The following is a 144,179-nucleotide window of genomic DNA, read 5'->3' on the forward strand; positions in this document are numbered from 1 at the left end:
TCCATCTGAAGGACACCTTAGTGGAGGTTAAGGCTGTGAGCGATGCGGCGATCTGACCAAAATTCCGGATGTATCGCCGGTAGAAGTTGGCAAAACCCAGGAAATGCTGCAGAGCCTTCCGGGAGTCAGGGACCGGCCACTGGGCGACAGCTTCAATCTTAGCGAGATCAGGCTTGATCCCCTCCCGTAGAAATAATGTGGCCAAGGAACGTAACTGACTCACCGTGGAATTTGCACTTCTCCACCTTGACAAACAACTGGTTTTCTAGCAACCGCTGGAGAACCCGTCTGACATGCTGGGTGTGTAATTGGAGAGAAGAGGAGAAAATCAAGATATCATCCAAATACACAAAGACAAATTGATAAATCATGTCACCCAACACGCTGTTGACGAGTCCCTGGAAAACGGCTGGAGCATTGGTAAGACCAAACGGAAGAACCAAGTACTCGTAGTGTCCCGAAGGGGTGTTAAATGCCGTTTTCCCCTCATCCCCCTCCCGAATGCACACCAAGTGGTAGGCGTTGCGCAGGTCTAACTTGGTGAAGACCCGAGGTCCCTGCAATAATTCAAAAGCACAAGACATTAAAGGTAGGGGGTACCTGTTCTTGATAGTAATGTCATTCAAACCTCTGTAATCAATACAGGGCTCAGGGAGCCGTCCTTCTGCACCAGCGGGAGAGGAGGAATGGTGGATGAGCCCAGCCTGAAGTCACTCACGTATGTACTTGTCCATGGCCTCTCTCTCAAGACCTGAAAGAGAATATAAACGACCCTTAGGCGGAGAAGAGCCCGGGAGGAGATCAATGGCACAGTCGTAGGGGCGATGCGGAGGTAGCGAGGTGGCCCGGGCCTTACTGAAGACCGCCCGAAGATCATGGTACTCCGCCGGAACACCAGTCAGGTCAGAGGGATCCTCCTGAGGAACACAAGACACAGAGACAGGACAAAAAGCAGCACCCAAACACGACACGTGACAAGACTGACTCCAGGCTAAAACAGAATTACTGAGCCAGTCAATGTGTGGATTGTGCTTGTGCAACCATGGGTATCCCAGAATTAAAGGAGCCTTAGGAGAAACAATAATAAACAGTTCAATCAGCTCACAATGGCTGCCAGCAATATGAAGGTTTATCTTGAGTGTGACGTGGGTGATTGTGGTATGGGGACGGCCAGCTAATGACCATGCTGATACAGGACTAACCAAAGGAATAAGCGTTATTCTCCAATGTTGAGCAGAGGCAGCATCAAGGAAGTTCCCCTCAGCCCCTGAGTCCACAAAACACCAGCGAGCATTGGGAGAGAAACGCTTGACAGGCGTTAGGATCGCCATCGTAGACCGGCGGGTTGTTGGCCTGGGGTTCGGACTCGTGGGATATACCGGTGTGAAGAACGGACCCCCGGCTCGTTGCCTCTCGCTGAAGGCCGTCCACCCGTGTGTGGAGTTTGGAGACTCGGGCACTAAGAGCGTCCACATCCTGCGCGGTGGTGTTGAGCTGGATGGCATGCTGCCCTAACAAAACTCCCTGTTGAACGAGAGCCGAGCGAAGTGGTCAGACTGTTCTGTCAGGAGAAAGCAGGCTGGATTCAGATGCGGGTAAACTCAAGGCTTTATTTAAGCAGAGGAGGCAGATAAGATGAGTCACGTTTCATCGTCGAGGGGATTCAGTTTTCGAGAAAGAAGGGAACACAGACACCCCTCAGGGAACAAAACGAGGAAATAAAATATTAACAGTATAACAATATTTCCCATTATGTGGCTGCACTACACAGTAACACTGATATTGATGAGATTTCTTAATCTTCTGGTTGTTTATCATGAATCTCATTTTAATAATTTCAGTTTCAAAGTCTTCTTAAAAGAAACATTGTCTCCTGACCTCTCACTTCTATTCGTCTTTTTATAGGAACTAGATGACGCTGATCATCATCTGTGAGCAATGTGATCCAGATACACTGTCAGTCACTGATCACACTTCAGGAATCTCTCTGTAATCTGCTGAACTGAGACGGACAGCAGACAGCAGTCGATCTCACACACCAACGGACCTTCATGAGCCTCATGTGTGTCTGGATCCTGATTACTCAACATTCAAAGCAAGATGTGTTTCTCACCTGGAATTACCTTTACCTGTGGTTACAATAACCCTTTACCTATGATTAAAATAACCGTCACTGTGAAAACAAATCAGACAAAGGGAAAATACAAATGTTTGTTATTTTGTGTTTATTTAGCAAATATAAATCTGACTTCATTAACTGTAGCAAAGCAAAAAATGAAATAGAGGACAATATATATTAATGTAAAAAGCAGTATTTATGAATATACTATATAAGAGAAATCATGTTAGCCACACAGTGTTGGCACAAACACATGTTATATTTACTATTTAAGTGCTCAAATGGAAAATGATTGAATATATATTACAGATCTGTGTACAGATAATACGATAATATCTGTAAAGTATTTCAGTTAAGCATGTGCATAATCATTTCACTCATTATCATTTCTGAAGCAATGCAAGCATTACTGTGTCTGCTGCTGTGAATCTCTTTTAGTCGTCTGGTGTCTTCTCTGAACTCAGGGACCTTTAAACAGATCAAAGATGATGATTTATACAGGAGATGTGAATAATGAGCTCATTCATTTGACATTTTATACTCATCACAAATAACTGAACCAAATAACTTAAAGTTTAAAATATATAAGAACCAATTCATGCCACGATCTGCAGGAACGAGTGTAAATTATGAGCGTGTTATCAGTTATTGTAAAATCATTGAACGTCTAACAGAATACTTACATGTTTTATTAATCTTCTTGTGACCCTTTTTCCAAAAAGCTAGAGCAGAAGTTGCATCACCAACTCCAGCATCAGCACCTGAAGAACACAAATGATCATTTATAATAAAATAATGGTACAATGTATGATTTTTACATTTATTCAACAAGTCAAGTGACTTTAGGAGTAATTCTGATCTGTAGCAGAAGCGGTGCATGATGGTTATTTTGTAATGTCAGTGGTTTGTCTGTAATCAATCAGATTATTCAGATCATTCTGGAAATACTGTACTTCAGGAAAAACTCAATCTCACCTTTACTTTTGCATTTCTTTCCTCTTTTTCCGACTTCTGAGTATGTCACATTATTTGACTCTGCTTTAGCTGGAAAAATACAAATGATATTGTTTTGAAATAAATATGCACTTTTTTTATTTGTTGAACTAGAAATGAAATAATGTGGTTAAAAACTTATTATATTGTACAGGTGAAGTTAAGAGTGTTTTTGAACCTTTGTCCATTTTTTTCTTAACAGTGACCTCTGAATATGTGACATCTGTCAAGGGCTTTGAATCATCTGAAACAAACAAGTCAAGCCAACGTGACTGAATGATATTTGATGATTTTTTTAATTATACGTGTATAAATAAAGTATAAGACTCAACCTTTGTCTCTCTTATTCACTTCAGTCACATCGTTATAAATGTGATCAGAATCTGCTGGACAGAAAACACACATTTGAGGATAAAAGATAAAAAACAAATATTATATGAAGCTTATAGTGATAGTTCAAATGAATGAAAATATCTTTCTTTGTGTGCTCCACAGATGACAGAAAGTCATACAGACTTGGAAAGACATGAATAATTATTTGTTGTATGTGAACTATCTCTTTTAATAATGAGTTATTGAGGCTGACCAGACTGTAGAGGAAAGTTCTCCAGTTGAGATTGTGCAGATTTATTTGGGACTGATGTCTGGTTAATGTTACGCTGCTGATCTATAACAGAAACAAAGAGCATTATGATCACTCGAGAGGATCTGCAGTGACTCTTTAGTCTGATATTTAGATCTTCTCATGATTCTTTACTCAGAAACTTTATTGCTGCTTTTCAGTTGTATTAATCATGTTCTGAAGTGCTCCACACCTTTGTTCTTCTTGTATCTCCACATCAGCAGCAGTGAGAGGAAGAACAACAGACAAACACTCGATCCCACAACCACACCAGTGACCAGAAGAGAAGATGAAGCTGCTGAGACTGGAGAACATGATCAGATCTGGGGTGCGTTCTCCGATAACGTTGTCTCTTAGCGCGCTACGAATACTCAAAAGGTACACCTTAACTACAGGTATACCTTTGCTACGTGTGTTCTCCGAACTATACCTTAGGATGTTGCTTAAGGTAAACCTTCTTAAGTTCGACCTTAGCAGTTGCTGTCCATGGTGGAGGTGCTGAATAGGTTGATATCGACGCCTCGATGATCGATTGTGCGCTCTTTCCTTCACAGTGGTATAGGTAAAGTATTGAGAAAACAATGTTCTTTATAAAAAAGCGTTTTAGAAATAGTACAAACTGCATTTATCGGGGCTTATTGAAATAAGTACATGCAGAATTAAATATGAGTATGTGTTTATAATTTAGCAAGTGTACAATCCCAAACCCTCACGGCCATAAGTGTGTTAATGTTCTCCACAACGTATGCTGATTATCCACCAGCCGTATCACATTATTGGCGTAAATCGCTCATTTGTGTAATTTGATGATTTCCTCAATAAAAGCGCAAACATGAGAGACATGCCGACATTCACTATGTAGGGGAAAAAAGTCCGCAAAAAGAGATCGCCAAGCCACACTGAGGTCTTACTCAGCAATATATAATTTTAAAGTAAAGTAAAAATGTAATTTTAAAGTAAAGTAAAATATAATAATATTAAATTATTATAATATATTATAATATTATTAAATATTAAAATATAAATATTAAATATAATATTATTATAATATTATTAAATTAATAATATTAATAATATTAAATTAATAATATTAAATTAGTGTATAATTTTAAAGTAAAATAAAGTAATAATATTAAATTAATAATATTAAATTAGTGCATTATACATTATATATATATTATATATAATATAACATTTTCTATGTGTAATTAAACTGCGATGTAAAATCTTTTTGCGTAGTGGTGGCCACTAGCGGTATGAACCGTCAGCAGCGATAAGGTATAGCTAAGAGCGCTCCAGACCAACCTTACGAACGCATGACTTACAGAAGGTATACTTAACTAAGAAGGTTTCGGAAACCACGTATTAACGATAAGGTACTTCTTAAGGTACAACTTAAGAACGACGTAGCGTTAAGGTAGTTTCGGAGAACGCACCCCTGTTCATTAGTGACACACTGTATGATAATATTACAATAACACATGAAATCACTCGTTATTTCAAGACTTCTGACTTTACTCCCTGTGTCTTTGCTGGTTATAACATTCATCAGAAATATAGTGTTTATGTTTATGAATTGAGCACATTCTAATAAATATGGTTTACTTAAAAAGGACGTGTGTTGAAATCAAACAAACAAATAAAACTGATAATTAATTAATTGTGAATGCATCAGTTCATATATTGTAGTGTCTGGTAATGAGTGTGTATCACAGTATTTACTCACCATTAACAGACAGATTTATTTGTTCACTCTCCTGTGATGAGTTTGGTCTTTTATCTCTCTGTCCTCTACACGTGTACTGACCCTCATCAGATGTAGTTACTGCTCTGATAGTGAGTGTGTCTGTGTTTACAGTGTAACGCTCAGACGACTGTAACTTTACACTGTCTTTATACCACTCATATCTCCAGTCAGGTGTCTGGTAATATCTCTGGTCATGTGTCAGGCCATTTCTCTGTCTCCAGTCTCTGTAAGACTCAATCACACACGTCAGACTGACCGTCTCTCCAGTGAAGACAGGACTCTTTGGATCTACAGTCAGTTCAGTTTTGGGTAAGTCTGTTAAGATAAAAACATAAAGTTTTAAGAAAATAATTATATTTTGTTTTATATTATTATATACTTTTACAATTTGAATATAATACATAGCCTTTGTCATATTTGATCAAATATAATAAGCCAGTTGTGAGGAATTTGGGTGTACTCAGATTTTTTTTTTTTTTAAAGTATAAACGGTACTCAGTGGTGTAATATAACGAAGTTAAAAAACTTTGTTAAAGTACTTAAGTATTTTTTGGGTGTATCTGTACTTTACTTGAGTTTTTATATTTCAGCCAACTTTTACTTTTACTCCGCAACATTTCCTAATTAAAATGTATACTTTTACTCCAATACATTTCCCCGAAGTATATTCGTTACTTACTACAAAATAGTCAGAAGAACACAGACTGCAGGAAAGCAGGTTTGATGAATCAGTGGTCTGGTGTTTGCAAGTTAAGACTCTCTAATTCTCTGATTTGCTGTTTAGACTAGGAGAGACATTGGAATAGAGTTTGACTGTACCAGAGGATTATTTTGAACTGATTTATTGTATTACTCATTGGATATTGGACTGAGGACTTTGTAACGGTGGGTCAGTAGTGAAGAGGAGTGTGTGAGCACCGGCCGACGGCTCGTATAGGTGAAGTCAAATACGCAAAAGTACTGGGAGATGGAAACTTGCTCATTGGGTGTAGCTCTGAAAAGCAGATAGAGAAGGCAAAGAAAATGAGCAGTGTGGGAAAAATTAAAATGGCAAAAGTGGTAAGAGTTGGAGGGGGAAAAACTGAGAGTTGTAAAGGAATAATGGCAGGAGTTCCTCTTCTGGTGAACATGAAGGAGCTAGTGGAGAATTTGAGGATGAGAAATGGATCAGTTAAATCTGATAAAATAATGACAAGAGGAACTGAATAAAAGGAAACACAATCTGTTCTGATTGAATTTGACTGTAAGGACCTCCCTAAAGAGGTATACTTTGGTTATAATAAATATAACATAAGATAATTCATAACAAAGCCTATGAGATGTTATAACTGCCAGGAATTTGGTCATGTGGCAAGGGGATGTAAAAAGCAAAGAAGATGTGCTAGATGTGGAAGAGATCACGATTATGGAAAATGTGGAGAAGGTGTTAAACAAAAGTGCTGCAATTGTGGAGGCAATCATAGTGTTGCCTATTGGAGATGTGAAGTAATGAAACAGGAGATGAAAGTACAACAGATTAAAGTGAAGGAAACATTTCTTATGCTGATGCTGTCAAGAGAAGTGAGGGGAAAAGCAGGATAAAGATGCTAATGATGTTGTAGATGATAAAAGGAAAAATGGAGGTGAGCATAAAGAATGGATGAAGATTTGGGAAGAAAAGAAGAAGTTATTTACTTTTATAGCGGGAGAGAAATAAATGCAACATCTGAGATCAAAGCTAAAACTGAAAGGATTCAAATCATTGTTAAAGCAGCAGTACATCAGTTGGAGTTAGAAGGATTAAAGTGTGAAGAAGTAAGAGATGAGTTTAATGTGCAGTCAAGTCAATATCTAACATGTGTGGGTTGATAATATTAATTATGTCAATCCTTCAATGGAATGAGAGAAGTCTGATTGCAAACGGACAAGATTTTAACCAATTTATAGGCACTAGAGAGGAAAAACCAGAAGTAGTATGTGTTCAAGAAACTTGGCTAAAGCCTAATTTGGATTTTGTTTTAAGTGGATATGTAGCAATTAGACAAGACAGGAGAGAGGGTGGAGGTGGAGGGTGTGTTACATTTGTTAAACAGGGAGTTCCTCACAGAGTTATAAGCTTAGGAAATGAGCGAGAATATGTGGGAATAGAGGTTTGGGGAGGAAAATCAAAATGATCAATCATAAATTACTATAATCCATGTGAATAGATATAGATATAGGGGGACAGGATGAGAACAGTGTTGGATGGTGTGGGGATTTTAATGCAAACAGCACATTGTGGGGATGTGAAAAAACGTACTCGGTTACTAAACGTAACCTCGGTTCTCTCTAGAAGAGCGAACGAGTACTGCGTCTTAGCTAAGACGCTACGGGAAAAGTCTCTTTTCACGAAATACTGAAGCAAAAAATTATCCTTAATTTTGTATTTTTGTAAAGCGCATTTGCAGCAGTACACAGCCATAGGCGAGACGGCTCGTTCGCTCATTTGCGCGCCCTTCTTGCCACTTCCCGCCGAAACAGGTGTGGCCTAACCTATAAAACGAGCTCGAAAAGGCTGACTCACCTGATTTATTTCATCGCCGAAGCGAACCAGAGTGAATCGTGCGCACGGCAGAGAACGCAGTACTCGTTCGCTCTTCTAGAGAGAACCGAGGTTACGATTAGTAACCGAGTACGTTCTCTTACGAGAGCTCTCTCGTACTGCGTCTTAGATAAGATGCTACGGGAACCCAATGTAAGGGAAGCCCTCCGTCCCATATCTAGCAGCATCCATAGATGCGGTAATATGACATCACACAGCCGAGGCAAGGCCTGACCAATGTGGCAATGCGGGTCTTACGCAATACTGCCCATATAACAGTCGGCAGCGCATAGCGCTCATGAACTCAGAATTCCCCTCAGGGCCCTGATTCGACTATACCGACAGCAGCCTCGCTTGCAAGGCGGGAACCTCCAGGTTATAGAACCTGATAAATGTAGACGGCGAGGCCCAACCTGCCGCCATACATATATCCTGCAAGGAGATCCCAGTAGACCACGCCCACGACGAGGCGACGCCTCTTGTGGAGTGTGCTCTGACGCCCAACAGGCACTGAAGGCCCCTGGAAGCGTAAGCTAACGCTATGGCGTCAAAATTTCCATCTGGATAGAGTCTGTCTCGAAACAGCCATTCCCTTGGAACGTCCACCGAAGTCAAAGTCAAAGTCACCTTTATTTATATAGCCCTTTAAACAAAATACATTGCGTCAAAGCAACTGAACAACATTCATTAGGAAAACAGTGTCAATAATGCAAAAATGATAGTTAAAGGCAGTTCATCATTGAATTCAGTGATGTCATCTGTGTTCAATTAAATAGTGTCTGTGCATTTATTTGCAATCAAGTAAACGATATCGCTGTAGATGAAGTGTCCCCAACTAAGCAAGCCAGAGGCGACAGCGGCAAGGAACCGAAACTCCATCGGTGACAGAATGGAGAAAAAAACCTTGGGAGAAACCAGGCTCAGTTGGGGGGCCAGTTCTCCTCTGACCAGACGAAACCAGTAGTTCAATTCCAGGCTGCAGCAAAGTCAGATTGGGCAGAAGAATCATCTGTTTCCTGTGGTCTTGTCCTGGTGCTCCTCTGAGACAAGGTCTTTACAGGGGATCTGTATCTGGGGCTGTAGTTGTCCTGGTCTCCGCTGTCTTTCAGGGATGTAGAGGTCCTTTCTAGGTGCTGATCCAGCATCTGGTCTTGATACGTACTGGATTCGGGTGACTGCAGTGACCCTCTGATCTGGACACAGACTGGATCTGGTGGCCACGGTGACCTCGGAACAAGAGAAAAACAAACAAATATTAGCGTAGATGCCATTCTTCTAATGATGTAGCAAGTACATAGGGTGTTATGGGAAGTGTTTCCGGTTCCAGTTTACCTAATTAATGCAGCCTAAAAATCCTTTAACGGATTTGGATAATAAAAGCATACTAGTATGTTATGTGTATGCCAGGTTAAAGAGATGGGCCTTAAATCTAGATTTAAACTGCAAGAGTGTGTCTGCCTCCCGAACAATGTTAGGTAGGTTATTCCAGAGTTTAGGCGCCAAATAGGAAAAGGATCTGCCGCTCGCAGTTGATTTTGATATTCTAGGTATTATCAAATTGCCTGAGTTTTGAGAACGTAGCGGACGTAGAGGATTATAATGTAAAAGGAGCTCATTCAAATACTGAGGTGCTAAACCATTCAGGGCTTTATAGGTAATAAGCAATATTTTAAAATCTATACGATGCTTGATAGGGAGCCAGTGCAGTGTTGACAGGACCGGGCTAATATGGTCATACTTCCTGGTTCTAGTAAGAACTCTTGCTGCTGCATTTTGAACTAGCTGTAGTGTTTACTAAGCGTGCAGAACAACCACCCAATAAAGCATTACAATAATCTAACCTTGAGGTCATAAAAGCATGGATTAACATTTCTGCATTTGACATTGAGAGCATAGGCCGTAATTTAGATATATTTTTGAGATGGAAAAATGCAGTTTTACAAATGCTAGAAACGTGGCTTTCTAATGAAAGATTGCGATCAAATAGCACACCTAGGTTCCTAACTGATGACGAAGAATTGACAGAGCAACCATCAAGTCTTAGACAGTGTTCTAGGTTATTACAAGCAGAGTTTTTAGGTCCTATAATTAACACCTCTGTTTCTTCAGAATTTAGCAGTAAGAAATTACTTGTCATCCAGTTTTTTATATCGACTATGCAATCCATTAGTTTTTCAAATTGGTGTGTTTCACCGGCCTGCAAAGAAATATAGAGTTGAGTATCATCAGCATAACAGTGAAAGCTAACACCATGTTTCCTGATGATATCTCCCAAGGGTAACATATAAAGCGTGAAGAGTAGCGGCCCTTGTACTGAGCCTTGAGGTACTCCATACTGCACTTGTGATCGATAGGATACATCTTCATTCACTGCTACGAAGTGATAGCGGTCATATAAGTACGATTTAAACCATTCTAATGCACTTCCACTGATGCCAACAAAGTGTTCAAGTCTATGCAAAAGAATGTTGTGGTCAATTGTGTCAAACGCAGCACTAAGATCCAATAAAACTAATAGAGAGATACACCCACGATCAGATGATAAGAGCAGATAATTTGTAACATTAAGGAGAGCAGTCTCAGTACTATGATACGGTCAAAATCCTGACCGGAAATCCTCACATATACCATTTTTCTTTTAAGAAGGAATATAATTGTGAGGATACCACCTTTTCTAGTATCTTGGACAGAAAAGGGAGATTCGAGATTGGTCTATAATTAACTAGTTCTTTGGGGTCAAGCTGTGGTTTTTTGATGAGAGGCTTAATAACAGCCAGTTTGAAGGTTTTGGGGACATATCCTAATGACAATGAGGAATTAATAATAGTCAGAAGAGGTTCTATGACTTCTGGAAGCACCTCTTTTAGGAACTTAGATGGTATAGGGTCTAACATACATGTTGTTGGTTTAGATGATTTAACAAGTTTATACAATTCTTCCTCTCCTATAGTAGAGAATGAGTGGAACTGTTCCTCAGGGGGTCTATAGTGCACTGTCTGATGTGATACTGTATCTGACAGCTGAATGGTTGCAATTTTATCTCTAATAGTATCGATTTTAGAAGTAAAGTAGTTCATAAAGTCATTATTGCTGTGATGTTGGGAAATGTCAACACTTGTTGAGGCTTTATTTTTTTCGTTAATTTAGCCACTGTATTGAATAAATACCTGGGGTTATGTTTGTTTTCTTCTAAAAGAGAAGAAAAGTAATCGGATATAGCAGTTTTGAATGCTTTTCTGTAGGATATGTTACTTTGCCGCCAAGCAATATGAAATACCTCTAGTTTTGTTTTCCTCCAGCTGCGCTCCATTTTTCGGGCTGCTCTCTTTAGGGTGCGAGTGTGCTCATTATACCATGGTGTCAAACTGTTTTCCTTAACCTTCCTTAAGCGTAAAGGAGCAACTGTATTTAAAGTGCTAGAAAAGAGAGAGTCCATAGTTTCTGTTACATCATCAAGTTCTGAGGTTTTGGATATGCTAAGGAATTTGGTTACATCAGGAAGATAACTTAAAAAGCAGTCTTTTGTGTTAGAAGTGATGGTTCTTCCATACTTGTAACAAGAAGTAGGATTTACAATTTTGGCTATATGAAGTTTGCACAGAACTAAATAATGATCTGAGATATCATCACTTGGCTGAATAATTTCAACACCATCAACATCAATTCCATGTGACAGTATTAAATCTAGAGTATGATTTCGACAATGAGTAGGTCCTGAAATGTGTTGTCTAACACCAATAGAGTTCAGAATGTCTATAAATGCTGATCCCAATGCATCTTTTTCATTATCAACATGGATATTAAAATCACCAACTATTAAGACTTTATCTGCAGCCAGAACTAACTCGGATGTAAAATCACCAAACTCTTTAATAAAGTCTGTATGGTGCCCTGGTGGCCTGTATACAGTAGCCAGTACAAACATAACAGGGGATTTATCATTAACATTTGTTTCTCTGGATAATGTTATATGAAGCACCATTACTTCAAACGAGTTATACTTGAAGCCTGCCCTCTGAGAGATCCTGAAAACGTTGTTATAAATTGAAGCAACACCTCCACCTTTGCCTTTTAGACGCGTCTCATGTTTATAACAGTAATCTTGGGGGTGGACTCATTTAAAATAATGTAATCATCAGGTTTTAGCCAGGTTTCTGTCAAACAGAGTACATCTATATTATGATCAATGATCAAATTATTTACAAAAAGTGTTTTCGTAGAAAGGGATCTGATATTCAATAAGCCAAGCTTTATCATTTGTTTATCCATATTGCTTCTGTTTTTTATTTGTTGAACCTCAATTAAATTGTTAATCTCAACTTGGTTTGGATGTTTTTTGTCGAACGAGACAAACAGCAGTTCTGCCTGCCGAAAGGCAGCAGAGCGAGACACATAAGCTCTTAAAACCCTTACAGGGCAAAGAAGACTCGAGTCTCTATCATCTCTTGTCACCGGTAGGGCAGACAGGCAATAACCTGAGCCCGAAACGGCGTGTTGAGGGATTTCGGCACATAACCGTGCCTAGGTTTGAGTATGACCCTTGAGTCATTAGGCCCAAACTCCAAGCACGGCTGGCTCACCGAGAGTGCGTGCAAATCACCCACACGCTTCACCGAAGCAAGAGCCAACAAGAATATTTTCTTGAACAACAGATGCTGAAGGCTAACCGATTGGATAGGCTCAAGAGGGGGACCCTTCATGGCCTCCTAGCTCCTCTGAGGAACCCGATGACCAAATCATTCCTTCCTATTGACTGACCGAGCGCTGTTTCAGAAAACGCTGCGATGGCCGCCACATAAACTTTGAGCGTGGATGGGGCTCTGCCCTTATCCAACAGCTCCTGTAGGAAGGAGAGAACCTCCGTCACCTCACAACTAAGGGGTGAATATCCTCGAGCTGTGCACCAGCTGGAGAACACCGACCACTTCGAGGCATACAGACGTCGTGTCGACGGAGCTCTAGCCTGAGTGATGGTATTTAGCACTCCCACTGCGAGATCAGCGGGTAACCGTTGAGCGCCCACACATGGAGGGACCACAACTCCGGTTGAGGGTGTCAAATCGAGCCCCTGGCCTGCAAGAGGAGGTCCCTCCTCAACGGTACTGGCCACGGGGAGACATCTGCTAACTGCATCAAATCTGGGAAACATGGTTGGTTCTTCCAAAGAGGTGCTACAAGCAGTATTGAACATCTTGTTTCTCTCACCCGTTCTATCACCTGCGGAAGGAGGGAGACGGGAGGGAAAGCATAAAGCGGGCAGCACGGCCATTCCCGTGACAGCGCGCTTTCGTTCTTGGAAAAGAACGCGGGGCATTGAGCGTTTTCGTGGGACGCGAAGAGGTCCACCTCCGCCCTGCCAAATCTCTCCCACAACAGCCGGACTGTTTGCGGGTGTAGAGACCATTCGCCCGTAGGAACATTGCCTCTGGACAGCCTGTCTGGACCCAGATTCTGTAGCCCAGGCACATGCACTGCCCTCAGCGAACGCGCGTTCTCCACTGCCAGCATTTCCAGACAGTTGATATGATGGAGCTTTTCCCGTTCTGACCATAGGCCAAAGGACGGTCTGCCCTCGAGCAGCGCTCCCCATCCCGAAGTGGAGGCGTCCGTCGACACCATCTTCACATTCGGGGAAGTACCCAGGCTTACACCTGATCGGTACCAGCCGTTCACTGTCCAAGGTGCCAGAGCTGTGACACAGTTCTGATTGACCTTGAGATGCAGCCGGCCAGACGCCCACGCTCTGCGCGGCACCCGCGCCTTCAGCCAGAACTGCAGGGGGCGCATGCGGAGCAGGCCCAGCTGCAGAGCCGGAGATGCTGAGGCCATGAGGCCCAGCATCTTCTGACAGTGTTTGAGCGACACGGTCGCGCCGCAGAGGAAAGAACTCGCTGCGCGCTGAATGCCCATCACGCGCTGTGGTGACAGCCGCGCCGTCATGGAACAAGAGTTCAGAACTATAACCCAAAAACAGAATCGTCTGACTGGGGTTCAGCGAACTCTTCGCCCAATTGACACTGAGGCAGAGCTTCTCGAGGTGATCGAGTAAAACGGCCCTGTGGTCCACGAGCTCAACTAGTGATCGGGCCAGAACCAGCCAGTCGTCCAAATAATTCAGCACTCGCATGCCTCTGAGTCTGAGAGGAGCGAGCGCCGCGTCCATGCACCTCGTAAATGTACGAGGAGCCACGGACAAGCCGAACGGCAGGACTGTAAACTGGTATGCCTGGCCCTCGAAGGCGAATCTCAAATATCGCCTGTGGTTTGACACTATCTGTATTTGAAAATACACGTCCTTCAGATCTATTGACATAAACCAGTCCCCTCTGCGAATCTGGGCGAGGAGCTTCCTGGTCGTAAGCATTTTGAAACTGCGTTTCGTCAATGCCTTGTTCAGCTGTCTTAGATCCAGTATGGGCCTGAGACCCCCGTCTCTCTTGGGCACCAGAAAGTATCTGCTGTACAGCCCCCCCCTCGCTTTGAGCTTGAGACACAGGCTCTACAGCCCCTTTGCTCAACAGTTTTGATATTTCGGCCCGAAGTATGTGTGCTACTTCTGTTTTGACCGTAGTTTTGACGCACGCTGAAAAGCGCGGAGGGCGTCGAAAAAACTGTAGCGAGTAGCCTCTCTTTATAATGCCTAGCACCCAATCCGAAACCCCTGTAAGCGCTGACCATGCATCTGCATAAATGGCTAAGGGCTGGATGCGAAGCACGCACTGTTGACTGGGCAACGGCGGCGCTCCGGTGTGCTGCGCATTTGAGGTGGGGAGCGCGCTGATCACAGTGGGCAGATAGCTCCTCCTCGACCCCGTCTCGGCGCTTAACCGACTGGGGGAAGGCTGAGCAGGTCCCGTGGGACTCTATGTCTGCGAGTAACTGTGGGCTGCATATGTGCTACTTCTGTTTTGACCGTAGTTTCGACGCGCGCTGAAAAGCGCGGAGGGCGTCGAAAAAACTGTAGCGAGTAGCCTCTCTTTATAATGCCTAGCACCCAATCCGAAACCCCTGTAAGCGCTGACCATGAATCTGCATAAATGGCTAAGGGCTGGATGCGAAGCACGCACTGTTGACTGGGCAACGGCGGCGCTCCGGTGTGCTGCGCATTTGAGGTGGGGAGCGCGCTGATCACAGTGGGCAGATAGCTCCTCCTCGACCCCGTCTCGGCGCTTAACCGACTGGGGGAAGGCTGAGCAGGTCCCGTGGGACTCGATATGTCTGCGAGTAACTGTGGGCTGCATATGTGCACATTTACCATTTTCAACTCGCTGTCTGCCTGTGCAGAGCGTACGTGCACGGGCCTCGTTTTTACAGAAGCCACGAGCCGTATGTGACATAGTGTATGTGGGCAGTGGGGAGTGGGCACGTTTACTATGCGGCGCGCTCGACCGATCTGTGTCGATCTTATGTGTGCGAGCCCTGTGTGCAGGGCTGTGCTTACATGTGGAGATGGGCACTGAGGAGTGGGCATCGTCACTGCATTTAAAGCACCGTCGGCCGTGGCCGGACGAGCGTGCACGGGTTTAGTTTTTACAGAAACCACATGACGTGTGTGACATAGTAATTGTGGGCACTGAGGGGTGGGCACGCTTACTATGCAGTGTGCGCGATTGACTTGAGACGCTTTTATTGTCGCAGGCCCTGTGTGCAGGGCTGTGCTTACATGTGGAGATGGGCACTGAGGAGTGGGCATCGTCACTACATTTATAGCACCATCGGCCGTGGCCGGAACACCAGAAAAAACACTCTTTTCGTGAAACATCTGGGTAGCCGTGATAACGGCTTTTGTGTGCAGGCAAGCGGGCACTCGTGCAGGCTTGCGCATTGCAGAAGACACTGAGGCAGTCACAACTCTTGGAACGGCAACAGCGGCGCGCTTGGGTGAGAGCTCGGCCGCAGCGGAACTCGTACACCGGCGCTTTCCCAGCAGTGCTAGGATGTTTCTTACGGCTTCTTACGGCGCTGCGGCGCAGTGGATGATGCAGGCTTCGAGAAGGACGCCAGGCGAGTCCTCAGAGTCACCATAGGCAGTGGCTCGCAATGAGGGCAGCCACCGTCAGCGAGCGCGAGCGCTGCATGGTCCTCACCCAGACAGGAGACGCAGATGACGTGACAATCTCCTTCGCTGAGCGGGGCTCTGCATGAGCCGCACGAGGGCATCTTTAAAAAGACGCAGCTCTTTTGTGAGTGTGCGTCGCAGGGCGAACACACACAGGATATATAAAGGATACAAAGGATACAAAGGATACAAAGGATATAGGCGCCGGACAGCGCAGCGGGAACGGCAGTGCAAGGCGGCGAGGCCAGCAGCTTCAGAATGGCTCGTCCCGCTGATTCGCTTCTCAGACGGCGCTTGCTTCCTCCGTGATCCAGCGATGTGTGAGCTTCGCTGAAGAGATGAAAAATCAGGTGAGTCAGCCTTTTCGAGCTCCTTTTATAGGTTGGGCCACACCCGTTTCGGCGGGAAGTGGCAAGAAGGGCGCGAAGCCCTTATTGGTCTGATGTTGCATCAGCCTGCGCTCGATAGGCTGTGCAGTTGCCGCAGAGCAAGCCAATGAGCGAACGAGCCGCCTCGCCTATGGCTGTGTACTGCTGCAAATGCGCTTTACAAAAATACAAAATTAAGGATAATTTTTTGCTTCAGTATTTCGTGAAAAGAGACTTTTCCCGTAGCGTCTTAGCTAAGACGCAGTACGAGAGAGCTCTCGTAAGAGAACTGATAATAATGGTTTAGTATTAGAAGAGTTATTGGAAGAAAGAGAATCGGTGTCTAAACAATGGTAATACGACAAGGATTGATATTAGGACAGGAATCAGTACTTGATCTTAATTTGGTATCAAATAATTTGGCACCAATTTGTGATTGGAGAGAATACAAAGATGGGATCACGATCTGGTTATATGTAAAGTCAATATATAGTGGAAAAAATAGATGGAAGAGGAAGAAACTGGGTATTTGGAAAAGCTGATTGGGAAAAGTTTCAAGTAGAAAGTAAAAAATATTTAAGTCAAATTGATAACTATATAGATATAGAGTTATTAAGTAATGAAGTAAAACAAGGAATATTACTAGCAGCAATAGATAATTGTAAAACAGCAGTAAAAAAACAGAAATAAAGTTTTCAAGTTATTGATAGGAACTCATAATTTCCAGCACATGATACAGTATAAACATGCACAGGCGGATGAAAGAAGAACAATTAGGCAAGCAAAGCGGATATATTGAAGGAAGATTTGTAGAAGTACTACTCAGATAGGAGAAGTTTGGAGATGATTAAAAACATGAGTTTTCCAGAAATGTTTTCTTATGTCGGAATGAAAGACAATAAATACCGGAACAGAGTGCTTCTTATTCTTACCCAAAAATACAAAATGGAACGGAACACAATCTTGATACTCAATCTGTGTATGAACATTTTTATATATTTATTTGCTTTTTTAACATTTTGTGTTTACTTGAACTTCTAAGATTTAAAAAATATATATTTTTGTAATTAAGTTCAATAAATATCACATACTTTAAGACTTTAATCAAGAAATATTCTAAACGGTCACTTCATCTTCTACCGAAGTAATTTTCTGGTAAGATATCAGTACTTTTACTTGAGTATCACTTTCAGGTACTTTCTACACCACTGACTGTACTGAGCAACAAATATTGATTTAATGAGCATTCTTTAAATCAAAAGAAACTTCCACTTTCATTGATCTACAGATGATACATACAGCAACTTTCTACAATAATTATTGTTGTATTTGTGTATTGTGATATATTGTGACACAACATATTGTACTTCTAAAAGTCTCTCTGTAATGAAGCGGCTGTTGAAAGGTGCTCTGTGTTTTAAAGATGAATTATCATTTATTCTTTGGCTGCTTATATTTTTTCTTTAATATGTTTCTGTTATCTTGATATTCTTTGTGAGGATAAATCCAGAGGATACAATATAATGCACTGTAAAGTCATAAATCAGGAGAAATGAACACATTTGAGCATCATTAAACTGTCTGTGAATGAATCTAAATCTCACTTCAGCTGCTTCAGTTTCTTTCTGCAGTGGAAACATCAGTTTAGTTGATACTGATTTCATTTGACTTGTAACAGCCCTATAACATCTTCTCAAATTCTTACATTTTATTAATAATTAAGTTAATGTAATATTAAAGATGATGCATACATTAAATAAGGTTCGGGTAAAAAAGCCCTTTATTTAGGCAAAAATTACCTGGAAATTAAAGTAGATTTTACTATGCATTAGTGAACTTGAACTTGAATCATATAAAATGTAATTTCTTAACAAAACTGAGGCCAGTGAAAAGCTGTGTTGTTAGTAATTGTGTAAAACCTCTAGTCACAGAGTCTCTGAGCAGAAACATGAATGTCAAGCTCTGTGTGTAATCATAGAGACAGAGACTACAGTAAAAGTAAAGAGAGAGACTGTCTCTCCTCTGAACACACACTGATCTGATCTGATCTCAGCTTCACTACAGCTTTTGATCTCCATCTATTAATACACTTATGAGGAAATATTGATGGAAACAGTATTACAGTATCATGATCACTGTTATGAACTCAAAATCATTATGAGAAAAATACTGCACTAAATTAAATATCTGGTTTGCTTGTAGTTGGTGTTGATTATTAAAAATGTTTCCAATTTTTGTTAACAACTAAATAAAACACTGATTTGTATATTCAGTCAACATTTATGTTCTTTAATTCACATATTACAGTGTACAATATTTACATAAACTTTCAATATTGTCAAATAGGTTTCTTTATGAGGACAATGATATTAAACTCACCCTTCACTGAGAGAGAAACAGCAGAGCTTGATTGTGATGAGTTTGGTCTTTTATCTCTCTGTCCTCTACACGTGTACTGACCCGCATCAGATGGATTAGATTGTTTAATAGTGAGTGTGTCTGTGTTTACAGTGTAACGACCAGACGACTGTAACTTTACACTGCCTTTATACCACTCATATCTCCAGTCACTGTGATCAGACTCAATCTCACACGTCAGTCTCACTCTCTCTCCAGTGAATACAGGACTGTCTGGAGTCACAGTCAGAGTAGATCTGGGTGAATCTGTTAACAAAGATAAAAGAAGAAAAAAATATGTAAAAGGGACTAAAAACAAAACTATCAGTAACAATATTGTAAATGGTTTACACAATTATACAGTTCAATTATTATGTCATATTTGATTATGTTTGTCATGTTCTGGTTTGTTGTGGTCAGTTTTGTGCTCTCAGTGTTTTCTGGAGGCTCTGGCTCCGTCTCGTCCTCAGACAAACACCTCTGACTCGTCATAGAAAGCAGAATGAAGCTCCTGCTGAAGGAGAGCTGAACACCTCCAACTACAACCTCATATGAGGAGACACTGAATCTCAATCAACTTCAGCAGACGATCTGAAGACTTCAGCAACTCATTTAACATCATCATCTGGAAGTCACTTCACTCTCTCTGACTTCAGGACTAAACTCATCTCTATTGAACTCTGTGACTAAAGTAATCATTAGGTGTGTAACGGTACACTCATGTCACCATTCACTTCAACACATGACACTGATCTCACTATATACTCGAAACAAGACTGAAACGGCTAAGTTATTTTTAAAGAGACATTGTAAAAGTTAAAATGGCAAGTTCTATATTTATAAATTATATCTAAAGCATATGATAAACAATTAACAAAAATAAATATTTATTAAAATGCTAAATCTGGTGTTATATCAGGAATGGAGTTGAAAAGGCTTTGGTTTGGTGTTTCTCTCTCATGAAGAGCACAATAGAGACACCAGAATAGAAATATTGATGATTCACCAAATAATACAGTTTTATATTATAAACATACTGTACACTTTCACTCTGACTACATACTGTATTATATTATATGTTTTAAATATTTCATTTTATGTATTTTATTTCATTGATTAATAATAAATTAATAAACATGGAAGCTCAAGTTTTTGTCCTTCTGGGTTCATTATATTTTATGCATCATATCTGATGCTAAATTAAATCTATTTAAACGTTTGTTTAATCTATAAACAATACACACTGTTGCTGTTCATGATACTGACATGATGATGCTCTTGTGTTTCTGTTTTTTGTTTAATATAGGAGATCTTGGAAAATGCTAACTTTAGCCTGATAGCACTGAAAGTGAACATCCCACCCTCCCTGACATCATCGTTCAAAGCCACGCCCCCTGAGCACATGAACGCTCACACAGACCAGGGGCCCGTTCTTCGTACGTCGCTTATTACATGAGAGATCAAATGACACATCCAAGATGATATCATCGCGCTAATCATGATCCGGCTAATTGGGTTCTTTGAACACACCTGTTGTGTATGATTAGTATCGCTGGGTTGAGATAATTGCGCGTTCATGTGTTGGTTTAAAAGGGGATATGTATCGATACTCGAAACCATGATCAGCAGTGCAGCGATTGGCTGGTGGCAAGACGGCAATGTAATGATGTCATATAATTTAAAATGACACCCGACAAAAAACTTTACAAATTTCTGGACTTTCATAAGGAAACAGCCAAGCAAACAAAACTACATAAATGTTATAATAGATACATGAAACAGATAATAGATGCATGTTTTTATTTTATTAGAATTTTTTTCATGATTCCCAATTATTTATATTCGCAATTTATAATAGTTGTACAGTCTTTACATTTTTATTTAAATGTAGAAATTATCTATTCATTTCATTTTATATTTGGACAGATTTGTTACGTGGCAGCATTAATGAAAGTTTCTTAAGGGTCAATATCATGTTATCTGCATCTCCTGCGCTCCATCAAGCCACTCTTATAATAGCAGTCATCACTCAAAATAATGCACGACTCTATTATCTGTATAGCATGTGTGTAAGACTCTAATACAGTTATGAAGTAATAATTTTATGACAAATAAATATTTCAGTGAGTAAAACTGGCTGTGTCTATAGTAGGCTGTTATGGACTACACAGCATTTTTATATTATTTTTAAATCATTTTTTAAATGATTATTATTTTAAATTATTGTCCCTGGATCAGTACGATACTCTTGTAATAACGTAGCGGTGGTAACAGACATATTTTGAGTATCAGTTCTGGTTGAAAAGAAGCGATCTAATCCTGTTTACATGAAATAAGCTGCTCCCGAGCAGGTTTAAGCTTACGGACCTGTTGCTATGACAGCAGCTCCGGGATGAGCTTCGAAGAACCAAATGATCCAAGATCACGCCAAATCGTCAACATTCAAATCCAGCTAACTGAGTTAGCGACATACGAAGAACGGGGCCCAGGGGCCTGTTTCACTAAAGAGGTTCAACCAACTCTGAGTTTAAACTTGAACTCTGAGTTGACTTACCCTGAGATGGGGAACTCTGAGTTTTCGGTTACAGAACAGCTGAAATGACTCTAACCCAATCAATCGCGTTACAAGCTAGTTTCCGTGCCCAAAACATTACTGCCTACACCATTGAAGCCGTTATTCATATGTGTCGTATTTAACCTTATGTGTCGATGGAGGGCGGAGCTGTAGTAGATTTGCACTTAGTAATAGACACTCAGAAGTAAGGTCATTTCAAGAGCGATAACTTTAAAGACAACTGTAACTAACAAAGTTTTCATAGTTTTAACTCTAAGAGAGCAGCGAGTCACACCACAAAAATAAAAATAATCGCTCTGCACACTTTAAGCTTCAAAAACACCCATCAAGAGTCTACGGGTGACGTCACGGACACTACATCCATGTTTTTATACAGTCTATGGTAGAAAGAAAAACTGTATACTCAGTGGTGTGTAATATAACGAAGTAAAAAAAAAAAAAAAAAAACTTGTTACAGTAGCCTACTTAAGTATTTTTTAGGATTATCTGTACTTGGAGTTTTTATATTTCAGCCAAATTTTACTCCAATACATTTCCCAGAAGTATATTCGTTACTACAGAATAGTCAGAAGAACACAGACTGCAGGAAAACATGTTTGGTGAATCAGTGGTCTGGCATTATGTCCCTGTTCCTGTTATAGTAATAAATAACGGTCTTATTAAATATCACAAATATCTTATAGAAATATTATAATATTTGTATCAATGCGGTAATATTATGTTTGAGATGTCAACCACTGGTCGATGACCATAATGTTTGTATAAACTGTAGGTAACAACTGGTCAAATGTACACCTAGGTCATAAAAACCATAATGATACCTACACTTAAATATTTTCTTCTCAGCCATGTCATCAGTTGCTCTTGAGCGAAATCTCCTCCCATTCGTTGTCTGATTGGCATTTCGCGAGGATTCCTGGGTAGTTAAAGTATGCGGAGCCTGCATCTATGAAGACCGGTTCAAGGGTACACCCGACCAGAGTATGTGAGGAGCGGTGTGACTCTAACTGGAGCGAGGAGAGGATCTTTTAAAAGTCTGAGCATTGTGGTTCTCACTCGCTCCATCATGAGTACAATCGGATCACTCCGATCAGAAGGTTAGAAGATTTACAGGTTGCTCACGTGACAACTATAGTCATCAAGCTCAGTTTGAGTCTGCGCAGTACGCCCGACCCCCAGGAAGTGCGTGCTTCTAATTGACTTCACTTGACTCCGTTGAATCCAATGGGATCACTGTGTCCATTTCTTTTACTGTCTATGGCGGGAACGGGAGTCATTCTTCCGGGATTGAAACGGGACGGGATTTTCCCCTAGTTTTTTTCGTGGGATTGGGACGGGACAGATTTGAAATACCACTCCCGTGTCATCCTCTAATTCAAATATTAAATAATGTTATGTCATTTGTTTGCTCTTACACTAAATGTTTGCTGCTTCAATCCAGATGAGTAGGTTATAGGGTTGATGTAGTATAGGGCAGGGATCTCCAACCATGCTCCTGGAGAGCTACCATCCTGCAGACTTCAGTTCCAACCCTGCTCCAACACACCTGTCTGTAATTATCAAGTAGCCCTGAACACCTTGATCAGCTGCTTCAGGTGTGTTTAATGGGGTTGGAGCTGAAATCAGTAAGACAGTAGCTCTCCAGGAGCAGGGTTGGAGACCCCTGGTATAGGGTGTGAAAATTGTACAGCTGTGGTATTTGTATAGAAAATTATTGCTTGACTGAAGTAAAGCCATCTCTCTCTTTCTCACCCATGCACACTAACTCACAAACCCATGGCACACACACACACACACACACACACAAATGTTAAAGCTGTATTTAAAGTTTTTTTTTTTTTGATATTTCACCCTGATAATCTGACTGAAATGTCTTGTTGTGGCTCAAAAAGGGGTTGAACGTTCATGTATGTCGTCTTTAGTCTTTTGGCTCTTTAGGTTTTTTACTGGCACACTTACACATTTTGCACTTACTGTGGAGTGTTGAGACTGTTTACATATTTGTACAAATATATACAAATAACCCAAATTACGAAAAAAGACTAAAACTAACACTAGAACTAATAAAAACTAAACTAAAACTAAGTATTTTCAAAAAATAAAAAACTAAACTAGCAAACCCACTTTAATTAAAAACCCACAACTAATTAAAACTAAACTGAGTTTGAAAACAAAAAGTCAAAACGAAATAAAAAAATAATGGAAAATGCAAAACCATAATAACCTTGCAGCAGAGAGAGTTTATGAGGACAATGATATTAAACTCACCCTTCACTGAGAGAGAAACAGAGCTTGATTGTGATGAGACTGATCTTCCTTTTCTCTCTCCTTCACAGTAGTACAGACCCTCATCAGATGATTCAGATCGTTCAATAGTGAGTGTGTTTCTGTTTACAGTGTGACGCTCAGATGACTGTGATATTACACTGTAGTATTCGGTTCCTTTCCTCCTTTTATACCACACATATCTCCAGTCACTGTAAGACTCAATCACACACTTCAGATTGACCGTCTCTCCAGTGAAGACAGGACTCTCTGGATCTACAGTCAGATCAAGTCTGGGTAAGTCTGTTAAGATAAAAATCATAAAGTGTCTCAAACAACTTTAAGAAAATAATTATATTTAGTTTTTTATTAATATATAGTTTTACAGTACGGATATTACATAGACTTTGTCATGTTCTGGTTTGTTGTGGTCAGTTTTGTGCTCTCAGTGTTTTCTGGAGGCTCTGGCTCCGTCTCGTCCTCAGACAAACACCTCTGACTCGTCATAGAAAGCAGAATGAAGCTCCTGCTGAAGGAGAGCTGAACACCTCCAACTACAACCTCATATGAGGAGACACTGAATCTCAATCAACTTCAGCAGACGATCTGAAGACTTCAGCAACTCATTTAACATCATCATCTGGAAGTCACCTCATTTTTATCAGACATTTAAGATATGTTTGTAGAATAGCCTGAATGAAGCAGTGATTTTAGGAGTCTGTGATTTAACACTTTTTATCTCATTTCCGCTGAGCTTGCATCGGCACTGATACCAAGGGCTCTTTTATGCCACATGGACTTTAAAAATGGTCTTTAGATAAAAATAATAAAGCAAACACACTGAATTATCCAGTCCACCACCTTTACAAAGAGAACAAGAGAGGTGACCATGGAGAAAAGGAGAAGAACATCTGTAAATCAGATAACTGAGAACAATGATCGATTTGAGACTAATTGTATAAAAGTATAAACTGTGAGAGAGTCAGATGTCCGGCAGACATTTTGGCGTTGTTGTCTCCACCAATAAAGTTTAATTTTGTGTCTTCACTGATTTTTCAAAGAGAGAGACACGTTTCCCAAACTGGGGTTCATGAGGGAACTAGCAGGGGTTTGTCAGCTGATGAAAAACGAATAATTAAATCATGAAAATACAAAGTGAAAATAATTAAAAAAAATAAAAGTAATGATGATCTGGTGAAGAAAAAAAAAACTGAATCCAGCAAAGCATTTAAAGTGTCAGATGATTAAACTACAGCACACACTCATATTCAACAGAACATAATTATTCTCTGATGTTATTATTCACTGATACAGATATTTTCTTATTGTTATTTTCTTGATGTGAACAGGTCTTAAAAAGTTATTTGTTTCAGTCCTCTGCAGATGAAAGTTGTGGCTGATACAGAAGAGTATAAGACAAGTGTTGATCCACAAATATAGATTTAAAGATCATTAAACAGAATCTGCAGACTGACCTGATACAGTCAGTGTAAGAGCAGCACTGGTGTGTGATCTCTGTGAGTCTGATCTCTCTCCTCTACATCTGTATTCACCGCTGTCAGACACTTCAGCTGTGAAACTGTACTCTGCTGTTGTTGTTGTTGTTGTGTATGGATAGCGAGTGTCTCCATCTTTAAACCAGCTGTATCTCCACTGAATGTGTCCTCCTCTCTGTATGTCACATGTGAGAGTGACTGTCTCTCCTCTGAACACACGCTGATCTGGAGACACCTTCACTACAGCTTCTGGTCTCTCTGTATTAATACACAGATGAGGAGATATTGAAGAAAAAACATCACTGTATCATGATCAATGTTATAAACGCAAAAGCTCTTCATGAGAGAGAATTTTTTTTTTTTATTAAACTAAACTTAATAAAATTAAGTTTGATTTTAGTTATTAATTGCATCAAACATATTTAAAAAAAATGGTTAAAAAAATTAAACATTAATATCCAATCTACATCTCTTTTTTGTTTCATACAACTGCAGACTTTACAACATTTACATAATGTATCTAATGAACAAAATACTGTGCTGAAACTCTTAAGCAGTGAGATCCATTCTCAAAAAAAAAAAAAAAAAAAAAAGTCTTTCAAAAAAAAGAGAGAGTTTATGAGGATAATCAGAGGCGGATCTACCGGGGTGGCAAATGCCACCCTAAAAGAAAGCCTTGCCACCACAGTTGGCAGCAACAAATTAAAAGTTATGGCCAATTTGAAAATTTACGAGCGCGATTCTCCAATGTCTGAATGCAGTGGATGCAGCAGCACGAGAGGACGACAGAGCGGCAAGCAGTGTTGGGGAGTAACTAGTTACATGTAACGGCGTTATGTAATTTAATTACAAAATTATTGTAACTGTAATTAGTTACAGTTACTACGAAAAAATGAGTAATTAAATTACAGTTACTTATGAAATTTTTAACGATTACAAAGGGGATTACATTTGAATATTTACACACATCCACATACAGATTTAACTGATTTCTTTCCCAAATTGCACTGACTATTCTGAGACATACCGCCCTGATAATTTCCGGGATGTGGAAACACAGTCTGGTTCGTAGAATCCAGTCATAAAAACAGAATGCCTAACGTGGACGGAATATGCCACATTTTGGATGACTAAATCAAAAGTAGGTCAGTACACTTGAATCAAAACATGACATGGACTAGTGTCTGTGAATATTAAGCCCCAAAAATGCAATATATGACTCCTGCACGTTCTGTGTGTCTGTGGAAATCAGGCGCGGACTGGACACCGGGAGAACCGGGACAATTCCCGGTGGCCTGGCAGCCGATTTTACCCCACTATTTAATATCATTATTGTATAATTGCCTGCCGAATGTACTAAAACGATCATTTGCGAATCCGCCATTTGATGATTAAATCTCTAATAAGTCAGGAAGTGTTAGTCATGACTCGCGCCTCTCCGCGCCTCCGCCAAACGGTTTGGATCAGACTCAGAGTAATCAATGCGAGAGAGAGAGAGAGAGAGAGAGAGAGAGAGAGAGAGAGAATAGAGTGGAGTGTGGAAGCACACAGCTGGAGCAGAGAAGCAGAACTACTGTTCAGGGTTTCAGGTCAGTTTCATCTGTAAAGATGCTTTTTTGTCTTTGTTTTTTTATTTATTTAATCAAGCAGCAGCACGTTGCTCATCAGTCATCACTCAACATACTATATAAAGCACATCATTATTATCTCTTGTAATGTTACAGTAGGAATTTAGCTGAAAAAAAATTCAGATTTTTTTTATAGGTTTAGGGGGAGCTACGACAGACAACACAACCCTTACGAAAATTAACATTTTAATATTTAACTATAAATCCAGAGAAAATGGTTACTATTGTTTAACTGTGGTTACCAAAAATGTAAAATTATTTTACAAATGTATTTATTTAAAAATAAATACAAATCCATTTGCAAAAAAAAAACAAGGTTATTTTACTTTTATATAGGCTAATAAAAGCATGGTAATTTTTTGTAAGGGAAATACATGACTCGTGTACAGTATTAGGATTTTTCTATAAAGATATTGTAGTATTGTAGAGTATTGTATTGTAAAGTATAGTTTTGTTCAATCTTGAGTATTAAAGTCATGAGAGAGATGGATAACAGGGCAAAATAAAGAGACTGAAGAGAAAAATGGAAGTGAAGGTGCAGTTCAGGAGAGAACTTTTAATTATTTTGCATGTTCCCAAATTAAAGATTTAAACCTTTTTTTATGTCAGGTCCATACAAAAAATAGTTTTGTCCATGAATTTGTTTGTATGAGTTTGAATTTTCCAGTCTGAATTTTTTTCCCAGTCCGCCCTTCCTGTAAATTAATGGCAAAGACATGGTTTCATTTACTACACATAGGCCTACTGAAGCTTGCAGTGTTTTCAACCTCTGCTGCCTCAATATAGGAGTACACGAGCACATAAACATAATTTCTAGAACTGCTCTGTGTCACTTCATGTGCATTTTACTTATTTTGAGAAAACTATCATCATATACAAAGAGACACCAATGTTTCAGGAGTTTATTACACAGAATATGTCACATGCTTATTAGATAACTGTATTTGAGTTCATGTATATGCTTTTATTTATTATTTTTTAATTTTCACAAATTTAGAAAAGTAATCAAAAAGTACTCAAAAGTAATTAGTTACATTACTTTAATAAAGTAATTGAAAGTTACACTACTATTACATTTTAAACAGGGTAACTTGTAATCTGTAACCTCTTACATTTCCAAAGTAACCTTCCCAACACTGGCGGCAAGAGACTATATTTTACATTTGTTTGGAAAACTTTCTGAGTGTACGTGAAGCGAGGGGATGAGTCGCAAGGAGACACAGGAGGTACAAATGGATTATCTATCTATCAAGAAATTAAGCTATAATCAAAGTACAGTGCTAGCATACTTGTAATGTTGACTTTGAGATGATAAATATCAGGTTGAAATACGTTATTTCGCCAACTAACGTTACAGTGGTTTAGTCTACTACGTGATACGTTACCCACTTTTAAAAAGCGTGAGGATACGTAACAACTTCGTTTTGTGTCAGAACTTTAACACTTTCATTCATAAATTCACCCCGTCTGTGTTTGAAAAGCGACAAGGATTGAATCGCGGAATTCAGTCACAAATGGAACTTGCTGTAGGCTATAAAGCAGAACGTCACGGCCATGTTTGAATGAATAAATCAAAAGTAGAGCTGTACATTTAATCAAATCTCGATATGGACTAGTGTCTGTGAATATATTAAAGGTGTTGTTCCACACATCTCTGGGAATGAGCGCTCAATGTGTGCTCTACACACACACTGAAGCACGCGTGGTGTTTTCAGCTCTTCACTATATTGACACGTGATCAGGGGCAGATCTGGAAAAATATTGATGGGGTGGCGAGAAGGGGGCAGGAATTTTTGAGGGGTGGCAACATATGACAGACTTATATATACTGAATTTAGTCACAGTAATCAAAGTTTGATGATAAAGTATATGTATATGTGCACACTACAAAAGGGCACAGGCCAGGGACGTGCACAGACATTTTGAGGGGCAGGGGCTCAAGTGAAATAAAGGGCACTTCTCATAATTAGGTTTTTTTTTTGTTTTTTTTTTTACAAAAAAGTGTATATATATATATATATATATATATATATATATATATATATATATATATATATATATATATATACATACACATATTAACGCAACTCTGACTTCCTTTTTTAAAAAAAATAATTAAAAAAGTTAATTAATTTTATCTTCCTCAAACTCACGCAATTGTTTCATTTTCAAAAGATGTCTACAAAATAATCAATTTTAAATTGCTTTAAAAAGCTTTTTTTTTTCAAGCTCGTATTTAAGTTCAGTATTTAACTTAAATGACAATTAATAGGTAATTTTCATTGCCAGTAATGTGAAATAAGTGAACATAAACATACAAGCTTGATAAAAATGATCATTATTGAAGGAAATTTCAGATGGCACTTTTTCATCTGAAATCTTAATATTTAGAATAATCTAAATAACTGCATCAAACAGAGGGGCGTGTTTTACTAATAATTTTTGCACAAGGCACTACATCGTTTTAATTATTTTGGTGTTATCAGAATACATAACACTTTAAAATTAAACTTACCAAAATAATTGAGTAAAAATTCAATAATAGCCAATGTCATGTATGTATTTGTGGTGGTATGGAATACTATTTTATAAAGGTTTCGAGGAAATAAAAAAAGTTAAATTACTTAAATAGTTAATTTATAAATATTGTTATTTTTAAAGTTTAATGTTAACTTATTTCTACTCAGTTTTATTTATTAATGTACCAGATGCATTTTTAGAGTGTATCCTCCATCTGTTTGCATCTGTAGATTTCTTCTAAATTCACCAATTTAGATTTCTTAATTTCAGGGTGAAAGACTCTTGATGGAAGTCAATAACTGGGGACCAGGTTACGCTTTTTTTTATTTTTGAAAAATAATATATATTTCTGTTTGCACACAGCTTCCCTGTCAAACAAATATATTTATTGAAATATAGTATCTAAATGTCAGGTCAGGAGTTCTGAAGCGCTCCCTCTCCCTCTCCCCCGATTGTTAAACTCGATTGTTTTGCTTCCGCTAAAGAAAATAGTCCGCTCCATCTCTACGGTTAGAATCCTGTGAGTCCATAGCAACGCTCTGTTTTTCATGGCAACCGTCTGTTATACTCCGCACAGCGGTCTGTTGGTTATAACAGACCGCATTCTACATTGGAATTCAACCAAGCCATGTAATAAAATAAGTTAATAAAATAAGCATATATCACCACCAGGTGATATGCTTTAGTTATTTTGTTTATCCTATTTACCTGCATTTCCCTGCCAATTAGATGCAAATGTGCGCATTTTAACTAGTTGACGCCTAATTTGCATACAGAACGTCCCCAGTTATTGACTTACATCAAGATTCTTTCCCCCTGAAATTTAGAAATCTAAATTGGTGAATTTAGAAGAACCCCCCCCCTTCTATAAGCTATAGGCCTATGTAATTATTCATTAATTATGTTTAAATATGTAGATTACTTTTACTATTTATATAATCTGTTTATACAATTTATGTAAACTGCTTTTATTTATTTTCCATTGCAACTTTAAGCAGGTCTAAGGAGTTTGTTGTTTTCATGTAGCCTTGGCAACTAGCCTGAATAATATGCAGATGAAATGAAACTTGTCAACTCACTTCAACATGTCTTTTGCAATCATATAACCCGCCATGGGCAATGCTTGAGCAGGACTGTCATTATGTTTGACACCTATAAGACAGGGGTACACTTTCGTGTAGTCTGCCATAAAATGTGTCTTATACTTTTTTTTTTTTGTGGCACTCTCCCTCTGCCATGGTGCTCCTGTTTCTAGATAGACATTACTGATTAATTTTGTTCGGGAGAAGAGATAAAAGCCCGCCCACACTGACAATTGATTGGTTGATTTGCAGAAACAGGCCAATCAGGATGCTCTAAATGCGCTTTGCACACACGCACGCACATTAGCACACACATGCAAGGTCTCTCGCTCCCTCTCCCTCTCTGCCAAGCGTGCGCTACACGGTTTGAAACACAGTATCTGTTTCGCATGCGCGCTTTTGCTCGCTCGGTCTAGATTCTGGGAGATTTTAACTAATTTGCGGGTCTCAGGGAGCCGCTTTCAATATGCGGGAGACTCCCGGAACTTCCGGGAGACTTGGGATGTCTGATATATATATATACTTTTTTGTAAAAAAAAAAAAAAAAGAAAAAAAAAACTAATTATGAGAAGTGCCCTTTATTTCCTTGAGCCCCTGCCCCTCAAAATGTCTGTGCATGTCCCTGCTGGGGACGTTCTGTATGCAAATGAGGCGTCAACTAGTTAAAATGCGCACATTTGCATCTAATTGACAGGGAAATGCAAGTAAATAGGATAAACAAAATAACTAAAGTATATCACCTGGTGGTGATATATGCTTATTTTATTAACTTATTTTATTACATGGCTTGGTTGAATTCCAATGTAGAATGCGGTCTGTTATGTATAACAGACCGCTGCCATGAAAAACAGAGCGTTGCTATGGACTCACAGGATTCTAACCGTAGAGACGGAGCGGACTATTTTCTTTAGCGGAAGCAATACAATCGAGTTTAACAATCGGGGGAGAGGGAGCGCTTCAGAACTCCTGACCTGATATTTAGATACTATATTTCAATAAATATATTTGTTTGACAGGGAAGCTGTGTGCAAACAGAAATATATATATATTATTTTTCAAAAATAAAAAAAAAGCATCCCAGAAAAAAGGGCACTTTCTCTCCAGGAATAAAAAGGGCAGGTGCTCAAGCCCCCTTTCATGTCTATGTGTGCACGTGCCTGGTACAGGCTATCATTTACAAACTTAATCTCATACAATCAATGTCTTGCATTTGAAACAGTTCATATAAGGAATAAGTGACCATACCCCATTAAGCAGCACCACACTCACTAATGCATACAGTATGCATCGACATGTAATTAAGAGCATTATAAAAGGTTCAGTGTTATCAGTATGTCAATTTATTATAAGAAACACAAGACTTTTACAGCCAATGACATTTACAGATGGGGAGACTCAACTGATTTTCTACAGTTTAGTGTTAATCACCATCTAACTCAAGCAGTCAAAAGCTACATTTAGCCTTATATGTTATATGAATATGGTCCCTGAAGCATAGGTTTTATTAGCTGACAATAATAATGAATAAATAAACATTATAGGTAACTATTAGGCCTACTTGAAGTATAGCATGCTCTACTGTGCAATAGTCATGCGCGTAATTTGCACGGGGGTTACGGGGGTCATGACCCCCCCAAAAATCAGATCCAGCTAATATAACCCCCCCAATATCATCACATCATTCAGATTAAAATAGATATGAAATATTCAGAATGAATACTTTTGTTCATTTTCTTTATTAATTTCATTTGCCAGCAAGAAAGATAGTATCATATTTTAAATAATCTGTAATGTACCCCCCGCCCACCGCACCGATTTGGTATTACCAAAGTCTGTACCAAGTTTGTTCACTATTTTGCGCAGTCGATGGGATGAATGGTTGGAGAAAGCTGACGGAAAGATGAAAAGGACACTGAAAGGCAGCCAGACAACGATTTTTTATTGTTTGTCGACACCAGCCAAAAAAAAAGAAAAAAGAAAAAAAATAGAAAAACGAAAAATCCTGACCAAACGGAGGTACCCTTAAGTTAGCTGTTAAGTTAGCTCAGCGTTTCTCAAAGTGTGGGGAATAGAAACATGACAAACAGGTTTTGTGCCCATCTTTTAAATTCCGTTATTTATTGACCATACACTCAAAACAAAGACACATTTAAATGTAAGCCTTGACGTTACTTAACCTCTTCACACGTAAGTTTAAAAGTATTTCAAGGCTACCGTTATTGATCGTAGTATCGCTTTATGGTTCCCATGGAGACGCGCCATTCATTGCTTGTCACACCGTAGCCACAATAGTGCTGAATGACTGATGATCTGCTTTTATTTCCTTTTTTATTCAAAATTTCACAAATGTGTTAGCTATAGCAGGATATATCTGATATTCCGATTGTCAAATATGTGCAAGTGTATGTGTTTTGTTGTTCAAACACCTTTATAACGATCGCATTACTTGAGCTGTATGCGCAACGTATTTTAGGTATCTATCTTATTAAAATACCTAAAAAAATACGTACATTATTAGGAATTTACCACCTCTGGTTCAATTTGAGATTATTTTTATTTTTGTTTGTTTGTTTGTTTTTTGTTTTTTTGTTGTTCTTTTTGCATGGATTTTGCAAAGTGTCAAAATGAATCAAAGCACAACTAGGTTAATGTTAGTCCACACTTGTATTGATGTTATCAGAAGCTAAATGCAAACACAATTATTATTTTTTTTTAATCTAATTTTGAGTCTTATTTCATGCAAAGTGATAATATAATTGCACTTTCATTTTCTTTATTTGAAATTTTTTAATGCTGTTATTTGATGTTAAGTTTTTAAAATGTGATGTTAATAAAATACATTTTAACAGTTAAACTTAAAGCCTAGTTTATTAACATTTTGTTGGGGTGATTGGGGACAGGTGGGGCTCGGAACCCTTTCCTACCTCTGAAGTGGGGAATGGCAGAAAAGTTTGAGAAACACTGAGTTAGCTGATGATTTGTTTTGTTGACTGGAGTTGGCTGGCTAGATGTTCGTTTGCCAGTGTCCTATGAGGTAAAGCCAGAGGGTGCCAGGGACTGTGTAGAACCAATGTCACTGAATTGTAACTGCTGTTTGCTCCAATACAGTCACCCGTTTTGGGGGGGATTGCATAATTAAATTATGCAAATTAGCATGTTACCTTTTACACAAGAAAATAATACAATAAATTAATAAATAAATAAATATGCCGCGAGTTTAACCCCCCCAATGGTAGACCCAAAGTTACGCCCTTGGCAATAGTACTATACTTCTGTTTGAATTTCTTCAATTTATACCGACATTTTATTTTTACAGGTTGTCATAAAGACATTTCCGTTTTTCTCAGTCTGTGTATATGATACAAATGAATGACGATAGTTTAATCAAATGAAATGGTGAAATCCTCTCATAGCGCGCTGGATTGCACATATGTAGCCTACATCATGTGTCAATATAGTGAAGAGCTGAAAACACCACGCGTGCTTCAGTGTGTGTGTGTGTGTGTGTGTGTGTGTGTGTGTGTAGTAGAGCACACATTCCCAGAGACGTGTATAACAACACCTTCAGGGCCACTGCTGGCCAAATGGGTGACCTAAGCAGGATTGTATTGTTGTACCCCCCTCCCTCAAATATGATGATGAAAAAAAAACACCTACTATGGGGGTGAAAAAAAGAACTTTAATCAAATAAAAAACTAAATGAATTATTATTTACAAATTACAATTTACCTATGGCTATAACTTTATTATGACTCTAATTGATTTTATAGTCTCAAGCTTAAAAAAATAATGTGAAAGGAAATTAAGCAGTTTTACTATGATAAAACCATGGTTTATTTTTGTAAGGGTTGTGATATGTACATTTTTTGTTGAAGAAATTATAAAGGCTGTGTCATCTATAGTAAAAAGGTGGCCAAAAATGAAAGATTAAGTCAGAATCAGAAAGAGCTTTATTGCCAAGTATGCTTGCGCATACAAGGAATTTGTTTTAGTGACATAGGCTTCCAGTACACAGAGACAACAACACACAGAAAAAAAAAAATTGGGATGATGGTGTTGAAGACTGAACTAAAATCCACAAACAGGATCCTCACGTAAGTTCCTGTTTTGTCCAAATCAGGGCTTGAAAACGGAAAAAAAAATTCAATCGGTTCACTCCGAGCAGAATCGATATTTTAACGATTCTGTTCTGCGTTCCTCTGTTATTATTACCGTTCCGAAACCGGTTCGGGAGGAAGAAATACCGGTTAATAACGTTATTTTTTAAAAACAATATTATTTGCTTATAATTTGCCTAATAATAATAGTAATTTAATAATAAAAATAATAAAGTATAGCGTTTTCCTTACTCAAAAAAGGAAAAAATAAAGATCTAACGCTTACAGTTTGCAGCTTGCACCAGATTTTGTCCAAATGTAAGCTAAAAAAAAAAAAAATTATATCAACACTTTAAAGTATTTTTAAGATATTTAAAAATGTTTGCTGCATTGTAAAAAAAAAAAAAAACACTTGTATAAGATTGGTTTTGAGAGTAAAAAAAAAAAGTAAGTAGCAGCTCACATTGCATTTTATTAGCCCTATTACTTTCCGAAATAATGAAGGCTAAAATTCCTATAGTCTAAAGCAAAATGTTTAAAAACATTATAAAAACAGTTATTACTTTCTCTTCAAATCAAATCCTCTAAAGTTTAGGCTATAAAAACCTCAATCCAAAAACAAATTAATTTAAGCTGAAGCTGACGCCTACCTCTCTCATTCGGTACGAATCCAAATGTTTCCAAATGTTATTTAATATAAATAATATACAATAATAGTTAATGTATAATAAGTAACGCTGTATATGCGTCCGACAGTCGGATTCCAAATTTCATTCAATAATTTTTTTGAGGTTAATAGCAAATAGGGATGGGACGGTATGAAAATTTAATATCACGATTATAGTGACTAAAATTATCACGATTATCAATATTATCACGGTTTTGTTGAAACGAGATGAAAGTGTTCAAAAATAGTTGATGCTCACACTGAAAACATTTCAGCAAGTTTTATATTTAATAATCAACAAACAACTAATAAAACAAGCAACTCTATGCACTTAATTTAAAGAAAGATTAAATTCTGTGGCATTTCCTTCCTTACAATGAAAAGTGTAGAAGCATAGAAAAGCATAGAAAAGTCACTGACTTTCGCCATTCCTTCTCGAAAAAAAACAAAAAAAACATTGTGCGCTGCGCTTGCGTCAGACTGTTGCTGGCTGGACATGATTTAATAGTGAGTTATTAAAACCGCGATAATCAAACACGGTTTTAATGATAATTCATTTTTAAACGAGATATCAATAAAACCGGTTATCGTCCCATCCCTAATAGCAAATGAAAACTGTTCAGCTTCTGGGAAATTTGTGAAGCTCCGCTAGGCTATTTTAGTTCCCCTCACTCCACAACAAAATAATTTCAATTAACAGTATTTAGAAAAGAACAAGAATTATAAATATAAGAAGCTATAGCAATATTAACGACAAACCAAATATAAATAATTTAGACTAAAACGAAACTGAAACCAACGTCGTGTTTCTCATTCGACAGAAAATCAAAGTTTCCGTATTTGCGATGTATTTGAATAACAAATTACATTCCAAATTGAATATCGCTACCCATGTGCTTCCATAGCTCACGCCGCAAAATCCCGCGGGTAAACGTATAAGTTTATTTTTTTATTATTTTTTTAATGTATTGCATATTCTGCCTGCTACTCTGCTACCACTTTGTTTTTCCTCAATAACAAAATAGACCAATTTCAAATATTTAGCCAAATAAATAAATAAATAATTAAAAATAAACGGAATTAAAAAAAAAAACAATTGTAGACTACGACTACTAATGTAGCTAGTCCTTGCAGGAATAGCATGTCATTCACTGATGAGGGCTTCAGATTAATCCGTCTGTGCCCCCTTATGCGACCGCAATTACTGAAAGCCCTCTCCAATGGTGCGCTGGGAGCTGGAATGAAAAGTAGCCTACATGGCATGTTACTTTGCTTAATCTCGGAAACTCTTGATATCGCCTTTTCCACCACTGGATCTCTCGCTATTTCAGAATGGAATTATACGTCGCTGTCCATGGTTTCATCAGCATCCTCTCATTTATTTTGCTAGATATTTCCACTTTGCGGGAGTCCCGCAAATAACTTTATTTTTACACAATAATATCTTAATATCACCAATCAAATATTGTCCCGCGACGCACTCGGTTGCGCTGGGTCTCGTGGTACTCCCGCAGGAATGCAGGTCTCTACTTAACTTGAGTGTGGAATGCACATGCACCAACGCCTAGAAAAAATAGGCCCTTTTTGCGCTGCGTCATCAGGCCCAATTTGTTCTTAATCCGGCCCTGAAGGCGGTGCATTGCCATTGAGACTTGACTGAGTTCACAGCTGAGCGGACATTTCACTCGTTGGCTTCAGCATTCATATGCGTATGCTGTACTGCTGGAATTCGTGATTGGTTGACAGCAAATTTCAAATATTAAACTGAACGATAAAATAACGTTATTAACCAGTTAATGTCCATTTAAAATTTTCGATTCTGTTCGGAACTATAAAAATTCATTTCATTTCTGTTTCTGGTTCTGTTCATGTCAAAATATCATTCGTTTCCGGTTTTCGTTTTCATTCCTTGAACCGGTTCAAAGCCCTGGTCCAGATGTTGCAGGATGAAGTGCAATACCATGTTGATTGCATTATCCACGGACCTGTTTGCTCAGTACGCAAACTGCAGGGGGTCCAGTAAGTGTCCAGTGATGTCCTTCAGATAAGCCAGAACCAGTTTTTCAAACGACTTCATGACGACAGACGTTAGAGCCACAGGTCTTTAGTCGTTAAGTCCTGTTATCTTGGGTTTCTTTGGAACGGGGATGGTGGTGGAGCGTTTGAAGCAGGAAGGCACTTCACACAACTCCAGGGATCTGTTGAATATCTGTGAAAAGATAGGGGCCAGCTGGTCAGCACAGATTTTCAGACAGGCTGGTGTAACGCCATCTGGGCCTGGTGCTTTTCTTCTTTTGTTCTTCTTGAAGACCTGGCACACATCATCTTCACAGATTTGAAGAGCAGGAGGTGTGGAGAGGGGGATTGCAGGAGGTGTTAATGGTTGTGTAGGGAGATGGTCAGAATGGGTGTTGGGGGTTTCAAATCTACAATAAAACTCATTCAGATCGTTAGCAAGTCGTTGATTAGCCTCAGTGCAAGGGGATGGTGTCTGGTAGTTTATGATGGCTCTCAGTCCTCTCCAAACTGAAGTTGAGTCGTTGGAAGTAAACTGGTCTTCCAACTTTTTAGCGTAGGTCTTTTTTGCCGCTCTAATCTCTTTGTTCAGTGTGTTCCTGGCCTGAATGTACAAGATTGTGTAACCATTTCTGTAGGCATCCTCTTTGGCCTGACGAAGATGTCTGAGTTTTACTGTAAACCATGGCTTATCATTGTTGAATGTTAAATAAGTCCTGGTAGGAATGCATATATCCTCACAGAAATTAATGGATGCCACAGTCTCTGTGAGGTCGTCCAGATCGGTGGTAGCAGCTTCAAAAACACTCCAATCAGTGAGGTCAAAACAAGATAAATCCTGCTCTGTTTCGCTGGTCCATCTCTTCACAGTGTTTACAACAGGTTTAGCAGATTTAAGTTTCTGCTTGTAGGACGGTATAAGATGAATCAGACAGTGATCAGAACGTCCTAAAGCTGCTCGTGGAACAGAGTGATATGCATCCTTTATTGTGGTGTAACAGTGATCCAGTATATTACTGTCTCTGGTGGGACATGTAACATGCTGTCTGTATTTTGGCAGTTCACGGGAGAGATTGGCTTTATTAAAGTCCCCAAGAATTATTAAAATGGAGTCCGGGTGTTGCTGTTCTGTCTCTGTGATCTGATCAGCGAGTTTCTGTAAAGCTGAGCTCACGTGCACTTGCGGAGGAATGTAAACACTCACCAGAATGAACGAGTGAAACTCCCGCAGCGAATAGAACGGCTTGCTGTTGACAAACTGCATTTCTAGATTAGGACAGCACATCTTCTTCAACACAGTTACATCTGTACACCACCGTTCATTGACGTAAAAGCATGTCCCGCCGCCGCGCGGCGTTGGGTAGAGAACGTAGATTTGCCAGATGGATGCTAGGCAATGGCGTTCGAAATCCGCACTTCCTTAGTCTGACGAGCGCTCCCGCTCGCTTTCCCCATCTGCGCGTCCTGAAGCGCTTGATCAGCGCCGCTGCTCCTCCGATAACAACGTTCAGTAAAACGACTGGATAATTTAAATCCGGTAAAAGATCTTGTGGTGTGTTCTGCCGAATGTTCAGCAGTCCATCCCTGGTGAAACTGATCGTGTTTGTTAAACAAAAAACAGGAAAAACGAACAAAAACAGTACAAACACTTGAGAGTCAAGAGCCATCAAGTGAATATTTGAATTAAATGTTTGGTCAGTAGCCTAAACGAGGATTAAAGGAACACTCCGACTTTTTGGGACTTTAGCTTATTCACAGTATCCCCCAGAGTTAGATAAGTCCATACATACCTTTTTCATTTCTGTGCGTTCTGTGTTATTTGACGCACCCACCACTAGCCTAGCTTAGCACAAAGACTGAATGTAAATGGATAATGGTAGCATAGTAATCCCAATAAGTGACAAAATAATGCAAACATTTTCCTATTTACATGTTGTGATCTGTATAGTCACAACGCGTACAAATAACAAGGCTATATGAGACATAGGCCATTTTTAATCGTATAAATACTGGGAACTATATTCTCACTAGGCGTAGGATCACAGCTAACGTTACTTGGGCAGAGTGGCTACTTGGGCGGAGTGATTAGCGGAGCACACGTGACGGTACCAGGTTTCTTTAAGTACCGGTAGTACCGAGGTCCCGTTCAAACCTGGTTCAATCAAATCTCCATATGGACCAGTATCTGTAAATGTTAAGCCGCAAAAGTTGTTTGAAATATGAATCCGTGTTCTCTGGGTGAATTAATGAATGGCAGAGACGTGCGGGTTTGTTTACTACATAGACTGAAGCGCATGACGCTTGCATTAATTTCAGCATCTGAGCTTCAGAGTTCTCTCTCCACCAAGCGATCTGAACTTTTCAGTTCATCTCAATGGTCGCACAGCGCACCTGTATTTGATGCTCTGTAAAATCTGTGTGCAAATCAGTTTGTGCAAATTTCAGCAAATCAGTTTGACCGTTTGCAAAGAACGTGATTAATATTCATGAACCCAGCAGCTTATCAATTCATAGTGCATACATACAGTCGACATCTAGTCATAGCTGGGGGTGTGGTGAGGGCGGAGTCGGTGTGGGGGAAACACTGCGAACATCGTGTGTATCTGAATGGCAAAAAATGCACATATTGAGAGCTCATTCCCAGAGACGCGTAGAACAATTTTAGTCTCTTTTAACTTTAATATTCATATACACAAGTCCATATGACGTGACATGACATTCAGCCAAGTATGGTGACCCATACTCAGAATTTGTGCTCTGCATTTAACCCATCCGAAATGCACACACACAGAGCAGTGAACACACACACACACACTGTGAACACACACCCGGAGCAGTGGGCAGCCATTTATGCTGCGGCGCCCGGGGAGCAGTTGGGGGTTCGATGTCTTGCTCAAGGGCACCTAAGTCGTGGTATTGAAGGTGGAGAGAGAACTGTACATGCACTCCCCCCACCTACAATTCCTGCCGGCCCGGGACTCGAACTCACAACCTTTCGATTGGGAGTCCGACTCTCTAACCATTAGGCCACGACTTCATATCGATATTTGATTCATTTTACAGCCCTAATATAGATGTATTCATTCAAAAATAGCCAAATTCCGTGACGTTTTGCTTTATACAGCAAGTTCTATTTTTGACTGGATTCCGTGATTCAATCGTTTTGCAAACACAGACGGGGTGAATTTATGATTGAAAGTGTAAAAGTTCTGACACAAAACTAAGTTGTTACGTGTCCACACGCATTTTTAAGTGGGTAAACGGGTTTATGTTCGACACTAGGCTAACGTTACATAGTTTTGCTTAAGGTAGAATGATAAGGCTAATTATATATACATGCCGATTTCTGAAACAACCTTACACAGTTTTGATAGCACTAATAATGAACACGATGTTAATATAGCCTGCCTGTGATGAATGCCGACTACACACATACACATGCTTAGTCTTGGGATTCCACAACTTCCCTTGATCATCCTCACAACTTACTGCTTGTAGCCACTTTGTCATCCTTCCTGGTTCTGTGTGTTTATTAGGAAGGATGTAGAACTTAATTTCATAATTTGTTAGTTTATTGGAGGTACAGAAAACGACACAACAACTCTTCGGCATGATTGTCCCGTGTATTTCAATTGGCGCCAACGCAATGTTTTCCCCCACGGGCTAAATTCACATCACGTGACGGGGCGTCCCCGGGGGCGTTCCCAGACCAACCGTCTGTATCTATTGTATATACATTAATATGATAGTAGAATTAGTAGTAGTATTATCTTTTAATAATAATTAATATGATCTATTACTAGTTTTTTTTTTTTCTTTCAGAAAACCCTCAATGACCAAAAATATCTTAAGCATCACCACCAGTCTTAAGTTCAGTTAAAATGACAAATATGCATTCATTAGGCCTAAAAGTTAATTTTTACATAAAGGCTTTGTGCTAGAAATATTATTATTTAGTAAAATGTATGTAATACTGCTAATACTGTTGAAAAAATGTATAAAACATTATACATTTTTTTAATAAAACTTAATTTTTTAAAGAAATAGATCACAATATTTCTTCCATGTTTTAATTTGAATAGCAAATTCCCTTTATTTACCAAAAATAAAATGTTTAAATTTCATAAATTAAAAGACAAATTAAATTTGGGTGAAACTTGTTTACTGTTTGTCATAATTATATAACTTGTAGAAAAACTTTAAACAGACTTGTAAATAAGTATAAAGAATGGCATTGGTTTTATTTTTAGTGCTAAAAAGTAATTTTTTTTTAATTAGCATATTTTTGTGTTTTGCTTTGGTACCCAGATTGGTACCGAGAACCGTGGATTTTCACTGGTATCTGTACCGAATACTAAAATTTTGGTACCGTGACAACACTAGATGTTAGAAAAGTGTATACCAATATCGCTTGTAACTTTAGAGACGGTCCCTAAATTTGAAACTCTCGAACGTCCAACGTCAAGCCAACTTAATGAATGTTTTTTTTTTTTTAACTGTCTTTAGTTTTCTTTTCTCTCCGCCAGATTGCTGATGTCCTTTATCCGGGTATAGATCCATCAATTATGAACATTCAGCTGAAAACATGAGGTGAGAGAGTGAGACAGTAGATGGTGCCACCTCTGGGAGTTGGTGCCCTATGCAGACTGCGTACTCTGTGTTTAGGGAGCGAAGGTACTGAACACCTTTAATATTCACAGACACTAGTCCATATCGAGATTTATTAAATGTACAGCTCTACTTTTGATTTACTCATTCAAACATGGCCGAATTCCGTGACGTTCTGCTTTATACAGCAAGTTCCATTTGTGACTGCGATTCAATCCGCTTTGCAAACACAGACGGGATGAATTTATGAATGAAAGTGTGAAAGTTCTGACACAAAAGTAAGTTTTGTTACTTATCCTCACGCTTTTTTAAAAGTGGGTAAGGTATCACGTAGTAGATTACACCACTGTAACGTTATTTATTTATCATCTCAAAGTCTGTGCTTTCATTAAATCTTCATTTATTGATAGATAGATAATACATTTTTACCTCTATCCTCCTGTGTCTCATTGTTCCCTCGCTTCACGCGCACTGAGAAAGTTTTCGTGCTGCTGCATTCACTGGAGTCGGACATTGGAGATTCGTACTCGTAAATTTTCTAATTGGCGATAACTTTTAATTCGTTGCTGCCAACTGGGTTGGCAAGGCTTTCTTTTAGCATGCCACCCCGGTAGATCTGCCCCTGCACGTGATGTAGGCTACAAATGTGAACGCCAGCACACTATGAGAGGATTTAACCATTACATTTGATTATAAAACTATCGTCATTCATTCGTATCGTCAGAAACTGCAATGTCTTTATGACAACCTTTCAAAATAAAATTTTGATATAACTCGAAGAAATTTAAACAGAAATGTAGTACTATTGCACAGTATGCTATGCTTGAAGTAGTCCTAATAGATAATAATAATATTAATTTATTAAAAAACACAGAAACTCTGTCTACTACAACCCACCACAAATGTCTACAATCAACCTAAATAAAAGTTCAGTCTAACTCAAAGAAATTATGTATGAAATTGCACAGTAAAATATACTTAAAAGATCTACTAAAACGTTATTTAAAGGAATATCACACAAGTTTTCATTGATGTTTTAATGTAAACTTGCCAAAACAATAACACAAAAACAAACGAAGAGCTAAGGGGAGAAGCACCCAGCTGCAGCCTGCAGCTCGAGGCAGGGCTGCACGTGCACCCCGCCCCAGGTGCAGCCCTGCCTCGATCTGCAGGCTGCAGCCGGGTGCTTACCTACTCTGATTGGTTCACTCGTCTTTCCTCCAGAGCTCCACAGGTCTACACAAATGAATTTCATCAAGTTCAAGTTGTCCTTTTGTTCTTCTTGATCAAGAGTGGTATTCTGCAAGATGTCTCAACATTTGGGCCATACTAGAGAGGATCCAGTGCACCTTGTCTTAAAAAATTTGATTAATGAGGGTCATAAAAGCCATCTGTTCTGGACACCTGTTTGTACACCCCCCCTCCCCTCCCTGTACAGCCAGTGACCTAAATATGAACTTATGAACCCAAGAAGGAATTTCGGTGGGAGGCAGAAATGTTGGGAAGCTATGTGCTTTTTTTTAAACTCTGAAAAGGGCGAAATCATGAAATTTGGTATAAGGGAAGTTTTTATTAAGGTTTTAAGTACACAGTGCATTTCAATAAGAAGTTTATAAACACAAACAGCAATGGAAACAATGTAAAAACGTTGTTAAAGTTGTTGCAAATGAAATAAAAAAGAAAACTAGGTTGCTGGTTATTTATCTAAAACAACTAAAGTCAAAAAACTATCAGATACGTTTCGTTAAGCAACACGTGAAAAGATGTAAGAGCTTGTAGCATTACAATTTAAAAATGGTGTTTGGTTATCAGCTAGAAAACTAGGTTACAGAGTTTTTTTAGCATTTGTACCTTACCTCAAACTGAAAAAAGAAACGAATGTAAAGCAGCGATACAAACCAGAAAAGTTGGCATTTGTCACAATGTTAGAAAAACTTAAAACAAAAGAAAAAAGATGGTAGGCATTTACGCGGATCTAAAATAAAATACTTCAGACAAGATACTAGTCAAATCTATGCAGTACTTTACCATTAACTACAATTAAAAAAATCGAGAGTGTTACTGACAGAGAGTTAAACAAAAGAAAAAAAGATCTCACAGCAAAGTGTTACGACGTCACCGGTAACGTTAGATCGACTCAAACTAAAAAAAGAAGCTAACGTAAAACAATGTTACAAACCAAGAAAGTAGGCGTTTGTCACGTCGGGTGAAAAGTTAAAACAAAAGCAAAAAAAGGTAGGCATTTACACAGATCTCAAAGAAAATACATCGGACCCCGTCTTTAAAACACCAGCACAAGATACTTGTCAAAACTATGCTGTACTTTACCACTAACTACAATTTTAAAATTCTAGACTGTTACTGACAGAGTGTTAAACGAAAGAAAATAAAAAGATCTCCCAGCAGAATTTGCGAAGCCTCCGTAAAACAACCTCCAAGCAACGCAGACACACTCAGAATGCTTACGTCCGGTCCCACTCAAACCACTCCTTCTTCCTCTTTCACGCAAGGCTTTAGGTGCATTTACCGCCACCTACAGGGCAGGAGTGTGGAGCATTGACATTAATGAAAACTAACTCAAACATAAGAGATAAAAGAAATACAAAAATAAAATAAATGACAATAATACATTTAGTAGTGATACTTTAAATATTGTTTATCAACTCTTTGAGACACTTAATCTGTGAAACATTTCTATAGTCACATCTTTATTTAACAAAATCTAAAATGAGATCTGATTTATTTCTATATTAAGTGCTTCTGTAAGTTGTAATCTTTCGTTGTCATATCTTTTACATTTTATTAAAATAGGTTCAACTGTATTCAACAATATCACATTTAACACAAAGTCCAGACACATGTTTTTCCTCTTATAAATAATGACTGATTAAGTGTAATGTGTCCAATTTTATGGCGAGATCTTCCCTTCTACCCCCAAAATTCTCCTTTCATTTCCAACTGTTCTTTGAATATTATTTAAATGCAGTCCTTTATTCTCACCACCCCATTTAATTTGACACGTATCTTTTTATTTTTTATTTATTTTTTTAATTAGACCTTTTATTTCTAATTTACTCATTGGAGTATTAAATACGATGTCTGATATTTTAATGCTTTTATCTGGTCCACTACTTTCATTACTTTCATTACCTATATGTGCGGGTGTCCATACAAAATAAATATTTGTTTTTGCTTGTATTCTGAACAAACTCTGTAAAATGACTGACAAAATGTCTTTTCTAGTAGAAGCTTCACCACTCTTTAAACTTGATAGTACTGAAAATGAGTCTGAACATATGACTACTTTAGGTATATTAATGTGTTCAACCCCACTGAAGAGCCAAAAATATGACAATCATTTCTGTAGTATAAACAGACGGATGATTAGATGTTCTTTCTGGTATTCTATACCTAATCCTTGGAACATATATAGCTGCTGCTGCTGTATGGACTGTTTCAGGATCTTTAGATACATCTATGTATATGAGTTACTTTAAAACTAGGTTAGCCTATATGCTCTTTATTTTTAATCTAAACAAAATTCCTTGATGTTTTATTTTATTTTAATAAGCCACTCACACTTACTTTAGCAGCCTTAATCATTGAATATGTCTTTTATTTTGTTAATATTAACTTCTGGCACGAAAATTCTACATTCATAAAAGTATGTTTTTCAAAATTCCACCACGTTTAGTGGCGTTTAAAGAGGAATTTGTGATGTATTTGGAGCAGTGTTTGGAATAACGGCATTTAAAAGAACGGCGTTAGGTAACGACGTTATTTTTTCAGTAACGGGGTAATCTAACTAATTACTTTTCCCGTCGTTACAACGCCGTTAACGTTACTGAACGTTAAATGCGGTGCGTTACTATGCATTGATTTAATATGCAATCCGAACGCACCCCTGGCTCACACAGCGAGTGAGCAGGTGGGTTAATAACGAGATAAGTGATTATGACTGGCTATGGCAGAGTCATGTGTTTCATGGTAGCCACTCAGAGCCAGTGTTTTTACACACACCCGCCAGCGGCGCCAAACACACACAGTCACACACACGCAAGACGCAACAGCTACACAGAGATTCGCAGCGGCAGGAGAAATGGCGAGTCAGGAGCAATCAGATGAAAGTTGGCATTTTCAAGGTGGAGATATAAGCACAACTTCAAATTCATTGTAGTCAAAGGCAAGAACGTGCATGTAATGTGTGACACACGCATCTACAAAGCTAGTGGCCAAAAACACGTTTCTTATAAAGAGTGCAGGATAAAACTCTTGCTGTCTATTGACGTGCAATAAATCTCGAAAGTTATGTACGAACACCTGTCTGTTCTACTTATTTCAACTGACTTGTGAAAACTGCAAAAAAAAAAAAAAATATTATTTGACATATAGCAACTTTTTTTTTTTTTTTTTTTTTTTTACAGTAACGCAAATAGTTACTTTCCCTGGTAACGAGTTACTTTTATTATAGAGTAATTCAGTTACTATCTCAGTTACTGTTTGGAACAAGTAGTGAGTAACTATAGCTAATTACTTTTTTAAAGTAACGTTCCCAACACTGATTTGGAGACGTTAAAAGGAATGAAAAGTCCCAAAGCAAGATTTTTGTATTCTTCATTAGAGGACTTTGGTTTCTTAATGTGAAAATCTGTAACTGCCCTACTTTTTCTTTATATATATATTCTATTTTATTTTTTTTCCTAAGTGTTGTTTTATTTATTTTAAATTTATTTAGTTTTATGATGTACAGAGTGTGAACGAAAATTGAGTGTAATCTCAGACCGTATTTGTAAATCTACCAGTAATGTACGTCTTTATGTTTTTAATGTTTAAAGCATCGAATAAAAAAGAAAAAACACACACTAACACTTCCCCCACCTCCCTAATAACGTTGGTCGCAAAGGTGTAAATGTATGTTAAAAGAATTAAACAAAGTTATGTTTTTAATAACAACACATCAGTTCTCATTTGATGAAAACATTCTACATGGTTTTAATATTAGACAGATGTTTTTACTTTAAAATTAGGTTAACCTACACGATGTTATTGACAAAAATGACAAAAATTTATTGTTGGAAAAAACTGTTGTTTTATTTAATTTTAATAAGTTACTCACACATACTTTAGTAGTCTAAATCCATGAATACGTCTTTTATGTTGTCAATATTAACTTCTATCATTGCTGTATCGTTGCTATATCAATTAAAACATGCGTTTAGGCAAACACAAATCTAACTGGAATTAAATGTTTTGGAAAGTCTTTGATTTTCTTGCCAAAGACTTGTTATCATTTGTATCGTAAAAGTCTAAACTTTTGACAACATTACACAAAAGGCTAAATATCTCATCTCAAGTAGTGCGTAGAAAGGCGTCTGGTGTCTGGCATCTGATGTCTTTGTGTTTATTGTTACAACCATGTCAGCGAAGATTGTAAAACATCTAAAGGTTTTTGGGGTTTGCCACTCAACTGTTATCTAATTCGTTTTCCGGGGTTCTGGTGTTGTAAATGGTGTGCTGCAGGTCAGCTAAAGTAAAAAAAAAAAAAAGGTTTGTGTGTTCAGTGATCAAAGGGTGACAATTTCAACTTTATGGCTTAGGTCTGTGATCGCAAGGTTAGCTGAAAGTTCATTTACTGGTCAAAAGGATGTGAAATCTTTTAACAAGTCAGACCATAGAAAAATGTTGTTTAACAAAATATTGTTAACATCAACATAGACGTACTGAGAATGCAAACAAGTACACAAACACAACCATACAATCATATATCATAACTTACTTTCTTTTCAAAACACAATAAACATTCTTATGACTTTTTTAACTGCGAAGAACCGGTTTGGTTGGAAAATAAAAAATAAATAAAAGCATATTATGTTTCTTAGTTAGAATGCTTATAGTTTGTAGTAAAATCACATATATAAGCTAAAACATTTTTCTTTCAAACCACACGGTTTTAACACACACACACACACACACACACACACACACACACCTCACAAAACTGCCAACAAGGACCTTAAGTTTTTGTTTTAACGTTTAGCTGTAGCTGAGACCTTGGTGGAATTATTTTACGCACAGTTATGGGGGTGTTACTATGAACTTTGTAATAGGTTATAGATCACAAATTACTAGGGCTGGGATAAACGATTATTTTTTAAACGATTAAGGCGAGACACTGCAGGTGAATAGGGCAAAAGAAATAACTAATAGTAATCACCTTACTTACCCAGTTGATTGATTACATTGATTTTTGCAAACATTTTTTGTATTACAAGTTTTCAAAAATGTTATGTTTAAATATGCAAATGAGGCATTATTTAATGAAATATGTGCTAATTTGCATAAATGTCTAGTACAAAAATCTGAACACTAGATGAAGTCAGTTTCAAATTTTTTGTTTAATTTTTTTTGACATATTAGAGTCAAATGTTTTTACAGAGGGAATTCTGGTTATCTTTTTTTGTCACTCCATAATTCAGAAAATACTTTGAACAGCCAGAAAACAATATATTTTCACAATTTTGGGGGGAATAAAATGTTGTATAAAATCAAGGAAAATATATATGAACAAATCCCTCTGTAAAAACCTTCAGAATATAGATAGGAATAAAAATGTCAAGTTTGGTGTGTGTAAGTGCTACTGAAGTGGAGATTTATGGCTCAGTGTTGAAGAAAAAACTCATTTTGAGAAAACGGCCTTTAAAAATATGTATTGTAATTGAAATCAATTGACACAAACAGATAAAGTGCTATAGAAGAAACAGTGTATTTTGGATGTTTTCCTTCCACTAGTTTGAAAAAGCATTTTATGAAAAACCAAAAAGCCCAAAATCTCAAAATTGACAGGTGCTTGAAAAAACAGTGTTTTTGCCTGCAGTGTCTCACCTTAATCTAGCGATTATTTTTTTCGATGCATCAATTAATCTAACGATTAATTTTTCAGACCGATTTGATTTCGATTATCTCCCCGTTAATTGACTACTAACAATTTATACATGTTGATTTACATATCTGAATGAAAAAAACATGAATTCCTTAACATTGCAATATATGTTTAATGCTCTTAAAATTACAAAATAACAGACTGACGAAGAATGCATTACTTTGCACTTGTATAGAGATATAGCATTCAATAAAACCTTGAAGCCTTGAAAACACAAACAAGCTTACTGAACACATAGGGCCTATAGCTTACTGAAAAAAGCAACGACTTGATGTCTAGCATTCAATAAAAAAGTTCGCCGTTTTTCTATCGTGTCTAATGATTTTGGTTAATATGCACGAGGGAGGGAGGGAGAGAGAGAGAGCAAGACAGCGCTCGTGTAGTTTGAAGACTGTGAGTGCGCGAGCGCGCGTGAAACTTGGGTATTTCGCCCTTTTTCTATCGTGTTTAATGATTTTGATTAATATGCACGAGGGAGAGAGAGAGCAAGAAGCTCTCGTGTTGTTTGAAGCCTGTGAGTGCGCGCACAGCCGGGGCTCTCTCTCGTACGCGCCCTGTCAGGCGCAGTACAGTCATTCTATTCTACATCACTCACCGATCAAATAAGGCTTTGACAGTCGGCAAAAAAAAAAGATCAATGCTGAAAAACCCCTGGATTGGTTATATAACGTTGGACAGAATGTTGATCCGGCCATCGCGTATATTCAGCGCACATAAGGTTAACGTTTTGCAAACGTTTTTTAGAGAAATAAAAACAGTTCGACGAATCAATGCGCATATTTTCCGTCGACGTATTTTTTGCGTCGACGTCATCGATGACCTTGACGCGTTGTCCCAGCCCTACAAATTACCCTATATAAAATCTAAAAGGTTGTGCAACTATATCAATTTCTTTAAAAAAGTAATGTAACTGATAACATTTGATTACATGTTTTAAGACTTGTAATGTTTTCAACCATTAATCTTTTGAAATGTGTAAACAGGACGGGGTTAACATTAGAGTGCTCAACAGCTAATGACCGTCAGACTTTTCAAAATCCTTCATCACTTAAATTAGGATTGTGATCGTGATTTCATTTTAAAGCACAACCACCACAAAATCAGATTTGCTTGGAGATTAAATACATATTTAAAAACACAACAAGAACAGCTATGATACTGTTTGAAATCAGGTTTTTCCACAGCTATGAAGGGAAATGCCACGGCATCTAACAATGGGTTGGTAAAACAGTTCAATTTAACAAATATATATACATCAGCCAAATAGGAAATTAGCATAGGTCTTTAACTCCTGAAACATCTGACTCATATTTTAGAGTAGTTAAGGTAGTTTATGAAATATATCAATGAAATCTGTACGTGTGTGTAAAAATATTCACATTTTCATAATTAACCTCAATTTAAATATTTTGTTCTCACTTACTGTAACTGATTACATTTATTTTTGTAATCAAAGGATATAATTTAGCTATATGTAACTAGTTGATCCCCCTAACAATGATTAAGCGTTCTAACAATAATAGATGGTGAAAGAGTTCATTACCCTCTTTAACTTTAAACATGCGGACAGTGTCGCTTAACACTAGTTTGGCAAACAAGGGTTTGCTCTTAAAACAACCCCAGACCCCGACTTGAAAGCACCGAAACAAGTATAGCCATTGCAGAAATTTATTATAGAGATGCAGTAAGATAAACTCTGGATGCCCGATTGACCGACTTATGACATGTTTACCATATTATTACAAGGCCCTGCTTACCTAGTTTTATGCTGAAATATGTCTGTAAAAATAAACAAGCATACACACAATCTCCAGAATGGGGGTCTGATGATGGGGGTTCATCATTTCATGATGAAGACAGACTGGATATTCAGACCACAGCAGCAGGACATGATTATCTTTTTCTAAAGATAAAGACAATTATTTGGTTTCAGGACACACAAATCTTAACGACCCAATGGTTCACAAGATAACATAACAACGGTTCCTCCATTACAACATAGCCAACCCTATTTTAGCCTGTTTTAGCACATGTACAGTATATCGTATTATTCTTGAATATAGTCGTTTAGTCTAAATATGTGTTAACAGTTATTTTATTGTTATTATATGTATTATATGTTTTTGTTTTACAAAGGGGTTCAATTTAATACGTTTAACTAATACCTCATTCAAGCTATGTAAATCTTCAGGTTAGTGTTAATTTCGTCAGACGAGACGAGATGAAATATGTTCGTCAACAACATTTTTTTTCATGACTAAGACGAGACGATGACAAGACTGCACCACTGTCCAAAAACACTGACTAAGACTAAATTAACATGCATTATTGTTGACGAAAAAAGACGAGATGAAAATGTTTTGCATAAAATAAAAACTAAGATAAAATCTCTCTTCATTTTCGTCTACAATCGTCTCTGCTTTTCCATCAACTGTTACGCCTTTAAAAATTCAGAACGAGTTTGCGGCTTCCCACTGTTGCTCAAGTTACAGGTCTCATACTCCTGTTGCTGCCAGCCTGTGGCTGCAACACAAAACTGCTGAACGCACAACACCCAAAGCGAACACGAGTGATGAGCGAGCGACGACGACATGCTAGGTCGAAGGAAGAGGCTCGATATTTGTGTGTTATAGTTAGCAGCGGTCTGTTATCAAGAAATAAAATAGTGTGTGCGTAAAAAGAATTTGTCCACACGCCGCTCAAAAAATACAAAATGTAAAAAATCATGTTAAATTATATTTCCTGTTGCTGCGCAGGCTCTTTTATTGTATATGACAGCTTATGTCCCGATAACCGGTCTTTGCATTACGATTAAAAGCAGTATCAATAAAGTAAAAAAATGTGATCAGGTTAATCATTTGTGAACGTGTCTCCTAAATCAGAATTTGAAAACCAGACACATTTAACATTTGCATCCAACAAAAATCATTCAACAAGTGTATTTTGTCAGGTAATTATGACATTTAACCAATGTTTGAGATATGTGAAACACTTTTTTTACTGAAATGTTTATCAGTAATAATGTGTTATTTATAAAAAAACACTACATTTTTTTGACTAAAACTAGACTAAAATGACAAGACTTTTAGTCGACTAAAACTTGACTGACAAAAAAAGATATGTGAATGACTAAATATGACTAAAACTAACAAGGACATCTGGCACAAGACTAAGACTAAGACTAAATTAAAAATAGGTGACAAAATTAACACTACTTCAGGTCAGGGAACTACAATACCCATCATACACCTCAGGCTTCAAACATGGCCGTCGTGGATACGTACTCATATTGTATGTGGCAACGCTCTAAATCATTGGACATCTGATTAAACGCATGCCCAGATAACCTAAATAAAAAGACGTAAAAAGATTTCTACACTGTTTGTGAAGTATACGCTCCCTCCATGGTGTGATGTTACAAACCCTCTTTTTTGTGATCTGTTTTAGTGATGCAAAGTCTGATTCACTTCTGAAAAATGATTCATTTGGACAGTTTTGTTCAATGAACCGATTCATAGGGCCCTTAAGTCATTTTCGCAGTTATGTCAGTACACATTTTTTTTCTTCTAACAACTCAAGAGTCATTTTATTTCCGTGAATCATCTAAATAAATTTATTGTGTGAACACATATTGGTGTTTATTATCATCTGTTCATTTAAGTTAATGCTGAATCATCTAAATAAAGTTAACGGTGTGAACACATATTGGTGGTTATTGTATTTTGCTCATTTAAGTTAGTGATGTTTGTGTTCGCAGTTTTAGGTACAGTGCCTCTGTCATTTGTTTAGCTTAAACATCAGTTTTAGTCAGTTACAAAGGTGTCAGGCATTAAGTTTCTGTATTTTTAACTAACCTAATTAGGACAGAGTTACAGGTTTCGGGTGTTTTTGGTGAGTGTAAGCGGTGAAAACTTAAATGTGACCGTCGAGTAACGTTAGCTACTCAAATGAAGACAAATTGTGTGTGTTCATTAAGATGCCGAAATGAAAATAAGCGTACAAATATTCATAATGACAATAAGTACAATATACCCTAAAAACACAATAGCCCCTGCTAAGTACACCTAAAATTTGCTAGAGTGGTGAGATATTTACATTTATATTTATTCATTTAGCAGACGCTTTTAAATAATAAATATAAAGAATAAATATAAAGAATAAATAAATATATATATATATATATATATATATATATATATATATATATATATATATATATATATATATAAATATATATATATATATATATATATATATAATAAATAAAAAGAAAACCGACTGAATAAAAAAGAATAGAGCAAGCTGTGTTAGATAATCTTTACACACACACACACACATACATATAAATAGATATAAACCACAATGTTTTTCATAGCGTTACACTTTGAAACCAGAACGATATGTTTCCATGATTTTGTTAGCTCTTTCTGTTTGAATTTGTTTACCGCAAGTTTCACCATCCTAATTGCAATGGTTTGGTCTTACGCTTAGGGCCAACTATACGAGTCCTTTTATTAGTTTTTGATCTCATGTTAACAGACCTCTTTGTTCATTCAAAGCAATAATTCTGTGAATTTGGATATTAAAATATTGCTTTAAACATCGTCTTCATTCGAGACGTTTACTTAACATCATTATATTATCCTTTATAAATATAAGATATGTTGCTTATTTTTATTGAATTGTTAACAAACAAACAAGTTTCTGAACTCATAGAACAGAATAGCGAGTGAAGTGGATCAATCTTTTATTTCAACACTATATTGTTGAATATACATCGATGTAGTGAAGAAAATTATCAAATTTTCATTAAAAACAAATATGACATTACAGGCAATCTAACCAGAATAGAAAATCTCTGCAGATTAACATGTTTTGCTCCAATATAAAATCAACCAACGATGCAACAATCTCACAGGTCATAGAATCATAATTTTTGGAAGCCAACAGCACACATTGATCTGTTACAGATGTACACAGATAGAGAACGTCATTAACGTCCATCTCATCTTCACATTCAGACATCACTTCCAGAATTTTACGTGCAGAAATATATCATCATTATGTATATTTCAGGCTTCTTACAAGTTTCATTTGGTTACTGAGATTTTTTTTCCTGCATGCTATCAGCCGTACAATCGTGATTTGGGTCGCATTCCGCCGTGATGATCTTTTGCATCAGACCGATCATCTTTCCTCTGTAGTGTAGTTTAAAAACAGGGTTGATAATGTCTTTTACAAAACAGGTGTTTCCCGCGGCGCACTCCAGTTTTTCGAGCTCATCAGCGCCGCTCCATTTACCCTCCATGGGTCTTTGTGCAGCGTCAGACGACTTTTTCAGAATTCGATTCTTTCCAAGGCATAAACTTTGCCCCTAATCAATATAGAACTTTGTCACCGAATGCGGATGTACTGTTTTAATTCACGATGAATTTCCGGTTTATTGATTTATTGTATTGTTTATTGTTCACAGCAGGCAACTGTAGCGTTTATCAGACAGTCTTTGTTGGTTTTAGTGATTGGACCCACCCTCAACCCCTTGTATGATGTACACGATGGGGGATTTTCATCAGGAAGTCATAAACATTGGTCACGCCCAAGATGGCTTCGCCCAAGATGATCAAGATGATCGCCCAAGATGTTCACTCAAGTCGGCCGTGATATTTTGGTTTATGATTGAAAGGTTGGATAATAATAATAAGCAACGAGCTTGTATCTTATATCTATAAAGTATAAGATAATGATGTTAAGTAAACGTCTTGAATGAAGACGATGTTTAAAGCAATATTTTAATATCCAAATTCACAGAAATATTGCTTTGTATGATCAAAGAGACCCACTAACACGAGAGCAAAAACTAAGAAAAGGACTCGTATAAGGCCCTAAGCGTAAGACCAAACCATTGCAATTAGGATGGTGAAACTGCGGTTAACAGATTCAAACAGAAAGAGCTAACAAAATCATGGAAACATATCGTTCTGGTTTCAAAGTGTAACGCTATGAAAAACATTGCGGTTTATATCTATTTATATGTGTGTGTGTGTGTGTGTGTAAAGATCTCTAACACAGCTTGCTCTATTCTTTTTTATTCAGTCTGTTTTCTTTTTATTTATTCTTTATATTTATTATTTAAAAGCATCTGCTAAATGAATAAATGTAAATGTAAATATCTCACCACTCTAGCAAATTTTAGGTGTACTTAGCAGGGGCTATTGTGTTTTTAGGGTATATTGTACTTATTGTCATTATGAATATTTGTACGCTTATTTTCATTTCGGCATCTTAATGAACACACACAATTTGTCTTCATTTGAGTAGCTAACGTTACTCGACGGTCACATTTAAGTTTTCACCGCTTACACTCACCAAAAACACCCGAAACCTGTAACTCTGTCCTAATTAGGTTAGTTAAAAATACAGAAACTTAATGCCTGACACCTTTGTAACTGACTAAAAACTGATGTTTAAGCTAAACAAATGACAGAGGCACTGTACCTAAAACTGCGAACACAAACATCACTAACTTAAATGAGCAAAATACAATAACCACCAATATGTGTTCACACCGTTAACTTTATTTAGATGATTCAGCATTAACTTAAATGAACAGATTATAATAAACACCAATATGTGTTCACACAATAAATTTATTTAGATGATTCACAGAAATAAAATGACTCTTGAGTTGTTAGAAGAAAAAAAATGTGTACTGACATAACTGCGAAAATGACTTAAGGGCCCTATGAATCGGTTCATTGAACAAAACTGTCCAAATGAATCATTTTTCAGAAGTGAATCGGACTTTGCATCACTAAAACAGATCACAAAAAAGAGGGTTTGTAACATCACACCATGGAGGGAGCGTATACTTCACAAACAGTGTAGAAATCTTTTTACGTCTTTTTATTTAGGTTATCTGCGCATACGTTTAATCAGATGTCCAATGATTTAGAGCGTTGCCACATACAATAAGAGTACGTATCCACGACGGCCATGTTTGAAGCCTGAGGTGTATGATGGGTATTGTAGTTCCCTGACCTGAAGATCTACATAGCTTGAATGAGGTATTAGTTAAACGTATTAAATTGAACGCCTTTGTAAAACAAAAACATATAATACATATAATAACAATAAAATAACTGTTAACACATATTTAGACTAAACGACTATATTCAAGAATAATACGATATACTGTACATGTGCTAAAACAGGCTAAAATAGGGTTGGCTATGTTGTAATGGAGGAACCGTTGTTATGTTATCTTGTGAACCATTGGGTCGTTAAGATTTGTGTGTCCTGAAACCAAATAATTGTCTTTATCAATTATGATATGATATGATATCTTTGTGTGTATGCTTGTTTATTTTTACAGACATATTTCATCATAAAAATAGGTAAGCAGGGCCTTGTAATAATATGGTAAACATGTCATAAGTCGGTCAATCGTGCATCCAGAGTTTATCTTACTGCATCTCTATAATAAATTTCTGCAATGGCTATACTTGTTCCGGTGCTTTCAAGTCGGGGTCTGGGGTTGTTTTAAGAGCAAACCCTTGTTTGCCAAACTAGTGTTAAGCGACACTGTCCGCATGTTTAAAGTTAAAGAGGGTAATGAACTCTTTCACCATCTATTATTGTTAGAACGCATAATCAGTGTTAGTGGGGATCAACTAGTTACATATAGCTAAATTATATCATTTGATTACAAAAATAAATGTAATCAGTTACAGTCAGTGAGAAAAAAAATATTTAAATTGCGGTTAATTATGAAAATGTGAATAGTTTTTCACACACAGGAGTTTCAGGAGTTAAAGACCTATGCTTCCTATTTGGCTGTTATATATATATTTGTTAAATTGAACTGTTTTACCAACCCATTGTTAGATGCCGTGGCATTTCCCTTCATAGCTGTGGAAAAACCTGATTTCTAAACAGTATCATAGCTGTTAAGCTTTCTTGTTGTGTATTTAAATATGTATTTAATCTCCAAGCAAATCTGATTTTGTGGTGGTTGTGCTTTAAAATGAAATCACGATCACAATCCTAATTTAAGTGATGAAGGATTTTGAAAAGTCTGACGGTCATTAGCTGTTGAGCACTCTAATGTTAACCCCGTCCTGTTTACACATTTCAAAAGATTAATTGTTGAAAACATTCCAAGTCTTAAAACATGTAATCAAATGTTATCAGTTACATTACTTTTTTTAAAGAAATTGATATAGTTGCACAACCTTTTAGATTTTAAATAGGGTAATTTGTGATCTATAACCTATTACAAAGTTCATGGTAACACCCCCAAAACTGTGCGTAAAATAATTCCACCAAGGTCTCAGCTACAGCTGAATGTTATAACAAAAACTTAAGGTCCTTTTTGGCAGTTTTGTGAGGTGTGTGTGTGTGTGTGTGTGTGTGTGTTAAAACCGTGTGGTTTGAAACAAAAATGTTTTAGCTTATATATGTGATTTTACTACAAACTATAAGCATTCTAACTAAGAAACATAATATGTTTTTATTTATTTTTTATTTTCCAACCAAACCGGTTCTTCGCAGTTAAAATAGTCATAAGAATGTTTATTGTGTTTTGAAAAGAAAGTAAGTTATGATATATAAATAATATATTTTTTATTGTTTAACATCAACCACAATGCGTATATGTATTTCTTCTGCTTCATGTATGAAACGGTTACCGTACACACATTCAAGAGAAATGCATAAACTCAATTGTTTTAAACAATCTAAAGCATTTAGTCGGTCATTAAAAAACTCTTAAATTTTTTTCTTCATGCATCTATTTTCATCTGTCTCTGGACTCTTGCTAAAAACATTTGAGTGCTGACAAGAATCCTACATGAAAGCTAAAAATAATACTTTTTTAAAACTATTTTAAACATCATGGTTAACAACACCATTTGGAGAGCGAGAAAGCATGTCTAATCTATTGTATAAAGTTCTGTGAGACATTTGTAGCAACAAAAACTTTTGGTTTCAAAGAAAACTTATGACAACTCATTTTCAATCTAATATAGGTATTTTCGTGTTTGTGACCTATTTTGTTTGTTTGTGTATTTATGTACTTGTTTGAGTGTATATTTGTATTTGTTTGGTAACATGTTCATGTTTTCTGTATGTTTACATTTGTGTGTGTGTGTGTGTGTTTGTGTGTGTGTGTGTGTTTATGATTGTATGGTTGTGTTTGTGTACTTGTTTGCATTCTCAGTACGTCTATGTTGATGTTAACAATATTTTGTTAAACAACATTTTTCTATGGTCTGACTTGTTAAAAGATTTCACATCCTTTTGACCAGTAAATGAACTTTCAGCTAACCTTGCGATCACAGACCTAAGCCATAAAGTTGAAATTGTCACCCTTTGATCACTGAACACACAAACCTTTTTTTTTTTTTTTTTTACTTTAGCTGACCTGCAGCACACCATTTACAACACCAGAACCCCGGAAAACGAATTAGATAACAGTTGAGTGGCAAACCCCAAAAACCTTTAGATGTTTTACAATCTTCGCTGACATGGTTGTAACAATAAACACAAAAACATCAGATGCCAGACACCAGACGCCTTTCTACGCACTACTTGAGATGAGATATTTAACCTTTTGTGTAATGTTGTCAAAAGTTTAGACTTTTACGATACAAATGATAACAAGTCTTTGGCAAGAAAATCAAAGACTTTCCAAAACATTTAATTCCAGTTAGATTTGTGTTTGCCTAAACGCATGTTTTAATTGATATAGCAACGATACAGCAATGATAGAAGTTAATATTGACAACATAAAATACGTATTCATGGATTTAGACTACTAAAGTATGTGTGAGTGACTTATTAAACTAAAAAATTAATTTTTTCCAACAAGGATTTTTGTTGAGATGAAAAAATTTAACCGTTTAGGTTAACCTAATTTTAAAGTAAAAACATCTGTCTAATATTTAAACCAGGTAAAATTTTTTCATCAAATGAGAACTGATGTGTTGTTATTAAAAACATTACTTTGTTGAATTCTTTTAACATACATTTACACCTTTGCGACCAACGTTATTAGGGAGGTGGGGGAAGTGTTAAGCTGTGTTCACACCAAACGCGAATAGAGCGTCTGGCGCGAATGATTTCAATGTTAAGTCAATGCAAAGGCGCGTTTACGCGCGTCTGGAGGTCTCGCGGCGCGAATTTGGCGTTAAGCGCGTCGCGGGAGACGCGAATTCGCCTCATTCGTGTGTCTAGTTCGCGCGAATGACACGAATTGACGCGCGAATAGAGGGCTTTGCACAAAACGGGCGTTAAGCGCGAATGGTGCCTTTTGTGCATTTAGCGTTTGACGCGAATTCGCGTCTGCCGCCCGAGTTGAAAAATTTTAACTTTGGCGTCAATTTGCGCCACGTTAACCAATCAGGAGCCTGTTAGAAGTCACTCATTCAACAGTATGTTCCTGCAGCCTCCGGTTGTGCAGGAATACCCTTCTCCACTCATTCAACAAGAAGGAACGACTGATGTTGTCAGTGAGCAGTCAACCGGAGCTATATGACAAAAGTTCATATTTCTATAGAGACAGGAATAAAAAGGACCTATATATATATATATATATATATATATATATATATAAACATATTAATAGATAAATTGAATAAAGGCCAAAGATAAGAAACTTTTCATTTTACCCCAAACAAATTATATTTTATCTTGAACCACTAAAGAGACATCAGAGCCAGCGGCAAATGTCAGAAGATCTAGCCGAGGTGAGGCTGCTCTCGGCAGATACATGATGACGGATCTCCCGCTGATCGCATGGAGCTCATCTCCGAGATCGGCGAAACACATTTTTTAAATAGACGCTGTCATTATAAATAAACCGCATGTTAAAGTTTAAAACAAATACATTCTCGCCTTAAATACTTTTAAAACTACATTTCATGACACAATAACAGTAATATTTTGAAAATTATCCGAATTAAAATGGCGGTTGAAAATGCTGCGTGAACTCAGCTTGCAGAAGCCCCCCCCCCATGACGCGAAGTTAATTTCACGCGCGAATGAAGCGAATTATCTCAAAATGGTCAAGCAGCAAACTAGACGCAGTAGACACGAATTTGATGCTCTATTCGCGTTTGGTGTGAACACAGCATTAGTGTGTGTTTTTTATTTTTTATTCGATGCTTTAAACATTAAAAACATAAAGACGTACATTACTGGTAGATTTACAAATACGGTCTGAGATTACACTCAATTTTCGTTCACACTCTGTACATCATAAAACTAAATAAATTTAAAATAAATAAAAAAACACTTACGAAAAATATAAAATATATATATAAAGAAAAAGTAGGGCAGTAACAGATTTTCACATTAAGAAACCAAAGTCATCTAATGAAGAATACAAAAATCTTGCTTTGGGACTTTTCATTCCTTTTAACGTCTCCAAATACATCACAAATTCCTCTTTAAACGCCACTAAACGTGGTGGAATTTTGAAAAACATACATTTATGAATGTAGAATTTCGTGCCAGAAGTTAATATTAACAAAATAAAAGACATATTCAATGATTAAGGCTACTAAAGTAAGTGTGAGTGGCTTATTAAAATAAAATAAAACATCAAGGACTTTTGTTTAGATTAAAAATAAAGAGCATATAGGCTAACCTAGTTTTAAAGTAACTCATATACATAGATGTATCTAAAGATCCTGAAACAGTCCATACAGCAGCAGCAGCTATATATGTTCCAAGGATTAGGTATAGAATACCAGAAAGAACATCTAATCATCCGTCTGTTTATACTACAGAAATGATTGTCATATTTTTGGCTCTTCAGTGGGGTTGAACACATTAATATACCTAAAGTAGTCATATGTTCAGACTCATTTTCAGTACTATCAAGTTTAAAGAGTGGTGAAGCTTCTACTAGAAAAGACATTTTGTCAGTCATTTTACAGAGTTTTTTCAGAATACAAGCAAAAACAAATATTTATTTTGTATGGATACCCACACATATAGGTAATGAAGGTAATGAAAGTAGTGGACCAGATAAAAGCATTAAAATATCAGACATCGTATTTAATACTCCAATGAGTAAATTAGAAATAAAAGGTCTAATTAAAAAATAAATAAAAAAAATAAAAAGATACGTGTCAAATTAAATGGGGGGGTGAGAATAAAGGACTGCATTTAAATAATATTCAAAGAACAGTTGGAAATGGAAGGAGAATTTTGGGGGTAGAAAGGAAGATCTCGCCATAGAATTGGACACATTGCACTTAATCAGTCATTATTTATAAGATGAAATACATGTGTCTGGACTTTGTGTTAAATGTGATCTTCTGAAACAGTTGAACCTATTTTAATAAAATGTAAAAGATATGACAACGAAAGATTACAACTTACAGAAGCACTTAATATAGAAATAAATCAGATCTCATTTTAGATTTTGTTAAATAAAGATGTGACTATTGAAATGTTTCACAGATTAAGTGTCTCAAAGAGTTGATAAACAATATTTAAAGTATCACTACTAAATTTATTATTGTCATTTATTTTATTTTTGTATTTCTTTTATCTCTTATGTTTGAGTTAGTTTTCATTAATGTCAATGCTCCACACTCCTGCCCTGTAGGTGGCGGTAAATGCACCTAAAGCCTTGCGTGAAAGAGGAAGAAGGAGTGGTTTGAGTGGGACCGGACGTAAGCATTCTGAGTGTGTCTGCGTTGCTTGGAGGTTGTTTTACGGAGGCTTCGCAAATTCTGCTGGGAGATCTTTTTATTTTCTTTCGCTTAACACTTTGTCAGTAACAGTCTAGATTTTTAAAATTGTAGTTAGTGGTAAAGTACAGCATAGTTTTGACAAGTATCTTGTGCTGGTGTTTTAAAGACGGGGTCCGATGTATTTTCTTTGAGATCAACGTAAATGCCTACCTTTTTTTTTCTTTTGTTTTAACTTTTCACCCGACGAGACAAACGCCTACTTTCTTGGTTTGTAACATTGTTTTACGTTAGCTTCTTTTTTTAGTTTGAGTCGATCTAACGTTACCGGTGACGTCGTAACACTTTGCTGTGAGATCTTTTTTTCTTTTGTTTAACTCTCTGTCAGTAACAGTCTCGATTGTCTTTTTTCTTTTGTTTTAACTTTTTCTAACATAGTGACAAACACCAACTTTTCTGGTTTGTATCTTTTCTTTACATTCGCTTCTTTTTTTTAGTATGAGGTAAGGTACAAATGCTAAAACTGTTACCTAGTTTTCTAACTGGTAACAAAACAGCTTTTTAAATTGTAATACTACAGTAAAAGCTCTCACATCTTTTTCAAGTGTTGCTTAACGAAACGTATCTGTTAGTTTTTGATTTGTTTAGTTGTTTTAGATAAATAACCAGTAACCTAGTTTTCTTTTTATTTAATTTGCAACAACTTTAACAGTTTACACTTCCAAGTACGAAAAAAAACGTACTCGGTTACTAAACGTAACCTCGGTTCTCTCTAGAAGAGCGAACGAGTACTGCGTCTTAGCTAAGACGCTACGGGAAAAGTCTCTTTTCACGAAATACTGAAACAAAAAATTATCCTTAATTTTGTATTGTACTGACTCACCTGATTTATTTCATCGCCGAAGCGAACCAGAGTGAATCGTGCGCACGGCAGAGAACGCAGTACTCGTTCGCTCTTCTAGAGAGAACCGAGGTTACGTTTAGTAACCGAGTACATTCTCCTACGAGAGCTCTGGTTACATTGGAACCCAATGTAAAACGCCGTGCGCGCAGGGATCACACACCAATAAACCTGAAGCAACGCCCAGGATTTACAGTGCACAGTCACCTGAGGGACTCACAGAGAGTCCAGGACAGAAAGGGGGAAAGCCCTCCGTCCCATATCCAGCAGCATCCGTAGATGCGGTAATATGACATCACACAGCCGAGGCAAGGCCTGACCAATGTGGCAATGCGGGTCTTACGCAATACTGCCCATATAACAGTCGGCAGCGCATAGCGCTCATGAACTCAGAATTCCCCTCAGGGCCCTGATTCGACTATACCGACAGCAGCCTCGCTTGCAAGGCGGGAACCTCCAGGTTATAGAACCTGATAAATGTAGACGGCGAGGCCCAACCTGCCGCCATACATATATCCTGCAAGGAGATCCCAGTAGACCACGCCCACGACGAGGCGACGCCTCTTGTGGAGTGTGCTCTGACGCCCAACGGGCACTGAAGGCCCCTTGAAGCGTAAGCTAACGCTATGGCGTCAACTATCCATCTGGATAGAGTCTGTCTCGAAACAGCCATTCCCTTGGAACGTCCACCGAACGAGACAAACAGCTGCTCCGTCTGCCAAAAGGCAGCAGAGCGAGACACCTAAGCTCTCAAAACCCTGACAGGGCAAAGAAGACTCGAGTCTCTATCCTCCCCTGACACCGGTAGGGCAGACAGGGCAATAACCTGAGCCCGAAACGGCATATTGAGGGATTTTGGCACATAACCGTGCCTAGGTTTGAATTAGGCCCAAACTCCAAGCACGACTGGCTCACCGAGAGTGCGTGCAAATCACCCACACCCTTCACCGAAGCGAGAGCCAGCAAGAATACTGTCTTGAACGACAGATGCTGAAGGCTAACCGATTGGATAGGCTCAAAAAGGGGACCCTTCATGGCCTCCAAAACCGCCGCGAGGTCCCACATAGGGACTGACGGAGGTCTGGGAGGATTCAGCCTCCTAGCTCCTCTGAGAAACCGGATGACCAAATCATTCCTTCCTATTGACTGACCGAGCGCTGTTTCAGAAAACACTGCGACGGCCGCCACATAAACTTTGAGCCTGGATGGGGCTCTGCCCTTATCCAACAGCTCCTGTAGGAAGGAGAGAACCTCCGTCACCTCACAACTAAGGGGTGAATATCCTCGAGCTGTGCATCAGCTGGAGAACACCAACCACTTCGAGGCATTCAGACGTCGTGTCGACGGAGCTCTAGCCTGAGTGATGGTATTTAGCACTCCCACTGCGAGATCAGCGGGTAACCGTTGAGCGCTCCACACATGGAGGGACCACAACTCCCGTTGAGGGTGCCAAATCGAGCCCCTGGCCTGCGAAAGGAGGTCCCTCCTCAACGGTACTGGCCACGGGGCGACATCTGCTAACTGCATCAAATCTGGGAACCATGGTTGGTTCTTCCAAAGAGGTGCTACAAGCAGTATTGAACATCTCGTTTCTCTCACCCGTTCTATCACCTGCGGAAGGAGGGAGACGGGAGGGAAAGCATAAAGCGGGCAGCACGGCCATTCCCATGACAGCGCGCTTTCGTTCTTGGAAAAGAATGCGGGGCAGTGAGCGTTTTCGTGGGACACGAAGAGGTCCACCTCCGCCCTGCCAAATCTCTCCCACAACAGCCGGACTGTCTGCGGGTGTAGAGACCATTCGCCCGTAGGAACATTGCCTCTGGACAGCCTGTCTGGACCCAGATTGTGTAGCCCAGGCACATGCACTGCCCTCAGCGAACGCACGTTGCGCTGAGCCCAAACCAGGAGGCATTCCGCCAGCCTGTACAGGTTTCGGGACCCGAGACCACCCTGGCGATTTATGTAGGACACCACAGACATGTTGTCCGAACGGACTAAGACGTGGTGATCCTTGATTTGGGGACAAAAGCGCATCAGCGCGTTCTCCACTGCCAGCTTTTCCCGTTCTGACCATAGGCCAAAGGAAGGTCTGCCCTCGAGCAGCGCTCCCCATCCCGAAGTGGAGGCGTCTGTTGACACCATCTTCACATTCGGGGAAGTCCCCAGGCTTACACCTGATCGGTACCAGCCGTTCGCTGTCCAATGTGCCAGAGCTGTGACACAGTTCTGATTGACCTTGAGATGCAGCCGGCCAGACGCCCACGCCCTGCGCGGCACCCGCGCCTTCAGCCAGAACTGCAGGGGGCGCATGCGGAGCAGGCCAAGCTGCAGAGCCGGAGATGCTGAGGCCATGCACCTCGTAAACGTACGAGGAGCCACGGACAAGCCGAGCGGCAGGACTGTAAACTGGTATGCCTGGCCCTCGAAGGTGAATCTCAAATATCGCCAGTGGTTTGACGCTATCTGTATTTGAAAATACGCGTCCTTCAGATCTATTGACATAAACCAGTCCCCTCTGCGAATCTGCGCGAGGAGCTTCCTGGTCGTAAGCATTTTGAAACTGCGTTTTGTCAATGCCTTGTTCAGCTGTCTTAGATCCAGTATGGGCCTGAGACCCCCGTCTCTTGGGCACCAGAAAGTATCTGCTGTACAGCCCCCCCTCGCTTTGAGTTTGAGACACAGGCTCTACAGCCCCTTTGCTCAACAGTTTTGATATTTCGGCCCGAAGTATGTGTGCTACTTCTGTTTTGACCGTAGTTTCGACGCGCGCTGAAAAGCGCGAAGGGCGTCGAAAAAACTGTAGCGAGTAGCCTCTCTTTATAATGCCTAGCACCCAATCCGAAACCCCTGTAAGCGCTGACCATGCATCTGCATGAATGGCTAAGGGCTGGATGCGAAGCGCGCACTGTTGACTGGGCAACGGCGGCGCTCCGGTGTGCTGCGCATTTGAGGCGGGGAGCGCGCTGATCACAGCGGGCAGATCGCTCCTCCTCGACCCCGTCTCGGCGCTTAACCGACTGGGGGAGGGCTGAGCAGGTCCCGTGGGACTCGATATGTCTGCGAGTAACTGTGGGCTGCATATGTGCACATTTACCATTTTCAACTCGCTGTCTGCCTGTGCAGATCGTACGTGCACGGGCCTTGTTTTTACAGAAGCCACGCGCCGTATGTGACATAATGTATGTGGGCACTGGGGAGTGGGCACGTTTACTATGCGGCGCGCTCGACCGATCTGTGTTGATCTTATGTGCGCGAGCCCTGTGTGCAGGGCTGTGCTTACATGTGGAGATGGGCACTGAGGAGTGGGCATCGTCACTGCATTTATAGCACCGTCGGCCGTGGCCGGACGAGCGTGCACAGATTCATTTTTACAGAAACCACATGACGCGTGTGACATAGTAATTGTGGGCACTGAGGGGTGGGCACGCTTACTATGCAGTGTGTGCGATCGACTTGAGTCGCTTTTATGGGCGCAGGCCCTGTGTGCAGGGCTGTGCTTACATGTGGAGATGGGCACTGAGGAGTGGGCATCGTCACTACATTTATAGCATCATCGGCCGTGGCCGGAACACCAGAAAACACTCTTTTTGTGAAACATCTGGGTAGCCGTGATAACGGCTTTTGTGTGCAGTCAAGCGGGCACTCGTGCAGGCTTGCGCATTGCAGAAGACACTGAGGCAGTCACAACTCTTGGAACTGCAACAGCGGCGCGCTTGGGTGAGAGCTCGGCCACAGCGGAACTCGTACACCGGCGCTTTCCCAGCAGTGCTAGGATGTTTTTGGGGCTTCTGGCTTCACCGCAATCCTCTGCCGCTGCTCCCGCGGCGCGGGGCGACGGCTTGAAGAGCGAGAGCGGGGTCCCGAGCTGCGTTGCTGACGCTGTCGCGATGACGCAGTTGGAGGCGGTGGGCGTGACTGAGAGCTCTGTGGGGCCGGTCTAGAGTGGCCAGCTGCAGAACCGGAGCGCTTGGGCAAGAAGTGCTTGAACGCCTGCGAAGCTTTCTGGTCCTCAGCGAATCTCTCCACAAACTCGTTGACAGATGATCCGAAGAGGCCAGCAGGAGTCAGCGGCGCGTCGAGGAACGCAGCACGCTCAGACTCCTTGATGTCAGAAAGCGTCAGCCACAAATGCCTCTCAGCCACCGTAGCGGAAGCCATAACCCGTCCCATGGCCTGTGCATCGGACTTAGTAGCGTGGAGTGAAAGATCCGAAGCACTCCTCAGATCCGCGAGAAAGATCGCTTCAGGTCCCATCTCATCCAGCTTGCGGAGGAGATCGCCCTGGAAAATCTGCAGCGTGGCCATGGTGTGTAGCGCAGACGCAGCCTGCCCAGCAGCAGAGAAGATCCGTGCGAGTAGCGATGACGTCATGCGGCAGGCTTTGGATGGCAACGCCGCCTTAGTCCGCCGTCCAGCAGAGGGCGGGCAAAGGTGCGCTGCTATAGCCTGTTCCACCGGCGGAAGTGACAGGTAGCCTCTGTTTTTAGCACCGTCCAGTGTGGAGAGTGCTGGCGAAACAGATGAACGGACTCTCGCCGAAAACGTTCCAAGCTTTCGCCACTTCTTCGTGAAGCTCAGGAAGAAAGGGGACGTGCTTTGAGCTTGATGAAGAACGCTCATCCGGGAGATAGCTACCATCCAGCCGGGAACGTGAAGGGGGCGCTGGTGCAGACCACTTGAGGCCGAGGCTCGCCGCGGCCAGCGCGAGCACTCGCATCAGCTCCTTATCGATATCCCCCCGTCTGCTGGGCCACTGAGCAGAGGGCGCGAGATCCACGGATCCCTATTCTTACGGCGCTGCGGCGCAGCGGATGATGCAGGCTTCGAGAAGGACGCCAGGCGAGTCCTGAGAGTCACCATAGGCAGTAGCTCGCAATGAGGGCAGCCGCCGTCAGCGAGCGCGAGCGCAGCGTGGTCCTCACCCAGAAAGGAGACGCAGACGACGTGACGATCTCCTTCGCTGAGCGGGGCTCTGCACGAGCCGCACAAGGGCATCTTTAAAAAGACGCAGCTCTTTTGTGAGTGTGCGTCGCAGGGCGAACACACACAGAATATATAAAGGATAAAAAGGATATAGGCGCCGGACAGCGCAGCGGGAACGGCAGTGGAAGGCGGCGAGGCCAGCAGCTTCAGAATGGCACGTCCCGCTGATATGCTTCTCAGACGGCGCTTGCTTCCTCCGTAATCCAGCGATGCGTGAGCTTCGCTGAAGAGATGAAAAATCAGGTGAGTCAGCCTTTTCGAGCTCCTTTTGATGTTGCATCAGCCTGCGCTCGATAGGCTGTGTAGTTGCCGCAGAGCAAGCCAATGAGCGAACGAGCCGTCTCGCCTATGGCTGTGTACTGCTGCAAATGCGCTTTACAAAAATACAAAATTAAGGATAATTTTTTGCTTCAGTATTTCGTGAAAAGAGACTTTTCCCGTAGCGTCTTAGCTAAGACGCAGTACGAGAGAGCTCTCGTAAGAGAACGACCATTACATTGTTTCCGTCTCGTCTATGTTTATAATCTTTTTCTCATAGTTTTTGACTTGTTTAGTCATTTTACATAAATATTAAGTAACCTAGTTTTCTTTTTATTTTATTTGTAACAACTTTAGCAACGTTTTTACACCTTTTTAAACTGCAATGCTACAAGCTCTCATATCTTTTTCACGTGTTGCTTAACGAAACATATCTGATAGTTTTTGACTTTAGTTGTTTTAGATAAATAACCAGCAACCTAGTTTTCTTTTTATTTCATTTGTAAAGTTTTTACACTTTTCCAAGTAGGACAAAAACGATCATTACATTGTTTCCATTTTGTATGTGTTTTAACCTTTTTCTTGAAATGCACTGTGTACTTAAAACCTTAATAAAAACTTCCCTTATACCATTTTTATGATTTCACCCTTTTCAGAGTTTAAAAAGCACATAGATCCCAACACAACTCCCACCGAAATTCCTTCTTGGGTTCATAAGTTCATATTTAGGTCACTGGGCTGTACAGGGAGGGGAGGGAGGTGTACAAACAGGTGTCCAGAACAGATGGCTTTTATGACCCTCATCAATCAAATTTTTGGAGACAAGCCACCCTGGATCCTCTCTCAGAGCAGTGAACACAAACACAGCAGCGAAGACACACACACACACACACACACACACACACACAGCAGTGAACACACACACAGCGGTGAACCCACAGACACACACACACAGCAACAGCAGTGAACACACACACACAGCAGTGCACACGTGCACAGCCGCACACACACACACACAGCAGTGCACACACACATACACACAGCAGTGAACACACACACATACCTACACACAGCAGTGAACACACACACAGCAGTGAACCCACACACACACACAGCAGTGAACCCACAGACACACACACAGCAGTGAACACACACACACACACACACACATCAGTGAACACACACACACGCACACACACAGCAGCAGTGAACACACACAGCAGTGAACACACACACATAGCAGTGCACACGCGCACACACACAGCAGTGAACACACACACCAGTGAACACACACACACACACACACAGCAGTGAACACACACACACACATACCTACACACAGCAGTGAAGACACACACAGCAGTGAACCCACAGACAAACACACACACACAGCAGTGAACCCACAGACACACACACAGCAGTGAACACACACGCACACACACACACACACACACACACACACACATCAGTGAACACACACACACAGCAGAGAAGACACACACACACACACACACACACACACACACATCAGTGAACACACACACACACACAGCAGAGAAGACACACACACACACAGCAGTGAACACACACACACACACACACAGCAGTGAACACACAGACACACACACAGCAGTGCACACGCGCACACACACACACACAGCAGTGAACACACACACACCAGTGAAGTATCGTGGTATTGAAGGAGAGAGAGAGCTCTGTACATTCACTCCCTCCTCCTACAATCACTGTCAGTATAAGACTCGAACAAACAACCTTTGGGTTACGAGGCTGACTCTCTAACCATTAAGCTACAACTTCCCCCACAGCAGTGTTTTAGCAGCAAGAGGAGCTACACATATAAATGATGCTGAGTGAAGATGAACAACAGCAAAATATGGACATGAATTATCAGCAAAGAGACAAATGTGTGATCCTCATGTGATCCATGTAGACAAATAAACTACTACAACACTATTCATATTTAATAAATCAAATGTAAATCAGTAGAGCACAATACCTCGAGTGAGTCCAGAGTGGATGAAGGACATCAGCACTAAACACAGAAGAAACAGATATGAATCATTTCCATTGGTTCAACACAATGCAGATCACAGAAACATGTCTAAAGTTTCAGCTGAAAGTGTTTCTTTGTTTTGATGCTCCATGAGAACCGATGGAGGATATTCTCCATCATTTAACACACACAATGTCATCACAGCATGGGTCTAGAATACACTGAAACTGTCCCTCGACTCCACATACTTTATTAAAATCTACATTTGTCTCACACATGTTTTCAGTCAAGTGTGTTCAGGTTGAGGTTTTCAAGAGACAGTGTGAAAAAGTCTAGATTTAAATTCAAAGAGACAAAATAGTTTATGAATGACCCGGCTTCTTAATTGTATCAGAAATGAGCCGATGTGAACATTATGGAGCACTAAACAATCTCATGCAGTTTATATTACATTCACACTGGAAGCTGGAGTGTGTTCGCCTGCAGAAAGTCAAATACAGAAATTAATTGTTGTTCAGAAGACAGAAATAACACAATATTGATGTGTGATGTTTCCCGTCTAGCAAACTATCAGCTATCGAAGCTAAGCTGAATAAAAAACAGAAATGTTTAGATTGATGAAACATGAAGACAACAAATATGTGATTGAAATAAAATAATATATCATTATATATAATAATAATATTTGGCAAATAATGGTTTATGTGTATGTCCTCTTCAGGTAAGCTAAACAAATAATCTATGTGAAAAATGCAGTGCTAATTGATTTATAGTATTGAAATGATAAAAATATATTATCTGCCCTATTATGTGATCAAAATAAGAAAAAAAAGTGTATAAACCACTGGTAAGTATATAAGCCACTCATAAAATTCCCATTAAAAAAAAAAAATATATATATATATATATATATATATATATATAGAACACAAATGATTGATTATTGTCCATCAGTTTATTTGATTTAACCAATTAAAAGAGAAAAGAAAAAATATAAACCTGTCCATTAGACAAAAATAGTACTATATCATTACACACACACACACACACACACACACACACACACACACACACACACACACACACACACATACTGTACTGGTTGAATAAACCCCGACAGGGTGATCAGGACCCTGATGCGAAGCTTATTACACGGCTAATTACCACATTAATAAATAATTAGACGCGAAATATTGATTTGAGTTGAAATATTTGAACAAGCGTCCGTGAAGACAGCAGTTACGAGCAAGCGGCAAATTCAAACTAAACCGACATTTTTAAGGAAAACGATTCAGTCAAATCACGTATTATACAACATTACACCACAAAATAATTAAGGCACTGAAATAATTTAGATGAAAATGTTTTAAAACTTATAATCCATTACAGCGTACAAAACAACCCAGCAAACACGTGACGTAACCGCGACCAAAAGTGACGTCAGTATTGGTCGTGGGTTCGTCACGTCACCAAAAGACTATGCCACGACGTTATGGCAACGTCATCAGAAGGTAGTCTCGTGACCACAGCTCTTGGTCGCTTCCTTACCTCCCCACAACGTTGTCTAAAGACCAGCTGATGACCTATTATTTGGTCATTTTCTAACCTCCTCACCACGTCTTAGCCACGTCATTTCTTGACTTTAAGCAGATGTAGAAGAATTTGTTTTCAGATGTTTTATATGTGTTGCTGGTCATATCATTAGAATATCATCAAAAAGTTGATTTATATCAGTAATTCCATTCAAAAAGTGAACTATAATCATATATATATATATATATATATATATATATATATATATATATATATATATATATATATATATATATATATAATAATTATATCTATTATTTAAAAATGTTACCCTATTCACCTGGGGCCGGTTGCACCAGCTGTGCGTAAGTTATAACTTAGCCTAGTTTAGACGTAAATGGACACTAAGTTACGACTTACCGACTACTAAATATTTTTGCGTTGCACCATTAAACTTAGTTTAAACGTAACTATACGTTGTAACTAAATATTTACGGAAGCCTCTGTCCATGAATAACGGTCGGAATAAGATGTCAGCCAGATTAGATCACATTGATGAGCTCGTATTTGATCATGAAGAGCCGCAAGTTCGTCAACGAGTTTTACGAGACGGACATCATCCGTTGGATATTTATGATGATGTCGACATATATGCTCGTTTGTGCTTTAAAAGAGAGGGCATAAACAGATAACGGACATGATAGCGTCTGATATTCAGCACAAGACAGACAGAAACGGCGCTCTCTCCCCAAGCCTTCAAGTGTGTGTCGCCTTACGTTTTTTTGCAACTGGATCAATGCAAAATGTAATCGGCGATTGCATACAGATTCATAAATCTACAGTATGTAGAGTGATCCGCAGGGTGTCACTAGCCTTGTGTCGCCACATGAATAAATACGTGTGTTGCATTTATTTTGTTTGTTATGTCCTGCCAAATCTCACCTTTTTTCCGGTTTGTGACAGATGAGTTTAATTTGCTTTCAAGGACTGTTTTGTTTTCTTTGTATCCATTAATTAAAATAAGAATTTCTTCATGACTGAAATTTTTCTTCCTGTTTGTTTTCTCCTCCATGTGTGGGATAGATAATTTCAATTAAAAGTGTAATGTTTTGAGTTCGATAACGTGTGCTTTAATGTCTTTTTTAACTTTCAGTTTAGGCCAGTCAAGAATGAGTTTCAAATTACGTGCTGTTCAGACTATTTCCTATTTACCTATTAGAAGGCTTGTGATTGGGTTAAGAAAAATAGACGTCATTCTATGCGACAACGCATTACTTTACGGAGAGCTTACGACCTACTAGCTACGTTCTGCCTTAAGAATAAATGGTGCAACCGAATAAAGTACAGAGTTAGTTATAAACTAGCTAGTAGTTACTAAGCCTCTAGTTTGGACTTTACGTTCCAGTTTAAGTCATACATGCCAACCCTCCCTAATTTTCCGGGAGACTCCCAAATTTCAAAGCCCTTCCCGAAAATCTCCCGGACCGACCTTTCTCCCGAATTTCTCCCGATTTCCACCCGGACAACAATATTGCTACACCATCCGTCACTGGGCGCCGTTTTAGACCAAACTCCCATGGCGTCTGTCGTTGCTATGCAACCAAACTGCGCTCTCCATGATGACGACGAAGAAGTATCAGCAAAGGATTAATTGATTTCTAGCCTCACCTCGGCTCGCATTAGCTTTACTACTAGATATATTTCTGGAGATGGGAAGGAAAAACCTGCCTGGAAAAAGTAGCGCACCACGTTGCTTCCATTATGAGCGTGCTCACCGCGGCCGCGCACCTACGGTTGAAATAACGACCTTGAGCGCGAAAAAGATGTGAATGGCCCCTAGAAGCAGACGTCTGAAATGAAAGGCAAGAACAGCTATTTATTTAGCTTTAGACTGTTACATGAAAATTTAAAAATGAAATGTCATAATTATAATGTTTTGAGAGTTTACTTATGTAATTGTTGCATTAGGCTATGAATTAATAAATGTTTATTGATAAGATCTAGCTATTTCATATCTCTTCATTTACAGTAGCTAACAAATTAGGGTCTAACCTCCTGAGGAGAGGCCTTAAGGAATTGAATTTTTCAAATAAATGAATTACATTTTTCTTTGCGTTTGTGTATGTGATATTATATATGGCGACACATCGTTTGTGTATGTGATATATATGACGACACACACCCCCCCTCCCCCCCCGGTTCTTTTTAATATCTCCCTAATTCTGAGGTCTCAAGGTTGGCAAGTATGGTTTAAGTAGAACTTACGAACGGCTGGTGCAACCCTACCCTGTAGTGTCTCACTCAAGTGTCTCATTCACCTGTAGTATCCTCATTCAAGTTATACAGATTTAAACAATTTCCCTTCGGTACAGTAGGGGGCAGTTTATGCAACTCTCAAACGCTTGCAGCCTTCCCATATCCACAAAAGAAGAGCTTCCGCTGCTGGTTTATAGAAGTTCCGCCTCACGAACGTGCGTGGATTGTGGAATTTTCATATCCTTTGACCGTCTTCTTTTTAGAACAATTTTACACACTTACTCTTATCTTTTCAGTTTTTAGAGTTACAGCAGTAGTTTAACTTAATCGAAGAAAGAAGTACACCATTCCTTCACGACGAAACACAGGTTAGTGTAAATGAAGAGCTCTTTTCCAAAAAGCGATAAACGCCATTTTAAGGGAAAAAAAAAGAGTTTGTCATGTCATTTTGCAGTGTACTGAACCTATTCACTGCTCCATCAACGTTTCATGCCAAATAGCTATATTTTCTTGTTTAAAATGTACTGCAAGATGCAGTTTCTTTCCAAACCGTGATAAGCGCCGAACCTATTTTTAGCCTAAGAGAGATATATCCTCTGGAGTAACAGAATTATATCACTCTCTCACCCTCAAATCACTCGCGCGTATTCGCCACTCACAATGTGTGGGTCTAGGTAAAAAAAAAAATTTCTAAAATAAAATATAAAATATAAAAATCGCAAATTTTTTCACAAATTTCTGGAAATTACCACCACAAAATAAGTCATTTTGATCGCAAAAATCACACAAAAAAATCGCGAAATTCTGGAGGGACTGTCTAGTTGTGCAGATCTATATTAAAATGTACCTTATGTTGACATTTATTTATTTACACAGACCTTGATCCAGTTAGTCCTATTCAGTCTGAGATGTCTGATGGTATGATTACATTTTTATTGTTGGTTTAATGACTTCTTAAAAACTTGTTTATTTGTAAGTGTTACAGTTATCATCATGGTGACATACAAGAAATGTAGCCTGGTGATTTGAACTTCGGTAGTTCTTGTTTTATAACATGCTGAACCTAAGTGTTGAGTTTAATCGCTTGCATTTTGTATTGCATATGTGCACACAGAAACTGCCAGCTGCTCCTCAAGTGTGTCAGACTCCATCTCTGCCTTAACGCAAACGGTTACAGTAATACAAGGTATGTTAATTTTTATTGTGGGTAAATTTCAGTCATGTAATAACTGCAATGTGTTATCTTTGTACATTTATGACCTTCATTTTAATGTCTTTGAAACATTTTGTGTTTCTGAAACAGAGACACTTAAGGCAATGTTGACCCGCCAGGATGTGATGGCAAAAAATATCCAGGAGATCCACCTCCGGTTAAACCAGACTGGAGGAGCCAGCCAGGGTCCGGAGACCCCAATAGAAATCAATGTGGCACAGTCTTTAGAAGAACTTGCTGTCTTGGAGGCACAACTGAAAGAGCTTCCCGACTACAAGAAGAGATTGGTGGGTAATGGTTTTAACATAAAGCTGTGTTTTATGTAGAGCTGAATATTTACCGCATTACTGGTGTTTAATTTTCTGTATTACCTCGGTGTAGACACACCATCTCAGTCTGATTGGTGGAGCCAACCCGGGAGAAGCTTGCTGTTTTCAAATCTAAAAGACAATATCTATTAAATGCCCTTCTGCTTCATTTAATTTATATTTCAAATGAGTCCACCACTTGTTTTGTAAAACATATTGTAATTACACTAAAAATTTACAAAACATTTCTATTTTTTATTCTACACAACAGGGGCTATCATGCTGAGTCGGTCCGGACTAGAACCTTCCGATTCAGAAAATCTTTGAACTATTAATCATTAGCACTCAGTATATTACCCTCAATGAACCATTTCTTCATTTGCACTGTTTATTTCTTTTTGTATTTAGTTTGTGAAGATTATTTGAACCATTTGTTCATTTACACTCTGTATATTGTATTGTTAGTATTTATATTGCACAGTTGTCACTACTTGTTATATTGTTTGCACTTGTTGTTCAAATTAAAATATAATTTTCTGAAGAAAAATGTTTGCTTCAGTGTTCTGTTGTAATTTAACAACTTTTCTATTTACTTTACTTCCAGAACTTATTTGGACACATACATTGTCAGTAAATGTAATACACCTGTTTTTACTCAAAAACGCCTAGAATAATATTGTAATAAAAGGCTAACTTGCAGCGCGATTGTTACATGTAGACAATTTCATCTGGACGTTCTGAACAAGAAGCACAATTATAGATGTTGCTGTGACAGTAATGGCAGGTAAAGGCTAGTATAAATGGATGTTAATAAATCCACTGCAGAATGAATATATGAAAAACTGTCAAACGTCATCAAATGACCAATCGGCGACCTTAATTAAATGAAGTTGTCGCAACGTACTGGAGACGTTGTCACGACGTCGGTTGGCGACGTCGTAGCGACCTCTTTTGGTGTTTCACTTTGACAGTTGTGGTGACGTCATATGCTAACGTAAGCGTGACTAAAAATGACCAGCACGTGACGTCGTCACAACGTCATATTGTTTGCTGGGAATTGTAGCAAAATAAATGGCAGCAGCTGGGTTTGTATGAAACGAGAGCGAGTCCGCGATAACAGGATGACATTATTAAATAATTGTTCACATTTTAAATCGAGTTTTAATATTTTATTAACTAAACAAATGCAAAAGCAAAGCAAGAGTACAGCGCTGACTACTGTAACCCAGATGAGCCGCTGTTATTAGCGTCTACAGGTTGTTATCCAGAGATAAATGACCAATCAGAATCAAGTATTCCATAGAGCCGTGTAATATTATATATATATATATATATATATATATATATGTATGTAGTAAAACGGTTGCACACTTGTAAACACACATTACAAGCAGATAGGAACATTAATGTGATGATTGTTTCTCATCACTGACTCTTCACTGGAACAGAAGACCAAACCACATCAGTTCAAAGTATTTGAGAAACACAGCCTCACTTCCTGTTTGACTCTGAAAACATCGACTCCTCCCTCATCTTGTGTTCAGGACATTCGGAGATCATTTTCTTTTTTTCCAAATATGCAAGTTAATGTTATTACATTGAGATAAAGCTTACTGACTTTGCTCACACATTTCCCCTCCTTGTTACACTTTTGGTGTTCCGGGTCAAAAATGACCAGCCTACAGTAATTAGCTTATAAATCTCTCATTATGCTCTATATCGCCAAATATTAGATTCAATATGTTTGTCAGCTTTTTTTCTTTTAATTGGGACAGAGTTTGCATTATTTTTAAGATCGATTGCAGACATCGTTGATCTGAGCCTAAACCCACACTATAGTGTGATAAACAGTGAAAATTATTATCATATTTTATTGCTTACTGAAAAAAAATATCCACAAATAATGTTTTTATTTCCTCTCAAAAACTGAAGTGCATAAGACCAAAATGAATGCCACCTAATAAATCAGTTCCAAAAAATAAAATAAAAATACAAAATAAAAATGGTGGTGGGTGGTGTTGGCGCAGTGGATAAGACACATGGTTTGGTGTGAGAGACCCGTGTTCGAATCCACTGTGTGACACCAGTGTGTCCCTGAGCAAGACACTTAACCCTTAGTTGCTCCAGAGGCGTGCGACCTCTGACATATATAGCAATTGTAAATCGCTTTGGATAAAAGTGTCAGCTAAATGAATAAATGTAAAAAACAACAAATTCTGACCTAATATAAGAAACTCTAGATATTTTGTGATAATATAGCATAATAACTTGACTTGTGTTTGGTCACTGTTCTCAAACTCTCTGAACCTCTGATGGAGAGTCTATTAAAAAATAAAATGAACTACCTGAAATATGAAGAACGTGTATTATAAAAAAACCAAGCAAAAGCACATCTCCACAGAGCCTCCATCTTTCACAAGCAGCACAGGTAAATACATGTTCTCTAAAACTCTGGATCTGATCCACACGTAACATATCATCACATTAATCTGAACAATAAAGAATATGATAAACAGCAAGACGGTGGATTCATAGACCCTCCTACACACAGCACAAGCATTAATCTTCAGCTGAATACTGTATTAAAAACAGAAGATAGTGTAGAATGTAATGAAATACTCACAGAGTGTGAGAGACAGTGCACTGGAGCCCATACTGACACATTAACAGACTGTTTTAACTAAATCAGACACTTCCTGCTTTTCACACTTCAAAAAGAGATGAGGGAGGAGACAAACTCTACACACAAATACATGAAGAAATAGGAAGAAAACCAGACCCATTCTAAGATATTTACTCTTTTAGTGCATTAAAGCTGTTAAAGCTGTTTTTCTCCTTGAAAAGAGAAAGTCTTCAGTAATTGTTCTCACACTGCTTTGTTTTGCTCGTTCACAGCCAAAGCCTCACAGATTATGGACAGATCAGAGAATAGCAAGTAAATCAATATTTCATGTAGGAAGGAGCCAGAATCAAAACCCTGTGTGACTGTTGCTATAGAATTAAATAAACACATCTATAAATGTAAAAAGGGATTTTTTTAAAGTCAAACATAAGTGATGAATTCAGTCTATAAAATCATGATTCAGATCGGATGGACTGACAATTTGCCAGAACAATATTTAAAATATGTATTTCTTCTCTAAAAGGAGTAATTACATGACAGCGTTTACTTTTAGAAGGGAGAAGTAAAACCAGGAAACTCTGAATCTTCAGCAATTTTCTTTATTTCTGTTTGATGCTCCAGTCATTCAGTCTAATAAAGCAGACACATGTTAGTTTATATACATTTTAGAGAGCAGTCCTTAAACAAAGGATGTAAACAGTTGTTAGGAGCCTGACCAGTTTCACGAGGCCCGATAAAAACAGTATAATTGTACCACACAGATACCTCACAGAGATAAAAATACATCCTCAACATTAGTATTTCTGCTCATAAACAATGCCACAACTTCAAAGACTGGAGCATGGTCATCAAAATCCATCAAAACATGATCAGCTCAGATACTGTGCTTGATTAACTCTCAATATGGAGAACAAGAACTAGAAGAAGAATATGTGTATATACTGTTTTATTTGTTTTTATTCTGTTATGAAGGCTCAGAGCTTTCTCTCCCGACAGCACGCCAAATATGCTTAACTTTATTTAATTATAAGTAAATGTGAACTTGTGAAAGCAATATGAATCGGAACAGGTTTTCTAAAGGAAGTAAATGAAAATGACATGCACATGCTGCTGGGAATCTTTTGCTCTTGTTGTAGTATTTTGAGGTTTATGAAACTACAGATGAAGAATAAGAATAATAACTATCTTCCTTGCTCTGGTTAAAAATATAGAGCAGAAACAGAGCAGAAGTCAAACCACAACCATCAGGCTCAACCTTTATTAGGCCTCTTTTAACACATCTGTCATTTTCTCACTTCAAGCAGCTTCTAAAGTCAGCAACACACAAATAAAGATTTGCAATTTAATTTTAACTATATATGACCTCAGAAAAATAAAGCCCACAATAGAAACATCCCACAGAATTTTGACTTCCACTACAAGATTCATCACCGACCAAACCACAACATTGAGAGAAACATCTGCAGAACACACTTTGACTGAGAAACACTGATGCAATGATTATATTAGAGGTTTAAGCTCACAGAACACAACACACACTGGCCCAGCTCACCGAACACAACACACACTGGCCCAGCTCACCGAACACAACACACACTGGCCCAGCTCACCGAACACAACACACACTGGCCCAGCTCACCGAACACAACACACACTGGCCCAGCTCACCGAACACAACACACACTGGCCCAGCTCACCGAACACAACACACACTGGCCCAGCTCACCGAACACAACACACACTGGCCCAGCTCACCGATCACAACACACACTGGCCCAGCTCACCGAACACAACACACACCGCCCCTGATAACTGATCACAACACACACTGGCCCAGCTCACTGAACACAACACACACTGGCCCAGCTCACCGAAAACAACACACACCGGCCCAGCTCACCGAACACAACACACACTGGCCCAGCTCACTGAACACAACACACAATGGCCCAGCTCACCGATCACAATACACACTGGCCCAGCTCACCGAACACAACACACACCGGCCCAGCTCACCGAACACAACACACACTGGCCCAGCTCACCGAACACAACACACACCGGCCCAGCTCACCGAACACAACACACACCGGCCCAGCTCACCGAACACAACATACACTGGCCCAGCTCACCGAACACAACATACACTGGCCCAGCTCACCGATCACAACATACACTGGCCCAGCTCACCGAACACAACATACACTGGCCCAGCTCACCGAACACAACACACAGGCCCAGCTCACCGAACACAACACACACCAGCCCAGCTCACCGATCACAACACACACTGGCCCAGCTCACCGATCACAGCCCAGCTCACCGATCACAGCCCAGCTCACCGATCACAACACACTGGCCCAGCTCACCGATCACAACACACACCGGCCCAGCTCACCGATCACAACACACACCAGCCCAGCTCACCGAACACAACACACACCGGCCCTGATAACTGATCACAACACACACTGGCCCAGCTCACCAAACACAACACACACCGGCCCAGCTCACCGAACACAACACACACCGGCCCAGCTCACCGAACACAACACACACCGGCCCAGCTCACCGAACACAACACACACCGGCCCAGCTCACCGAACACAACACACACTGGCCCAGCTCACCGAACACAACATACACTGGCCCAGCTCACCGAACACAACATACACTGGCCCAGCTCACCGATCACAACATACACTGGCCCAGCTTACCGAACACAACATACACTGGCCCAGCTCACCGAACACAACACACAGGCCCAGCTCACCGAACACAACACACACCAGCCCAGCTCACCGATCACAACACACACTGGCCCAGCTCACCGATCACAGCCCAGCTCACCGATCACAACACACTGGCCCAGCTCACCGATCACAACACACACCGGCCCAGCTCACCGATCACAACACACACCAGCCCAGCTCACCGAACACAACACACACCGGCCCTGATAACTGATCACAACACACACCGGCCCAGCTCACCGATCACAACACACACCGGCCCAGCTCACCGAACACAACACACACCGGCCCTGATAACTGATCACAACACACACTTGCCCAGCTCACCGAACACAACACACACTGGCCCAGCTCACCGAACACAACACACACCGGCCCTGATAACTGATCACAACACACACTGGCCCAGCTCACCGAACACAACACACACCGGCCCAGCTCACCGATCACAACACACACCGGCCCAGCTCACCCATCACAACACACACTGGCCCAGCTCACCGATCAGAACACACACCGGCCCAGCTCACCGATCACAACACACACCGTCCCAGCTCGCCGATCACAACACACACCGGCCCAGCTCACCGATCACAACACACACCGGCCCAGCTCACCGATCACAACACACACCGGCCCAGCTCACCGATCACAACACACACCGGCCCAGCTGACCGATCAAAAAACACACCGGTCCAGCTCACCGATCACAACACACACCGGCCCAGCTCACCGATCACAACACACACCGGCCCAGCTCACCGAACACAACACACACCGGCCCAGCTCACCGATCACAACACACACCGGCCCAGCTCACCGATCACAACACACACCGGCCCAGCTCACCGATCACAACACACACCGGCCCAGCTCACCGATCACAACACACACCGGCCCAGCTCACCGAACACAACACACACCGGCCCAGCTCACCGATCACAACACACACCGGCCCAGCTCACCTATCACAACACACACCGGCCCAGCTCACCGAACACAACACACACCGGCCCAGCTCACCGATCACAACACACACCGGCCCAGCTCACCGAACACAACACACACCGGCCCAGCTCACCCAACACAACACACACCGGCCCAGCTCACTCAACACAACACACACCGGCCCAGCTTACCGATCACAACACACACCGGCCCAGCTCACCGATTACAGCCCAGCTCACCGATCACAACACACTGGCCCAGCTCACCGATCACAACACACACCGGCCCAGCTCACCGATCACAACACACACCAGCCCAGCTCACCGAACACAACACACACCGGCCCTGATAACTGATCACAACACACACCGGCCCAACTCACCGATCACAACACACACCGGCCCAGCTCACCGAACACAACACACACCGGCCCTGATAACTGATCACAACACACACTTGCCCAGCTCACCGAACACAACACACACCGGCCCAGCTCACCGAACACAACACACACCGGCCCTGATAACCGATCACAACACACACTGGCCCAGCTCACCGAACACAACACACACCGGCCCAGCTCACCGAACACAACACACACCGGCCCAGCTCACCGATCACAACACACACCGGCCCAGCTCACCCATCACAACACACACCGGCCCAGCTCACCGATCAGAACACACACCGGCCCAGCTCACCGATCACAACACACACCGGCCCAGCTCACCGATCACAACACACACCGACCCAGCTCACCGATCACAACACACACCGGCCCAGCTCACCGATCACAACACACACCGGCCCAGCTCACCGATCACAACACACACCGGCCCAGCTCACCGAACACAACACACACCGGACCAGCTCACCGACCACAACACACACTGGCGCCAGATAACTGATCACAACACATTTGATGCAGGAACTATTTGAGCCGTTCATATTAGACTGGGGAGAGAGGTGTTGTAATAATGTAAAATATGTGAAAAATAATGTGTTTTTCGAACAACCTTGTATGAGAGCCTGTTTTAGTACACCCCCATGACACAATAAAGACTTAGTAAGAGAGCATAATAGGATCCATTTAAAATAACATGATTCAGGACCAGTGCCACAGACTATCCCTCCCCCTCACCCAAGAGTGTGAAACTATATTTTAATTTTGAAATATAATGGTTTATTTAAAAAATATATAGCTGCAAATGCATATGATTTATTGCAATAATATGATGCTACTATAGCAACAATTTAGGACAGAGACTTTTCACAAAGTCGCATTTTAATTGTTACATCTCTGACACAATTTTCCTCTCAAGCAGTGCAAGAATGCAGCACTACTGAGTAAGATATGATGGAATATTTTTTTTTTATAATTTTTAATAGAGGGCTAGATGATAGTTGGTTAATTATTTTATTTATTGTGTTTGCTGCTGTTCAAGTTGTTCTAACTTAAAATTATGTATCTGTTAATTAAACCTTTAATTTTTTATTTACTCAAGAGTATGTGTGTGTCGATATGTGTTTGCTTAAGAACTTGTTTCAGTATCTTTATCATTTCCTCCAACATGTGCAGTCACCCATAAATATTCTGCTATAAATCTCAGTTGGCATATTCGATGCAAAACTTGCAGTACTTCTATTGATATATATTTTCTAGATTCTGATTCTCCACTCAGTATACTTGAAAATGCAGAATATGAATCTGAACAGATCACAACTGTTGTTGGTTGGATTTCTTCTACTCACTGCAAAGCTTTCTGAAAATAAAAGGTTTCTCCCTGAAAAAGCTGTGCCAGGAGAGGATCTAAAAGATCACAACATATTCAAGGGCTTGGTTTTGAATCTCCTCTATCTTAGTTAGTAATGAAGCTGCTGAGCCATATATTATTCTACAATAATCAATTGATGATCAATGCACAGTTTACTCTTTTAAGAGAATGTCTTGTAGCTGGACTCGGAGTTGACATATCGAGTGACGTATAGTAGAACCGCCCAAGATTGTGGTTTCACTTAGGTCCGTTAGCGAAGTGTAAACTCCCGTTCTCAGAGAGTTTGTGAAATTAATCGTAAGTATGTGTCGGAAGAGGAAAATGCGGTAAAGGACTTTGCTGCTGGTTCACAATATTTCACTATTTTCTCTTTCCGAGAAAAATGCTACAAATTAATCAAAGGAACAGGATCTGATGAAGATGATAGATGCAAAGCATGAGGTGGTGGGCGGGATTACATTTCAAAGCCTCTGATTGGCTCTAATGTGGCCAATGAAATCATTCTGTGGGTTGGTCAATGGAGACACACAATCACAGACCGCCGTTTTCTCTTTAGAAATTAGCATAGAGCAGTGAATAAAAAACTCCCATTTTATCATAAAAATAAAGATATGTTTTTAAAAACGTATATGACGGTTTTGTCAGCATCAGTGAGGTCAGCTGCCAAGAAGTGCTGAAGCAGCTTCATCCTGACACCGGAATCTCCTCCAAGGCGATGGACATCATGAACTCTTTCATCAAGGACATCTTCGAGCGCATCTCCGGTGAGTCGTCTCGTCTCGTGTCGTCTCGTGTCGTGTCGTGTCTCTCCAGCATCACATCGACAGAGATCCAGACCGCCGTGCGTCTGCTGCTGCCGGAGAACTGGACAAACACGCCGTGTCTGAGGAACAAAGACCGGGACCAAATACACCAACATCATCAATGAACCCAACGACTCTTTAAGAGCACCACATCATCTGGAGAAGAGCTCTTTCTGTTAGATGAAAGGAGCACCAATAACTTATGTTTAGTACTAATTGTTTAACAGTAGTGTTTGCAGGGTTCCTGTGGGGTATGTAACTGTATGGAATTTGATTCAGGTAACTTCCAGGTCTGGGAAAGTATGGACAGAAGAAAGCAGAGTATGGACAAATATTTGCATTTCCAGACTTTTGCCCCAATTAATTTTTATATATGATAAAAATGCAATCATTTTATGAAAATGTTTATCATACAGCAGCTGTTTAGTGAAAATGTATGTATTTGTTTTATCTCTAATGATTATCAAACATGACTGGTGCTCTTGGTGCAAGCTGCACTTTTCTATTTTGGGTTTCTTCTCATGATATTCTTATAGCACCATATTACATAGCCTCAAGGACCTTAGTAAAAATAAAAAATGCACATATTTTTATGTGCGCACATGAAACCATTATGCTTGGCATATAGGACAATGAATATTGAGCCACCTATATATATATATTTTTTGGGCCACAACAGAATATGCGTTAAAGAGACCTTAGGCCTTGAAATATGACATATTAACATAAGCCACATTTTGAACACTTTTTTTTTACAAAACCACAATTTTTTTTTATAGACCTTGAACTTGGCAACTAGGACAATGCACACAGCCATATTTTGTCATCTTTATATAAAACTAAAAATCGTGTACGCAAGTAAAGCAATTCCTATGTACGTGAATAGTTTCTCGGGGGCAGAAAAAAAGTTCATTGTGTGCATGCAAAAGTCATTTATTATTATTATTATTATTATTTTTTTTTTTTGGTTTAAGGTGTCTGTTCACTTGCATGTTTTTTTTAATCACTTCAAGAATATCAATGAAAAAAAATATTTATGTTTAATATGAGCCAAAAACTCTAGAGCCTGACCGATATCTTTTTTTTTTTTTTTGATTGTTACTTGAATCACAAACGTTTCCAACATGTTTTGATGTAGGCTTAAGCTGTGTATGTTTAGTTATAATTTGATTGTAGCCCAATGACACATACTCTACCATGTTTTTGTGTTGGGGGCTGCAAAGTGGACAAACCAGCTCTGGGTTAGCTAGGGTAGTTAAATGTGATTGCAAGATGTAAATGTCCTGATAAGATTAAAGCCATTAACAGCGTGAATGCAAGGTGACTTACATCGTAAACAATATAATTCACAATGTCCATATGTGTGCATGAGGGTAAATGGTCCAGGGGTGCTTCTCAATTCTTATTTGTGCATCGTCGTTTCCTTTCCTCGTGTCTTAGCTCCACCTCTTCAGGATGCGAGGGAAGGACACAAGGAAAAGACGTGAGGATGGAGGACTTGAATCAAGTGAAATGATTTATCCTCGCTCTCTTCAGCGTTACTTCAGTGTCATCAGCTGTGATTAAAGGGATCTGCCCTTATGTTGTTCAAGTTTGTTAATTAAGACATTCATAATAAATATTAATACAGCAAGATGCCCTGTTTGAAATATATGACATGCATGGTTTATTTGAAGTGAAAAGGTAAAATATAAATCAAAATTATTACAACAGATGTGAAGGGGGTGGAGAATTTATACGTGCGTCACGTTAAGTCGATAAAAGACTTCCGCATAGGATACTTTTTTTTTATTGACAAAAATAAAATAAAACAAAACAAAAACTCTCGTAGGGGAAAGAGAATACACACGTGTATATACAAATGTTGTCAATATACAAAATGTACAAACCAAGCAGAAATAAAAACAAAACACAAAAACCAAGAGGGGGAGCTACTTCAAAATACATAGGTCAAAAGAAAAAAAGGCTAAAAAGAAAAAAAAAAGTTACATTATAATTTGGAGCTGCGCACACACACAAGGTGGTACATTAAAATTCTGATGTCTGCCACGTGTAAACTTGCTACGTGCTCAAAAGCACAAGACAGTCTGTTCCAGAGGCCTTAACTGGCTGTTACAGACCTTTGAAGACTTCTGCAGCAATATAGATATAGATATAGAAATAGATTATGCAGTAGCTTTCCATCTAGTTCCACAAAAGGTTTATATTTTGAGCTTTATGATTCTGTATGTCTGGGTTTTAGTTCCACATGTCTGCATCTTGAGTTATTTATAAATCCTTTTGAGTTTTGATAAGGGAGACAATACAGCCAATCTCCTGAGGTATTTGTAACCCTGTATTCAACTGAGCATAGTCAAAACATCAGTAATTATATGCTGACTTCCAAAATGTGGAAGTGAAACCAAGTCACGCGGCATATATGGATATTTTTGTATAATCCAGAGGCATATGATCGATGTTTTTATATCTATTTGAGACGTGGCTGCAGCTTTAATCACGAGGTTTATTGTTTTGAAGGGTTATAAGAGAGTTGCCGTCACCCTCCCTTCTCAGCTCAGACCGAGTTCAGTCTAGTCTATACTAGCTGAGCTTCGTTTCTCATCTTTACCTTCTCTTGTATTCCGGGCTCACTGAATACTTTGAACTTTTTACAGGTTTATTCACCTCAGATACTTTGAATTTTATTATTACTTTGACTTTGATATACAGGTATTCTTATATACTTTGTATTATTATTTCTAAAATGTAATTTTTTACAGTTTGATTACTTTTCAAATATTATAATAATTTTTACTAATCTTAAATCCATCATATATGGATTGTTTTAAAACTATATTAATTTTGGATTTGTATTTTCTATATTTGAAGCTGGTTTTAATACTTAATCTGTTTACGAGTGATGACTTGTTATGAGTTGTATTCTCATTTTCTATATTCTCTGAATTAATTTGCATACTAAAATACCACCACACCGTCTGACCTGGATTGAAGTAGTTTTTTGCATCACAAGAGGAGATTAATCAAAACAGAAGTTTCCTAGATATGTCAAAATGTCAATGTGCTTTGAATTAACTGTAATAATGGTACAGGTATTGCTTTGCAGATCTTGTTATATTCTCTATTCGTACAGTTTAAATTATATTTGTCTATGAAAGCTTTATAATCAAGCAAGTTACCATTATCATCAATAATATCATTCACAAACACAACTCCATTGGCATACCAATCATACCTGAACAATGATTTCCTATTGATTATAATGATCCTATTGTTCCATAAGGTGGATGCATGCAGATAAAAGTTATGGGTAAATATAATTTTCCAATATTGGAGAATTTGTTTGTGGTTTGATAATTTAACAGGAATTTTGGTCACCTCAAAATCGCATTGCAAGAGAAAATCAAGCCTTCCTACTTTAAATAGATGTCTAGGAATGTGATACCACATTGAATCTGGTTGTGATAGATATGTTTTCAACCAGTTAATCTTAAAGGACTCAAACATTGATTCAAAGTCCATGGCTTTGATATCACCCATATCATACTCTTTAACGAGCTGAGATCTCCTTATGTGGCGATATGATATCACATGAAAGAAAAGGTTAATCAGTGAATTTATCCGACTACGCCACCCTGGTGGGAAGCCAGAGACTTTATTCCCAATAAAGGACACAGGTAAGTTTCACCAAATGAAGGCAAAGAAGTAAGGGAGACGGGGTGATAATACAAAAGATTGGATTTTATTATAAAAAAAAAAAACCACGCATAGATTTAAAACGCTCTCACACAAACCACATCCACAATAATGGAGGTAATTCCCAGGGCCAGGATTAGTGGGAACCAGGCAGGCCGGCTGCAACTCAGAATGGTGATCCAAAAACCCACCTAAATTCACACCAAAGCAACCATCACAGACACCCACCAATGGGAAGTTGTATCCACACACACACCGCACACTGACACACTGCAGAATCTGCTCTCGCTGCAATAACTGAGAGCAACATACAATAAATATTACAGAATGGACGGTAAGCAAACTGAACACCTAAACACACCTGCAGCCGAAATACGCCGCGAGTTGCCGCACTGCCAACGCCACCAGAGACGCTCTAAATGAAACCATAAATAGCGCATATTAGACTCGCAACATGCACATCGTTACACCGCCAACAAACAACCAAACATACCGGAGGAAGGAAACTGAACGGAAACGGAAATGCCAGGGAGAGAGAGAAGCACCCCAAGTCACAAACATACCCGCCTGTATATAAGCACATTTTTTCTCCGCATCGCTGTTTCATCTGGAATGACAGAAACATTCTTTATAAACACAAATCTCTTTTTTTAAAGAACTGGTTTGACAACGATATTAAATTGATCAGTCAGTTATATAATAAAGAAGGAACACTCTTTTCTTATGATGAATTCCTTTCTTATTATAAAATACCAGTCACTCAAAAAGAATTTGCAATGGTTTTTGGTTCAATCCCTTCTGGTACACAAATGCTATTTAGAGGTATTGATAAAGACCATTCTCCCGGTTCAGTATCTTTTGATGTTACTAAATCTTATGTGGGTAAAATTTGTTTTTCATCATACCTCAAGAGTAATAATAGAGCTATTCGTACTCTTTTCCATAAAGAAATTGTTACTGTGCCTTATATCTTGTCTCGCTGGGCCTACTCATTAAATGGAAATTGTATTTGCTGGAGGAAAGTGTGGTTATTACCACAAAAATATCATCTTAGAAATAAGATTAAAGAAGTTTCTTATAAACTTATTCACAGATTTTATCCAGCAAGTCATTACTTACAAAAATTTAAAAAAGGTATAAATGTAAATTGTACTTTTTGTAATGAATATGAGGAAACTGTCTTGCACTTATTTTGCCACTGTGCATATTCAGTTACACTATGGGGTAAGGTCCAAAATTTATTAGGGAGAATATTCAGTGTTTAAAACATTTTTTACTCTTATGGGAAAATATACTTTTTGGTTTAACTGACTATCCTGACGAAAAAGAACAGTGCTTTTATTTAATTAATTTACTTATTCTGTTGACCAAATTTCACATTCATAAATGTAAATTTAGCAATAAAAAACCCAATTTTATGGTTTTGTTAACTGAAATATGTATTTATATTGACAGTATCAGAGACTCTAAGAGCAAAAAAGCTGTAAGAACTTTGAAAATGTGTAACTTTTACAATTTGTTTATTTGATTTTATATATGCGTGTATAATACTTTCCTCCCCCTGGCAATTGTTGTGTTTGTTGTAATTTGTATTTCCATCTTTTTCGGTTTCTTTTTTTAACTTTTTTTGTTTCTTGATAACATGTTGTATGTTATAATTTTTTCGAATTAAAAAAAAAAAAAAAAAAAAACATACCCACCTGCCATAATAAAGGTCCTTAAATAGTATAGATACCACCAATGAGATCGCTAGTACTGTCGCTATCATTTGATTGGTGCACCAACTGTACATCAACCAGCCAATAAAAGACTTAGCCTGCCACATTCATATAATGGGTTTTATTTTTCCACAGGAATTGGAAAATAAAAGAGTTGATTTTCTTAATATTACTGGAAGAAACATACAGGGAATGACATGGATAAATTACTTTGGAAATACCTTCTGCTTTAGATATAGTAACTCTACCAAAGATAGTGAGGTCTCTGGTAAGCCAACGACTCAAAGATTTTTTCATATCTATTAATGGTTTAGAAAAAATTGCATCTTCCCTTCTGATAGCATTTTTAGATAAAACTATTCCTAGATATTTCACTTCAGATTTCACCTCGATTGAGGAGATGATGGAATCCGCTGATGAGTGAATGGGAAGTAGCTCACATTTTTTAACATTGAGGGTTAATCCTGAAACTTTAGAGAAAATCAAGACTGAATCAAGGGCAACATCAACCATGAATTTATTCCTTAAAAGGATTGCTGTGTCATCTGCAAATTGACTCATTTTTAATTCCTTATCAAATATAGAGATCCCATGCAAATCGGGTTTGTGATTAATGAGCATGATAAGCGATTGGGTGGCTAGAGTAAACAGTTTGGGAGAAATTGGGCACCCTTGTCTGATACCTCGGAGCACCTCAAACCTAGGAGTCATACCAGGATTCAGGGACACAGAACTATATATGTCAGGATAAAACATCTTAATTATTTTACAAAAATTGTTCCCAAAACCTAAAAAACCTAAGATTTCAAATAAAAAGGCATGTTCAACCATGTCAAATGCCTTATAAAAATCGAGAAATAAAATAAAGGCATCAGTATCAATAAGATCTTGGTAGTCAAGCATGTCTAAAGCAATCTGGTGTGATTGTGTATATTTCTACCCCTCATGAAAGCTGATTGACAATCATCAATAATATATGATAATCCATCATTCAGACATGTGCCAATAATTTATAATCGTTACATAACAAGGTAATTGGTCTCCAATTATCCAATAACAGATTATCGTTGTTAGGTTTGGGAATTAGAGTGATGAGACCATGTTTCATAGTGGGAGAAAGATTACCTTTTGAGATACAATCTAAATAGGCATTATAGAGCATTTCCCTGATATCACTCCAAAAGAAAAGGAAAAACTCCACGGTTATCCCATCTATTCCAGCTGATTTCCCCTTAGACATCTGTTGAACTGCCAAGTCTAGATCCTTAAATCTTAGCTCATCTTCCATCGATTCTTTAAAGTTATCATCCATCGTCTTTTTAAACCCCTGAATCTTATTTAAGAAAAAACAACAGTCTTCTTTAGAAAAAAGGGATTTATACAAATTACTATAAAAAGCTTTGATTTTTTCGTTTACTTCTTGAATTTCAACAATAACATCATTAATATTTAACTTCTGATTTTTTTTCTTCACCTGTCTTTGTTTTACCTGACTAAAAACATAGGAATAATTTTTTTCCCCTTCTTCAATCCAACGAGCCCTTGAACGAATAAATGCTCCCTTGGCCTTTTCCAAATATATATTATCAAGATGGGACTGTACATTGTTTAATTCAGTCTGCTCTTCCAGCGTCAAATCATCTTTACAGCACAACGTATTAATGCGCCTAATGATGTCCCTTTGTCTTATCTTTTTAAGTGTTGATGACTGCTTACTTTTCTTAATAGCTATCTGTTTAACTTTGAACTTGAACCATTCCCATTTACTCAATGAACACATTTCCAATTCACCTACTTCTTTAACCAGTTGTTTAACTACATTACAAAACTCTTCCAAGAGGGTATTATTACATTTCCATATGGGGTTTATGTTATTCTCTCTTCCACCCGGAGAAAGTGTCAAAAATATTCCACTATGATCAGTTAGGGGTGATGCTGAAATTTCACATCTATTTACCTCATTAACTAAATTGTCCGATATTAACCAATAATCCAATCTTGAGCACTGGCCATTATTAGATGAATTAAACCAGGTAAATTGTTTTCTGGTTGGGTTTTTCATTCTCCAGTAATCTATTAGATTGGTCTTTGTGGTCAATTCAACGATTGTTTCATCAAATGTGTGGCAGTGTCTCTTTGACGGTAGACGGTCTAACCAAAGATCAGGGGCCAGGTTAAAATCTCCCCCAATTATTATTATATCCGTTGAAAAAAGCATCTTCCATTCTTCTAAGCACTTACTTAAAGATGAGAAAAGATTTTTGTTCTGTGCTTTTTTGTTATAACCATACACACATAATAAAATGTAATTTAGACCATTAATTTCTGTTGCGATCATTATCCAATAGCTGGTAGGGTCACTTTTATGGTCAATAATTTTCCCAGGAAATCTATTTAACAAAGTCATAACTCCAGCCGAATGTGATGTTCCATGACTGAAAAAGATAGAATCTCCCCATTGCAATTTCCAAAATTTTGTGTCAGCCTCAGCTGAGTGGGTTTCTTGCAAAAAAAACACAATTAGCACTTTGCTCCTTACAGAAAAGAAAAACAGCCTTACGTTTTACATTAACTTTCAGCCCCCTAGTATTTAAAGACATAAAGGACAACATTTAGGTGATAAGTAGAAAATCTATTAACAATGCACAAAAGAGTGTTAACAATGTGCAGGAGTGAGTCATTAGTCCTAAATCTTCTCGTTTAGTGTAACTAATCCTCTATACACTATAAAGGGAGGAAAGTAAAACTACAAACCGAACAACTATTGTAACCAAGGGCTATTTAAATATGAGATCAACTTCGTCTTCATTGTGTTTTTCTTAATTTTGGCAACCATAAAGCTATTGATAATAGACTTACCATAACAAAAAATATCAAATTATGACCAGCTTTAAAAACATTTAACAGGTAAACAAAGTAAACATTCAGTGTCTGCCAAAAAAGGAGGTCATCAACTTACCATTGACCATGCTCCGATCATAACAACGGGTTATTTAACCCTGAATGTTCGATGATGCATTAGCAAACAAAGTTTGAGTAGTAGTGATCCTTACATATCGGAGCGTTTATGTCAAACAAAAAATAAAAAAATAAAATCTCAGTCAAACTTGAGTGCAGGCTAAAATTCTGACAGCCATTCAAATGCTAGCAAAACAAGTGATCAATTGGGGTCCACTCTCCGGTTATCGATCAGAGTGTAACCTTCCTTTAAGAATGCCCTTTTACCCGTCTTTCTGGCTTCTTGGACCAGTGGCCACAGCTTTGCACGCGCCTCCCGGTCTTCTTTCGAGAAGTCTTCTTTGAAACGTATGTGCATGTCTCTTACACACTCTTTGCATCCTTCGACTTCTTCCAAACATCTTCCCGCACCGTTCTCAACCCGAACTGAATGATGATTGCTCTCGGTGTGTTATTTGAGGTAGTGGCGTCCCCTTTCCTTCCCACCCGGTGAACGGCGTCAACGGTGCCTCGCAGCCGCTCCACAGACATAGGAACAACTCTTGTCAGTATCCCGATGACAACTTCTCTCGTGTCCTCTCCATCTTTTTCAGGTAGACCAATTATCCTCAGATTCCACCGTCTTTTATATCGGGTTTGCTCTGCACATGCTTCTTTTAACACGCTGTTTTCTCTCTGAAGGCCTCCTATTTTTTTTTTAAGCGCGCAGGTTTCTTCACGGTTTTCTTTAGTTGCGGTTGTGTTAGCTTCGATACGTTTGTCGAAACTTTTCAAAAGTTCCATCTGCTCGTCCATTTTTATTGTCAGAGCTTGTACTTTTATCTTCTTTGGATGAATGTTGCTCTGCTTCCATTTCACACTCAATGTCAAAATCATCACATGCCTCGTGAAGAGCAAGCGAATTGTAGTTGTGGTCTGACATGATTCCAAATAACAAAGAAAGAAAAGAAACGTGAAACGTGTTTTTTGTCCCTTAATTTTAACACTATGATACGTATCTGTTTAGTAGAGGGGTTGTTGCCCCTGGCAACCGATAGCTTGTCCTACTGCCATGGCCGACCGGCTCAGACCCCTCCCAAATCAACCCAAATCAGCACATGACTCCTCACTCTCAATAGCTGAGCTGCACAGATATATCCACACCTGTAAGATTCAGAGAAAGCATTCATTCCTAGAAAGAAATAGCAATGAAGCTTTGTGTCGACGACATGGAGTTATGCAAAGAGCGACACAGAGAAACATCTGAGACAAGTTTTCTAAAGCCATGAAAAGAATGGAAGGAAAGAGTAAAGATATATAAGGTAGCAAGTAACAAATACATGCGTTTCAAATAAATGTTACACCATACTGCTGCTGCTGCTGCTGTCGTTCTTTCAATTAGCAAATTTAAATGCTATACAATAAATTAAATGCCAAATGAACATACAATAATAAACCTTTGTTTTTATAAAAAATAAATCTTGACACCACACAAAATATAAAAAGGCGTAACAATTTATCCAGTTTAATATAATAAATGAACACTAATAAAATAAAGTAACAAACTGACTCCAAAGTTTTTTTTCCACATCATGCTTCAGTTTTGCAGACTATGAGACATTCACACTTCCCATAAAGGAGTGATTATGGTTCTTTTGTATTGCAAACATGATACTTGACTCTGAACTGCTGCTAAACAATATTCTTTTGTCTGTAATATTCTGACCATTGGTGCCTGTCTCACACCTAGATTGCCTACACTTATTCATTTCATCGTTGTTGTGTTTAAGGGATATGAGTCATGATTACATTAATCTGCACGCCCCCTCCAGCAGCGTACTTTGTGTCAGTACGTCATAAATAGGACGAGGCATCAGTTTACTGTCAGGATTTGTCGTGTCACATTGCACCGTGTAGACAGCGTAGACAGCATCACTGATTATAATGGGTTCTATTGTATTTTGTTGTGTAGACACCCAGTCAGGAAATGTGATAAGCATGAGTTCTGGGCTGCGGTGAGGCCGGTATAAACACAAGTATTGACTAGAGCGGCCACGATCAGCTGGTGGCCGTGGAGCCTTACGCACCGCAGAAGCGCACCTTGATGCACTGAACCCCTTTAAAACTGAGCCATCCATTCATCATTGTAATGTGCTGATTTAATATTGGTGCGGTGGGTGACAGGCGGTGACCGGATGATTTATTTGAAGCAGTGGACTTGTGTGAAGTTTGAGTTCATCCGCTCATACACTGACCTGAGTCACCAGTAGCAAACAATGGAGTGCACTTTGCTGGAAAATTATAGTTTTTCACTAAGTAATACACTAAGTAATTACATTAGTTAGAAGCATTTCATCTGCGTTATATGTTCTGTGTTATCTGCATATTTGCCGGTACTGATATATCTGTGACAGGCTCATATCGGCCGATAATATCAGAAAACGATATATCGGTCGGGCTCTACAAAAATCTACTGAGAGGTTTGGAAACTTGAGTCTGGAAAAGTAATGAATTTAGAAATGGAAAATGTGTAGAAACCCTGTGTGTGAGTTCTAGTGAATGTGACTTTTCACTATGAATGTGATGGGTAACATTTTTAAATAGTTTTTAGTTTTAGTGTTTGTGCCAAAAATCTGTTGTTTGAGCACTGCTGAAGTAAACTTCAGCAACTTTCAGTATTTCACTATGAAACATTTTTTAAAAACATTAACAAGAAATGCACGGATCTATTTACTTCAGTCTTTGTGTTCAGTTTATTTTGAACACTGTTTTCTTTCTGCTGTTTTATAATCCAGCTGTTTTATAATAGTGAAACTCATGTGACAGAGATAATCAAAATGTTATTGTTTCATAGTGATATCACATTTCTGTAACCGTTAATTCGTAACGTGATGTTTTCTATATATTTTCTCCAGATCATGTACATTTGTGGTCACGGTAGAACAGGTTTGTTTTTTGTTTTTTGAAGGGTAGCACATGAGTTTAACCGTGTTATGCCTAAATTTATGAGATTAAACTTGGAAAAAATCACTTTTTTTAATATATGATAGTTTATTGAACATTTTGACAAACAATATATATATATATATATATATATATGTATATTTTAATACATACTTTTACAGCTCATTTGTTAAACTGAGGAGCTAAAATTCAAAGATGAAAAAAAAAATTTTTACACCGAGGCCTGAGCAAAAATGCAATTTGGTGCAGATGATAATAGTTATATGGAGCTATAATTCTAAAAGCTGATAATGTAAATCAATGAGATCTTTAGAACAGTAAAACAGAATATTTACATAAATGATATTCAAATACTTATAATTTTGAAGATATAACACAACACAATGATAATTGAGAGAAGAACAAATACAGTTATGTTTGGATAATCAGGTAAATATAAGCTGCTTCAGTCCAGTAAGTGTTTGACTTGAAATATTACTAACACTGTAAAAGTTACTTTTACCTTAAATTCAGTAAAGATTTAACAGCAAAGAGACATTTATAGAATTACACTCAAACTCCTTTTACTCCGACGACAGAGAGCATCTAGCATCATAAAAACAGCATGTTGTTCAGATGTAATTTGACATTATAATTGTTGTTTGTGGTATTTAAAGGGTAACTTTCATTAGCTTCCAGTGAATCTGACACACATGAATAAACTGGTTTTGGAGTCGATGATGAGCAGGAGCTCTTTCTGTGTGGAGTGGAGAAAAGAAAAACATGGGGAACAGACCCCAGAAGTGTGAACACCAAACAGGGAGACCAGGAGGGAGGAGGACCGGAGGAGGCTCAGGGGGAGGGACGGAGGGCCAGACTGACAGAGAGGAACAGGGACAGGAGTGAACACAAAAACAAAAAAACATGAAGCCCCTCCAGGGCGGGGCAGAAGACCACCACGTCCGTGTGGTGGAGACTGGAGTCCCCCAGGGCGGAGCAGAGGACCACCACAACCGTGTGGTCAGGGCGGAAGCCTCCCAGGGCGGAGCAGAAGACCACCACAACCGTGTGGTCAGGACGGAAGCCCCCCAGGGCGGAGCAGAAGACCACCACGTCCTTGTGGACGAAGCCAGAGTCCTCCAGGGCGGAGCGGAAGACCCCCACAGCCGTGTGGTCAGGGCGGAAGGCCCCCAGGGCGGAGCAGAAGACCACCACAGCCATGTGGTCAGGACCAGAACCCCCCAAGGCGGAGCAGACCTCCGTGCGGCTGGACCAACGGGACGACGAAACTCTGGTAATTCCCTGGTGTCCTTACTGGACTCCAGAAGATTGGTGCTGGCCTGACACTGCTCATAAAGATCATTGGTGACTTGCATTTGCTCATGAAGATCAATGGTGACTTGCCTTTGTTCATGAAGATCAGAGGTGACTTGCCTTTGTTCATGAAGATCAGAGGTGACTTGACTCAGTCCCTGAAGATCAGAGGTGACTTGACTCAGTCCCTGAAGATCACCGGTGACTTGACTCAGTCCCTGAAGATCACCGGTGACTTGACTCAGTCCCTGAAGATCACCGGTGACTTGACTCAGTCACTGAAGATCACCGGTGACTTGACTCAGTCCCTGGAGGATCACCGGTGACTTGACTCAGTCCCTGGAGGATCACCGGTGACTTGACTCAGTCCCTGGAGGATCAGCGGTGACTTGACTCAGTCCCTGGAGGATCAGCGGTGACTTGACTCAGTCCCTGGAGGATCAGCGGTGACTTGACTCAGTCCCTGGAGGATCAGCGGTGACTTGACTCAGTCCCTGGAGGATCAGCGGTGACTTGACTCAGTCCCTGGAGGATCAGCGGTGACTTGACTCAGTCCCTGGAGGATCAGCGGTGACTAGCCCTGACTGTGGAGGATCAGCGGTGACTGGCACCTGACTCGACTCTGGAGGGTCCACTGGCACCTGACTCGACTCTGGAGGGTCCACTGGCACCTGACTCGACTCTGGAGGGTCCACTGGCACCTGACTCGACTCTGGAGGGTCCACTGGCACCTGACTCGACTCTGGAGGGTCCACTGGCACCTGACTCGACTCTGGAGGGTCCACTGGCACCTGACTCGACTCTGGAGGGTCAGCTGAGACTCTCATCCTGTGCAGCGGCGCTGGGCAAGCAGCCATCTTGGGCCATGACTCTGGACAGGCGGCCATCTTGTACTGTGGTGCTGGGCTGGCGGCCTTCTTGTACTGTGGTGCTGGGCTGGCGGCCATCTGGGGTTGTGGTGCTGGACTGGTGGCCATCTGGGGTTGTGGCGCTGGACCGATGGCCAATTTGGGCATTGGCGCTGGGTTAGCAGCCATCTTGTGCTGTGGCGCTAGGCTGACGGCCATCTTGGGCTGTGGCGCTGGAACGGTGGCCAATTTGGGCATTGGCGCTGGGTTAGCGGCCATCTTGTGCTGTGGCGCTTGGCTGGTAGCCATCCTGGGCAGTGGTGCTGGACTGGCAGCCATCTTGGGTTGTGGCGCTTGGCTGGTTGCCATCCTGGGCAGTGGTGCTGGGCTGACGACCACCCCGCCGGAAGAGACAGAAGTGGCTGGGGCATCCCACCGAAGCCGATGCTGCAGGTAGCGCACGAATTCCCAGAATTCCAGTGTCTCTCTCCTCCTGAGACACTGGATCATCCAGCCCGCCATTAAAATAGTCTTTAAGGGCTGCGTCATTGTATCCCATGCCCTCGGCCAGGGATCAGAACACCTGTGCCAGGGCACCCACCTCATTGCCCTCTTGGCGGAGGGCGATCAACCGAAGGTACTTGGTTCGCCGCTCCGCCATCTTGGCTGGGGAACGGAAAAACGGCATACCGCTGGTTCCCTGTGTGACGGAGTCCTTCTGTCACGATCGGTGTTACAGAAAACACAGGAGAAGGAACCAATCGCAGGTAAGTCATTTATTAAAGGGTAATCCAAAAGGGGTAAACAGTCCAGGCAGGGTCAAAACCAGAATATCCAAATCCAAACATAAACAAGACACAAAGGCAAGGCAAGGCAAGGCAAGGCAAGGCAAGGCAAGGCAAGGCAAGGCAAGGCAAGGCAAGGCAAGGCAAGGCAAGGCAAGGCAAGATGACGGACATGAATAAACTTTCAACATTAAACAAGGACTCCGTAACACAGACTCAGACAGACCGGGTATAAATACACAGAAGGATAATGAGGGAACAGGAGACAGGTGGGGAACAATCAATTACTAACAAGGAGGAAGGTGACCAAATAAGGGAACAGGAAGTGATAAGGTGACAGACACCGTGAGAAAGGGGGACATCTAGTGGAAACCCAGGGACACAACCCAGACACTGTGACACCTTCAGCCTGAGACTCCAGCATCCTGTGACTCTGAGCTTTGGAGAAGAGATGATTATTCCTCTGTTACAGCCGACTGCCTTTGGCCTTCACTAGATTTAACTGTCAAACACACACACATAAAACATTTATATTCACCTCAATTTGACACTTTCTGTTTTGCTTCCACTGCAGGTATTGATTTATGAATCAAATAATATTATAGCTAAATATGAATCTATAAAGACAGAAGTGTTACCTCTCGCTCTGTAGCATTTGTAAAGCAGCACGACTGTCACCAGCAGATACGGACAAGCTGTCAGAAGAAAACCGGGGATGATGAAGAATGAAATCTGATCTGAACATGACCCTGAAAAACAGAGACACAAGCACATTATTGAGAACATTACAGAGCTCCTAAAGACTTTCAGCAAGTTTACTGGGGAAAACACAACACAATTTTTGTAACCGGATTCTCGGTTTGATCTTCAGTTGACCAATCAGCAGAAAGGGCGTTTAATTCCCGCCCATGTGTATAAATAAAATATTCAAGCTCTTTATTTATTTTTCTACCCCTGAAGCTGAATTCTCGTTTTTCGTTTTTTTCAAAAAAACTAATGATTGAATGATACACAGATTCATGAGATTGAGTAAATTAAAAATTTATTTTGGTATAGATTTGATTCTAATGCTGTAGTTAATGCGCTCTTCATTTCATTGAATTGTAGGATGTTGATGAGGTGTGTACATGTCAGTATCTGTGAAGTATTAGTTATACTTCAGTTCATGTGAGTTTTCTGAAAGAATAAATACATCTGTCAATATCTAACTGAATGAAATCAAATCAGCGGACAGAGACTGATCTCCACAGACTCTCACCTCTGACTGAGATCCAGCTGTGCAGTGACTGTCCTCTCTCTGTTTTACAGTAGTAGAAACCCTCGTCTGACTCTGAGACAGTCGTGATGATCATCTCTCCTGTCGTCTGATTCTGGACGAGTGATCCGTCTTTATAGAAATCAGCTCTGAGGATCGAGGAGATTGTAGATCGATGTAAACAGTGTAGAGTCAGAGTATGTCCCTCAATTACAGGATCAACAGAACTCTCCAGAATCACATCACCATCTACACAACACAAGAGATACATGCATGCAGGAAGATGATGCTGATACATATTGTATCTTGAACTAATTTCTTAAATATAGTTCAAACTCCAACAGATCATCTAGTGTTATATGTTATTCGACTCACCGTGTACAGTGATGTTTAGAGGATGGCGTTTCTCTCCAGATTCAGACTGACACCAGTAAACTCCAGAGTCAGATGTGCTGAGAGAGACGAGTCGACATGTAGATCCTGTTAGTTTTGAACAATCTTCTGTGTTTCTGTCTGTGTATCTTCTCACTGTCCATCCAGAAGAGTTCGTCTGATCCTCACAGCTCAAAGAGAGAGAGTCAGATGAGAAGTGTTGACTTCTGCGGGGACGGACCACCAGAGACACTGAAGTAGAAACACCTGAGACAGACCAAAACCACACTTAAAAACGTGTTTGTATAATAAAATGTGTAATTAAAATTATGATGAAATTTAGAACCAAAGTTTTAAATAAGAAGGGTCTTATGCATATTTTATGCATATGTTTCTGATCTGGTTTAGATTGAGAATTGGAGGGAAGTGAGAGCAGGTTTTTGAGGTTTGCATTGGTTTCAGCTGGATTTGTCCCCCAGAGACTGTAATAAAACACAAATACAGATGAGTTCAAGTATAAATACAGTCTCACAGACTCACCAGTGATCCACAGGGGCTGTGTGTTACTGGTCTTTGTGTAATAGGCCGGTCGTCCTCTCTCTGCTCTGCACGTATAAACTCCTGTGTGCTGTAGAGCAGCAGGACTGAGAGTGTAAGAGCCTCCAGCTCCTCTGCTGCTGTCGGACAGATGATCATCATCTCTGAACCAGCTGAACGTCCAGCCTGTAGAGGAGACTGTAACCTCACAGATCAGAGTCACTGAGTCTCCTTCAGTCAGCCACGGCTGTGGAGACACTCGCACTGCTGCCTGAGCTTCAGCTGAACAACACATGAGATGAGTTATAGAGAGAGAAGCTGTTCACACTGATGATAATGAACACACACACAAACTCACCTGATACATTCAGTGTTACAGCATCACTGCGCTGAGAGCTTTGTGTTCCCATCTGTCCTGTACAGGTGTATTTACCACGGTGAAAGTCTTTAACACTGCTGATGTTCAGCTCTTGTGTTGAGGTTGAGTTATATTGGTAGTTTGTTCCCTCTGTTTCCCATCTGTACGTCCACTCAGTGTACGTCCACTTTATATCACATCTGAGAGAGACTGTTTCTCCTCTGAACACTTGTTCATCCGGTCGTACCGTCACCACAGCTTTAGGACTCACTGTACAAACACAGAGTAATGCATTAAGTTTAGATTCAAAGTGTGAGATGTTCTGTGGATATTGTCTCTGATCTCTGTGTTATGTCAGATACTATGTTCTCTCTCACCTGTAATATTTACCCACAGTGCATCACTGTATTGTGTGTAGTAGACTGGTTTCCCTCTTCCAGCTCTACACCTGTACTGACCTCCATCAGACACTGAATCAATCTTCACTCTGTTGGAGTTTGTTTCTGTCTTTTTCTCAGAGTTCAGTGTGTGTTTGTACCAGTAAAAGTCCCATCCAGGGGACAGATTCATGCGACAGGTCAGAGTCACTGTGTTTCCTGCAAGTGCAGCTCCTGCAGGATCTGATGTGAGTTCAGGCTTTGGCTCCAGATCTGCAGGAGAACAAGAACAGATTCAGAGTTCAGCTGTGAGACAGATCACTATAAGCCTCATGTAAGATTTGAAGAATCTCAGACACTTTTGGTGCTTTTCCACTGCATGGTACGGCTCGTCTCTGTTTCTTCTTCTTCTTCTGTTTTTTGGCATGTTGCATCCTGTGTGTGTATATCGCCACCTACTTTTGCTGTTATGCAGTCATGGTTTATGTATAATTATAGTATGGGGGCAGTAAAATTCTGTCAGATATTGTACAGTTTTAACCGAGACTAAAAAATGAGTTCCGAGCCGCGGAAGAAGCCTAAATAGTATTTGAAAATAGAATTAGTATGTCCCAAATCAGAGTAGGTTTATAAAAGTATACTTAAGATTCTCGGATGTTCTCTACTTCCGAACACTACAAATGTAGTGACAAAATGTACGATGTACAAAACGTTCATTAACGTACATGGTCATTAACTTTTAAATGTGTCATTATGCAAACACACGAGTTCTTGGCATGATAGTCCCACGACTAGCAGAGCAACGTGTCTCTTCGTTTCTCTCCAATACGGTAGGAAATTAAATTAAATGTGGATGCTGTTAACGGTGACAAGATGATTGACAGGTCAGTTTAAACAGTGACAGGATGCTCGTAACTAAGCAACAGAGCGTCCGTTACAGAAGCAGCTATGACGAAGAAGTAGCTCCCAAAGCTAGCCTACTATTCTTCTACATACTCAAAAGTATATATTTCTCACAAGCAAGGTAACAACCAGTGCTGTTTTATTGTTAGTAGAGTAGAACAGTTTTGAGAGACACACGGAGGTAATATACACACGCTCTCTCTCTCTCTCTCTCTCTCTCTCTCTCTCTCTCTCTCTCTCTCTCTCTCTTTCTAATAACTTAATTTATATCTTCATTAGTCTGCTATTAACAGATCAAGCCTCTGTTACTAGGTCTAAAATTACAGTTTGACAATGGAGGCGTTGGATGAGATGCAGAAGAAATGAATCCTACTCACAATAGCGTTTTAAGAACAAAAACCAGAAGAATGCCTTGAAATATATCATCTGATCAATGTCCTGAGGTTTATCGACCGTAGTATGAGCAGAATAATTGACTCGAGCCGTTGAATTATTAGAGAAATAATGCACACCCGAGGTGGTGATGTGGCCACGACGTGATTAATAATGTTTTTCATTTTACTGTATTCAGCTGTTGTTTCTCATTTAAGCCTGTATGCCCATGATATATAGCCTTAGCTAAACTTTAGCTAACTTATTACATTGTTGCTCATGAGTCATGGATGTTATCAGACAAATTAACTATATGTGTACCTAGCCCACCTAGCCTTATCTCCAAATGTCTACAGCCCCATTGACTCTCTCTACCAATGCATTGATGAAATTAATAGTTGGATGTGCCAGAACTTTCTTCAGTTAAACAAGGAAAAAACTGAAGTCATTGCATTTGGAAACAAAGATGAAGTGTTCAAGGTGAATGCATACCTTAACTCTAGGGGTCAAACAACTAAAAATCAAGTCAGGAATCTTGGTGTGATTCTGGAGACAGACCTTAGTTTCAGTAGTCATGTCAAAGCAGTAACTAAATCAGCATACTATCATCTAAAAAACATTGCAAGAATTAGATGTTTTGTTTCAAGTCAAGACTTGGAGAAACTTGTTCATGCCTTTATCACCAGCAGGGTGGACTATTGTAATGGGCTCCTCACCGTTCTTCCCAAAAAGACCATTAGACAGCTGCAGCTCATCCGAGCATATCACACCAGTCCTCAGGTCCTTACACTGGCTTCCAGTTACATTTAGGATTGATTTTAAAGTACTTTTACTCGTATATAAGTCACTAAATGACCTAGGACCGAAATTTATTTCAGATCACTGAAAATAAACCTTACAGAGCACTCAGATCATTAGGATCGAGTCAGTTAGAAATACCAAGGGTTCACACAAAACAAGGAGAGTCCTCCTTTAGTTACTATGCTGCCCGCAGCTGGAATCAGCTTCCAGAAGAGATCAGATGTGCTAAAACACTGGTCACATTTAAATCTAGACTTAAAACTCATCTGTTTAGCTGTGCATTTACTGAATGAGCACTGTGCAATGTCCGATCCTGATTTCACTGTATTTTACGTATTCAGTATTTCATGTAAAATCATTTTTTTATTTTCTATTTTTATTTCTATTTTATTTTTCTATTTTAGTTTCTATTTTAAACTGTTTTAAATTCATTTTAAATAAGTACATTTTTAAATCATTTCCAAAGTTTTAAAATGTCTTGTTTTTATTTTTGTTATTATTTTTCTTCATGATTATCATACTTTCTTTAATGTAAACTACTTTGAATTACCATTGTGTACTAAATGTATAAATAATCTTGCCTTGCTTTGCCTATATTTGCCTTTTGTCTTCTGGATAATTAGCTGTAAATTCGAGGTAGCGGTAGTTTAGTCTTTTGTTCATCAGCACTCACATCCACACAAGACAAACACATCTGGAAAAGGAGGGAGGGCTTCACTTCTGCAGCTCTCTGTCTGTCTGTGATCTGATTATCAATGTGTGCTACACTGATGTGCTGCAGAGACGCAGAGGGAGAAAGGCATCAGAACTCGAGTCGATTGTTTTTATATTTGTATTTGTTTGACAAGAAAAGCTGTGCTCAAACAGATAGGCTACGCAGACATAATACATATATTAATTTAATAAAAAAAAAGCTCTAAGGGCACTTGGAGAAAGAAAAGGGCAGGTTCTCAAAGCCCCGTCTGATGTCTTTGTGTGCACTTGCCTGAAAATTACCATCTGCCCCCAAAAGGTGTAAACTCTCCATGTCAAGGCCTCCATCAATGCAAATTCTAATTGTTATTTCCAGTCTGTGATTTGAAGATGTTTGTCTTGGTCTGAGTATTTAAGGAAATGTTGTAAGAAGATCAGCGTGATTCTGAGCCTGTAGTGTGGATTGACTCTATACTCAATCCCAGGGACGTGCACAGACATTTTGAGGGGCAGGGGCTCAAGTGAAATAAAGGGCACTTCTCATAATTAGTTTTTTTTTTTTAAACAAAAAAGTATATATATATATAAATTCACCAATTTAGATTTCTAAATTTCAGGGGGAAAGACTCTTGATGTAAGTCAATAACTGGGGACGTTCTGTATGCAAATTAGGCGTCAACTAGTTAAAATGCGCACAGTTGCATCTAATTGGCAGGGAAATGCAGGTAAATAGGATAAACAAAATAACTAAAGCATATCACCTGGTGGTGATATATGCTTATTTTATTAACTTATTTTATTACATGGCTTGGTTGAATTCCAATGTAGAATGCGGTCAGTTATAACCAACAGACCGCTGTGCGGAGTATAACAGACGGTTGCCATGAAAAACAGAGCGTTGCTATGGACTCACAGGATTCTAACCGTAGAGACGGAGCGGACTATTTTCTTTAGCGGAAGCAAAACAATCGGGGGAGAGGGAGAGGGAGCACTTCAGAACTCCTGACCTGATATTTAGATACTATATTTCAATAAATATATTTGTTTGACAGGGAAGCTGTGTGCAAACAGAAATATACATATTATTTTTCAAAAATAAAAAAAAAGCATCCCAGAAAAAAGGGCACTTTCTCTCCAGGAATAAAAAGGGCAGGTGCTCAAGCCCCCTTTCATGTCTATGTGTGCACGTGCCTGCTCAATCCTATGTATTTTTATAAAGTCGGGTGCATCTTTTACTCTCAGATTTATCTTTGAGAATTTGATGTCTTGTATTATGATTGCCTCTGTCTAATGACCAAGACTGACGAGTTTGTGAGTATGAGATCCATTATATATCCATTTGATACGAGACTGTTATATGAATTGGATTAATACGATTAAAGAGTTAAATAAAATAATCAGATGTCTAGATACATTATACTATGAATGTTCAATAATAATTGGTATTTCTAACCTAAATTAGAAATAAGAATTAAATTGAAATCAAATGACTTTGTGCACTGAAAAGACTACATATGCAGGAAACCTTCAGCCAGCGGTGGACACCTTCATTTGGCCAGTTGGGTGGACTTTACAGTCATTTTATAAAAAGGAGGAATGTTTGCCCAAAAAAAGAAGATACACATGGCACAGCACTATATCACAGCATAAACTGTGAAGTCGTGGCCTAATGGTTAGAGAGTCGGGCTCGCAATCGAAAGGTTGTGAGTTCGAGTCTCGGGCCGGCAGGAATTGTGGGTGGGGGGAGTGCATGTACAGTTCTCTCTCCACCTTCAATACCATGACTTAGGTGCCCTTGAGCAAGGCATCGAACCCCCAACTGCTCCCCGGGTGCCGCAGCATAAATGGCTGCCCACTGCTCCGGGTGTGTGCTCACAGTGTGTGTGTGTGCGTGTGTTTACTGCTCTGTGTGTGTGCACTTTGAATGGGTTAAAAGCAGAGCACAAATTTCTATCTACATACAGCACGCGTCCCGTTACATGTTTCTACAGGAGCCCGAAACACACAAACTGCTCTACAGACCGCGTTTGTTGTTTTGTGAATAAAACACAATTATGAACAAGTACATTAATATTCACAATAACATTGATTTATTGAATAAATAAGTAAACATAATTCCTGAATTGCCCTTTGTAAGAGATCTCGGTGGTGTCTGCTGTGTTTATGGAGGACATCTTTACCTGCATCAGCCACCGTAGTTTCTCTAAAGACAGATGTGAGCGGAGGACTGAGCAACTTCACTAGATAGCGCTAAAATACACACTGCACCTTTAATACATGATCTGAATCATGAAACACTGGTTTGTAGTGCACACAGTTTTACTGTCTCCTGCACTTTGTTATTCTTCTGGTTATTTCTCTACAGTGTCTAATGAACCAGACGTCTCACACATTCACAGAAAACCACTTCTGCGTCGAAAAATAAGGTTCATAACATCCTCTGTGACAGGGATCAGCAACCTTTTCGGCATGACGTGCCATTTTTTATTTTTATGGTTAACCACTGTGCCAACACAGCCCCCCACCCCCCACCACACACACCCCGATATAATTCTGTATTTAAACGGTACATACACAATTTTTTATTATACGATAAAAATCAACGTTAATGCACTGCTTTAATTGATGAACGTGCACACACAGACACACACACACACACTCACACACACACACACACACACACACACAACAAAGTTGGTGCCATTGTCAGAACGAATAATTGACACTTGACCTCTTCTGGCTTGAAAACGCCGTATGGCATTAATACATGAATCAGTGTCAAGAAAATGGGCTACTTCTATATGCACTGCCCTAACAGTTAAACATGTAAAGAGCACTCCATAACGCTTAACCTTTGCACGTCCTCTTCTGACCTCGAAAGGTCCAAAATAGTCTACACCCGTGTTGGTGAAGGGTGGTTTATCAGGAAGCAGACGGTCTTGAGGCAAATCCGCCATTTTCTGCTCTCCTGCCTTGGCATGCAGTCTTCTGCAGAGGTTGCACTCTGAAATTACTTTTCTTGCTGCTGCATTGGCTCTTGGTATCCAATACCGTTGTCGTAATATGGCTAAGACATGGTTCCTACCTCCATGTCCACACTCTTGATGAATGTGGTGGAGAATGAGGTGAGCTATTCTGTGTTGTTTATGCAGAATGGCAGGATGCTTGGCCTCTTCAGGCATCGCCGATCTGTTCAATCGTCCTCCTACTCTCAACACATCTCCTTGCAAGTACGGATCCAGCTTGAAAATAGAACTGTTCTTTTTCACACGGGAGCCTGCCAGCTGCAAAGCTTGTATCTCCTCCATGTAAGTTTGTTTCTGACTGTATTTAATAAGTTCAATTTCAGCTCTGGATAGATCTTCCACGGTAAGTATTCTTTTTTCCAGGTTTTTCCTGTACATCACCATTTGCTGTTCAACTATAGATCTGCATTTCTCTGGATCATTCTCATTCTGCTGTATGTTCTGCTCAAGCTCTTTTCTCTTCTCGCTCAGGTGCCGAAACTTCCTTCTCAATTGCAAAATCCAGGCTGCTGCCTTTTTTAGCTTATGCCAACTGGAGTAATACTCAAAGAGCTGATTCAGTGGATCTGTGCACTCATTTGAGTTTGTGCATGACACTGCAGCGGATGTCTTCACCTCAACATCATCTTCAGTCAGGTAAGGCCATTGTTCAGGTTGTTTCGGCCATTCAACTTCTTCTCGCAAGAAACTAGGCCCCTGAAACCAGCTCTTACTCTCCATGAAGCTCTGGATCTTTAAACCTCTGGAAGCCTGATCTGCTGGGTTTTGTGCGGTGTTGACATACTTCCACTGAGAAGATGTAGTCGCTTCTCTAATGAAAGAGACACGGTTGGCTACAAACGTTTTGAAACGAAGGGCATCGCTCTCAATGTACTTTAGTACTGTTGTACTATCCGTCCAGAAGACCGACTCCATCAGGGGAACTTCAAGTTCTTCTTTCAACATCCGATCGATCTTGACGGCAACCATTGCTGCTGTCAACTCCATTCTCGGGATCGTGATCTGTTTAAGTGGAGCGTCTCTGGACTTTCCCATCAAGAATGATACATGTTTCTCACTCCGGTCATTTGACAGCAAGAGATACGACACAACGCCATATCCATCTTGACTAGCATCTGAGAAATTATGAATTTGAGCAGTGTTTGTGGGACCAAATGCGGCGGGTTTGAAACATCTGTTCAGACGTAGTTCTAAAAGCTTGTCTAAGTCTGTCAGCCACTTCATCCATGTCCGACATTCCTTTTCATGGATTTCTTCATCCCAACCTTTCTTCTCCTGGCAGAGATTTCTTAAAATGAGCTTGATGGGTAGTAGGAGTGGTGCCAAAAAACCCATTGGGTCATACACCGAACTGACTACAGATAAAATGCCCCGTCTTGTACATGGCTTGTCCGGCAGATGTATTTTGAACCTGAAGCTGTCAGAACTCGTGCACCACTGCATGCCTAATGCCCGTTCCACTGGTAACTCATCATGTTCCAAAACCAGATCTTTGACTTCAGCCGCTCGTTCTTGGTCAGGAATGGAGCCCAGCAGGGCTTTGGATTGAATGTAAGGGGTGTTTTACCAGCTCCACGATGCACGTAATCGTCTACACTGTGTTTTTCTGGTTTACACATCAGGGGTTCAGATCTGGGCCCTGAAGGTAGCACTGATAAATCATGTTGAGATTCATGAACATCTTCAAATTCTTCGTATATTCAGTTTGGCATCTGAAGCAGCAAGCTCAGTTTTAAGCTCCAAATTGCTCTTTTCTAATTATCAAGCGAGTTTCTTCCTGTTCTATTGCTTCTCTCTTTTTCATTGCTGCAGCTCTTGCCAACAGTGCTTCACGTTCAGCTTTAATTCTCAGCCTTGCAGAAGTAGTAGTACTGGAAGTCTGACTTACCACGGAGTTAGCTTTGGATACACTATCATGTGGCCTAATATCATCTTCCTCATCTTTTAGAACATTTGCAATCCATTTATTTGTGTCTTCTACAAACTGCTGAAATTCCGAAAATCTGTTCTCATAAGCATCTTGATCTGCTTTCTTATCATCTTCATCTATTAACTCACACAACTCTTCATTAATCCGTTCATACTGTCTTAAGCATCTTTTGAACCGTAACAATTCTTCATCTTTAATGAAATTAACATTGTGTTCATTTTCCTTCAATTTGGCTAAATCATTCTTCAGTTTAGTTATTTGTGCCAACTTTCCCTTGCGTTCTCCTTTTAGCCTGTGTATTTTCTCCTCTACAGCCTTTTCTGTGGGCTTTGGCGCCCTCTTTTGGTCAACACACGCAGCTGCGCTTTCATCTGCCATGTCATGTCACTTTTAAATCTTCACACAAAACTGTCACAATTCTTAATATTGACCACAGCTTCTAATCTTCTTATAAACACTCATTTACAAGAGTCAATGATGTGCAGGATTTATTATTTGATAGCAGCAGCTAACAGGTTTTCCTCAGAGCCGCCCGATCGATTAGTTCGCCGTCATCACGGCTGTCTTTTTTCTTTAGCGATCTTCTCACGCTGCTCGTCTTTTGGCTTCCTCAAGCAATCTTCCGAATTTACTCGATATTTTGACTATGTCGAGCAGTCTTTTGACTTTGAATGTGAGCGCAACAAGCCGACTCACTAGCTTAGGACTTCAGAGTTATTTTGTACTCAACACAAAACGTCAGTGAATAAAAGTCTTGAATCCAAAGTTCTTCGTTTGACTGTTTAATTATAAATCTTAAAATATAGAAAACGTAGGATATTTACTTTTCTTACAAATTAACTGTGCAGTTTTGCATAGGTCAAAAGACTGTGTTGCTCCAAAAGTCCAGTGGCTTCTGACTGTTTCATAGGGTTCTATTTCTTTCATAATAAATCTAACAGCCAATCAAATTACGTTATACTACATCACTGGCTAACTCTAACATTCCAATTTCTACGTTTCATTTGCAACACAGGTTTTTCTCAGATTTTACAAAATAAACTCAAAATATTATTACTTCCATAGAAATGGCTTCAACACCTTCTTTGCCATGAAAATTAACTTATTCCCAAAAAAACCTTTCCACTGCATTTCATTGCTGCCATTAAAGGACCTGCTGAGATCATTTCAGTAATCGTCTTGTTAACTCAGGTGAGAATGTTGACGAGCACAAGGTTGGAGATCATTATGTCAGGCTGATTGGGTTAGAATGGCAGACTTGACATGTTAAAAGGAGGGTGATGCTTGAAATCATTGTTCTTCCATTGTTAACCATGGTGACCTGCAAAGAAACGCGTGCAGCCATCATTGCATTGCATAAAAATGGCTTCACAGGCGAGGATATTGTGGTTACTAAGATTGCACCTAAATAAACAATTTATAGGATCATCAAGAACTTCAAGGAAAGAGGTTCAATTCTTGTAAAGAAGGCTTCAGGGCGTCCAAGAAAGTCCAGCAAGTGCCAGGATGGTCTCCTAAAGAGGATTCAGCTGCGGGATCGGAGTGCCACCAGTGCAGAGCTTGCTCAGGAATGGCAGCAGGCAGGTGTGAGCGCATCTGCACGCACAGTGAGGCCAAGACTTTTGGAAGATGGCCTGGTGTCAAGAAGGGCAGCAAAGAAGCCACTTCTCTCCAAAAAAAACGTCAGGGACAGATTGATCTTCTGCAGAAAGTATAGTGAATGGACTGCTGAGGACTGGGGCAAAGTCATATTCTCCGATGAAGCCCCTTTCAGATTGTTTGGGGCATCTGGAAAAAGGCTTGTCCGGAGAAGAAAAGGTGAGCGCTACCATCAGTCCTGTGTCATGCCAACAGTAAAGCATCCTGACACCATTCATGTGTGGGGTTGCTTCTCATCCAAGGGATTGGGCTCACTCACAATTCTGCCCAAAAACACAGCCATGAATAAAGAATGATACCAAAACACCCTCCAACAGCAACTTCTTCCAACAATCCAACAACAGTTTGGTGAAGAACAATGCATTTTCCAGCACGATGGAGCACCGTGCCATAAGGCAAAAGTGATAACTTAGTGGCTCGGGGACCAGAATGTTGAAATTTTGGGTCCATGGCCTGGAAACTCCCCAGATCTTAATCCCATTGAGAACGTGTGGTCAATCTTCAAGAGGCGGGTGGACAAACAAAAACCCACTAATTCTGACAAACTCCAAGAAGTGATTATGAAAGAATGGGTTGCTATCAGTCAGGATTTGGCCCAGAAGTTGATTGAGAGCATGCCCAGTCCAATTGCAGAGGTCCTGAAAAAGAAGGGCCAACACTGCAAATACTGACTCTTTGCATAAATGTCATGTAATTGTCGATAAAAGCCTTTGAAACGTATGAAGTGCTTGTAATTATATTTCAGTACATCACAGAAACAACTGAAACAAAGATCTAGAAGCAGTTTAGCAGCAAACTTTTTGAAAACTAATATTTATGTAATACTCAAAACTTTTGGCCACGACTGTACATACAGCAACTTTCTACAATAATTATTGTTGTATTTGTGTATTATGATATATTGTGACACAACATATTGTTGTACTTCTAGAAGTCTCTCTGTGATGAAGCGGCTGATGAAAGCTGCTCTGGGTTTTAAAGATGCATTATTATTTATTCTTTTGCTGATTATATTTTTTCTTTAATATGTTTCTGTTGCCTTGATATTCTTTGTGAGGATAAATCCAGAGAATACAATATAATGCACTGTAAAGTCATAAATCAGGAGAAATGAACACATTTGAGCATCATTAAACTGTCTGTGAATGAATCTCAATCTCACTTCAGCTGCTTCAGTTTCTTTCTGCAGTGGAAACATCAGTTTAGTTGATATTGATTTAATTTGATTGGTAACAGCCCTATAACATCTTCTCAAATTCTTACATTTTATTAATAATTAAGTTAACATAATATGAAAGATGATGCACACATTAAATAAGGTTAGGGTAAAAAAAATCCCCTTTATTTAGGCAAAAATTACCTGGAAATTAAAGTAGATTTTACTATGCATTAGTGAACTTGAATCATATAAAATATAATTTCTTAACAAAACTGAGGCCAGTGAAAAGCTGAGTTGTTAGTAATTGTGTAAAACCTCTAGTCACAGAGTCTCTGAGCAGAAACATGAATGTCAAGCTCTGTGTGTAATCATAGAGACAGAGACTACAGTAAAAGTAAAGAGAGAGACTGTCTCTCCTCTGAACACACACTGATCTGATCTGATCTCAGCTTCACTACAGCTTCTGATCTCCATCTATTAATACACTTATGAGGAAATATTGATAGAAACAGCATCAACAGTATCATGATCACTGTTATGAACTCAAAATCATTATGAGAAAAATACTGCACTAAATTAAATATCTGGTTTGCTTGTAGTTGGTGTTGATTATTAAAAATGTTTCCAATTTTCCAATCATATACTTATTTCTATATTCAGTCAACATTTATGTTCTTTAATTTACATATTACAGTGTACAACATTCACATAAACAATTTTCTTTATGAGGACAATGATATTAAACTCACCCTTCACTGAGAGATAAACAGAGCTTGATTGTGATGAGACTGATCTTCCTTCTATGTGTCCTCTACACGTGTACAGACCCTCATCAGATGTAGTTACTGCTCTGATAGTGAGAGTGTTTCTGTCTACAGTGTGACGCTGAGATGGCAGAGACACTTGAATGTTTCCTTTATTCCACTCATATCTCCAGTCACTGTGATCAGGCTCAATCTCACACTTCAGTCTCACTCTCTCTCCAGTGAATACAGCAGTGTCTGGAGTCACAGTCAGAGTAGATCTGGGTAAAGCTGTTAACAAAAAAAAAAAAAAAAGGGACTGAAACAAAACTATCAGTAACAATATTGTAAATGGTTTACACAATTATACAGTTCAATTATTATGTCATATTTGATTATGTTTGTCATGTTCTGGTTTGTTGTGGTCAGTTTTGTGCTCTCAGTGTTTTCTGGAGGCTCTGGCTCCGTCTCGTCCTCAGACAAACACCTCTGACTCGTCATAGAAAGCAGAATGAAGCTCCTGCTGAAGGAGAGCTGAACACCTCCAACTACAACCTCATATGAGGAGACACTGAATCTCAATCAACTTCAGCAGACGATCTGAAGACTTCAGCAACTCATTTAACATCATCATCTGGAAGTCACTTCACTCTCTCTGACTTCAGGACTAAACTCATCTCTATTGAACTCTGTGACTAAAGTAATCATTAGGTGTGTAACGATACACTCATGTCACCATTCACTTCCACACATGACACGGATCTCACTATATACTCGAAACAAGACCGAAACAGAGTTGAAATGACAAGTTTTATATAAACTGTTTCTATCCATGATACTGACATGATGATGCTCTTGTGTTTCTGTTTTGTGTTTAAGGACTTTTATGTTGAAGTGTTTTTTTCATTGTTTCTATGTTCACTTCCTGTTTCCCTTGTTGCCTTGCCTACCTTGTTTGTTTCCATAGTTACCCTCCTCTGTTCCCATGGCAACTCATTGTCTACACCTGTCTCTTCTTGTCTCTATGATCCAGTGTTTCTCTTCTTTATTGTCTGGTATGGATGTGTGCTGCACATTAGTTTCAGTTCCTGTATTTGGTTTCTCTTGTTCATTGCTGGATTTACTGTTGTCTTGTTTAAATCAGCTTTAAACTGCACTTGGATCCAACATTATGTTTTACAGAAACAGCCACGTTACAGAAACAGCAGAGCATTGATAGATCTAGTCGTATTAATTCAGCTTCAGCAAAAAACTCATTCCCTCGAGGACCATCGAAGACTTTCTGGACATTTCTGATCTAACTGAGCTGCCTGACTTTCCTCTCATTGATTTCTTCTGCCATGAATCAACAAGCGTTACAATCTACACTGATCTGTGATGATCCTCGAGGATCTCTGAGTCAGTTTCTAGAATGACACTCTTACACTCTTTGTGTGACACTGATGTTAAAGAGGAGAGATGTGGAGAGGAGACTGATGTCTCTCCTCGTCTGATTCACTGCAGGTTTAAAGAGGTCATAAGATGCTGCTAAAAACAACATTATTTTGTGTATTTGGTGTAACGACGTATTTATGTGGTTTAAGGTTCAAAAAACACATTCCACATAATGCCTTCTGAAACACATACATTTTTACAAAGCTCCTCTTCTGAAAAGCGAGGTGTGCTCTGATTGGTCAGCTTTACAGTGTGCTGTGATTGGCCGAATACTTCAAGCGTTAATACTCAAATGTTAAGTTAACAAGAGGACACAACTTTACTATAAAACTCTTCACATGTACTGTCCCTGTAAGTCTTTTCTCTCATAATTTAAGTTGGGCATCTCTTCACAATGCACATTCTGTCTTTCTAATTTGGAAACAATAACACACTTATTTTTTTAATGTGATTATGCAAATGATTTTTGGAAAGAAATGTCTTGGCTTGTTTTCTCAGCTTACAACAAACTTTTTAGGTTTGAGAGAATGTACTATTTTTAATTTGGGAATCTTGTTCATATGAGCTGATTGAGATCTTGAAACTGTTAACTCTTTGTGGCCTGTTTCAGTTTCACAAATGTAAAGTTACAATAACAATTTAAAGATTCTTTGTATTGATCTGAAATTATTTCATGAAACTCTCTGCTCATTGCTTAATAAGAAAGCTTCTAAAGCTACTGTATTAATGGGGGGAAAATATGAATTTGATGTAAGGGTTTACACCTGTGTATTCTTTGAAGTTTACATTTTCTGTTTCATTTTACATTTAAATTATTTTGTATTATTTACTTCTCTTTGTTTTCTGGTTGTGTATGTACTTTATTGCTTTGATTGTATCCCCTGTATATAATATTTTCAACAAATAATAAAAAAGGAGTATGTGTAACAGTGACAGAGAGGTACTGAACAAGTTTGTGGTCCTGATGAAATCTGGAGAGTGTAGCAGGATTTTCAGACCCCAGAACAGCTGATGAGCAGACGATACTTGTCTCCTGAACAACTTTAAGTGCAGACGATCTGACAGTGCCATGTTTAAAAGTAATTTGGCACTTTATAACACACCAGACATCCCTCACAAGAAAAGAAACGTTTGAACAAACAGCCATCTTTCACCTCGAGGCGTTCTCCAAACAATCTCTCCACACTACTGCAAACTCTTCCAGACGACACAATTACTCTCAGATATGACTCTCTTCCTTATCTCCTCTTTCCTTCTGCTGATAACTGAAATGATCCTCCCCAAACACACAAAGTGAAAAAACATGAAAATAAACTGAAAGGATGTTGTGACACAATGTTACTCTTGAAGATAAGTTTATAAATCATGAAGCTCGTGTCAGAATATCAGTCTGTGAGTCAAATCTGAATCAAGAAAACTCAAATATTATAACAACTTCATCTCAGATGGCTGATAAAAGTAAAAGATGAATGAATGAGTGATTGTTACAAACATGAATCAAATACACTGAACACGTGTGTGACGCACATTTGAGCATCTCTTTTATTTTTAATCACGGTTACATCCCTAAATGTATATGTAAATGTTTATTTTAATTGATCACCTTTAACAGCAAGATCAATTTGGTTGCTCTCCTGTGAGGATGAAGGACTTCCATCTCTCTGTCCTCTACACGTGTACTGACCCGCATCAGACTCAGTAGCTCGTCTGATAGTGAGTGTGTCTGTGTTTACAGTGTAAAGCTCAGACGACTGTAACTTTACACTGTCTTTATTCCACTCATATCTCCAGTCTCTGTTAGACTCAATCACACACTTCAGATTGACCGTCTCTCCAGTGAAGACAGGACTATCTGGAGTCACACTCAGTTTAGTTTTGGGTCTAAAGTCTGTTAAGATAAAAACAAAGTGACTCAAACAGTTCAAAGAAGAAAACAGATGTCTGACAGTCAGTGTTGGGGAGTAACTAGTTACATATAACTGTGTTACGTAATTTAATTACAAAATAAATGTAGCCTAACTGTAATCAGTTACAGTTACTAAGAAAAAATGAGTAATTAAATTACAGTTACTTATGAAAATTTTAACGATTACAAAGGGGATTACATTTGAATATTTACACACATCCACATACAGCTTATTTCTTTCCCAAATTGCACTAAGAAATACAGCCCTTAATCTCCGCGACGTGGAAAACACAGTCTGCTTCGTAGAATCCAGTCATAAAAACAGAATTCAGCCTAACGCGGACGCAATATGCCACATTTTGGACGAATAAATCAAAAGTAGGTCAGTACACTTGAATCAAAACACGATATGGGAGTGTCTGTGAATATTAAGCCACAAAATGATAATCTATGAATCCTGCACGTTCTGTGTGTCTGTGGAAACCTGCCGCTGACTGGACATCGGGAGAACCGGGACAATTCCCTGTGGCCTGGCAGACGATTTGTCCCGCTTTTTTAATACTGTTATTGTACAATTGCACTCCGAATGTACTAAAGCGATTATTTCCGAGTCCGCCATTCAGTAATTAAATCTCTAAATCATGGATCGGTCAGTCGTGACTGGCAATGGTTGGACTGTGGAAGCGCACAGCTGGAGCAGAGAAGCAACACTTCTGTTCAGGGTTTCAGGTGCAGGTCAGTTTCATCTCTAAAGATGCTAGTTTTGTCTTTGTTTATTTAGCCAAGCAGCAGCAGCACATTGCTTGCAATCACTCAAAATACTGTATAAACGACATCATTATTATCTTTTGTAATGTTACAGTAGTAATTTAGCAGACAAATATTCATATTTTATCATAGGTTTAGGGGGAGCTAGTGCAGACAAAAACACAACCCTTAGGAAAATTAATATAGCCTATGGTATGGCACTAACCGTGGTTTAACCATGGAATTTGTAGTAAAAATAAATACAAGTGGTAATTCGTTTGCCAAAAATGCACAAAACATGGTAAAAGTCAAATAAAAATCTTCAGTATTAAAGTCATGAGAGAGATGGATGGATAATGGAAGTGAAGGTGCAGTTCAGGAGAGAACTCTTAATTATGTTGCATGTCCCCAACCTAAGGATTTAAACCTTTTTCATGTCAGGTCCATGAAAAAAAATAGTGTTGTCCATGTTTCAGAATGGGTTGTGGGTGTATGAGTGTTAGATTTCCCAGCATAATATTTTTTCCCAGTCCGCCCCTCGTGGAAATTAATGGTGCAGAAATGCGGTTTCATTTACTACACATGAAGCTTGCAGTGTTTTCAGCCTCTGCTGCCTCAATATATGAATACATGAACACAAACATAATCTCTTGAACTGCTGTGAGTTCATGAGCATTTGACTTATTTTGAGAAACTATCATCATATCATATACAAAGAGACAGCAGTGTTTCAAAGAGACACCAATGTTTCAGGACACATGCTTGTTAGATAACTGTATTTGAGTTGATGTATATGCTTTCATTTTTTCCCCAAACCATTGCTAGATGCAGTGTTTCCTGTAGTTATGCAAAGATTTGGTTTCAAAAACACTATCTATAAACTATTTCTTTTGATTTTAAATCTGCATTGTACTTCAGATCGATCTCCAAGTAAAAGGCAATACTAAAGTCTGATTGTGTGGTGGATGTGTTCATGTGATCATCTTAATTCAGGTGATGAAGGATGGTGAAAGTCTGACAGTATTGTCATTACTATTACATTTTAAATAGGGTAACTTGTAATCTGTAACCGATTACATTTCCAAAGTAACTTTCCCAACACCGCTGACAGTATTATATACTTTTAGAGTATGAATATTATACATAGACTGTCATATTTCATAAGGCTCTGGCTCCATCTCATCCTCAAAAATCTAAATAAAAAAAAACTACTATTAATTACAACATTTCATGTATAAAATGTTCCTCATATTACCAAATACTGTAAACTAACACCCAAATGACTGTGTCCCCATGTGTGTGTGTGTGTGTGTGTGTGTGAGTAGCAGTAGGCTATTGTGGGGTGGGGTTGTTTGATATTGTTGTGTTTGTGTTTTCTTCATTTTTAATATGTTTTGTACTTTGGAACTATTTAGTAACTTATATATATATATATATATATAAATGGTTAACATGTTTATTTTTACATTCTCTTTTTGCATTTGTAATTTGTTTTGACCCCTTAACAGATCTTGTATCAATTAAGTAACTTTAGATTTGATAAAAAGGGGCAGTTCTTTTAAAATAACCATTTACATCAACTAAAACAAACTTGTTACTTGAGTGAAGCATAGTGTTGTTTTTGGTGGCCTGTTTTAATTTTAGTTTTAGTCTAGTCTTTGTGTGAAGCTGTCATTTAATTTTTATTAGTTTTAGTCATGTTCATACTCTTTTTAGTCTAGTATAGTTTTAGTCGACGAAAGCGGATGACATTTAGTCTAGTTTTAGACATTAAGTCTAGTTTAAGTCAATGAAAATAGTATTTTAGTCTCTTTTTAGGAACACAATTCTATTTAACCCAGTCAATATAGTACAAGTACCTAGTAGTATAGACGAAACCAAAATCGTATTTTAGCCAAACCCATTTCAAACAAGGTTATCTTATTATATTCATTATTGTTCATTTATAGAACCAGACCCATACTGATGTATGAAGCAGAAGACAACAGTGAAGAACTTTATTGTGGACATGGATCAAGTGATTTATTGTTGTGTCTGAACAATCTGTAGCGGTTGTCCCTTAGTTTAAGATCCGCACCTCAACAACTTTCACACAATATTGTTGTACTTCTAGAAGTCTCTCTGTGATGAAGCGGCTGATGAAAGCTGCTCTGTGTTTTAAAGATGCATTATTATTTATTCTTTTGCTGATTATATTTTTTCTTTAATATGTTTCTGTTGCCTTGATATTCTTTATTGTGAGGATAAATCCAGAGAATACAATATAATGCACTGTAAAGTCATAAATCAGGAGAAATGAACACATTTGAGCATCATTAAACTGTCTGTGAATGAATCTCAATCTCACTTCAGCTGCTTCAGTTTCTTTCTGCAGTGGAAACATCAGTTTAGTTGATACTGATTTAATTTGATTGATAACAGCCCTATAACATCTTATTAAATTCTTACATTTTATTAATAATTAAGTTAACGTAATATGAAAGATGATGCACACATTAAATAAGGTTAGGGTAAAAAAAAATCCCCTTTATTTAGGCAAACATTACCTGGAAATTAAAGTAGATTTTACTATGCATTAGTGAACTTGAATCATATAAAATATAATTTCTTAACAAAACTGAGGCCAGTGAAAAGCTGAGTTGAAATGACAAATTTTATGTACACTGTTGCTATCAATGATACTGACATGATGATGCTATTGTGTTTCTCTTTTGTGTTTTTTTTGTTCTCATTGTTTCTGTGTTCACTTCCTGTTTCCCTTGTTGCCTCGTCTACCTTGTTTGTTTCCATAGTTACTCTCCTGTGTTCCCATGGCGACTCATTGTCTACACCTGTCTCTTCTTGTCTCTATGATCCAGTGTTTCTCTTCTTTATTGTCTGGTATGGATGTGTGCTGCACATTTGTTTCAGTTCCTGTATTTGGTTTCTCTTGTTCATTGCTGGATTTACTGTTGTCTTGTTTAAATCAGCTTTAAACTGCACTTGGATCCAACATTATGTTTTACTGAAACAGCCACGTTACAGAAACAGCAGACCATTGATAGATCTAGTCATATTAATTCAGCTTCAGCAAGAAACTCATTCACTCGAGGACCATCGAAGACTTTCTGGACATTTCTGATCTAACTGAGCTGCCTGACTTTCCTCTCATTGATTTCTTCTGCCATGAATCAACAAGCGTTACAATCTACACTGATCTGTGATGATCCTCGAGGATCTCTGAGTCAGTTTCTAGAATGACACTCTTACACTCTTTGTGTGACACTGATGTTAAAGAGGAGAGATGTGGAGAGGAGACTGATGTCTCTCCTCGTCTGATTCACTGCAGGTTTAAAGAGGTCATAAGATGCTGCTAAAAACAACATTATTTTGTGTATTTGGTGTAATGACGTGTTTATGTGGTTTAAGGTTCAAAAAACACATTCCACATAATGCCTTCTGAAACACATACATTTTTACAAAGCTCCTCTTCTGAAAAGCGAGGTGTGCTCTGATTGGTCAGCTTTACAGTGTGCTGTGATTGGCCGAATACTTCAAGCGTGTGATGTAAATGTTAAGTTAACAAGAGGACACAACTTTACTATAAAACTCTTCACATGTACTGTCCCTGTAAGTCTTTTCTCTCATAATTTAAGTTGGGCATCTCTTCACAATGCACATTCTGTCTTTCTAATTTGGAAACAATAACACACTTATTTTTTTATGTGATTATGCAAATGATTTTTGGAAAGAAATGTCTTGGCTTATTTTCTCAGCTTACAACAAACTTTTTAGGTTTGAGAGAATTAATGTACTTAATAAGAAAGCTGCTAAAACTACTGTATTAATGGGGGAAAACATGAATTTGATGTAAGGGTTAACACCTGTGTATTCTTTGAAGTTGACATTTTATGTGTAATTTTACATTTAAATTATTCTTTATTTAAATTTTTGATTAATTAAATTCATTAAATTCATTGTTTTTTCTATTTACATTTAATTTGTACTTTTCTTTGTATTCTGTTAGAGTATGACTCCCTTCCTTGATTCCTCTTTCCTTCTGCTGATAACTGAAAAGATCCACCACAAACAAACAAAGTGAAAAAAAAAAAAATAAAGTAAACTGAAAGGATGTTGTGGCACAATGTTTTCTCTTCCACAGATGAAGAAAAGTTTATGAATAATGAAGCTCGTGTCAGAAAATCAGTCTGTGAGTCAAAGAATCAAGAAAACTCATTTATTATAACAACTTCATCTCAGACAGATGATAAAACTAAAAGATGAATGAATGAGTGATTGTAACAAACATGAATCAAATACACTGAACACGTGTGTGACGCGCTCGAACAGACACACTTTCTCTCTCACATCACACACACACACATTTGAGCATCTCTTTTCTTTTTAATGGCAGTTACATCCCTAAATGTAAATGTAAGTGTTTATTTTATTTACTCACCATTAACAGCGAGATCAATTCGTTCACTCTCCTGTGATGAGTTTGGTCTCTCATCTCTCTGTCCTCTACACCAGAACTGACCTCGATCAGATTTAGTAGCTCCTCTGATAGTGAGTGTGTCTCCGTTTACAGTGTAACTGTTCTTTACTCTGTCTGTGTCTTTATACCACTCATATCTCCAGTCACTGTAAGACTCAATCACACACTTCAGATTGACCGTCTCTCCAGTGAATACAGGACTGTCTGGAGTCACACTCAGTTTAGTTTTGGGTAAGTCTGTTAAGATAAAAACATAAAGTGACTCAAACAGTTCAAAGAAGAAGAAAAAAATGTCTGACAGTATTATATACATAGACTGTCATATTTTCATAAGGCTCTGGCTCGTTCTCATCCTCAAAAATCTAAATAAAAAAACTTCTACTAATTACAACATTTCATGTATGAATGTTTCTTATATTACCAAATACTGTAAACTAACACCCAAATACACTCATGTCACTATTCACTTCAACACATGACACTGATCTCACTATATACTCGAAAACAAGACTGAAACAGAGTTAAAATGACACGTTTTATATTGAATTATTGTATCTAAGGCATATAAACAGTTAACAAAAATAAATGTTTATTAAAATGTAAATCTGGTGTTATATCAGGAATGGAGTTGAAAAGGCTTTGGTTTGGTGCTTCTCTCTCATGAAGAGCACAATAGAGACACCAGAATAGAAATATTGATGATTCTGCAAATAATACAGTTTTATATTATAAACATATGCTTTCACTCGGACTACAGACATATTAGATGATTTAAATATCACATTTTATTAAATAATGTATTTGTATTTAATAGATTAATAATAAATTAATGAACATGGAAGCTCAAGCGTGTGTCCTTCTGGGTTCATTATATTTTGTGCATCATATTTGATACTTAATTAAATCTATTTAAACATCTGGTTAATTTATAAATGATTCACTGTTTCTATCCATGATACTGACATGATGATGCTCTTGTGTTTCTGTTTTGTGTTTAAGGACTTTTATGTTGAAGTGTTTTTCTCATTGTTTCTGTGTCTCACATGTGCAGTACAGTATTTTGCCGGATTACAACTCTCTGTTCTGGACTTGCTCAATGTTTCATCAGTTTGCTTATGTTGACGTCAAAGATCGCTCTGGTCGCCCTAATAACAACAACAACACTGCAGAAAGATTCGTGGACGCTCTGACGTCTTAAAAATAAACTGGGACTACTGTACTATTATTTATTATATCAAGTATAACTGCTGACCAGAGATTTCCAAATGGGGGCGGGAACTCCAAAACAGGGCGTGGTCTCCTCACCTTGACTGACAGCGCGCTAAAGTGACAGATGGCAAGTAAGTTAAAGAAAGGGAGAATGGCGGTTCAGGTAAACAGTCGGTCATAAGATAATATAGCAGATAGAAGTTAATTTTGGCTTTAATGAAAAATAATATATAAACGTAGCTTTGTTGTGTCAGGTGTGAAGTTTAATATTAAAGGATTTTTACTCTTTTGATGAATCGGCGGCTATATTGAAGCAGTTTGTACCGTCTGTGTGTGTTTAGCACTTAAGGAATGTAAAGTAACGTTATGTAGTATGTGTTGTTAATAGTGAGTAGTAAATGAATATAAAAATTCAAAGAATATCAAAGAATCACATATGATGAATATTTACCATCTCAAGTACTACCCAGCAAGCAATTTCGCGTCTAATAGACGTCTAAACACAGCCCAGACGTCTAGGCTAAATCGAGGCTAATTTTGGGCTGTCAGTGAAAATCTAATAGACGTCTAAATATACCCCAAGAATAGACAGCTATTGAATGCTACATATATACAGTGTTGGGGAGTAACTAGTTACATGTAACGGCGTTACGTAATTTAATTACAAAATTATTGTAACTGTAATTAGTTACAGTTACTAAGAAAAAATGAGTAATTAAATTACAGTTACTTATGAAATTTTTAACGATTACAAAGGGGATTACATTTGAATATTTACACACATCCAATTACAGATTTAACTGATTTCTTTTCCAAATTGCACTGACTATTCTGAGACATACCGCCCTGATAATTTCCGGGATGCGGAAACACAGTCTGGTTTGTAGAATCCAGTCATAAAAACGGAATGCCTAACGCGGACGGAATATGCCACATTTTGGATGACTAAATCAAAATTAGGTCAGTACACTTGAATCAAAACATGACATGGACTAGTGTCTGTGAATATTAAGCCCCAAAAATGCAATATATGACTTGCACATTCTGCCTGTCTGTGAAAATCAGGCGGGGACTGGACACCAGGAGAACCGGGACAATACCCGGTGGCCTGGCAGCCGATTTTGCCCCACTATTTAATATCATTATTGTATAATTGCCTGCCGAATGTACTACTAAAGCGATCATTTGCGAATCCGCCATTTGATAATTAAATCTCTAATAAGTCATGAAGTGTTAGTCATGACTCGCGCGCTCTCCGCGCCTCCGCCAAACGGTTTGGATCAGACTCAGAGAGAGAGAGAGAGAGAGAGAGAGAGAGAGAGAGAGAGATAGAGAGAGAGAGAGAGAGAGAGAGAGAGAGAGAGAGAATAGAGTGGAGTGTGGAAGCACACAGCTGGAGCAGAGAAGCAGAACTACTGTTAAGGGTTTCAGGTCAGTTTCATCTGTAAAGATGCTTTTTTGTCTTTGTTTTTTTATTTATTTAATCAAGCAGCAGCACGTTGCTCATCAGTCATCACTCAAAATACTATATAAAGCACATCATTATTATCTCTTGTAATGTTACAGTAGGTATTTAGCTGAAAAAAAAAATCAGATTTTTTTTATAGGTTTAGGGGGAGCTACGACAGACAACACAACCCTTACGAAAATTAACATTTTAATATTTAACTATAAATCCAGAGAAAATGGTTACTATTGTTTAACTGTGGTAACCAAAAATGTAAAATTATTTTACAAATGTATTTATTTAAAAATAAATACAAATCCATTTGCAAAAAAAACAAAACAAGTTTATTTTACTTTTATATAGGCTAATAAAAGCATGGTAATTTTTTGTAAGGGAAAAACATGACTCGTGTACAGTATTAGGATTTTTCTATAAAGATATTGTAGTATTGTAGAGTATTGTATTGTAAAGTATAGTTTTGTTCAATCTTGAGTATTAAAGTCATGAGAGAGATGGATAACAGGGCAAAATAAAGAGACTGAAGAGAAAAATGGAAGTGAAGGTGCAGTTCAGGAGAGAACTTTTAATTATTTTGCATGTCCCCAAATTAAAGATTTACACCTTTTTTATGTTAGGTCCATACAAAAAATAGTTTTGTCCATGAATTTGTTTGTATGAGTTTGAATCTTCCAGTCTGAATTTTTTTCCCAGTCCGCCCCTCCTGTAAATTAATGGCAAAGACATGGTTTCATTTACTACACATAGGCCTACTGAAGCTCGCAGTGTTTTCAACCTTTGCTGCCTCAATATAGGAGTACACGAGCACATAAACATAATTTCTAGAACTGCTCTGTGTCACTTCATGTGCATTTTACTTATTTTGAGAAAACTATCATCATATACAAAGAGACAGCAGTTTAAAAAAAACACCAATGATTCAGGAGTTTATTACACAGAATACGTCACATGCTTATTAGATAACTGTATTTAAGTTGATGTATATGCTTTTATTTATTATTCTTTAATTTTCACAAATTTAGAAAAGTAATCAAAAAGTACTCAAAAGTAATTAGTTACATTACTTTAATAAAGTAATTGAAAGTTACACTACTATTACATTTTAAACAGGGTAATTTGTAATCTGTAACCTATTACATTTCCAAAGTAACCTTCCCAACACTACATATATACGTCTAATAGACGTCTAACCATAGCCCAAGAATAGACAATCAGACAGCTATTGAACGACTATATTTATACGTCCAATAGATGTCTAATAGACAGGCAATATGGGTCTAGGCTAAAACAAGGCTGATTTTGGGCTGTCAGTGAAAATCTAATAGACGTCTAACCATAGCCCAAGAATAGACTAGTCATCAATTACACTACATATACATGTAATAGACAACAAAATGAGGCATAAGGATTCTTTTCACTCAAATATAACAGGTTCTCATAAATGAAAATCCATCCAAACTAATTGAATATAAAGGGATTTATTTTGAACAATTATATAGACAACAACAACTTGGACAACATTCAAACATAAAAATGAACAAATAAAACATTGGAAAAATGTAAAACAAATTAAGATATTAAAATTTTGAAGAATTAACTGTTTACTTTAGATCCATAACCCCCACCCCCTGCCCTCCCTGGTGCTTGTTTGAAATGATTAGAAATAGCATTTTTTATTTCACATTCCGTAGCTGATGGAAAGCTGGTCATCACTGCGTCTGCCAAATGAGAAAAAGGAAAGAATTATTGCTCAAGAAAAACATTGTTGACAATCATTTTTAACTAATTAGTCAATCACTTTTGCTAGGATGATTTAATAGACAGAGTTAACATAATATAGATTGAGATTTAATTTATATCAATATAGACAATAATTTATATCAATATTATAATTAATATCAATAATTGAACATTTTTGCTCGCGTAATGGTGATGCAATACGGCGTGTAACGATACGCGTATTGAACAATTCTGTACAAGGCATATATATATATATATATATATATATATATATATATATATATATACATATATAGGCTATATACACACACATACATACACATACATATATACATATGGCAATGAAAATGACCTATTAATTTTCATTTAAGTGAAATTACTGAACTTACATATATGAGCTTGATAAAAATTAACATTCGAGAAGAAAATTTCAGATGGCACTTAGAGGCTTTTGCATCTGAACTCTTTATATATATATATATATATATATATATATATATATATATATATATATATATATATATATATATATATACACACACACATAGAGAGAGAGAGAGAGAGAGAGAGAGAGAGAGAGAGAGAGAGAGAGAGGGAGAGAATCACTGTTAATTAGCCTAAACAGACATGCATACCTCAGATGACTGAGAATAAGGCAGTTGATTGAAAGGACTTCTTCTGTAGTGGACCTCCTCCTTACATGTTGAATGTAGACATCAGGGAATTTTTGAAAACACTAAAGTATAATACAAAATAAAGTGGTTAACTATTGCGGCTAAAACTGACATTTCAAAAGTAACGTTAAAGGAAGTCTTTTTTAAATCTCTAATTTGCGTATTGACCACATAAAATTCTTATTCAGTATCGACACCAGATTGTTTGATAAATGTTGCATAATTTGTAGGCTTTACCTGTCCAGCATTCTTCTTGTACTGTCTTTGAAGTTTTTTCCTCCAATTTTACACAACTGTGTCACCTGAACAACACAAGCCAATGTCAGTACTTGGCAGGTAATATTACAGTATATGCTTCATTTTCAAAGTATTTACCAACCTTAAAGGTTGATGCCCATTGACCTGCAAGTTTTCCATCACTGACCCTATAAAACTCTTATTTCAGCAGATAAAAATTTTAATACTGCTGGATACTTTTTATAATTTTTCAATTTAAATCAATTATTATTTTATAATTATTGCCAATTTAAAACGAATTGTTTCAACTCAATCTTAATGTACAATGATATTGTGGTTTTTTTTTTGCCTCATAGTCTGATAGTATGCAACAAGCCATGGTTCAGTCATAAATTGCATATTATATTTCAAATTAATTTTAGACTGTCAAAGATGAGCATTTTAGTGTGGAAAAGTTGCTTTGGAGTGTTTTTTGGTTGGTTAGTTTTTTACCATTGCTGCCCGTGTATTCCCACTTTCAAGCTGCCTCTCTAAGTACTCGAACTCATCTTCAGTGCCCAAGGTTGACATGTGGAACCCAGTTTCCGGTTCCACAATTTTCCCTATTCTTCACAGTTCATCTTTTATTTCTAAAAGTTGTGTCAAAACCTTTTTTTGAAATCCTAAATGCAACAAAGGCATTGTGTTAATTTAAAGTACAATAAAAAATTGCATCACAATACTGAGGTATGACAACTCCTAAACATCAATAACAAAAATTTTGAATGAGAATTCTAACAAATTACTGCCTTCTCATCTATATTGGACATCAAGGAAAAGAACTGTAGCCAGCTATCAACCAGAAGATAAAAGATAAAGTGAAGAATCTTTAATTACTCCCACGGTCATGATTCAGGAAAATTGCAAAAAATATTATAGTAACAATGTATTGATACTTACTTTTGTCTGTCATTGGAAACATGTCTTTCTTTTCTGTAAAAAAAAAGAGAGAAAAAGGAAGCAAAAACATGTAACCGACATGGCAAAAAGCTCATCTCATAAGTATGTCCATACTAACCTTGGGGGTTTCTGACTTGAGGACTTCTGGATTGGCGCTCAGTCCTGGAAGCTGCAATTAAGTACCAATATACTATTATTTGGACTATTCAGATCAGAATCTAATCAGGTCTATGGTCACCTACTAAAAAGGCCATGCACAGAGAAGTCCAAATTAAACAATTCCCCATCGTAAGTACACACTGATGGCCTAAGACATGAAACGAGCAGTCTGTGTGAGAAAATGAACAGTATTTATATCGTTTTTACCTCTTGTACACAGCCACGCGCAAGTGATATGAGGGCTCGCGTGCTTCCAGGTGTGTGATGCGTCCGCGTTCTGGCTTAATTTGCGCAAGCGCCACACTTAGACTAAGCCAGCCCAGAATGCGCACACACCGAAGCAAGCGCGCCCTCAGATCAGTTGGACGTGGCTGTGTTATAAGAGGTAAAACGATATAAATACTGTTCGTTTTCTGACACAAACCGCTCGTTTCGTGTCTTAGGCTATCAGTGTGTACTTATGGTGGGGAATTGTTTAATTTGGACTTCTCTGTGCATGCTCTTTCAGGTGGTGACCATATAGACCTGCATTATATGACTGACAGACAAGAACAGTTTGACCTAAAAATATAAAAATTGAAACTACTGCGGAAACAAAGACACCTACATCTTGGATGCCCATAAGATAAGCTAAAACATATCAAAATTTAATTTCAAAGTGAACTATCATTATAAATCATTCTTTATCACTTACTCATATAACTCTAATAAACATAAAAAGATACTTATAGGCGTAGTTCACTTAAAAAAAAACAAAAAAAAACATGTAATAATTTACTCACTTTCACTTGGTTCCAAACCTGTATGGCTTTCTTCTGTTGAACACACACAAAAAAATATATTTTGATGAATGTTGGTAACAAGACATTTAATGGTAGTCATTGAAAAGTGTTCTGTATATTCAATTGCTGTACTTTGTTGACTGATTGCAGGATAATTTTCAATAAACAGTGTCTTTAAATCAAATAAAGTGGATTACATCACTCCAGTTCTGAGGTTTTTACACTGGCCATCTGTCTGTATAAAAAATACATATAAAAAAAACTACAGTTGGTTATTAAATTAACATTTTAAGGCCAAAGTAAATTTCTAATCTTCTGATGCACTATGAACCATCCAGAGCAGACCTCTCAGGACATCTGGGACAGTCAGCTACTTTTATATCTCCAAAGTCAAAACAAAACATGGAGAAGCAGCATTCAGATTTATATCTGAAACAAATTCACTGAAAACTGAATGTATGCTGCTGCATATTTTAATTATTTACTAACAAGTTTAAAGACTTTATGTTTGCCACTACCTCTTATTAAATGGAGAGGAATCTTTTTTTAATTTCTTTTCATGTTGCACTATGCTGCTGTTAGATTTTATGTAAAGTACTTACAAAATTTGCTTTAAATCAACTCTAATTTAAAAACAAAAATATACTGGTATCTTTATAATTATAAAAAATAGTAATGATAAGTTTCATAGTTTCATGCTTACCACATTCATTGAATTTAGATACATTTGCAATAACACGTGCAGGTAACGTTAACTTTTTGGAGAAAAGTAGTGCAATGTTAATGTTAAAATATCACGGTTTCTACACATTATAACAGCTAACTAATTTAAACAATGAACATATCAAAAATAACACGCATACTTACAAGATCGAAGTAGAAATGTGAAGGTTTTCACTCAGACTGTTGCTCACCCGTTGCTCTCCGACAGCTAAGGATGGCTGAAGCGAAACAGTCGTTCCGAAGCTTTGCGAGATCCCGAAGCGCAGATGTGTCGAAACACTGATCCGAAGCGTGATTCGAAACACCCATGTCACGTGACTATGACCAAACGAAGCCTCGAAGTGTTTCACTAATTGTTTCATCAGGTGTGGTCCGCCGAATCAGCGTTTGATTGGAACGGTCGGGAACAGACCACACAATCGCACATCTGTATAAAAGTGAAATAAACGCATTTTGACCTCGTGGGTTTTTGTGAGAGGAGTTTGACTTTGAGATAGCGGATTTTTGGTGATATAGTGACATAGTGCGATTTGATTAGTTATAGGCAATTAGACTTACATTTAAATTTACACAACACATTGACTGAGAGGCTAGAGACAGACAGAGTATACATATAGTGACACATTAATAGATACATAGATATAAATATATATAGACAGCTAGATTAATAGATAGATACATATATAGATAGATTACAGATACATATATAAATACATATATTATAGATAGATACATATATAGATAGATTATAGATACATATATAAATACATATATTATAGATAGATACATATATAGATAGATTATAGATACATATATAAATACATATATTATAGATAGATACATATCTAGATACATAGATCGATTCATATATAGATAGATAGATAGATAGATAGATAGATTTGGATAGATAGATAAAATGGAAGCTCCCCAGAAGAACATCTGTGGTGTGGGAGCATTTCCATTTAGAAACCCCAAATAAAGTGAGATGTGTGTATTGTGATCGGCAGCTAGCCTACTGCAACAATACATCATCCATGATGCGCCATTTGAGGAGCACTCATCCTGCCATTTTGCAGGGTGCAGAGGATGGCATTCCCCCTGTACCTAGGCCTGCTACTGACACTGCTGGGCCATCTAAGCAAGGTATGCATTGTTTGGGATATAATTATAATTGAAATATAATTACAACCTTTTGGGACACTGTTTATAAAGTTTATAAGTTATATAAAGCACTGATTATAAACACTGGAAGGTTTCCAAATAATGAACCAGTAGGCTATACTTTTAATAGATGTGCACTAATTGAAGCTGTATTTTTCCAATGTATTCGTCTGAAAGTATGTTTTGTCTTCTCTTTTAAAAGTCAGACAGAGGGAATTGGATGAGGCTCTTATAAACATGGTGGTGAAGGATCTGCAGCCCTTCACCATCGTGGATGATGAGGGATTCAGGGCATTTGTGAACAAGCTTGATCCAAGCTATGTCCTCCCATCCCGGAAGGTGCTTAAAATAATGGTCAGCGAAAAGTACAACAAAGCCAAGGAGAAGACAATGGAGGACCTACAAAAGGCCGAATTTGTTAGCCTTACAGCTGACATGTGGTCCTCCATTAATATGGATGGATATCTTGGTGTGACTTGCCATTACATAACACCAGAGGCAAAAATGGCAACTGTTGTACTGGCTGTAAGGAGGTTTTACCAAACCCACACAGCCCAGCATCTCATGGAGGCTAAAGCCTTGCTAATGGCTGAGTGGGGAATAACCTCCAAAGTTCAGTGCATGGTGACTGACAATGCATCTAACATGATCCTAAGTGCCCAGCTACTCCACCTTCGCCATGTCCCATGTTTTGCTCATACTTTAAATTTGATTGTGAAAAAGGCACTAGATCAAACCCCAGTCATCAATGAAATACGCCAGAAGGCCAGAAAGATAGTGGGGTTGTTCAGATCCAGCTGCAAAGCAAAGGACAAGCTTGTGGAGATGCAGAGCTTGATGGGAAGACCAACTCTGAAACTGATACAGGAGGTTGACACGAGATGGAACAGCACATTTGACATGCTACAGCGCTTGTATGACCAACGTGAACCAGTGGCTGCTGCACTTTCCAACTTAAACAATGATACTGCTCCCCTGACAAGTATTGATTATGACATTATTGAACAATCATTGTCAATACTGCAACCATTCAAACTCGCAACAACAGAAATGTCAGAGGAAAAGAGAGTGTCTGCTTCAAAGCTTATACCACTGTACAGGATGTTGCAGCACAAGCTTGCACAGAAAAAAGGAAATGCAACGCAGGAATCAACTGTTCAATTAGGTAGGCCACAATGACCATACTACCCATGTGATTGGCCATAACTGTCATATTATTGTCATTATTATAAATATGTGTTTCTCCTGTTTTGGCTCATAGGCTCACATCTGCAAGAAGGTCTGCACTCCAGATGTGGAGGTTATGAGAGTTTTAGAGCCTTGGCACTGGCTACACTGCTGGACCCAAGGTTCAAAAATGTGGCATTTGGAAATGCTGCCAAAGCCCAGGAAGCTGAAAAGCATATCACACTGGAGTGTGCTTCACTGATGCGTTCAAACACAAATCCTGGTGAGCAGTTTCAGTCTGTGTTATGTTATGTAATCTGAATCATGTAATATAATATATCCTTCATATATGCCGTCAGTTTAGGATTTGTTACTAATTGCTGTTTTCATTTTTATTCAGACCCAGAAATGTCAACATCACACCCATCATCATCATCATCACCATCAACATCAACACCAGTAGAAACACAGGACAGTTTATGGGAACTTTTTGATACTCGCATCCATCAAACCAAGATGATACACAATGCTACAGCTGATGCCACAGTGGAAGTGAAAAAATACATCAACGATGCGTATTTGCCCAGAACTCATGATCCACTAACTTACTGGAAAGAGAGAGCAGTAATCTTTCCTCATTTGCATGTCCTTGCAAAAAAATATCTTTGTATGCCAGCAACAAGTGTCCCTTGTGAGAGGATTTTTTCAAAAGCTGGAGAAATTATCTGTAAAAAAAGAAGTAGGCTAAGTCTTTCCACAGCAGATAAATTAATATTTTTGAATAAAAATCTCTAAAAAAGTGAGACATTGTGGCTTGATTTCGTTTATTAATATTCATTTTTCATGACCAAAATAACATTATGCACAGTGAAGAGCCTATAGGTTACAAGCTTCACATATTAGAACATTATAATAATAAAAAAACAACACATTTTTTTAATGGCTCGTCAAGGTTGTTTCAGATCAACACCTGCAAGTGACCACTAGGTGTCACCGTTGAGACGGGTGTCGGATTGATTCGAAGCCTCGAAACAATATGGCACATTTGGTTCAACTGTTTCATTGGTTCACGAGGCCTCGATTTTGCCATCACTACCGACAGCTGCCTCGTGTAAAATAAAATGGCGGAAATGTTTATCGCGTGATCTAGTCGCGCAATGGCAGTAGTCTCAGTAGTGTTTCGATTGTGCCATCTAGCGGTTGGGAAATGCAATTGCATTTGAATTGATTTTTTTATCGTAGATTGTGTATGAATGTTTGACAGAAAATATATATTAAGCTGTGTAAGCGAAAACATTTCAAAGACTAATATTCTAGGTCGCTGGTCTGAATCTGGGCTATAGCCAAGCCGTACGTAGACCAGATTGCCTTGATTTTGCCAGGTGGGCTAAAGCAGACCGCATATAGCCCGTCCAATTCGGAGCTAAATCGTGACTACAGGTCGACCATGTCGTGAAATGACATATTGAACCTTGATATCATACCACTGCGAACATGATTGAATATTAACCATTTCATGCACTGCCTGGCAAAAAAATACAATTAATCAGTTTTGACTAAAAGTGGGCTACAATAGCCGGGTCTGAATACGAGCTAAATCGTGGCTACGCACAGCCTACACATATAACATGTAAAATAAAGTAAGCCAAACAACTTGTAATCACGGTAGACTCTGCGTACATGATGGAATATCATACATCTCACAAGTTATTTTGCAAAAAAAATCAATTTATCCAGATTAAATGTTATTTGGGCTAAAAGTGGGTTACACATAGCCGGACTATATCGGGTCTATATTTAACCCAGACGTTGAAATGACGGCTATTGCTTGCTGGGAACAATTATCTTATTTTGCAATGTGCTGCAAACCCTTTTTTTAACCCCTGTGTAGGTTTCAGAATATACAAATGTACGGTGGCCGAGAAGTGAAGGGAAGTCGTGGCCTAATGGTTAGAGAGTCGGACTCCCAATCGAAAGGTTGTGAGTTCAAGTCCCGGGCCGGCAGGAATTGTGGGTGGGGGGAGTGCATGTACAGTTCTCTCTCCACCTTCAATACCACGACTTAGGTGCCCTTGAGCAAGGCATCGAACCCCCAACTGCTCCCCGGGCGCCGCAGCATAAAAGGCTGCCCACTGCTCCGGGTGTGTGCTCACAGTGTGTGTGTGTGTGTGTGTTCACTGCTCTGTGTGTGTGCACTTCGGATGGGTTAAATGCAGAGCACAAATTCTGAGTATGGGTCACCATACTTGGCTGAATGTCACTTCACTCACTCAAGTGCAAAACAAATCACAATTACAAAAACAAAATAACAAATCCAAAAACACAATGACAATTCAGAAAACACAACGACAATTCAGAAAACAAAACGACAATTCAGAAAACAAAATAACAATTCAGAAAACACAACGACAATTCAGAAAACACAGAAGTACTAACCACATTGTCCGGTAGCCGAACAACTGTCCTGGTCCACGCAGCTCTGCTCTAATAGCATTCCTTACTTTGTCTATTCTAGTTCTTTCTTCTGAACATACCATTATTCTTCAGGTGTGTTTTTAAAGAGCGCAAGCTCATTTTAATGTTGTGGTATGTCGCCAGCATGTCCACAATCACGGCATATGAATGTCCTTCTCCAAAGTAGCGTTTAATGTGTTCCATTTTAGCAAAATTCAACATTTGATTTCAACAAAGTTGATCACAATTTATTTTTGATTGACAGGTGTCTCATCCAATCAGCGATAAGTATGTCGTTCTCAAAATATACCTACCTTTTCCGTTTTGTATGAATTGTCGTTGTGTTTTCTGAATTGTCGTTGTGTTTTCTGAATTGTTATTTTGTTTTCTGAATTGTCGTTGTGTTTTTTGAATTGTTATTTTGTTTTCTGAATTGTCGTTGTGTTTTTTGAATTGTTATTTTGTTTTCTGAATTGTCGTTGTGTTTTTGGATTTGTTATTTTGTTTTTGTAATTGTGATTTGTCTTGCACTTCTCGGCCACCGTACAAATGCCACCAAAATTACAGGGTATCACCCCATTTCCATTGCCCAGGCTGTAAAAACAAGGATTTCTTTAGTCATTTGTTGTATTGATGTTTTTAAAGTATATGTGCAATTTTAACTTGATAGGTATATAATACGAAACATGCTATTTTTTCTAGTTTAGACGGCATATTCCCTGCATGAAGGGGATGAGATCTCGACAGAGAGAGTTGCTCTTTCTGGACTCTATGTACCTTAAAACTGCAGGAGAATTTGGAGACATGTCCTGACAAAATGTCCTAAGGTTACTTAATGAAGACGTGTGTTTTGGGAGCCACGTTCCCCTGGCCAGCCTCAGTTTGTTTCATTTGGTGATCATGTTCTCTGGCCGGGGAACACTTAATGTGTGACTTTAGTGGATGAACTGTTCATGCTTCAGGTCTAGTGTTCCAAGCATGATCAAACAAAACAGAGGACTTCATTCTCCATCCTCTTTTTATTTTTATTTTAGTAAACCTGCACAGAACTGTGTCCCTGGAAAATGGTTAGAAAAAACTGGAAGTGATTTAAAGGTAAACTACTTTAAACTTTTTTTAAACACTGTAACTTCAAATACTTTGTGTGTGATTATGAACTATTCTTTATCTTGTATTATCACTGAATAAGTAACGATAAAATCATCTATTTAAACGGAGAGTTTCTGTGCAAGATTATGGGAATGACTGTGGTACCTTCATGATCATGGTGTGAGTTAATAGTTAAACTGACAAAATATTAAATTGACAACATTGTTAAAAAAAAATAAAATAAATAAAAGTGACAACTTTTTATTTTTCTCTCAACAGTTATCAATTCATGACTATGGTACACAGTCGTCCAGTGCTGCTCTTCGAGAATTTGATTTAGTTTGAACACTTTTAATGTAAATCCTATCTTTTACTCCTGGAGATAACATGCTCAGTGTGTTATTGTTTAGTGGGAGATTGCTGTTCTTCAATAATTACATAAAATAACATGAAATCACATCTACATCCTCTAGATGTCTGCAGTGATCACTCAGTGTCTCGTCAGATTGATGTGGAGAAATTCAAACATCATCATTATAACAAAACAACGAACCTTTTTCTAAGTTTAACTTGTTTTGTGCCATTTTTGCAGTCATGTTACAATATTCTGATAAATTATGTAACAGAGGAATTATTATTATTATTATTATTATTATTATTATTATTATTATTATTATTCTCATTTGTTTATGTAGTAATATTCATCTCAGATGTGTGTCCTCATGAACCATCATGACAGATCACAGTTACACATTGTGGATGTTTTAAATAACCTGAACATCACAAAAGAGTTAATGACACGCTGTCATTTTTGCAATAGACTACAATAAGCTTTTTATTTAATTTGTTTTTATTTTATTTAACTTTCATCATAAACTGCAGAAACAGCAGTGTTTTAGCAGCATGAGGAGCTACACATATAAATGATGCTGAGTGAAGATGAACAACAGCAAAATATGGACATGAATTATCAGCAAAGAGACAAATGTGTGATCCTCATGTGATCCATGTAGACAAATAAACTACTACAACACTATTCATATTTAATAAATCAAATGTAAATCAGTAGAGCAAAATACCTTGAGTGAGTCCAGAGTGGATGAAGGACATCAGCACTAAACACAGAAGAAACAGATATGAATCTTTTCCATTGGTTCAACACAATGCAGATCACAGAAACATGTCTAGAGTTTCAGCTGAAAGTGTTTCTCTGTTTTAATGCTCCATGAGAACCGATGGAGGATATTCTCCATCATTTAACACACACAATGTCATCACAGCATGGGTCTAGAATACACTGAACCTGTCCCTCGACTCCACATACTTTATTAAAATCTACATTTGTCTCACACATGTTTTCAGTCAAGTGTGTGCAGGTGGAGGTTTTCAAGAGACAGTGTGAAAAAGTCTAGATTTAAATTCAAAGAGACAAAATAGTTTATGAATGACCCGGCGTCTTAATTGTATCAGAAATGAGCCGATGTGAACATTATAGAGCACTAGGGATACGCCGGTATCACATTTTCCTGTTGCGATTAATTGCTCATGCTTTTACCACGGTATACGGCATTATTAAATATTGGAAGACCCAAGATTAATGAATGTTCAGAAGATTTTTTTCATTGGCAGTTTATGTTGACGAATGAATTAAGTAAGGAATAATTGATGACGGGCCGTTGAATTATTAGAAAATAATGCACACCCGAGGTGGTGATGCGGTCACGACGTGAATATACTGTTACCACACCTCAAGACATCGATCCGATGATTTAATTAAAGGGATTCGTCCGGTTTTTGTATTGTGAGCAGTGTTGGGAACGTTACTTAAAAAAAGTAATTAGTTATAGTAACTCACTACTTGTTCCAAAAAGTAACTGAGTTAGTAACTGAATTACTCTATAATAAAAGTAACTCATTACCAGGGAAAGTAACTATTTGCGTTACTGTAAAAAAAAAAAAAAAAACGTTGCTATATGTCAAAGAATTTTTTTTTAGCAGTTTTCACAAGTCAGTTGAAATGAGTAGAACAGACAGGTGTTCGTACATAACTTTCGAGATTTATTGCACGTCAACAGAAAGCAAGAGTTTTATCCTGCACTCTTTGTAAGAAAAGTGTTTTTGGCCACTAGCTTTGTAGATGCGTGTGTCACACATTACATGTACACATTACATGCACGTTCTTGCCTTTGACTACAATGAATTTGAAGTAGTGCTTATATCTCCACCTTGAAAATGCCAACTTTTCATCAGATTGCTCCTGACTCGCCATTTCTCCTGCTGCTGCGAATCTCTGTGTAGCTGTTGCGTCTTGCGTGTGTGTGACTGTGTGTGTTTTTGGCGCCGCTGGCGCGTGTGTGTAAAAACGCTGGCGCGTGTGTGTAAAAACACTGGCTCTGATTGGCTACCATGAAACACATGACTCTGCCTTAGCCAATCATAATCGCTTATCTCGTTATTAACCCACCTGCTCACTCGCTGTGTGAGCCAGGGGTGCGTTTGGATTGCATATTAAATCAATGCATAGTAACGCACCGCATTTAACGTTCAGTAACATTAACGGCGTTGTAACGACGGGAAAAGTAATTAGTTAGATTACCCCGTTACTGAAAAAATAACGTCGTTACCTAATGCCGTTCTTTTAAACGCGGTTATTCCAAACACTGATTGTGAGTAGGACTATTTCTAACGCATCTCATCCGTCTTTTGTTGGTACCGATAACGGAGGCTTGAGCTGTTGATAGCATTCTAATGCAGTTATTACTTGAGTTATTAGAAAGAGAGAGAGAGAGAGAGAGAGAGAGAGAGAGAGCGCGTTTGTGTGAATAAGGCTAACGTACCTCTGTGCGTCTCTAAACTCTCTTCTGCTGCAACTTCTGTAAACAGCGCTGTTATTACCTCTCTAGTGATGTGTCGTTCTTGAACGATTCGTTCATTTTGAACGAATCTTTAATGTGACTCGGGAAGAACGAGTCGTCTCGGGGGATGATTCGTTCAGTCGCGCATGCGCAGTATTCTATAGGTTCTGTTCTGCTAGTAGTAATTCACCTGTGTCAGGCAATGCAATCTGAGCCGGAAAGAGAATTGGGCCCGGTTCCCCAAAACGTTCTTATCGCTAAGTAGTTCTTAATCTATTCCTTAACCTCTCTCTTAACCTTATGGCACGATTCCCGACACGTTCGTGCGCTAAGCATATCTTCTGTAAGTCACACTTTCGTAAGGTTGGTCTGGACCATTTGTAAACTCTCTCTTAGCGTTGTTTGAGCTCAAGACGCTAGTCGTCATCACTGTACAGCAGTCTTTAGACATCAGCACAGCGCAGTACAAGTCAAACTATGGTATGTTGACAATGTTATGGCTCAACAAGGATTTTATGTTATGGAAATTTTAAGACTCATAATAAATTATGTTTGCAATGGATACAGGCCTATTTATGAAGTTGACTTTATGTGGTATCAGAACTAATATGGTGGTAATTAGCCTAGGCTGTTTCGTAATGTAATTAAAGCATTTAAATTGGCAATCACTTTTGATAATTAAAATCTGGCAAACAATTTGGCTCTAAATGGCTAAGATCTATAAATGGGTAAGCGTGGTGGTGTCCAGTAAGTGACCAACTATGGCAGCGATCCAACGTGTCCTTGTATTGAATCAAAGACGGAGCCGTTTAGTCTATGTCAATTTTTTATTCGGCAAAACTTAAGCCCTTTTGACATTTTGCCTGACGGCTATATATAAAAAAATTTGCCTCCCAAGACAGCTCATTATGAAGCTGCTGGACCTTCTCAGACCTGCGCTTGCCAGACCAACGCGGCGGAATTTTGCTTTAGGCCCTGAAGTCCAGCTGCTTGCAGGGCTAAGTTTTTTTTTTTTTTGCTACAAAGAGATTCATCGAGGTCATGGGAGAGGGCTACGGCCTGATCAAGACCTCGGTGTAGAGGTGCGTCCACACTGTCACCAACGCCCTTCTGCGCCACACCGGGGATTACACCCTGGTGTATGGCACACTCATCCCTATCGCCAATTCATCAGTGATTGATCAGGCATAGGCTACTTATCGCCAAAGGGATATGCGGCCATAAACGTGCAGGTTATAGTGGACCATATATATATATATATATATATATATATATATATATATATATATATATATATATATATATATATATATGTGATCTCTGACCTGGTGGCTAGGTTCAGCCAGGCCCGGCTGCAGGATGAAATGACTGAGGGGGCATGTGAAATTGTTAAGGGGGCTTAACTTTATTACACCATCAATGATTAATACACACTGAGATCTCGCTTTGCAACGACAGATTTTTAAATACAGCGCTCCCTAAAACACTTAAGTTTAAAATATTCTAACTGACTCCCGAGAGTAAGATTTTTCAAGGCGACAGTTATTTTAGAACGTTCCCCCTTAATGTTTCCATGGCAACGCATCATATTTGTCATGTGAAACACCGCAGCCACAATAATAACACTGTATAACAGATGTAGGCAATCCTTCATTTCGTTTTTCCTTTTTTATTCGAAATATTCACAAACTTACTTACCATGTCATCAACTATCTGATATTCCGATTCTCAAATATGTTTAAGTGAGTGTGTTTGGTCGTTGAAAAACCTTTATAACAATAGAGTAAACTTTATAGTTAGCCTACTTCCACTGTGTTTGACTGATATGAAAAACACACGTCAGCAAATTATATTTGAATAGATTGTTATTGCTGCTTCCACAGACTCCAAATGTAGGCTATTGTTTTACCAGTGCTTATGTGTAGCCTATTTAGATGTCTGAAATCTAAAATAAACATTATGAGGTTGAAAACACTGCATAGTTGTGATATATGAGAGCGCTGAGCTCGTCTGTCTCTGGCTCAGCGCCAACCAACGCGACACTACCACTTGCTTCCACAGACATCAGTGTGTATTTTACAAACTCCAAATGTAGGCTGTTGTTTTACCAGTGCTTATGTGTATTTAAATGTCTGAAATCTAAAATAAAAATTATGAGGTTGAAAACACTGCATAGTTGCGATATATGACAGCGCTGAGCTCGCCAGTATCTGGCTCAGCGCCAACCAACGCGAAAGACGTTTGAATCTGGCAGTAATGTCACGAGTCACAACACTGAACATTCTAAATCCCATGGGGATAAGGTTCAATTATTATTTAACTCAAAAGGTTGAACATTTTATTTTTAACCATGAATACAAAAATGAAACAGAGGGGGCACAAGTCAGATCTGAGGGGGCATTGCCCCCTTTTTCCCCCTTGTGGCGCCGGGCCTGGGTCCAGCAAAACTTCAAGTTCCTCTGACGAGAGGCTTGGTGCCCTTTTTTACGTTGCTTCCCCAGCATATTTTGTATCTAACTCTCTCTCTCTCTCATGTTCATTGTAGATAGGTTGCTTTTTATTGAAAACATAAACCAATTGCAATCAATACCGCATTAAACAGAAGTAACTGCAGCTGCTTGCCAATCAATTCTGATTGTAAAGTACCTTACCATTAATATACAAGTGTATTATATAATTTTTAGTCGTTAAACCCATGTCAAGAAAGGCAAAAGTCACACAAACGGGATATGGAGGGTGGATGATTAGCGAGGGATTCACAACATATCGTGTGAACATATTACTGACCATTTGATAATTTAATTTATAGTCTATATTCTATTCTATGTATTTTTTAGATATTAGTACTCATTCATTAGATACTAGTACCTATTAAATAGACACTAGTACTTATTCATTAGATACTAGTACTTATTATTAGATACTAGTACTTATTTTTAGATACTGGTACTTATTTATTAGATACTAGTACTTATTCATTAGATACTAGTGCTTATTTATTAAAAACTAGTTCTCATTCATTAGATACTAGTACCTATTAAATAGATACTAGTACTTATTTAAAAGATACTACTACACATTTATTAGATACTAGTACTTATTCTAAATGTTACTAGTATGATTTTTTATTTTACTAGTATTTTTTTTTGTTGAACTCTACTGTAGCCATTTGGACTAGTCATAACATAAGACGAGTAAAAAAGCAGATCTGACTAGTAAGATAAGAATAGTTACTAGTAGTGATTAAAAAAGGTACTAGTGTCTAAAGAATAAGAACGGGTACCTAATGAATAACTATTATTCAGTAGTATCTATTAAGTATCTAGTATCTAGTATACATAACCGAGACGTTCCCTTTCAGTCGGTCACTCTCGATGCCACGTCGGTAACCGACGAATATGGGATCCCTATCAAAGCGCCATGGGTGCTGCCCCTTCCAGTGCCCTGTGCGAGCCGCCTGCGCCCCTATTAGGTGTAGGCCGGGGCTCAGAACAAGTAGCTCCACTCACCGTTGTCAAAGCACTACCTCACTGGGTGAGATTGGATAACACTGGGAAAACGTACCCGGTCCGCTTGGAGCCGGGACGCTGCGGAAGCCCCATCCTTCCCGAAGGAGGTCTCGGAGGCAAATACACATATAGCATCCTTTTAGGAGTATGTGGAGAAATTTGAGGTGATTAAAACCCTCTTGGGAAGGCAGAAGTCTGGCGGAAGGCGGAAACACGGGCTCTAAGGCTATACCGTGGACTATACACATATGAGTACCGCTTAGGTCTCAATATGGAACCCACCCTTCCATGGTTCTCACGGATTCATCATGAAGGTCTGTCGCCGGATGTTCCGCCATGTCCAGCTGCCTAGGGTGATGGGGGATCTCAACAGGGTCTACAGTACGGACACTCTGGAGCGGTTTACTCTCTGGAGCGACACTAACTCTCAGTGCCACTACCCGTTTGAGGTGAGAACACAGGAGGATACCGGCTCTACACGAAGGCTATAGAACCTAGCGAACGTGTTAGGGGTCGCCCAGCCCGCATCTCTACAAATATCTGTCAGCGAGGCACCACGAGCCAGCACCCAGGAGGATGCAACACTTCTAGTTGAGTGAGCTCGCAACCTAAATGGGCAGGGCACATCCTGAGCCTGATAAGCCAGGGTTATGGCATCCACAATCCAGTGGGCCATCCTCTGCTTAGAGACGGCACTCCCCTTCTGCCAGCCTCCGTAACAGACAAAGAGCTGGTCTGAGGTCCTGAAGCTTTGTGTCCGGTCGACATAGCACCTTGATGCTCGGACGGGACAAAGCAAAGCCAGGGCTGGGTCTGCCTCCTCCAGGGGCAGCGCTTGCAGGTTCACCACTTGGTCTTTGAAGGGTGTAGTGGGAACCTTGGGCACGTAGCCAGGCCGGGGCCTCAGGATTACCTGGAAGTCAGCCTGCCCGAACTGTAGGCACGAATCGTCGACCGAAAATGCATGCAGGTCCCCTACCCTCTTGATGGAGGCCAGTGCAAGCAGGTGCAGAGTTTTCAATGAAAGAAACTTTAGCTCAACTGAATGCAAAGGCTCGAATGGGCCCTGCTGTAGTGATTTAAGCACTAGAGACAGGTCCCAAGAGGGTATACAGGGGGCCGGGAAGGATTTAACCTCCTGGCCCCTCTAAGGAACCTGACGATGAGGTCATGTTTACCCAGAGACTTCCCATTCACGGGCTCATGGTACGCAGCAATAGCGGCAACCTGGACTTTGAGGGTGGAGGGAGACAGCCTTCGCTCCAACCCTTGCTGCAGAAAGGATAGCAGTGTGGGGTGTGCGCAGCCTGCCTGCGCCCAGCTCCACGGCACCACTTGGAGGCTGCTGCAGATGCGGCGCGTGAGTGGGGGCAGACGCAGGGGGCTGCCCTCGGTGACGATCAGGCTGGGGCACTGCAGCCGGCGGGTGGGTGGAGGCAGCAGCTGCCCGCCGGGGCAGGATATGTCAGATCGCTGAATCGTCATCCGACAGCTCTCCCTCCGATGCTGAGATCGACATCTGGTCGGGGGGAAATCCAACTGGATGCCGCTGGTACGCTCCACTGGATTGGAGGTGCAAGAGGAGTGGTGATCCCCAGAGGGTTGGTTCCCTGCGGTTTGCAGCTCTGAGATGGTCATATTCCCGCAGTGAGAACATGACTCATCCACGAAAGCCACCTCAGCGTGCTCGACCCCCAGACACGTGAGGCAGCGATCGTGACCATCACCCGTTTCCAGGTAATGACCGCACCCAGAAACGCACGGGTGACACGTCATCCTTACCAGGACGATCCGTCGTCTTTACAAAGACGCACCCGTGAAGCTCTTTTAGAGAAATTTGCTCTTTAGGAAAGGCTCTTTTAGTGCTGAGGCGCACAGGGGAATTGGCCGCTTGCAACACGACAGGGATAGTGCAGCCTGAAGTGTGCAATCCACTCGACACAGGAACGACCGCCGCTGAAGCGCTGTCTCGCCAACACACGAAGCTTCGGAGAGCGTGCTGAACTCGTAGTTCACAGCAGACACAGTTGAGCAGAGCGATACTAACGCTCGGCTCCGAAGCGAAAAGCTGGTATGCATTGCACCTGCTGCCCTGTTATACTCACGCAGTGATCAGCGGCAGCTGGATGCAATAATTGCATGCCAATGTGCATTGGCTCGTTTAGTTTACACTCGAAGTAGATTGGTCTATCAAAGCGATATCCCATATTCGTCGGTCACCGACGTGGCTTCGAGAGTGACCGACTGAAAGGGAACAGAATAACTCCGAGTCCCTGTTCGTTTGGAGATATCTTCAACCTCATTAAGAACAAGTAAGAACGCATTTGGAGATATCTTCATTTAAACAGATCACTACATAAACATGAGTATCTCTCCACTGTCCAATCAGAGTCCACATGGTAATACAACACGCAGAATAAGAGCAATGTGAGAGCAGAGATAAAAGCATATATTGTCGCAGTCAGTGTTTATTTTCATCAACTTTCATCAGTAAAACGTCTATCTGAATGTTATTCAGCTACATCTACAGTGAAAGCTGAGTTTCCTGGAACTTCATCAGTGAGTCTCACTTGTGGAGTTTCTGCGCGAGGGCGCCCTCCGGCAATGAGTATGAATTAAAAATAAATTCATTGAGTAGTCATTATTGCTTGCAAAACCCTAATTTGAGTAAAAATAGCTAAAATAATTAAGAACTTTGAAGTAAAAATTGGCAATATGGACACCCTTGGTAAATATGATCAAAGAAGGCTGTAAAAATTAATCTACATTGTTAATCATTTTGATCTTTTATTTAAAAAAAATGCAAAAAATTCTAACCTTTCATTGAATAATAATAATTTAAAATGGGGGGAAATATCATTATGAAATAAATGTTTTTCTCTAATAACCATTGGCCATCCAGAATCACTCCAGACCCTTTTGATTTCCAGCTTCTCCTCTTCAGTTCACTCCTCTCACTTTCTATAGGGTTCAGGTCAGAGGACTGGAAGGGCTATAGCAGAAGCTTGGTTTTGTGCCCCGTAACCCATTTTTGTGTTGTTTTTGAGGTTTGTGTTTGGATTATTGTACGGTTGGAGGATCCAAACATGGTCCATTATAAGATTTCTAACAGAGTAAGTCAATTTTAGATTTTTTATATGTTGGTATTTGATAGAATCAAAGATGCCATGTATCTAAACAAGATGTCCAGGACCTCCAGCA

General features: G+C 39.0%; 1 protein-coding gene and 1 long non-coding RNA gene across 2 annotated transcripts; both read right to left on the reverse strand.

The window, feature by feature from the left end:
- Positions 1–3,047: 3,047 nt before the first annotated feature.
- Positions 3,048–121,270, reverse strand: LOC132096027 (basement membrane-specific heparan sulfate proteoglycan core protein-like). The gene is made up of 14 exons (XM_059501142.1): positions 121,255–121,270; positions 120,777–121,052; positions 115,289–115,573; positions 106,820–108,298; positions 100,966–101,238; positions 100,589–100,858; positions 100,234–100,512; positions 99,697–99,960; positions 99,325–99,570; positions 3,928–4,038; positions 3,699–3,779; positions 3,445–3,498; positions 3,291–3,356; positions 3,048–3,163 (listed from the first exon to the last, which is right to left on the reverse strand). The coding sequence occupies exons 1-14, from the start codon at positions 121,268–121,270 to the stop codon at positions 3,048–3,050; spliced, it is 3,816 nt and encodes a 1,271-aa protein (XP_059357125.1).
- Positions 121,271–125,086: 3,816 nt separating this feature from the next.
- Positions 125,087–128,958, reverse strand: LOC132100655 (uncharacterized). The gene is made up of 3 exons (XR_009423106.1): positions 128,888–128,958; positions 128,021–128,053; positions 125,087–125,207 (listed from the first exon to the last, which is right to left on the reverse strand). It is a non-coding gene; the product is annotated as an uncharacterized LOC132100655 (long non-coding RNA).
- Between the last annotated feature and the right edge of the window lie 15,221 nt (positions 128,959–144,179).

Source organism: Carassius carassius, chromosome 2, assembly GCF_963082965.1.
Source record: "Carassius carassius chromosome 2, fCarCar2.1, whole genome shotgun sequence".
Classification (NCBI taxonomy): Eukaryota; Metazoa; Chordata; class Actinopteri; order Cypriniformes; family Cyprinidae; genus Carassius; species Carassius carassius.

Excerpts from the sequence above, each read along its gene's own strand:
- LOC132096027 (XM_059501142.1), bottom strand. Across the intron at positions 99,961-100,233 it reads ACAGCCCCTGTGGATCACTG|GTGTTTCTACTTCAGTGTCT; the intron begins GTGAGTCTGTGA and ends GGTCTGTCTCAG. Across the intron at positions 4,039-99,324 it reads CAGCTGGATCTCAGTCAGAG|TCTCAGCAGCTTCATCTTCT; the intron begins GTGAGAGTCTGT and ends CATGTTCTCCAG.